This window comes from Cyprinus carpio, chromosome A4 (assembly GCF_018340385.1).
Source record: "Cyprinus carpio isolate SPL01 chromosome A4, ASM1834038v1, whole genome shotgun sequence".
Taxonomy (NCBI): domain Eukaryota; kingdom Metazoa; phylum Chordata; class Actinopteri; order Cypriniformes; family Cyprinidae; genus Cyprinus; species Cyprinus carpio.
Genome location: NC_056575.1, coordinates 17,595,922 through 17,720,921, shown reverse-complemented (window position 1 = coordinate 17,720,921; position 125,000 = coordinate 17,595,922). Strand labels below are relative to the sequence as shown.

The 125,000-nt window shown below is 39.1% G+C and overlaps 2 protein-coding genes, 1 long non-coding RNA gene and 2 pseudogenes across 3 annotated transcripts; 2 read left to right on the top strand and 3 right to left on the bottom strand.

Annotated features, from left to right (window-relative positions):
- The first annotated feature begins 38,948 nt into the window (after positions 1-38,948).
- On the top strand, positions 38,949-46,654 carry LOC122139419 (polyunsaturated fatty acid 5-lipoxygenase-like). The gene is made up of 4 exons (XM_042736880.1): positions 38,949-39,095; positions 44,792-44,993; positions 45,149-45,227; positions 46,531-46,654. The coding sequence occupies exons 1-4, from the start codon at positions 38,949-38,951 to the stop codon at positions 46,652-46,654; spliced, it is 552 nt and encodes a 183-aa protein (XP_042592814.1).
- Positions 46,655-48,516: 1,862 nt separating this feature from the next.
- Positions 48,517-59,440, bottom strand: LOC109087268 (annotated as a pseudogene).
- Positions 59,441-67,981: 8,541 nt separating this feature from the next.
- LOC122139237 lies at positions 67,982-68,898 on the top strand. The gene is made up of 3 exons (XR_006156117.1): positions 67,982-68,273; positions 68,489-68,514; positions 68,647-68,898. It is a non-coding gene; the product is annotated as an uncharacterized LOC122139237 (long non-coding RNA).
- A 5,216-nt stretch (positions 68,899-74,114) lies between these two features.
- On the bottom strand, positions 74,115-89,509 carry LOC122139417 (E3 ubiquitin-protein ligase TRIM39-like). The gene is made up of 5 exons (XM_042736856.1): positions 89,298-89,509; positions 84,342-84,479; positions 83,441-83,614; positions 75,623-75,669; positions 74,115-75,024 (listed from the first exon to the last, which is right to left on the bottom strand). The coding sequence occupies exons 1-5, from the start codon at positions 89,507-89,509 to the stop codon at positions 74,471-74,473; spliced, it is 1,125 nt and encodes a 374-aa protein (XP_042592790.1). The 3' UTR covers positions 74,115-74,470.
- Positions 89,510-109,271: 19,762 nt separating this feature from the next.
- Positions 109,272-114,616, bottom strand: LOC122139414 (annotated as a pseudogene).
- Between the last annotated feature and the right edge of the window lie 10,384 nt (positions 114,617-125,000).

Below are 125,000 nucleotides of genomic sequence, written 5' to 3'. Positions count from 1 at the left end.
ACTTGCTTGCGAAGACCCCCACACCAGAGAAGATGTCCACCTCAGCTGAGCAGATGGGACAGAACATCCCCATGGTAGCGCAGACAACCACCACAGCAGAGCAGATGGGATCAAAGAACCCCACTGAGGAGCAGATGTCCACCACAGCTGAGCAGACGAGACAGAAGATCGCCACGGTGGAGCAGATTACCTCCTGTCTGCTGAAATACCCTGTCAGTTTAGTTCTTCCTCGTCCGTGATTAATGTTGTATTGTAGTTTATGTTGGATGTGCCCCTGTTCCTCCGCTATCATTAAAAGACACTCTTATATATATCTTCTTCCTCGTGCGCTTTATTTAGCACACCAGCGATTGTAACAGAATCACGGACCAAAACAGTTTAGCGGCATTTTTCTTTTTGTTTTTTTTGTTTTGTTTTCCCCCCTCTTGGAATGGCAAACCCAGCAGTCCAATTTCTGTGCCTGGAGCAACTGGATCGTTCGCTGGAGGACCATACCAGGGACTTTTTCGATCTGGCGTGTCTTACGGACTTCCCTGACCGCTCGCTCTGTGCATTCTACTATGCTGGCCTGAGCGAGCGGTGTAAGGCACGCCTCCCAGCGAATGGTCCCAGAGAGGATTTCCAGCCCTGACCCTCCTGTGTTCCCTCCCAACCTCCCTCTCCCGCCTCCTCCTAGACCTGTCAGTTCCTCTGCTCCTCTTCCGCTGGTTCCGTCCAGCCCGGATCCTCCTGTTTCTCTCGCTGGTTCCGTCCAGCCCTGATCCTCCTGTTTCGTTCTGTTTCTCCGCTGGTTCCGTCCAGCCCTGATCCTCCTGTTTCTCCGCTGGTTCCGCCCAGCCCCCTGACAATCCTGTGTTCCCTCCCAACCTCCCTCTCCCGCCTCCTCCTAGACCTGTCAGTTCCTCTTCTCCTCTTTTGCTGGTTCCGTCCAGCCCTGACCCTCCTGTTTCTCCGCTGGTTCCACCCAGCCCTGACCCTCCTGTTTCTCCGCTGGTTCCGTCCAGCCCTGATCCTCCTGTTTCTCCACTGGTTCCGTCCTGCCCAGATCCTCCTGTGTTTCCTCCCATCCTCCCTCTCATCTCCTCCTAGACCAGCCAGTTCCTCGACCTCATCTCTGCTGGTGCCAGTCAGTCACACAGCTCACCCTCAGTCTGCGCCATCTGGGCACGATGGTTCACCGCAGGACTTCCAGTCTCCAGCTCCGCCTTGTCGTGTGGATTCCCTGTCTCCGCCTCCTGCCTCCGAGCCCTGGACTCCACATCGGACCTTCAACCCAGCGGCTCCACCTTGGCTCTTAGTTCCCTCGTCTCCGCCGTGGTCCGGCATCCCACCTGCTCCACCGGGCTCCCTCGTCCCTCCGGCTCCACCTTGGTCAGTCGTCGACCATCCGCCGCCTCGGGACTCCATTCCTCTGGCTTCGCCTCGTCACACCATCCCTCCAGCTCTGTCAGGCTCCTCCTTCCCTCCAGTTCCACCTCCATCCTCGGTCACTCCGGCTCCACAGCGGTCTGCCAGGACCCCGCCTCCGCCTTGGTCGCCTGAGCCTTCAGCTCCACCTAGGCCCTCCGGATCCTCGACGTCACCCTGGCTCTGCGGCTGTTCTGCTCCATCTTGGGCTCCCCACCCACCAGAGCTGTCTCCGTCTGTCGGCCCCCTGGTGTCGTCGGCTCCTCCTCCACCATGGCTCCTCCCGCCGTCGACTCCACCTTGGATCTCCGTCCTGGCTGGTCTCTGGTGGACCATCTGGCTCCTCCTGCTCCTGTCTCCTCCCTGGCTCCTTCCTCCATCCACTCCACCCTGGTTCCTAGCTCCTTGCTCCCTCTTCACCTGCCCCTTGCCTGCCCCACGCCCGCCTCCAGAACCCCCACCCTCCCTGCGCTGGTATTCCTTAATCGCATTATTAACGCACCATTCCGGTCGGGGGCGAACTGTTACATTCAGTGACTTTCAGTTTCCTTATTTGGTCGTTTTCCTGTTCTAGTTTTGTTAATTGATTAATCCCCACCTGTCTCCATTTCCCTGATTACCTCCTGTCTGCTTAAATACCCTGTCTGTTTAGTTCTTCCTCGTCCGTGATTAATGTTGTATTGTAGTTTATGTTGGATGTGCCCCTGTTCCTCCGCTATCATTAAAAGAAACTCTTTATATATATCTTCTTCCTTGTGCGCTTTATTTAGCACACCAGCGATTGTAACATGATTAGGCCCTGACACATGCTGTCTAACCCCAATAGAGTTCAGAATGTCTATAAATGCTGATCCCAATGCATCTTTTTCATTATCAACACTGATATTAAAATCACCAACAATTAAAACTTTATCTGCAGCCAGCACTAACTCGGATGTAAAATCAGCAAACTCTTTAATAAAGTCTGTATGGTGCACTGGTGGCCTGTATACAGTAGCCAGCGCAAACATCACAGGGGATTTATCATTAACATTTGTTTCTCTGGATAATTTTATATTAAGCACCATTACTTCAAACAAGTTATACTTGAAGCCTGCGCTCTGAGAAATCCTGAAAACATTGTTATAAATTGAAGCAACACCTCCCCCTTTACCTTTTGGACGTGGCTCATGTTTATAACAGTAATCTTGGGGTGTAGGCTCATTTAAAATAATGTAATCATCAGGTTTTAGCCAGGTTTCTGTCAAACAGAGTGCATCTAGATTATGATCAGTGATCATATCATTTACAAAAAGTGCTTTCGTAGAAAGGGACATGATATTCAATAAGCCAAGATTTATCATTTGTTTATCCGTATTGTATCTGTTTTTTATTTGTTGAACCTCAATTAAATTGTTACACTTTTAACTGTTTCGGGAAACAGACACAGTCTCCATAGTGTGATATCTAGGTGAAAGAGTCTCTATGTGCTGAGAATTAACTGAATTATGTGATTTACATTTATGCACATTTATGCAATATTAAGAAGTTATGTGCATGCTTTGGTTAAAATACTATGTATTTATAAAGGGATTCAGTTTTCAATAAATAAAATGGATCACTTTGCAACTACTCTGCAAGTGCTTTTCTTTAAATTAAAGACATTGATAACTTCATTCTGGATTTAAACTAAATCTCAAATGCTTTGCAGTTGGTATTATGATTTGTGATCACTTCACACTTGCTTACATTTACAGAGAAACGAGAAGCTTATACAACCGAATCTTTTCCACCCTGAGCATGTGAAAAAAGTCAATAACCCACTGGTGAAAAAGAGGGGTGAATAAATACGTTTCTTGAAGTTTATGTAGTTATTCATTACTGTCTTGTCCTGCTATCTGCAGTTTTTAAGTCAAATCAAAACGTCATACTAATGCATGAAATGTCATTGGCATGTTTCTTGCAGTACAGTTTTGGTAACTGTTTCTAATGTTTTTTTCAAGAACTAATTTTCTATTGCGATAAATAACTGTATATAGGAAAAAATATGTACTGCTTCCAGAAATGAATATCTTATACGCACAGAAATAGACTCCACATTTAAGTATGAGAGTGAGAAGCTCTTGGAAGTATATTTGATCATCTGAGTGATGTGAATCTTCACTTTGGATGACAAAATTAAACGTGACAAGCACATTTACATTTGCTGATTGTTCTCCATGTTTGAGCATGTAAAAGTATAAAATTAAACTAATTAAATATTTTGTGTAACATAGCGTCTCATTTATGCATCAAAATTCATCCATATATACAGTATTTCGAAAGCACTTTAAACAATTCATAAATATAAAGATCTGGTATGTATAACCTGTAAGTCAATGCACAAATATATGTCAAGATGTTTGTAATTGTGCACTTCTTTGAACGTGTTCTTTAAAAAAAAAAACTAATACATCAGTAAGTCTTAAACGATATGTCAATAAATATGTTATAACAATTTTTCATACTTCTGTGAATATTCACGTTTGTCTATATAGAGATATTCTGTGTTGAAAGACCACTCCTTAATTTACTGAGAGTTAATTGTGGGCGTAAGTTTTTACGAAACAGAAAACTTTTCAGTTGTATTTCTGAATAATTTGACCTAGACATACAAGAAAAACACACAGGAATTGGGCAACACTGTACAGAGTAACTTAGTGTGTAAAGAAAAGGAATGAATTGCCCCCCCCACCCACACACACCCAGACACACACACACACACACACACACACACACACACACACACACACACACAACTGCAGATAATTAAAATATGAATATTGTAAAACATCACCATAAATATGAAGTCAATAAATGGTGATAATAAACAACAGTTAACAAATTGTGATAAAAAGAGTCACACAAGAATTCAACTAACTCCAAATCAACCAAAAAAGTGCAATAAAATAGTCTCTTAGCTGTCATCCCTATTTTTGAGCATGTTCTTATTGCAATTCATGAATGCTTTAGACTACAGCCCTTGTCATGGTTTCTTTAAAAAGAAGACACTTAGAAGTTTTTGGAGAGGTAAAAGCAAGTAACAATATAACTGAAAAATTTTAAAACAACAACATAAGTTTAGACTTTCTTTTAAAGAAAATGTACTATACTTTACTTAGTTTAAACCATGCAACGGCCCACAATGTTAGTGCAGCCAGGAAAGAGGCTCTAAAAAAGCTCTTTCAGAACACTGTTCACAAACATCAATGTCTGCCATGAAGAGTCGCCGATTTATGATTTCACTCATTTTGTCCAAAGCATAGTTTAAGTGGTGAATGCTATTGCTAATGGCAAAACTACGGGCGCCCCAGACATGACAATCAAGGAAAAAACATTTTTTATATTTCGTGGCCACAAATTAACAAGTCGTCCCAACAATTCACTAATTTATTCCCTTGTCTGAACTAAATCATGAGAACGTTTTACAAATTCGTTACCTAATTTGAGTGAAATCGTGGGTATGTTTTACGAAGTCCCGCCTGCAATTTCATATACCCATCGTCCTTTTTGCTTAGTCAGAAAAGACCTCTATTGCTGCTGTTATGAATAAAGTATGATAGGACTGTAACGGGGATGTAGCTCGTTCACAAATTCATCAATCATTCAACGAAAAGAACGGATTAGTAAATCCTGTGCACACAATGTACTTAATATGAGGTAACAAATTAATAAATCATGCTCATGATTTACTTAAAACCAAGTGACAAATTAGTAAGTCGAGACATAGAAACATAGTAAAATAGAAACATCAAGACAGAGAAGCAACTTTAGAAATTAGAGGTTGTTTCGTTCAAACTTCACCAAACTGAACTAATAGATTTGCCAATAGCTCAAATATTATTAAGTTTAAAAGAAACAACCTTTTACATCTGTAATTTCAAAGCTCACAATATTGTAATGGCAATACTGAAGGCTTGGCAAGAGCAAGAACGTGAGGTTAATATTATTTCTGGTAGAAATGAAAGATGGGGTGAAATGTCAGTTTGCATCTGAATACATACTTTTCTTGAAGTTCATGTTGAGTTATTTATTACTGTCTTGTAGGGGTGTAACGGTACATAAACATGACGGTTCGGTACGTTCCTAGGTTTTGATGTCACGGTTCGGTACAGTTTCGGTACAGCAGGGGGGAAACTAAACATATATATATATATTATATATATATATATATATATATATATATATATATATATATATTATTAAACAGTGATTTACTGAACAAATTGCTCTTTCTTTAACTTCAGTTATGATTCAGATTTTCTTAAGAATAAAAAATGTACCTCAGCTTACGCTCTAAAACTGTATGTAACCCTTTTACATTAGGCCTACTATAAGGTTATTTATAACCTTGTTTCTTTAGGAGCGTGGTGTTTGGATCCCGACACTCATGTCTTGTTCAAGTTTCGGTTTCGTGTCGGGGTTCGGACACTCACGCTCCATATTCTGTCTTGTTATTGGAGCGAGTGGTCTTCTCGAGTTCACTCGGGCTGTGCGCTTTTCTGTGTGTGTTGTGTTCTGTTTAGCCAGCGTGCTTTCATGTTATGTTTTGTCTTGTGCTTGTAGCACGCAGCTTGTGTTTTCAAGGGCTGTGTGCCTCCATGTTGTCATGTTTTGTGTGAATACATGGCTTATGAGTTCTCATAAGCTACGTGTTTGGGTCTTGTCTTGCACATGGCTGGTGATATTGTTTTGCTGGCCATGTGCTTGTGTTTTTGTTTTGTGTGAGCACATGGCTTTGTCTTGTTTGGTTCCATGTGCCATGTGCTCTCATGTCTATTTTTAACCCTGCCCACCTTGTTACCTGATTTTTGGTTCATTTGCCCCACCTGTTTGCTCCCTATTTATTCTCCCTGTGTTTGCTGTCCTGTGCCAGTGTTAGTTGAATGTTGTCTTTCACCCCGTGCCCTGCCTTGCCGGTTGTGTTGCCAGTCTGTTTTCCCCTACAGTTTAGTTTTTGTTTGTTTTTTTGTTTTGTTTTTTCAATAAAGCCCATCATTCCTGCAAATTGAGTCCTCTTTACCCCCAACCCTGACAAAACAAACTGGCCACTATGAAGACTCAGCAGAAGAAGCCGTCCACCTGTCTCCACTCTCTCAAGCCCCCTTTACCAACGAATTCTCAAATTCAAAGCCCTGAGCTCCCTCCGTCAGCGGGGGACAGACCTGAGGAGTTTTGCCCTCGAGTTCAGCGGTGCTGCAGAGGGGTTGGGGTTTAGTGATGCGGCCCTCAAGGACCTTTTTAATTATGCTCTTGACAAGCCCCTCAACTGGTGGAGAATGAGGGGGCTGAATCACCTGACATTTGGGGAATTTGGGGATTTCCTAGTCCATCAGGGGAATCCTCCCCAGTCTGTTGCCCTGCCTTGCCTTATCCTGCCTTGCCGGTTGTGTTGCCAGTCTGTTTTCCACTAAGTGGTAGTTTTTTTTTGTTTGTTTTATCTATTTTCAATAAAGCCCTTCATTCCTGCAAATTACGTCCTCGCTGTATATCTTTACCCCCAATGCTGACAGATTGAATTTCTTCTATTTTCCACACATATTCCTGTCATAAGCACGCAAACACAACCAAGCCGTCATGATATTATGAACTATTATTATCAAAATTTGATCAAATCAACCTAGCTTCCTTACCCAACAGTCTCAACTGAGTGTTTTGAAAAAATAATAATAATAATTATAATAACCCAGCGGTTTTTATATGTGTAGATACTTTTATTACAAAAAGGTACACCATGTACGTCCTTGCTAAATCGCTCGCAAGCGTAAGATTGTTGTTTAGCATAGCAGGTCATTCGTACCACATTATGTACCCCTTAGTTTGAAAATTTTACATCATAAATAATGTGTAATTTTTCATACTTCTGTGTATATTCATGATTGACTCTATAGACATCTTGTGTATTGAAAGACCACTCCTTTTTTGACTGAGAGTTAATTGTGGGCGTATGTTTTTATGAAACTAAAGACTTTTCAGTTGTATTTCTGAATAATTTGACCTAGACGTACAAGAAAAACATGCAGGAATTGGGCAACAAGGAATGAACTGTTGGTCCATATAGTCGAGATTTTAGAAAGATAGTGTTGCCAGTAAAGAGGTTCTTAAAAAGCTATTTCTGAATTGTACACAAACATCAGTGTTTGCCATGAAGGGTCTTTAACTTATGAATTCACTCATTTTTCCAAAGCACAGATCAAGTGGCGAATGCTATTTATTGCTAATGGCAAAAGTTAAACTATGGTAACTGTGCTGTCATGCATAAATAACGACCAACACTAAAGGTACTCATAAAACAGGAAACCAGCTTGACTTCATCTGTACATACAATCGTATCGCAAATAACTTCTTGGTTAAACGTTTGCACGTCTCTGATCATTTCATTATCACTTTGAATCTATAACTGCCTTCCTCAACACCACCAACCCCTCGGCCAGTTTCGTTTAGATGAACCTAAGTTCTCCTTCTCCTTCTGTGTGTGTGTGCATGTTTATGTGATTTATGAGGACTCAAATTTGTATAGACGGTTTCATCGGGGCTTTCATCACTTCCGGTCTGTGATTGTTTATCAGTCTGGCTATGGCGCCGTCTACAAACGCAGTTAAAGTTAAGGTGATGAGTACACTGAAGTTGGGCTCAGGTGGTTGTGCTGTGGGATGTGTTTCCCATACATTTATTTATTTGTGGCGTTAAAAATATCAAACCTGACCGATTTTCCAAAAGGCTTCGTTGAATAAACATGAGCACATACTGCAAGTTTAAAAATCAAAACGAGGTGCGGGTGTTTTTATATCACTGTATTTCTGAAGGAAGACTATCTTTAATTAGTCTATTAAATGTCCGATGTAATTTTCATTTCATCTAGCATGTTATATTCCTGATAAAGCAGCATTTGTGAGCTCAGCGCTGCTTTGTGTACATTACAGCAGTTACTGGGGAAACTTCTGTTTCTCCTGCTTTAAAGCACCTCCTGCTGGCAGAGAATGAATTTGCATTTTCAGTAAGTCTGATTTACACAGCAAACATATTTTGCTTGTTATCAGAAATAATCTACTGTAAAGGGACCACTTAGCTGTTGTTATTGATTTTATTTGGAAGTCTACCGGAAGTTAAGTTAGGGCCACAAAAGCGCACATGCGCAGTAACGTTTGTTTATGTTGAAACAGTCTATAATGACATGGGTATGACATACAGTGGGGCTCGAAAGTTTGGGCACCCCTTGCAGAATCTGAAAATGTGAATAATTTTCAAAAAATAAGAGAGATCATACTAAATGCATCTTATTTTTTATTTAGTACTGTCCTGAGTAAGATACTCCAATCCCGCAGCTGAATCCTCTTTAGGAGGTCCTGGCGGAGATCCTGGCGCTTGCTGGACTTTCTTGGACGCCCTGAAGCCTTCTTTACAAGAATTGAACCGCTTTCCTTGAAGTTCTTGATGAACCTATAAATTGTTGATTTAGATGCAAACTTAGTAGCCACAATATCCTTGCCTGTGAAGCCATTTTTATGCAACGCAATGATGGCTGCACGCGTTTCTTTGCAGGTCACCATGGTTAACAATGGAAGAACAATGATTTCAAGCATCACCCTCCTTTTAATGTCAAGTCTGCCATTCTAACCCAATCAGCCTGACATAATGATCTCCAGCCTTGTGCTCATCAACATTCTCACCTGAGTTAACAAGATGATTACTGAAATGATCTCAGCAGGTCCTTTTAATAACAGCAATGAAATGCAGTGGAAAGGTTTTTTTTGGGATTAAGTTCATTTTCATGGCAAAGAAGGACTATGCGATTCATCTGATCACTCTTCATAACATTCTGGAGTATATGCAAATTGCTATTATAAAAACTTAAGCAGTAACTTTTCCAATTTCCAATATTTATGTAATTCTCAAAACTTTTGGCCACGACTGTAGTTTAGATCTATTAACATTTTTACTGACATATCGCTTAAGACTGAAGACTCAAGACCGATATAAAAATTATAATTAAACTTTATTCAGAGTACTACTTGTGCACAAAGCACATTTCTTAATATTAAGCCTAAAATGTGTTTTAATGTCACCATTGATGAGGATTGTACAATCTTTTAATAATATCATTCTTTAAATGATAGATATTTAAAGTGTACCTGAAGTATTATACTTGCGATTATTCCACTTTAGCACAATCAGATATACTTCAATACATCTTTAGTTGGACTTCAACACTACTTCCGCACAATTAAAGTACATTAAGTACAAAATTTCAAGGCAAGGCAAGTTTATTTATATAGCACATTTCATACACAATGGTAATTCAAAGTGATTCACATAAAAGTAAAAAAAATTAATCACAATAAAAGCAAGGAATTCAATTCTAAAATGATTTTAAAAAATTGATTTAAAATGAAATTAAAACAATTAAGAATAGAAAATGATGATACATAAAATATAGTGCAATCAGTTCAGATGTAGCACAGAGCACACTCAGTAAAAGCACAACTAAAAAGATGTGTTTTAAATGTGTAGATTTAAATATAGCTACTCATCTCTTCTGGAAGCTGGTTCCAACTGCGGGTGACATAATAGCTAAAAGCGGACACCCCTTGTTTTGAGTGAACCCTTGGTATTTTCTAACTGACTTGATCTTAATGATCTGAGTGGTGTCACACAACAGAAAGATGCAAACAAGTAATGGCAAGCTCACACCACAGGATTTTTGACTGGATTTTGCTGTCGCAGACAGATTTCCACAGTCTGCGACAAAATCCCCTGATTGTGCCCAAATCGGTGCTCACTGCAGTCGCCGAAGCTTGTTAAGTATGAGCAGGTCAGCAACGTGATCCGAACCTGTCTCGAACTTTCACAGACGCCAAGACATTTTTAAACCTGTTTGATATTATTGCCACGTGATATCATAATGTGAGCGACACAATGACAAGGTGGAACTAATCCAGCCAATCACAGTGCAGATGGTATAAACAGTCTTATCATGCATCTTTATGAACAGAAACAAAAAGTCTAACTAGAAAATAAATAAAAAAAAACATAGATTGTGTGTATAATACCACATTTCATTGTACTGTTTAATTATCTCCAACTCTTTCTGCAGTACTGACAGTCCTTGTTGTCCACTTCTTCTAAACCATTGTTTCTGCCATATTCTCTTTTGTCATGGTTTCTTTTTTCTTTTAGATACAATAACGGCACAGACCACATGAAGGGCCAGTTGACCGTCCATGCTTGAAGAAATTGGCTATAATTACTGTAATTTCTCATGAGAATTTATGTGAGAAAACGTATTTTCGCTGATGGTCGGTAATGCCTCTTCACTGAATGTTTTGTAGTGTGTGCACCTCGGGAGCGTTGTGTTGTGTAGTATGCACGCAGCTATGACAAGATGATGACAGATGAGACGAAAACTTGTTGCGTAGTGTGAGCAACAGTGATACGGCTAGTCTTTCAATCATGTAGTGTAAACTTGCCATTAGTTTATTGAACAGAGGCACGAAACTGGACAGCAATGCAGACTTGTGAGTAGAATATCAATAAGCAGAATGAATGTAGACTTAGCTTGCAGTAATTGTAATGACTCTCTTACAGAGGAACAGATCCAAAGCAGATGAAAGACAGATGACAGATGACAGTAGACAGGTAAGTATCAAGTAAGGAGTCTTTTAGTGTTTGTACGAACGAGACCAGACAAGAGAGTGCTGGAGAAGTATCTCTTTATAGTGAGTGCTGACGATGAGGTGCAGATTTAGTAAATCAGAAGTCCGGGGAAAGTGAACGAATGGGTGGAACGTGCTGATCTGGTGACAATGGGTTGTAATTGGTCTGTGATGGTTGTGACTCTGTGACAGTAGCCGCTCCTCCACGGTCTGCTCCTGACGGCTGGATGGAACAGCGATGACAGGGTCTACCTCAACCCCTGGGAGCTGGACGATCTGGATGTTCAACATGGTAATGTGTGAGGACCTCTGGATTGAGGATTTCATGATGAGCGACCCAGGAACACTCCTCAGGTCCAAAGTCCTCCCAGTGGATGAGGTATTCCAGCCTGGGGCCCTGCCGCCGCAAGTCAAGAATGGCTCGGAGCAGGTAGATGGCTTCCTCGTCTGCGATTTCGGAGAAGGAGGTACCTCATCGCCACCAGATTCTGTGGGGGAAGACAACAAAGGTTCAGAGTAAGGTTTGAGAAGAGATACATGAAAAGATGGTTAGATGTGATAGTGAGGTGGAAGGATTACCCTGTAGGTAACTTCGTTGAGCTGCCTCTCACAGTGAATGGACCTATGTACCAGGGACTCAGCTTACGGCAAGGCAGGCGGACACGGATGTCAAGAATCATACCTTCTGACCTGGTTGGTAGCAAGGGGTCGATGCTCTTCGGGTCTCAGCTTGCCCCTTGTGTCTCCGCACTGCCTGTTGGGCACATGAGCTGAGTCCCATACTCTCTTGCTCGGCTGGACCCAGTGGTTGACAGCTGGAACCTCTGAGGGCTCACAGACTAGGATAATAACGGAGGTTGGTACCCCAGGATACATTGGAACGGGGTGAGATCTGTGGTAGATTGTCTTAGGGATTTCTGAGCGTACTCCGCCCAAGGAAGTAACTGGCTCCAGCTTTCCTGGTTCTGGCAGCAGTAGGCCCTCAGGTACCTCCCAATTCCTGAATCTTTCACTCAGTCTGGCCGTTAGTCTGAGGACGGTATCCAGAGGAGAGGCTTACTGAAACTCCCAGCAGTTTGAAGAAAGCTTGCCATAAGCAAGAAATTAATTGGGGACCACAATCTGATACGATGACTTCAGGAAGGCTGAAGTGATGGAATACGTTTTGAAAGAGAGCTTCAGCAGCGTCGAAGGTAGTGGGTAATCCTTTGAGAGGAATGAGTTTGCATTGCCTTTAAGAAACAGACAACAAACACACAGTTATGATTATTAGAAGATGGAAGGTTGGTCATGAAATCGATGACCAGATGAGACCATGGACGGTGTGGAATGGGCAGAGGAACCAGCTTTTCTTCAGGAAGTCTCAGGGGAGTGTTGATAATGGCACAGACTGAGCATCCCTTGATGTACCGGGGGATATCCTGAGCCATGGTGGGCCACCAGTAGTGATGATGTAAGAGCGAGAGGGTACACAGACTACCTGGGTGTCCAGAGCCCGGAGACTTATGAGCCAAGTCCATGAGGGGCAGACGATAGGTTGGTTGTATGTAGAGGAACCCCTCTGGACCTCCCAGCGGAGCAGGTTCGGAGCGATTAGCTTGGGTAATTTGTTCATTGATGGACCATTGGATCAGGCTAACAATCATGTTCTGGAGAAGTTTTTTCAGGATCAGATTGATGAAGGCGTGACAGGGCATCAGCCCTACAGTTCTTATCTCCAGGTCTATATGAGACAGTGAAATCAAATCTGGTGAAGAAATAAACCCTGGGCTTGGGTTCAGTCGCTTAGCATCAGGCAGATATTCGAGATTCCTGTGATCGGTGATGACCTCAAAACGGTGATTCGCTCCCTCCAGCCAGTGTCTCCATTCCTTTAGAGCAAGCTTGATGGCTAGGAGCTCACGGTTTCCGATATCATAGTACTGCTCTGCCAGGGACAGCTTCTTGGAACAGAAAGCGTCTGGATGGAGTCGTGGCGGATCACCCTGCCGCTGTGAAAGAACCGCTCCGACCCCGGTGGAAGAGTCATCCTCCTCGACGATGAACAGGAGATCGGAGCGGTTTGAAAGGCTTCTTGGAGTTAATGGAAGGCTTCTAAGGCAGATGGGTTCAACGACAGAGACTTGAGCCGGCCATTGAGTAGAGAGGTGAGAGTTGAACTGAGTAGGGTTGGGCGATATGACAATATTATCGTATATCAACAATGTCTCGTAAGTATCGCGATGTCAACATCCACTGTCAGGTAACAGACGACTATCAACATTATCAGGGAAAAAAAAGACAAATGATAAACCTAGTAAGTTGCAAATATATTTTACATAGCCCCATAGTCACCATACAGGTCTTTTAGCATGCAAGAATGAAATGATATCCGCGGGGGATCCTTCAAGCACCATGAACGTGATCTCCTTGGTGTGCAGGCATCCAATGCAGAGTATCAGTGTGGGAGAGAAGTGTTGGATGTGACCACAACCCAGCTACTTTCCTTGAATGGTGTGAATTCTCAAATCCTAGGAGCAGCGTTTCCTCCGGACATTTCATTTTTGAAGAAGGTGGGTGGAGATTAACCCTCTGAGGTCTAGGGGGTTTTGGGGGCCTGGAGAAGTTTTGACATGCCCTGAATTTTGTGTTTTTTTTTCAGTTGCTTCTAAACATATACATGGTTTAAGTCTGAAAACAGTGTATTCAGTACAAACTGGGCTACAAAAATATGTAAATAGCATTTGTATGTACATGATTGTGTTTTTGAGAAAACAACGTTTATGCGTGGTTAGTGAAAAACTAAAATTTTGAAGTCTCTAAAATAAGGTCATAAAACACATACAGAATATTTGTTCACAAGACTGTCAAACCTGGAGCTTATAGCCTAGAATTTTTGCTTCAAAATGATGTGAAAATCATCTTGTTTACTCACTCACAGAAAACAATAGATTGATTTAAATTTTCTAAGACACTTTTTGTTTGTAAAGGGCATATGCGAGTAGGCGTCAACTATCATGAATATTATTGTGATTTACACCTGAGAAGACAAAGGCCCGCATAATGAGCTGCATAATGAGCCATTCAGTCAGCTGTGTCACTGAGAGGGAAGAGTTACAAGAAAGAATGTGAGGAAAAAATAAATGTATATATTTTTATGTTTGTAGTTTATTTAGAATATATTTAATTATCCCACAAAATAATTTGAGATTCACTTGTGAGTGCAGTTAAACAGTTTATTAGGAACAATCAAAGCTGACTTTCAAAGCTGAATTTTTAGCATCATTACTCCAGTCACACGATCCTTCAGAAATCATTCTAATATTCTGATTTTCTACTCAGTAACAATTTTATTATTATTATAATTATTATTATTATTTATTTATTATAATTATTATTATATGTTGAAAAGAGCTGAGAATATTTTTTTTCAGGTTTTTTTTAATAAATTGAAAGAACAGCATTGTTTGTTACATTTATCGTATTAATCGTTTTTATCTATCATCACATGTGTGCTAAATAAAAGTTTTAATTTCTATATATACCAACTCCAAGCTTTTGAATGGTATAGTGTATATTGTTAAACTTGGAGTAAGACTGGATGCTGAAAATTTAGCTTTGATCACAGGAATAAATTAAATTGTAAAATATATTCAAATAGAAAGCAGTTATTTTAAATAGTAAAAATATTGAACAATATTACTGCTTTAGCAACGGGTATTGACTGGTATTGTGTCATGTTGAAATATATAAATGAACATCACATAACTAGCATTTCCAAAGGGTATATTGTTTATGTGCTCTTAAATAAATGATAAACTGCATTATTAACATTATTGTGATGGTCACTGATACTAGTAGTACAGTAGAACATTTAGATGATGTAAATGAAACTTCACAATGTTTCACTTGATTATACATTTAGTAAGGAATTATAGTTTGGAAAAAGTCTAACTAGTAAAATGTGTACACATTATGTGAAACTTAATACAAGTATATAAATAAAAAAAAAGAGACTCACTCATGTTTATGATCTCTGCTGGATTAAGTGCTTCATTCTTTTTTCTGAGGAAATCCAAAACTAAAATCCTGAGGTAATCCTCAGCGCATCTTTTTGGGGTGAATTATGTCTTATTCCTCTCAGCGCGAAGCAAACAGTAAAATAAAAAAAATTAAAAAAACGAACAGTCTCGCTGCTTTGTTTTCTGTGTGGGTGTTTACACGCCGCAAGCTTCATGTGGAACATTAAAATATCAATACCGCGTTCAGCGCGTGGGCGTGGTTGCATTAGATATAATGAAGGGAGACGTGAAAGACGGACATCGCGTTGTTTTCATATGGATTACTTTATCACAGAATATTTGTTTGCGGTAGCACTTGCATAGTTTAAAAGTAGACATATCAAGCTTTCTATAGATATCTCTCTCATGTCTCTGTGTTGAGTATTCACTGAGTTACAGTTCATTTTAATGACGCGTTTGTGAATGAAGATCAGCGCAGACAAAGGCTGCAGACAGCGCACCTTGTTTGTTTTCTTTATTTTATAAATGCACAAAGTTGTTGTTATTATGTGTGGATACAAAAAAAAGTAGACCCTTTACAGATTCGATTGATGTATCGCTCTTATCTGTACGATCAAAACTGAAAGTGTAATTTAAGTTCTTTTTGGGGTTATCAGGAGAAAATGCCTCAACACGCATATACGAGGCGATCGACTCCAGATGGTTAAGTTCCCCGTGTAACCAGAGTCGATGAGGGCTTGCGCTGAAACACAGATTTGTGGCATTAAGATATGTACAGTAGTTTGTGATAAAGGAGCAATTAGAGTTAGAAGTTAAATAGTACTCACCGCTGGGTGTGGTGGTCGGACCGGGCAGGCGATGATGACATGACCCTTTCCCCCACAGTACAGGCAAAGTTGGTTAAGAATTCTCCTCTGATGCTCCGCATGTGTCAGGTGGTAGGAGTCCACCTACATGGGTTCAGATGCTGGAAGGGCAGCTGATGGTATGGAGGATGGAGGATGCAAAGTGGGTTTAGGGAGAGAGCATGCTGTGAGACGTTGAAAAACTCTGATGGTCTTTTGAATGAAGTTCTCAAGTCCAATAGCATCATCATATATCACCATTACTTGTCGTACATTGGCGTTAAGACCCTGCCAGAGGGTGGTGAGTAATGCAGTCTCATTCCAGCCACTAGTGGCCGCCAAGGTGCGAAATTGGAAAGCGTAGACATTGACTGAATTATTAGCTGGGGTAGACCAGGGGTGTCAAACTCAGTTCCTGGAGGGCCGGAGCCCCGCAGAGTTTAGCTTCAACCCTAATTAAACACACCTGTTCCAACTAATCAAGTCCTTCAGGCTTATTTGAAAGCTACATTACATCTCTCATCTATTACAACTTGAAAAAAACAATTCCCTGCCTTCATTTCTATTCATCAGAGCTTTACACCCCCAACATAGACTGAAGAGTTCATTGTGCACTTAAAGCTCCGAGGTGGTCTGTCGAAATACCTCCTTAAAGTGGACAAAGAAGGCTGAGAGTGAGGTTGTTATAGGAGCATTGGAATTCCACAGGAACTGAGCCCACTGAAGAGTGCGACCAGACAGCAGAGAGATTACAAATGCCACTCCGGCACGATCACTGATGAACTGATGAGACTCCATTTCAAAATATAGTGAACATTGTAGGATGAATCTGCTGCAATCCTCTGCCTCACCGGTGAATGCTGCTGGTCTAGCCATGGGAATGGCAGAGGCGAAACAGCGGGTGCTGGTTGCAGGAGTAATTGTTGTGCTGCTTGTATGAGATCAGCTGGAATGACAGATGAAGTGGTAGATGTGGAGGGCTGGAGAGACAAATAGCGTTAACCAGATCAGCGAAAGGATTGGTGGGGCGATACCCTCCAGAATCCGTGGATCTCTGCATGTGGTCTGATCTTTTGTCACACAACAGAAGGATGCAGACAGGTAAGTTGTATAAAATAAAAAGACAAACAAACAAATACATTGAACCATAAACAAAATAATACTCATCAATATAAGTTCAATATGCAGAATGAATGTAGACTGAGCTTGCAGTAATTGTAATGACACTCTTGCAGAGGAACAGATCCGAAGCAGACAAAGGACAGATGACGGATGAAGGATGACAGTAGACAGGTAAAGTATCAAGGAGTCTTAGTGTTCATATGGACGAGACCAGACAAAGGAGTGCAGGAGAAGTGTCTCTTTATAAGTGAGTGCTAATAAGAGGTGCAGGTGTAGTGAATCAGAAGTCCGGGGGAAAGTGAACAAGTGGGTGGAGCGTGCTGATCTGGTGACGATGTGTTGTAATTGGTCTGTGATGATTGTGACTCCATGAAAAGTGGTCTGTTAGGCTTATATTCAGTGAGTATAAAAAATATTCTACTTTTATTTGTGTATGCTCATCATATCAACAAAACTTTGTGCTTTCGTAAAATTAAGAAAATAAACAGGGTGCACTCTCAGTCTACACTGTCTCCGCGAATTGCTTTTAGAAACACGTCACTAAAATGAACTGAAACTCAGCGAATACTTTACATACTGACATGAGAAATATATCTATAGAAAGCTTGAAATTAACTGTTACCAAAAACAAATATTCTGTGATAAAGTAATCCGTATGAAACCAATGACATTATTTCGCCAGTTTTTCCATCTGTTCTCATTATCTCTAATTAGATCACGCCCACGCGCTTTTCACACTATTGATATTATAAATCTCCAAATGTAAACATGTAAATGCCCACATCACCGTAAACAAAGCAGCAACGTGTTCATCTTGGATATTTTTTGGATAGTTTTTGGAAGAAGACGCTGAGAGGATAAAGTATTGTATTTACCTCAGAAGACGCGCTGAGAGGAATAAGCTTTATGCTTACCTCACAAACAGAACTCGAGCGTGGCTAGAGCCAGCGGAGGAAATCTATTATGCTGAGTAAGTAAGGTTTCTTATTTGCGTTAGATAATGTTGTTAAACTTGAACGCATTTACTAGTTGGACGTTTCCCAAACTATAATTCCAGACTAAAATGCATGAAATCGAGTGAAACATTTTGAAATATGATAGGCAACCTTTCATTATATCTAAATGTTGTACGGCTTGATGATGGTTTTATGTTCTATAAAAGATTTTATAAAAAAAGTATTGTTTAGAAAATATAAAAGTAATGTCTTAGGATGTTTAGACCAATCATTACTGTGAAATACTCTGTCTGCAAATATCTGTTCGAACACGTGCTTAACAATAATAATTTCGTTTCTCAGATATAGAATGTCCTTTTTGTACTGTATGACAATACATACAAAGCATGTGTGCATCTATGATATAAAATCAGGTGGGCAATATTATTGATTGCTAATGTAATAATATAGTTGCTCCTGATAGGCCTATCAATGTGCTCACTTATTTATTTATTTATTTATTTATTTATTTTAGTGGTGGGATTAAGAAATTATCTTTTGATCCATTTAAATCATCCTTAAATCAGATTTAAATAAGACATTTATGTTACAAAAGATTTCTATTTCAGATAAATACTGTTCTTCTGAACATACTATTCATCAAAGAAACCTGAAAAATTCTACTCAGTTGTTTTCAATAATAATACTACTACTAATAAATGTTTTTGAGCAGCAAATCAGGATATTAGAATGATTTCTGAAGCATCATGTGACACTGAAGACTGGAGTAATGATGCTAAAAATTCAGCTTTGAAATCACAGGAATAAATTATATTTTATAATATATTTAAATATTAAACTGTTATTTTGAATAGTAAAAATATTTCAAAATGTTGCTGTTTTTGCTGTACTTTGGATCAAATAAATGCAGGCTTGGTGAGCAGAAGAATCTTCACAAAAAATGACAAATCTTACGGTTTAAAAACTTTTGACTGATAATGTAGCCTATATATATTGCCACCATGTCTTTGTCTGATCATTGTGTTGCTCATGTGGATATTACACCCATTACATCTTCAACCTTCTCCCATTTTCACACCCACAACATCCCTAACATGCTGTTGTTGTTGTTGGATATTGCACCCACCATGTCTTGACTTGTGTTATTTATTTGTTTGTTTGTTTCTAATAAATGGTTTAACTGTACTTACAAGTGAATCTCAAGTTATTTTGTGACAATTGAATATATTCTAAATAAACTACAAAAAAAAATACATTTATTTTGTCCTCACATTCTTTCTTGTACCTCTTCCCTCTGTCACACACCTGACTGAAAAGCTCGTTATGCAGCTCATTATGTGGGTCTTTGTCTTCTCAGATGTGAATCACACTATTGTTCACGATCATTCACACCTCCTCGCATACAAGCTTTCTAGACAAAAAGTGATTCTGATTAACAAGGAAAGGTTACCCATTCAATTGATAAATTGACGGTTAGTTACAAGATGTAAATGAAACTGAACTATTATAGTATTAATTAAAAATAAACTGACTCTAACAATCAATCACTTGCTCTCCTTATGTTCCTATATGCGTATTAACACAATTTAGCAGCAAATGAAGACTGAAGCCAGGATGTGATTTTCCAAAAAACATTTTACTTCAAAATTAGTTTAATAAAAAAATAATTGAAGTCACATAAATCACTATTTACACAACTCACTTATATTACACTGCTCATTTACAACATTACTTATTTTATTACACAGCTCATTTGTATTACACAGCTCACTTATATCACATTATATTACATCGCTCCCTTACATTACACTGCTTTCTTACATTACTCATTACTTACATTTTTACTCTGCGCTGAGGTAACATTCGCCATGATGTTGATCAAGTTCAACTGACAACTGAATTTGAGTTGGCTTAGCTGTCCCCATCTTTCTATGTTTTTTTTTTTTTTTTTTTTTTTTTTTCGTTTTTAACATTTGATAAAGATATTAAAGCAGTTTTAAATTTTTTCTTGTTAAAATTCAAAATAGTTTTTAAATATTATTGGATGCCACTGTTCCCACCAATCCTTGCACAAGTTAAGGTTACGCATGATGACGAAAGCACGTTAGTGCGAGCCCTCCCGGGACTCATTGAGAATGCATTGCAGTACCTGCAGTTCGAAAAAAAAAAAAAGATCTTTGAATGGAAGTCAATGAGAGCACTCGGGGTGATTCTCAGTCTGACAGAAATCACCCAAAAAGGGGCAGTACTACACAAAACGCGACTCGACACTGATTGGACTATTTAGAGGCAGAACAAACATTCTAGAATAGTGAAAGCTAGCGTAACACTGTGGATGAATGTGAAAGAAAAAAAATCCCTCCCTTTCGCGCTTTGGTGCTGCATCGCCCAATCGCCCTAATGGAGAAACCGCCACTGTTAGAAAATGTAAAGGTCCAAAAGGTGATTGATTATCTTCATAAACATTTTTTGTTATGCTGGTTGGAAGTCTCTTCACATCCCGATAACAATCATTAAGTTAAGTGGTCTAAATGTATTTATATGTATTTACAGTCATGTAGGGTGACCAAACGTGCCATTTTCCCAGGACACGTCCTGGCCAGGATTTTTATATTGCCTAAAATATCCAAAAATATCGTTTTGGCTTTGTCATACAACAATTGGTCTGCGCAGCACAAACAAAGTACCGTACTGTGATGTCATTTACATTTACATTTAATAATTTAGCAGACGCTTTTATCCAAAGCGACTTATAAATGAGAACAACAGAAGCAATCAGACCAAGTGCCATGACAAGTCTCAGTTAGTCTAGCACAGAACTCGTAGCAAGGTTTTTTTTTTTTTTTTTTTTTTTTAGACAAGGATAGACAAGAAAAGAAAAGGTAAGTACTAGTATTAGTTGGTCAAGTGCTGGCGAAAAAGAAGAGACTTTAGATGTTTTTTGAAAATGAGTAAAGACTCAGTTGTTCGAATTGAGATCGGGAGGTCATTCCACCAGCTGGGCACAGTCCAGGAAAAGGTCCGTGAGAGTGATTTTGAACCTCTTTGGGATGGCACCACAAGGCGTCGTTTACTTGCAGAGCGCAAACTTCTGGAGGGCGCATAAGTTTGAACTAATGAGTTTAGGTATATTGGTGCTGTGCCAGTGGTCGTCTTGTAGGCAAGCATCAGTACCTTGAATTTGATGCGAGCGGCTACTGGTAGCCAGTGTAACCTGATGAGGAGAGGAGTAACGTGAGCTTTTTTTGGCTCATTGAAGACAACCCTCGCTGTTGCATTCTAGATCAGTTGTAGAGGCTTGATAGTACACGCAGGAAGGCCCGCTAGGAGAGCATTACAATAGTCCAGTCTGGAGAGAACAAGAGCTTGGACAAGAAGTTGGGTGGCTTGCTCTGACAGAAAGGGTCTAATCTTCCTAATGTTGTATAAGGCAAATCTGCAGGAACGGGTCGTTGTAGCAATATGGTCTGTGAAGCTTAACGGATGATCCATCACAACTCCTAGGTTTCTGGCTGTCCTGGAAGGAGTTATGGTTGACGAACCCAGCTGTATAGAGAAGTTGTGATGAAACGATGGGTTAGCTGGAACCACCAGCAGTTCTGTCTTAGTAAGGTTGAGCTGAAGGTGATGGTCCTTCATACAGCTTGAAATGTCACTCAGACAGGCTGCAATGCGAGCAGCTACTGTCGGATCATCTGGTTGGAATGAGAAGTAGAGTTGAGTGTCATCAGCATAGCAGTGAAAGGAAAAGCCATGCTTTTGAATGACAGATCCTAATGACGTCATGTAGATGGAGAAGAGAAGCGGTCCAAGTACTGAGCCTTGAGGAACCCCAGTAGCAAGAAGTTGTGACTTAGATCCTTCAGGGTGTCTTGGAGGGGTGAAGTTTCTATCTGAGAGGTAGGACTTGAACCACAGGAGTGCGGTTCCAGAGATGCCCATCTTTCTGAGGGTGGACAGTAGAATCTGGTGATTAACGGTGTCAAAGGCAGCAGACAGATCCAACAAGATGAGTACTGAGGATTTGGAAGCTGATCTTGCCAGTCGCAGGGCTTCAGTAATTGAGAGCAGGGCAGTCTCAGTTGAGTGGCCGCTTTTGAAGCCAGACTGGTTGCTGTCCAGGAGGTTCTTCTGTACAAGAAACATAGAGAGTTGGTTGAACACGACTCGCTCAAGTGTCTTTGCAATGAACGGAAGAAGGGATACCGGTCTGTAGTTTTCTAGAAGTGCTGGATTTAAAGATGGTTTCTTAAGCAGTGGGCTTACCCGAGCCTGTTTAAATGCTGAGGGAACTGTACCAGAGTGCAGAGAGGTGTTGATAATGTGAGTAAGTGAAGGTATTACTGAAGAAGAAATAGCTTGAAGGAGGTGAGTGGGGATAGGATCAAGTGGGCAAGTAGTAGGATGACTGGACAGGATAAGTTTGGAAACATCCATCTCTGAGAGTGGAGAGAAGGAGAGAGAGTGTGTATTCGTCGCTATGAAGTTATCATCCGTCAGCGGTGTGGAAAATTGGTCACGTATGGTTCTTGTCTTATTTGTGAAGAAAACTGCAAAGTCGTCGGCTGTAAGAGTCGATGGAGGAGGAGGTGGAGGCGGATTAAGAAGAGAAGAGAAAGTTTTGAAGAGTGTCCGAGCATCACAACAGTTGTTAATTTTGTCGTGGTAGTATGATGTTTTAACAGTGAAGACATCTGCAGAGAAGGAAGAGAGGAGAGACTGATACACACTGAGGTCGGTAGAGTTTCTTGATTTATGTCATTTCCTCTCTGCAGCCCTGAGTTTAGAGCGATGTTCACGGAGAACATCGGACAGCCAGGGGGCAGATGGGGTGGTGCGTGCTGGTCTGGATGACAGTGGGCAAAAGTTGTCCAAGCAAGAGGTCAGAGTGGAGCAGAGAGTATCAGTAGCACTGTTTGTGTCCAGAGCTGAAAACTGAGCGAGTGAAGGAAGTGAGGATGAAACCAAAGAGGATAGGCGAGATGGAGAAAGTGAGCGTAGGTTGCGTCGAAAGGTGACCTGCAGAGGAGCATGTGTCGCTTCAGGAGTAAGTGTGAGGTTAGCAGTTATGAGGAAGTGGTCTGAGGTGTGCATTGGAGCAACTAAAGTGTTGTCCATGGAGCAACAGCGCGTGTAGATGAGGTCCAGTTGGTTGCCTGATTTGTGAGTCGCTGTAGTAGACACTCGCTTGAGATCAAATGAGGCGAGCAGAGTGTTGAAGTCAGCAGCCTGGGGTTTATCTAGGTGGATGTTGAAGTCACCAAGCAGTACCAGAGGAGTACCATCTTCAGGTGTTTCTAGATTATTGTGTAGAGTGATCAGATTTATTTTAAATAATTGTTCAAACCTTCATTGGCCAAAAAATTTACTTTTCACAAAAAAACTAATTTCACTGTTTTTTGACCCTGACACAAAATGCCCGGCTAACATTAATTGACTAATTATATCAGCAGCACATGTGAAAGTGTGAATGAGTACTAGTTAGTTAAAATCACTATCATAATAATAAGATTGAAAAAGCAGACTGATTGCTATAAAAGGAGGGAAGAAGCGCTTCCAATCATTGTGTTCTTACTAGCAATGGTTACCTCCAAAGAAACAGGTGCAGCCAGCATCGGAATGGGAGCAGGTTGGTGTGAGAGCATCTGCACACACAATGAGGACAAGACTTTTGGACAATGGCCTGGTGTCAAGAAGGGCAGCAAAGAAGCCTTTTCTTTCTCTACAAGAAAAACATCAAGGACAGACTGAAATTCTGCAGGAAGTACAAGGATTGGACAGCAGAAGACTGGTGCAGAGTTATTTTCTCTAAAGAAGCTCCCTTCTGACTGTTTGGGACGCCTGGAAAATAGCTTGCTTGGAGAAAAAAAGGTGAACTCTACCATGAGCCCTGTGTCATGCCAACAGTGAAGCATCCTGAGACCATCCATGTGTGGGGTTGCTTTTCAACCAAGGGAGTGGGCTCTCTCATTATTCTGCCCAAAAACACTGCCATGAATAAAGAATGGTATCAAAGCATCCTGCAAGAGCAACTTCTTCCAATGATCCATGAGCAGTTTGGTGATGATCCCTGCTAGGGCTGTGCGATTAATCGAAATAGAATCGCAATCGCGATTTGCTAATCGCAAAAGCCTGTGATGTGGCCGCGATATTTCTCTGTTCCAGAGCATATGACTTGAGTGCCTTGAGTGGCAGTCTTACTAACCAATAGAGTGAGCTCACCTCCGTTCTTCCCAATCAGCACTGTTCAAGCCAACTACATAAACGCCCACCATTAAAAAAACAAACAGAGAGCAGAGAGAGAGGCAGAGTGGAATTATGGCATCTACAGGGTCAGATCGATAGTTTGGCAAATTACAATTTAAGAAAAACGTATGTAACAAATGACAGACAATGAACAAAACAGGTAATTTGCGAGAGCTGCGTCACAATGCATATCAAGAGCTCCCTTATCGGTTCTATTTTCAGTACTGGAGAATAAAAGATACATTCTTAGAAGTTTTGTTAGTACATGAACGTCATCTTACACGTTTTATCTCCCAAACAGATTAATTTAAAATAAATTTATAATGCATGTTCGCTATTTCCAATTCAGAAGACCGCACACACAGCCTGTGTCTCTGAATGCTTCTCATACTAGCTCCTCTATGCCCCACACAGCGCGAATCCCACGTCACGGACGAGCCGTTCACACTTGCCGCACACACGCAGCCTGTTTCATAACGCTCGGTTATACTTGCACGCAGATCCTCACCGCAAATCTCCACGAGAGCATCTGGCAGTATGGATGAGGCTTGACACACGTGCACAACCTGTGTCGACTAGCGCCTGGATCCGCGTTTAAAACTAATGTAAATTCAGTCTAACTGCTGTGCTAATTTCCCTTGGATGAAATGAAACACTCAGAACATTTTCACTTGTTCTGAAAATCCAATGTAACATACAGTATAATACTTTAATAATAGACTTAAGAAATAGTTCATTTATATAAAAAAAAATAAAAAAAAAACCTTTCCAGTGAAATTCAGTAATAAAGTTAATTCTGTAAAAGTAGTTCTAACATTATAATCTTGCCTGCTGAAAAAAATAAAACAATAAAAAATAGAACCCCTCCCAAAACACAATAGAAAATTGAATGGATTTCAGGGTTATAATGGGAATTGTATTGGTTTTAATGTAAACTATAATGGTGTCTGTTTGATGGATTCTATTGGTGGGATGTAATCTGGCAGATGGCAACCAATAGAACAACAGTAATTCCTATTAGAATAATGCCAAAAACAAAAAGGAATTTTGTAATGGTTTAATGGAAACTGTAAGAATTTTTTTCCAGCAGGGCAATGATACTCATACTGTGCTGCACATTATTGATAATATTGAGCTGAAGCTTGACTTTGCAATTTTAAAATCGCAAATCAAATCGCAACCGCAATATCTGTCAAAAATCGCAGTTAGATATTTTCCCCATATCGCACAGCCCTAATCCCTGCATTTTCCAGCATGATGGAGCACCATGTCACAAAGCAAGAGTGATAAAGAACTGGCTCGAAGATCATTACATTGAAATTTTGGATCCATGGCCAGACAACTCCCCGGATCTCAGTCCCAAAGAGAGCCTGTGGTCAGTCCTCAAAAAGCGAGTGGACAAGCAGAAGCCCACAAATTGTGATCAACTCCGAGAGCTAATAAGGCAAGAATGGATCGATATCAGTGAGGATTTGGCCCAGAAGCTAATACCCAGCATGCCAGAGCGAATTGCAGAGGTTATGAAGAACAAGGGTCAACACTGTAAATACTGTCTCATTATATTTTTTGCCAATAAAAGCCTTTAAAGGGGTCATATGATGCGATTTAAATTTTTTCTTTCTCTTTGGAGTGTTACAAGCTCTTGGTGCATAAAGAAGATCTGTGAAGTTGATCACAAGTCTCAAATCCAAAGAGATATTCTTTATAAAATCAACCACACCCCCCAAAACGGCTCGTTCTAACACACCCCCACATCTCTTCGTCACTATGTGGGAAGATTTGCATAATGCCGCCCAAATGTTCACGCAAAAAAAAGGCGTAACTTTTATTCTCTCTGTTGCTGCCGCTCCCATGTTGTGGAGTCGCTGTGTGTTTCGTTGTGAAAGCGAAACTACTTTGTCTGGTCTTCCAAACGTGGACATGACTAGAAATCAGTGGTTAAGTTGTATTTCAACACTGTTCCAGAACAGTTAAACCCAAATATTCAGATGTGTGCAGCACATTTTATGGAGGATGAGGACTGTTTCCTAAACCAGTAGGCTGCAATGCCTCTGTGGCCCAATGGCTGTTTCTATAAAGTTGGCAGTTCAAACTTTGCAAGGACAGTCTGGCTCTTCTGACTCACAGCCTGTAAGTACGTTTTTTATATTTAAATAATTATAATGTTATATATATATGACAATCTCAATCATAGTTATTAATGTTGTAAGCTGCTGTTTGAGCTGCGTGCGCTGAGCTAAAGATGATCACCAGCAAACTGAAGTGCTCTATATGAGAAAAATCTGATTTATATGCATAAAATAAACACAATATTACAACGTACAATTGCACAAAAGACTGTAAATGCAAAAGCGAACTTTGCTATAAAGTTTTTCACCGGTGAATGACACATGATATATTGTAGTAATGTTGTCAGGGGTGTGGCTTTGGACTGGGATTTGCAGGGAGTGTGGGACGTTCGCTTTTAGTGCTATCAGGCTAAAGTTAGCATTTTCCAAGATCTCTTACTACACCTTTAAATCAATATATTGTTTTCGGTGAATGAGTGATTCAAATCATTTTGAAGCAAAAACTCTAGGCTACAGGATCCAGTTCTCAAAAGTCTTGTGAACAAATGTTCTGTATGTGTTTTATGGCCTTATTCAAGTGATTAAATTTTTTTAGTTATTCACTAACCATGCATAAATGTTGCTTTTATCAAAAACACAGTCATGTACATACAGTACATACTGCTCACATATTATTGTAGCCCAGTTTGTGCTGATTACAGTGTTATTAGATTTTAGCCATTGATATGTTTATAAGCAACTGAAAAAGCACAAATGTCAGGGCATGTCAAAACTTTTCCAGGCCCCCAAAACACCCTCGGACCCCAGAGGGTTAAAATCAATCCTAAATATAACTGGAAGCCAGTGTAAGGAATTGAGGACTGGTGTGATATGCTCAGATTTTCTGGCTCTAGTCAGTATTCTGGCAGCAGCGTTCTGGATGAGCTGCAGTTGTCTAATGGTCTTCTTGGGAAGGCCGGTGAGGAGACCATTAACAAAAACCACAATGGGCACCAAAGTGATGTACATGAAAAAGAAAAACAGAAACAAATACATACAATCCATATACATACAAATTACAACACATTATTAAAAACTAAAGAAAATAAATAAGTTTTTAACATCCTCTGAAAAGACCCTAGAGTAGAAGATTTTTTTAAGGACAGGGGAAGCTCATTCCATAGTCTAGGGCAGGGGTCAACAACCTTTTCGCACTTTTCTGGTTAACCACTGTGCCAATTGTTGGCTTCGCGCTCTGCTTCTGTCAACAGTAAAAAAAAACCCTACTTTGATTAAATTGACCATCTCAGTCATTTTGACTTTGACGAGCACTGTTAGACTGCTGAAGCTTTGATCTGAAGTGCCTAGTATGTGCAGCGGTCGTGAGCGTCCTTAGACTAGCACAAGTTAATTCTCACACTTCAATAGTATTTATAACTCCTAACAGGCTGTGTGACTATGAGAAGTTACTACCTCAAAATATACGCAAGTATGCAGTTTTCCTTATTGCTCGCATGCCAGCAATTATCCCTCTGCGTGCCACTGTTGGCACACGTGCCGTAGGTTGCCGACCCCTGGTCTAGGGGCAGCCAAGGAAAAAGCTCTATCTCCTCTACATTTCAAGCGTGATAAAGGAATCATCAGGCACAGCTGATCCTTAGAATGAAGAGATCTCAAAGGTTGATGTAGACAAATTAATTCAGAAACATTCTCTGGTGCCAAGCCATGGAGAGATTTGAAAACATATAGCAACACTTTATATTGAATTCTGTATCGAATCGGTAACCAATGTAGTGAAATCAGAACAGGAGTAATATGGTCTCTTTTTCTGGTACCAGTTAAAAGCCTAGCAGCTGAGTTCTGAACCAGCTGGAGGCGAGAGAGAGAAGCCTGACTCACACCCAGATACAAAGCATTGCAATAATCCAGACGAAAAGACACAAAGGCATGAACAACCTTCTCCAAATCACTGAAGGAGAGGATAGACTTCAACTTGGCTATATATCTAAGATAAAAAATATATATTTTTAACAACAGCATTTATTTGGCGATCGAATTTAAGATCTGAGTCAAAAATAAAGCCAAGACTTTTCACAGAGGAACGTTTTTTCCCAGGGAGCAATAACAGATTGTCATTAGAATCCATACTACATACTTTCTGACCAAAAACAATAAACTCTGATTTGTCCTCATTCAATTGGAGAAAGTTGCTTGCCAACCAACACTTCACATCAGCCAAACAGTTATACAAAGACTCAAGAGATGATTGCTCCCCATGTTTTAAAGGGAATTAAATTTGAGAATCATCAGCATACAGATGGTAATTTATACCGTGCTTATCAAAAATCTTTCCCAATGGAAGCAAATAAATGGAAAATGAAAGGAGTCCCAAAATCGAGCCCTGAGGAACCCTACACGTCAACGGTACAACAGAAGAAGAGTAGTTTCCCAAACTGACTGAAATGGTTCTACCATTAAGATATGACGAACACCAATCCAAGGCTAGACCTTGGACCATTACAATAGTCCACCCTGCTTGTGATAAACGCATGAACAAGTTTCTCCAAGTCTTGACTGGAAACAAAACATCTAATTCTTGCAATGTTTTTTAGATGATAGTATGCTGCTTTAGTTTCTGCTTTGACATGACTACTGAAACTAAGGTCTGTCTCCAGAATCACACCAAGATTCCTGACTTTTTAGTTGTTTGACCCCTAGAGTCAATGTATGTATTCACCCTGAGAACTTCATCTTTGTTTCCAAATGCAATGACTTCAGTTTTCCCTTTGTATAACTGAAGAAAGTTCTGGCACATCCAACTGTTAATTTCATCAGTGCATTGGCAGAGGGAGTCAATGGGGCTGTAGTCATTTGGCGATAAGGCTAGGTAAATCTGGGGATCATCAGCATAGCTGTGATAGGCAATTTGTTTCTTTCTTATTGTTTGACTTTTTGGAAGCATACAGGTGCATCTCAATAAATTAGAATGTCGTGGAAAAGTTCATTTCAGTAATTCAACTCAAATTGTGAAACTCATGTATTAAATAAATTCAAGGCACACAGACTGAAGTAGTTTAAGTATTTGGTTCTTTTAATTGTGATGATTTTGGCTCACATTTAACAAAAACCCACCAATTCAATCTCAACAAATTAGAATACTTCATAAGACCAATAAAAAAAAAAACATTTTTAGTGAATTGTTGGCCTTTTAGAAAGTATGTTCATTTACTGTACATGTACTCAGTATTTGGTAGGAGCTCCTTTTGCTTTAATTACTGCCTCAGTTCAGCGTGGCATGGAGGTGATCAGTTTGTGGCACTGCTGAGGTGGTCTGGAAGCCCAGGTTTCTTTGACAGTGGCCTTCAGCTCATCTGCATTGTTTGGTCTCTTGTTTCTCATTTTCCTCTTGACAATACTCCATAGATTCTCTACGGGGTTCAGGTCTGGTGAATTTGCTGGCTAGTCAAGCACACCAACACCATGGTCATTTACCCAACTCTTGGTGCTTTTGGCAGTGTGGGCATGTGCCAGAAAATAATACTGGAAAATGAAATCAGCATCTTCAAAAAGCTGGTCAGCAGAAGGAAACATGAAGTGCTCCAAAATTTCTTGGTAAACGGGTGCAGTGACTTTGGTTTTCAAAAAACACAATTAACCAACACCAGATGACATTGCACCCCAAATCATCACAGACTTTGGAAACTTAACACTGGACTTCAAGCAAATTGGGCTTTGAGCTTCTCCACCCTTCCTCCAGACTCTAGGACCTTGGTTTCCAAATGAAATACAAAACTTGCTCTCATCTGAAAAGAGGACTTTGGACAGTCCAGTTCTTCTTCTCCTTAGCCCAGGTAAGACGCCTCTGACGTTGTCTGTGGTTCAGGAGTGGCTTAACAAGAGGAATATTACAACTGTACATGTCTGTGTGTGGTGGTTCTTGATGCCTTGACCCCAGCCTCAGTCCATTTCTTGTGAAGTTCACTCAAATTCTTGAATCGATTTTGCTTGAGAATCCTCATACGGCTGTGGTTCTCTCGGTTGGTTGTGCATCTTTTTCTTCCAGACTTTTTCCTTCCACTCAACTTTCTGTTAACATGCTTGGATACAGCACTCTGTGAACAGCCAGGTTCTTTGGCAATGAATGTTTGTGTCTTACCCTCCTTGTGAAGGGTGTCAATGATTGTCTTCTGGACAACTGTCAGATCAGCAGTCTTCCCCATGATTGTGTAGCCTAGTGAACCAAACTGAGAGACCATTTTGAAGGCTCAGGAAACCTCTGCAGGAGTTTTGAGTCTATTAGCTGATTGGCATGTCACCATATTCTAATTTGTTGAAATAGTGAATTGGTGGGTTTTTGTGAAATGTGAGCCAAAATCATCACAATTAAAATAACTAAAGACTTAAACCACTTTAGTCTGCGTGCATTTAATTTATTTAATACACCAGTTTCACAATCTGAGTTGAATTACTGAAATAAAATAACTTTTCCACAACATTCTAATTTATTAAGATGCACCTGTATACAGAGTGAACAAGAGTGGCACAAGAATTCAGACTTGAGGGACTCCACGTCATGGATGTCCACTTAGACCTCTCCCTTATAAGTATGGACTGAACTATTTGAGTACCTTCCCAGAAAGCCCAACCCAGTTTTCCAGTCTCTCTAGTAGTATGTCATGATCAACAGTGTCAAACACAGCACTGAGATCTAGTAGTACCAACACTGATATTTGGCCAGAATCAGAAATTTAAGTGAATATCTTTTATTATCTTTATGATTGCTGTCTCTGTGCTGTGATGCAGTCGGAAACCAGATTGAAAATGGTCCAGGTATTCATTTGTGTTTAAGTTGTTTTTTTAGATGATTAAAAACTACCTTTTCTATAATTTTGCCTATAAAAGGGAAAATGTAAAAAAAAAAAAAAAAGTCTTTACTTCAGATTTATGTGCCCTCTAGAAGCTTGTGTTCTGCAAGTGAACATCGCTTGATTGTGCCATCCCAGAGAAGCACAAAGTCACTTTTACGGAACTTTAAATTAAATGTTCCCTCCTGGTGGAATGACCTGCCCAACTCAATCCGAGTCCTTAACCATCTTCAAGAATCAGCTATAAACACATCTCTTCCATCTTTATTTGACCCTCTAACTCTAGCACTCTCTATTCTAATTCTGTTCTTGAAAAGAAGAAGAACTAACTAGCTTTTTAATCTTTTTGTATTCTGTTTTCTTTTCATTTATTATACAATTAACAAACGCAAAAAAGACCTCTAACACTAGCTTGCTCTATTCTTTTTCTTTTTCTATTCTATCTGTTTTCTTTTTATTTATAACATTATTTAAAAAGCCCTTGCTACATGTACTGCGTTAAGCTAACTGAGACTTGTTATAGCACTTGCATATCATTACTCTTTTGATGATTTTTTATTGCTTCCATTGTCCTCATCTGTAAGTCGCTTTGGATAAAAGCGTTTGCTAAATGTCTAAATGTAAAAGGAAGATTTGATATTAGTCTGTAATTGCTCAAAATGGTGTTATCAAGATTGCTCTTTTTCAGGAGGGGCTTAACAACTGCAGTTTTCAGGGAGTTTGGAAATGTCCCAGAAAAAAGTGAGGTGTTCACTACTTCTAAGAGATCTGCTTCTAAACAGTTAACACACTTCCTACATCTTTTTTCAAAAGTGTGTCAAGATAGCAGGTTGACAATTGTAGGTGCTGCACTATATTTCTTCCAAAATTTTGCTATCAATTGCTTCAAAAATAGACATAGTCTTTTTGATATTGCGTCCAAATCTGTCTGACCTCTGCATTGCTTGAGGATGTGCTAATCGCCTTCCTGATATTAATGATCTTCTCAGAAAAGAAGGAAGCAAACTCATTGCATTTGCTAACTGAGAGCATTTCACTGGGAATCATTAAAAGACTGACAAACTGTCTCTCAACAGTGGCAAAAAGATTGTGAGTGTTGTTTAAGTTACTGTTTATAAGGTTTGAGAAGAAATTCTGTCTAGCTGTGGCTAGTTTCACATTAAAAGCATGAAGGCTGTCTTTATAGATGCTATAGTGAATTTCAAGTTTCGTCTTCCGCCACATCCGCTCGGCTTTTCTGCATTGTCTTTTCATAGTCTGTACTTCTGTTGATTTTCTCCAAGCTGATTTCTGTCTGTTTGTTTTCTTACTGACTATTATTGGAGCAATATCATCAATAACATTCTTAACTTTTGAGTTAAAGGAATCAAGGAGAATATCAACAGAGTCTGCAGAAATGCTTGGTGTTAAATGTATAGCACACTAGTGTTCTTTTCTAGTCTTTTGTAGTTTTGTTTTCTGCATTATCTATGTGAATATTAAAATCCCCTGCAATAGCAAAACAGTCAAACTCTGAGGAAATCATTGATAACATTTCTGTGACCTCTTCAACAAAGGCTGGAGAGTATTTTTGAGGCCTGTAAATAATGATAAACAGAATGCGTGGAGCACCTTTCAGCACAATCCCTAGATATTCAAAAGACAAGTACTGACCAAATAACAATTGCTTGCATTGATAGACATCTTTAAATAGAGCAGCTACACCTCCACCTCTCCTAACAGTCCTGCAGACACTAATGAAAGTAAAGTTAGGAGGGGCTGCTTCATTGAGGACTGTTGCACTGCAGCTGTCTTCTAGCCATGTTTCATTTAGAAACATAAAATCCAGATTGTTTGTGGTTATTAATTTTTTAGTGAGTGAATGTTTAAAAATGCTTGAAGGCAGTGCTTTGTGTCTTTACAGCAATCTTAGTTTGATGCATAATAGGCCGTAGATTAGATGAGTTAGCCCTTCCGCTTGAGAAAGCCTTTGACTTTCTATCACATGATAAAACAGAAATAGAGAAAGCTATAGGCACACTGGGTTCCCGCTTTTCTATTTTTAACTGTCTTAAATTAATTTAAAATTAATTTTTAAATATATTTTAGGTCTACATGAAGTCTTGGGACAGTTTCTTATTACGGCAATATATTTTTACATTTGTATTGCCAAAACGACTGCAGCGTTGCCTCATACAATTAAACCAAATTGGCATAGTTTTTGTCTCTCTGGCAGTAGCCAATCTCTTTTGGCAAGTTTCTCTGTCTCTCTTGCAGAGGCACCCAGTCTCTCCTGAGAAAAAAACACAACCATATTATATTGTATGTAATACTCTGTATGCCTTTGCAAAAAATTGCAAAAGCCAAACCAAACGAGGCAAGTGTCCTAAAACAGACACTTTACCTAAACCTGCTCAGCAAGTTTGAAACACTCATCATCAGACACTCTCTCCATATGAAAGAGCAAGAGATTCACACCTTTATGTCAACCACCCACGATGAAGCTAACTATCCCCAAACCTCAACCCCCTCCAGCTGGAATTCATTCAAAACACTGGCTGCGGGTCGTGTAAAATGGACATGCTCTATCTAGCGAACTGCAGAATACACACGTCTGTACTAATAATTATATATATATATATATATATATATATATATATATATATATATCTATATATATATATTATATATATATATATATATATATATATATATATAGTATATATATATATAGTATTAGGAATAAAACACAATCCTGAACCTGTGTATCACAAATCAATCACCAACCACTAAACACAAGACGGATTAACTTGATAAACATTGCGTGTTTGTGCACGCAAGACAGATGCGCATCTCATTCATCTCACTTCACAATAATAAAAATAACAGTGTCACCATGCAGATAATTTTTGTGTTTATTATAGTGTTCAAATGCTGATCTTTTATATAGGCTTAATTTTTTTTTTTTGCTGTAATAATATACAACTTTTTAAAAGTAATTTCTTAAATATAAACCAAAGCATGTTCATACATTATTATTAAGGTCTTACTGTTATTATTAGCCCTTAATGCGTTTAGTATTACATGTATTCTGTAGCTTATTGTGAATATAAACCATCAGTTTCAGACACGGCAAAGCAAAACTGCACCTGATTTTAGAGCTTTGCATTTCAGCCAGAGCTTAACGTGTCCCTGTTCACGCAGACGAGGCGGCAAGCGCATCCTATTTGTTTTCGCTATTTTACAATAGCACAATGTTGATATTCATGTGAGTGTACACAAAAATAAGGGTACACCATTTACAGTACCGAATGAAATATTAGTATTATCTGTATGAGCAAAAATTACGGCCTTCAAGTTTTTTCCAGTGTTATGAAGAATGAATAAAATGAATGAAGGGATCACATTGGCGCGTTTGTGCATTAATAAGCACGCGTCAGCTTCCAGTCTCCACACAAACGCTTAGATATACCTAATGTTTAAACTAACATTGTAAAATGCTTTAAGTGTTCTTTATCTACAGATTTTAATTTAAGCAAGTTGTGATGATTTGAGAAGGCTAAATTGATCAAACATGATCAAATCAGCAATCTGCCGCTATCCGCTTGGTCATCACTCAAAAAAAAAAAACAGTTCCAAACATTTTTCTTAATTCATTAATAATGACACAATAAGAAATATTACTTTGCAATTAAAAACAAAACTGAACTATTTTATAGGAATAGTAAAAAGTAATACATTTCTTAATTCATGGACATAATTTTTGGCATGTCATGGGCTCTGTATATGGGAATAAAATGTGTTAAAAAAGGCCAGATAAGGATTGAGTACGTGTGACCTGCTGAAATACATCAGCAAATTATTAAATGTTTGTTTCAAGCCTTTTCATAATTTGTGGCATCAATGTGAGTGCCAAAATATGTGTTTGAACTAGGCCTAGCCTATAACACTCAATAATAAGCCACCTTTTCAATCGTTTTATTTTTTATGGCATAGCCTGCACAGTGCACAACTCCTTAAATGTAGCCTAATCTAAACATTCCAAGTTAATACAACATAAGGTATTTGTGTAGTTTTAATGGTTTTCATAATGACTGTTTAATAACCATAACATTCAGTAAGAGCCTTTGTGTAAATTTAATTATTTTTTCTTCTTCTTTTTGATGCGTTAGGCTGCAGCCTACGACTATCTCATGTTTTCAAAATTAACGTTCTAAAAAATTATTTTAAATTCATTTTCTAATGATTTTTAAGGATGTTATAATGTTATATTATAATGTTATTGTTGTTTTATTTCGTTATTTGTTCTCCGTTTACAAAACATATAATTTCAGTCAGTTTGCAAACTGTCCCTTTGTGCCACCTGGTGGTAGTTTCGTGAACAACTTTAACATGCGTCTGACTTGCAGTTAACGTCGTGGCCCTGCAGTGGCGGTACACGTGGCGGTAGTAGGCATTTTGGTTGGCCACCTACTGTAAGTGTGTTCCATTTGGTGTCTGTGTATTTAAAGTTATTTCTGTCTCCAGTTCTTCATCTGCTGTTTAATGTCATTCTGTTCTCCTGATGTCTCCAGTCCTGTCATCCCCAGCGTGTCCTAAATAAAACCCCTTTTTGATTTAGCTACTCCTCGTCTCCTCGCTGCTTCGTTCCCGTGTTCCTCGTGTGTGAGTCGTGACTATGTTAAATTATATCCGAGTTGTCTGGAACACAGCATTAGGTTTACATTTCAATAAACGAGCATGAACCTACAATTACGAACCATTCTAAGGTGACATTTCAGCACTTAACAAATGGATAGCGACTCCTACATAGCACTAAAAGCATGGCTACGTGTAATTGTTTTAAGTGCATTTTTGGGAAATGCACGTGAAACAATAATGAACGATCGTAAAATGACTCACAGAAAACGCTCTTAAGCTCTAAGATCAATCGTTATCAAGAAACTCAGCTCAGGCTGGACTATTGCAACACTCTCTTGGCAGGTCATCCAGCCAGTTCTATCAAACCTTTACAATCAATCCAGAACGCGGCAGCAAGATTAATTTTTAATGAGCCGAAAAGAATACACGTCACACCTCTATTTATCAATTTGCACTGGCTACCAATAGCTGCTCTCATAAAATTCAAGGCATTGATGTTTGCCTACAAAACCACCACTGGCTCTGAACCCCTTTACCTAAATTCATTACTTCAGACTTATGTGCCCTCTAGAAGCTTGCATTCTGCAAGTGAACGTCGCTTGGTTGTGCCAACCCAAAGAAGCACAAAGTCACTTTTACGGACTTTTAAATTAAATGTTCCCTCCTGGTGGAATGACCTGCCCAACTCAATCCGAGCAGCTGAGTCCTTAGCCATCCTTAAGAATCGACTTAAAACACATCTCTTCCATCTTTATTTGACCCTCTAACTATAGTACTCTCTATTCTAATTCTATTTTTGAAAAAAAAAACTTTTAGATTTGCACTCTATTAATTTACTAACTGCTTGTTTTCTCTAATCTTTTTGTATTCTATTTGTTTTCTTTTTATTTATTATACAATTAAGAAAGGCAAAAAAGGCCTCTAACACTAGCGTGCTCTATTTTTTTTCTTTATTCTGTTTTCTTTTTATTTATCATATTAAAAAAAATAAAAATAAAAAAAGTCCTTGCTACGTGTACTGCGTTAAGCTAACTTGTTATAGACTTGCATATTATTGCTCTCTTGTTGATTGTGATTGCTTCTATTGTCCTCATTTGTAAGTCGCTTTGGATAAAAGCGTCTGATAAATGACTAAATGTAAATGTGTGTGTTGAGGGGGCTTTCTAAAATCTTGCCTCTATGGACCAGCAGTTCATTCCTTTTCTTTACACAATAAGTTACTCTGTACAGTGTTGCCCAATTCCTGTGTGTTTTTTCTTGTATGTCTAGGTCAAATTATTCAGAAATACAACTGAAAAGTTTTTTGTTTCGTAAAAACTTAACGCCCACAATTAACTGTCAGTAAAATAAGGAGTGGTCTTTCAACACAGAATATCTCTATATAGACAAACGTGAATATACACAGAAGTATGAAAAATTGTTTGCATGCATGACAATGCATTTGTTTGTAAAACTGGCAGAGAATTTAGTATTCACGCTAGTAGAAAGTAATATATTTGAAATACATTTATTTCATACTAAGTATAGTACAAATCTATTAACATATTTACTGACATATCGCTCAAGACTTACTGATATAAAAATTATAATTAAACTTAGAGTACTACTTGTGCACAAAGCACATTTCTTAATATTAAGCCTAAAATGTGTTTTAATGTCACAATTGACGAGGATTGTACAATCTTTGAATAATATCAGTCTTTAAATATTATATATTTATTGTGTACTTGAAGTATACTTGCGATTATTCCACTTAAGCACAATCAGATATACTTCCGTACATCTTTAGTTGGACTTCAATGCTACTTACGCACAATTAAATTGCATTAAGTACAAAATTGCAGAGTATTTTTAAGTACATAAATATGTAAATGTATTTGTAGTGTACTTAGCATCAAATAAATGTATTTCAGAAACATTTTAGTATATTTATTTTTCACTAGGGCATACAAAGATGGGTATATATTTTCTGCATTCACACAGCAGGAGAATGTTTTCGAACCAATATTCATAAACAACACTTTCCATCATCGGGTATTTAGTTTTTTTTTTTTTTTTTTTTTTTTTTTTTTTTTAAACGTGTATTATGTATAATTTCAAAAAAGTGTACAATTACAAACATCTCGACATTTATTTGTGCATTGACTTACTGGTTATACATGCCCGATTAAAATACATATACTATTTCTGTGCGTAAAAGACGTTAATTTCTGGAAGCAGTACATCTTTTTTCCTATACAGTTATTTATCGCAATAGAAAATTAGTTCTGGAAAACAAACATTAGAAACAGTTACCAAAATTTTACTGCAAGAAACACAGCGATGACATTTCAGGCATTAATGTGACATTTTGATTTGACTTAAAAACTGCAGATAGCAGGACAAGACAGTAGTAACTCTATGTGAACTTCAAGAACTTCAATTATCACTGTTGCAGAAATATAATACTGCGGAGTAGCAGATCAACTTTACTGATGTAATTTTGTGTTTTGATGTCTTAGAGAGAGACGGCTGCATAAGACAGCTTGAATGAACTGGAACTGTAAATTATTTAGTGTTGATAGGGGGCAGACATTATAAGTTTTTTACTTCTTTCTGCTCCTTTTCATTCACGTTAAATGCTGTTGTTGCATTTGTTTTTAAATTGAATGAAAAAAATAAAAAAAAAAAAACGCATGTATTCAGAGGCAAAATAACAGTTCACCCAACATTTCTTTAATTTCTACCAGAAACTATTTTAACCTCACTTTCTTGCTCAGAGCCTTCAGTATTGCCATTACAATGTTGTGTCAAGAGTCAAGAGGCATTTATATGTCATTTGCACAGTTACACTGGGGAACTGGGCAATGAAATGCTTGTGACAAGGCTCAGACTTACAGTAATTTTAACTGGACTGAAATGTAATTGGAAAAGCTTATCAGAAAAATGGGATCGTCTGTGCCACAGGAAAACCACTCTATCTGTATCTCATGTCAATGTTCAGAAATGTGATAAAGTGCACATATTCAGGTATTAACATGACATTTTTGATTGGTGGACCACACCCACATTATGATGTCACAGGAGGTGGAGCAAATGATAGGAGCGTCGGAAGTGAACTTCATATAAATATGTGTAGGAATAAAACTGGAGGATCCACAGATTGTACATCCTTCAACGAAGGCACAATGACGACCTACAAGGTGACTGTATCTACTGGTGAACAGAAGTGTGCTGAGACAATGAACAGCATTTACCTGACGCTGCTGGACTCAGAGAAGCAGAGCAGTGGAAGAACCCTGGTGAATAAAGGCATGTTTTCTCCTTTAAAAACGGTAAGAACTTTAAAGACTTGATTAATTTTATTTTAACAGTTACTATATATTAGGGCTGTCAATTGATTAAAATATTGAATCGTGAATGATCACATGATTGTCATGAATGAACTCGTGATTAATCACACATTTTTATCTGTTCTAAATGTACCTTAAATCAATACTTTTCACGTTTTTAATACTCTAATTAATGTGGGCATGGACAAATATGGATGCTTTATGCAAATGTATATTTATTATTAGTGAAACCATACTCAACATATAGAGCATAAAGAATTCAGATACAGGTTTTCACAAAAGCAAATGCATTAAACGTATTTGGGAAAAGGTTCTTGAAAAAGCATCCTAGGACTTAAAGAACACTAAAACGAGTTAAGTCTCTGCCTCCAAAAGGCAAAATGAGATTACGTTCCCTTAAAAAAAGAAACATTCTGGGTTATCTCTATGGTTTACCATCTGCACATTGTGCATTTATTATAGGTCAATCTGTTTTAACAGCATTTGTATTATATGTAACTGAAAAATCCAATCAGAAAGGGTAAAGAAAGTGTTCCAGGGTTTTGTTTTGTTTGTGCACCCATATATTAGAGAACAGAAAATAATCACAGGCAACTATTCAGAACCATTTTCTTTCTGTTGCTCTGAACTCATACACATTTGTTTAATGTAGGCAAAATAAATACTGGTAACACTTTATAATAACTTTTAATTATAAATCATTAACAAACATTATATAACGCTAAACATATCATTAGTTAATATATATTCACATTGCTAGAAATATGACATAATGTTCTTGTTAATGTTAACTAATGAACTCCCTAAACATTACCTAATGATGATTATTTAGTGTATATTGAAATGCTTACAAATGTCAGTAAATTTTCAGTTCATATGATCTTCATTAGTTGGTCTTTGTTTGTTGTGTAGACCTCTATTTATAGATCTTAATAATCAGATAATCTATTAATTATTTATTTGTGTTTTTGCAGTAGCCAGTCTAAAGTGGAAACTATTCATCATTTGTAAATGTTTATAAACGATTACGAATCATTTAGTATCTTTACGGGCATTGGACTGTTAGCTAATGTAACAAGGTTTGATTTGTATTATTATTGTATTATTTGTATTTTGATTTTGATTACAACAGATTGTAATTTTGGTGCAAAAAATGTGTTTATTGCCTCAACACTCACATTAGTATACTACTCTTCAGTATATCATTAAACACGATATTCCTTGAATCATAAAGAAACAAATCATTTTTTTAAAGAAAATACTTGTTCATTTATCAAAACAATATAATATAACCAGATTGAACTGTTCCCTTATAATAATCAAACTGACCCCTGTACGCTGTTGACCCTTTAACCCGGTGTTTCTCAACCCTGGTCCTGGGCGCCCCCCAACACTGCACATTTTGTATGTCTCCCTTATCTGACACACCTATTTCAGTTCCTGGAGTTTCTTTTAATGAGCTAATGAGTTGAATCAGTTGTGTTTGATTAGGGAGACACACACAATGTGCAGTGCTGGGGGGCGCTCGATGGATAACCCATTTATTTCTATTGGGAGAACATTAAAATTGAAAGAAAATAAATTACAAGTAAGCAAGTGAGAGAAAGTTCAAATTTGATAAAGTAAGCCAGCATCAAAACAGTAACAGTATCTGTAAAGACATAAGTTAGAGGCACACTTTTCTGTCTCATTCGCGGCAATTTTCTTTCTATGTTAATATTTCTTTACCTGCTAAAAGCCAAACAAGATGGATGGATGTGTTAATAGTGCTGTACGATACAGGGCAAGAAATCAAGCAATTAAAAAAACAAAATGTGCCCCGCCCCACCCCCATGTATGTATGCATGATGTATCACTAATCTACCACATCTGTCATGTTTTCTCCCTATTTTTCCAAACCGCGACAAACGCCTCTCTCCCTTCTCTACAAAATGCGATATATATCCACTCAACCAATCAGAGCGCACAATTCCACGCATTGTAAACAGTAACTGACAAGCTACGGAATATTGCGTTCATAATCGAAGATGAATCACCTTTGATTATGAACGCGATATTGCGTAGCTTGTCAGTGAACTACGGTTCTGTGTATTAAATGCCGCTCCATCTGAAAGCATGTGCTGGAGATTTATTTATTACAAATCACAGAACCGGCTTTTCTGACGAGATGCGCATGACAATCGCATGCGATTTATCTTGCAGCCCAAAAAAAAAAAAAAAGAAGAATTTTTATGGCATTGATGAGCCTGTGGTGGTTTCTGCGGTGGGGAAGAAATGTAAGCTGTTGATAAGATTAGTATTGACTAAGTTCAGAGGCTGTCATATGTAGATCAACTTACTTTGTTGTGTATTTTCAACAGTTTAAATATGAAAAATAACTTTTATATTGATTCAATGGATTTATTGCATTTTGGGGAAAAAAATACCAGTTTTTATAATAAATCTTTGAAAATCAAAATCTGGTTTTGAATTTTTAATTTTATTATAACCTTAAGATGCTATGTGAAAGTTTGAAACAGAAAATAGTGATTTTCATCTTGGTAAAGAAAACTAATTTTTACTCAAATTAATCAAAATGGATTTAAAGCGTTTTGGAACCAAACTCTTCATATATATATATATCTATATATATATATATATATATATATATATATATATATATATATATTGTTGTTTGTTGAATTTGCAACACATAAATTCATCCACTTCTCCCAAAAAGACATGAAAGTAAGTGGCTCAAGGCAAGTCTCTATTCTTTCCCCAAAGTCTGTATCTGATATCAAGAAAACATATAATCAAATTACATTAGAAAAGCTAGATATTGAAATTTTAGACAAATTATACTTTTTACAAAGTATATATTTATTGGTTTGTTTTATGTGTAAACATAAAATAAACACTTATTGATTGAAAAGACTGAACAGTTCTATGGTTATGATGTACATGACAAGTGAGCGCTTCAGTCTCTGGCTCAGCACCAGCCAAAGCAGGAACGCAGATTTGAATTTAGCAAGTTTTAATCACATGTAATAAATGTGACTCCAACTTTGGACAGTTAGTGGCACTAAAACATTTGAAGAGTCCAAACTTTCTATGGTTAATGTTGAGACTGCCAATCTGTCTGCCAAATTTCATAACTTTCCTGCAAGTGGTTTGGGGGGTGGCATTCGTGGGCCATGCCCTACCCCAAATGAGTTACTGTGACCCCCTGTCCCCTCATCTCCCCTCCTTGCTGAACATGACCACTTTCGAAAGTGAAAACAGCGCACATACGAAAGCGATTTCATGCTTTTGTGAGCATCAGCAACTTCCCACACGTAACATCCCCGCCTCGCTCAACGTGATTTGGGCCCCAAATTTAAATGGAGGTGCCCTGGTGTCGGCTCTAAATATTTATCTGATTTGGCCTCTGTTGTGCTTGGGCCCTTAATCGCTGCTTGCAGCTATATTTAAATGCTCGAGAATTTTGAATGATTGCAGACTCAGAGGAGCATTTAAAAGTTCAGTGGAGATTCATGCAATTCATCCAACCCCAATTACAGTGGGTACGGAAAGTATTCAGACCCCCTTAAATTTTTCACTCTATTATATTGCAGCCATTTGCTAAAATCATTTAAGTTCATTTTTTTCCTCATTAATGTACACACAGCACTCCATATTGACAGAAAAACACAGAATTGTTGACATTTTTGCACATTTATTAAAAAAGAAAAACTGAAATATCACATGGTCCTAAGCATTCAGATCCTTTGCTCAGTATTTAGTAGAAGCACCCTTTTGATCTAATACAGCCATGAGTCTTTTTGGGAAAGATGCAACAAGTTTTTCCACACCTGGATTATTTGGGATCCTCTGCCATTCCTTCTTGCAGATCCTCTCCAGTTCTGTCAGGTTGGATGGGTAAACGTTGGTGGACAGCCATTTTCAGGTCTCTCCAGAGATGCTCAATTGGGTTTTTCAGTCAGGGCTCTGGCTGGGCCATTCAAGAACAGTCTTCACGGAGTTGTTGTGAAGCCACTCCTTCGTTATTTTAGCTGTGTGCTTAGGGGTCATTGTCTTGTTGGAAGGTGAACCTTCGGCCCTGTCTGAGGTCCTGAGCACTCTGGAGAAGGTTTTCGTCCAGGATATCCCTGTACTTGGCCGCATTCATCTTTCCCTCGATTGCAACAGTCCTCCTGTCCCTGCAGCTGAAAAACACCACCCACAGCATGATGCTGCCACCACCATGCTTCACTGTTGGGACTGTATTGGACAGGTGATGAGCAGTGCCTGGTTTTCTCCACCACACATACCGCTTAGAATTAAGGCCAAAAAGTTCTATCTTGGTCTCATCAGACCAGAGAATTTTTTTAGCAAACTCCATGCGGGCTTTCATGTGTCTTGCACTGAGGAGAGGCTTTCCGTCGGGCCACTCTGCCATAAAGCCCCGACTGGTGGAGGGCTGCAGTGATGGTTGACTTTCTACAACTTTCTCCCATCTCCCGACTGCATCTCTGGAGCTCAGCCACAGTGATCTTTGGGTTCTTCTTTACCACTCTCACCAAGGCTCTTCTCCCCTGATAGCTCAGTTTGGCCGGACAGCCAGCTCTAGGAGGGGTTCTGGTCGTCCCAAACGTCTTCCATTTAAGGATTATGGAGGCCACTGTGCTCTTAGGAACCTTAAGTGCAGCAGAATTTTTTTGTAACCTTGGCCAGATCTGTGCCTTGCCGCAATTCTTTCTCTGAGCTCTTCAGGCAGTTCCTTTGACCTCATGATTCTCATTTGCTCTGACATGCACTGTTAGCTGTAAGCTCTTATATAGACAGGTGTGTGGCTTTCCTAATCAAGTCCAATCAGTATAATCAAACACAGCTGGAATCAAATGAAGGTGTAGAACCATCTCAAGGATAATCAGAAGAAATGGACAGCACCTGAGTTAAATATATAAGTGTCACATCACATGGTCCTAAGTATTCAGACCTTTTGCTATTTCAGTTTTTCTTTTTTAATAAATGTGCAAAAATGTCAACAATTCTGTGTTTTTCTGTCAATATGGGGTGCTGTGTGTACATTGAGAAAAAAAATGAACAAATTTTTTTTAGCAAATGGCTGCAATATAAAAAGGAGTGAAAAATTTAAGGGGGTCTGAATACTTTCCGTACCCACTGTATACACCTGAACCAGCTCATCAAGCTCTTACTTAGGCAAACTAGTAACAGACAGGTGTGTTGAGGAAAGTTGGAGCTAAACTCTGCAGGACAGTGGCCCTCCAAGACTGAGTTGGGACACCCCTAGGTAGAGTCTTGTATCTTCTATAAGCATTGTCTAATTTAGATCAAATTGGGGTTGTATGTTTGGATCATATGGATGTGGCTATTTTGAGTCATGGTCATAGTGCTACTAACTGGCAGCAGGAATTACGTAATTTACAACAGGCTTTTATTTACCCTCTTAAATAAATGTGCTTATTGTGCATTGTTTACCTTGAGCCACCAGGAGGCGATGGCAATGTCATGCTTGGGCCCGTCGTCACTCCTAGCAGTGGTGAGATAAAATGATAATCTCTGGGTATCCTGCAGATAAGCAGGGTGGCACAATTAAGATTAATCTCTCTTCACCAAAGCCTATGGAGAGATGTTTTGGTTTTTTGTTGTTTTCCCCCCGCATATACCATGTCTAATGAAAGTTATCATTAAAGGAGATCTCCCTTGACATCCATGTGGAGAAGGAGCTTGGAGACATTGTCCAGGTGAAACTTGAAAAGGAGAAACATCTTGTCAATATTTTTCCATGGTTTTCTGAGCACATCAAAGTGAAAACACCCTCTGGAGACTGCTTTGAGTTCCCCTGTTATCGCTGGTTAGTAGACAACAAGGAAGTGATTATCCGTGAAGGCACTGGTACGTACAGACTCACTTTGCTCATTATCCAGTTTTTAATGAAGCATTATTATTATTATTATTATTTTAAAATTCAATTGTGATTGAAACATGTCTTTAAATGCTGTCCTTTGTTGTGTAAAATGTGTGCTGTGTTTCTTTGTGTGTTCATTTAGCTCGACTGCCTCAGGATGACACCAAATCTTTTCAAGAGCAAAGAAAAGATGAATTGGAATCTAGACAGGAATTATTCAGGTTTGATGAAAGAGATTTTGTGTTCCTCCCTAGATACAGTTCAGTTCAGTGTGCTTGACACACTAATATTGGTTAAGCACCATATCTGTCTCTTACCATTCAAGACCAGAAATATGAATTTAGTTTGTAATCTGAGGTCAATGGAAGAAAAATTGCAGGGGATGAATTTACTTTTTCTGGACTAAATTTATAATGGGGAAAAACTGTACTTTTACTCCATTACATTGGCCAACATTTCTCTAGTTTCCAATTAGCCAATTTCACAAAGACACCACTGAAGATTAAAGTGACTTCGCCTACCCTTCGCTTATTGTAAAGCACTTTGTAACCTTTTTTTGAAAGGTGCTATATGAATAAATGTTTACTTACGCATTTGCAGCCATGTGTTGGCCTTTTCACAAATCAAGTTTCTTACCTTTTCGGAATGGTTTGTTTTCCAATGTTTCATTATATAATATATAATGCATGGCTAGCTGTGCATTAAACGATTTTAATGCACGACGTGGAGGCCAAGAACCAACCGACACTAAGCGTCACAGCTAGCCGTGCATTATGCACCATGGTCATTTGCCAGCATTGACAACTTAAGGTTGTTAATGATGTTTGCAGCGCAGTATTTGACCAGAAGGGTAAAAATTACAGTTATTTTCGTCAGTTGCGGCACATTAGCTCTAGCAATCAGACACAGAAAGGAAATAGTACAGTAAGATCACATTTATTTGAATGAATTATAGCATTTATTTGAATGAAATATCAATCAATCGATTGAGAGAAAGATAAGTTATGTGAGTTACCTGTGTCTGCGCGTCTCTCTCTACAAACAATCTCTCTCCAGCTCGCATTTCATTATCACAATAGCTCACCACATCAGCAAAAAATTAAGGGAAGCTGTATGTATTCTTAAAACAGGGATGATGTGCAAAAATTCTTCTCAGAAGTGTTAAGATACATATTACGATTGATTTACAAATTATTTGGAGCTAGTTTTTTTTGAGTTCTCTGTGACTTTTGGCAAGTCTAAGGGAATATGCCATTGTTCAGAAATTCTGCCCCCTGCTAAATGACTCTTTAGTTCCCAACCCCAAACTCAGACCATTAGTTGAGGTAGAAAGTGAATTGTAGGGCTTAGAAAAGGAGGATTTTCTAAGTACTGAACTCACTGGAAGTTCAGTACTTGAACTGGACACTGACTTGGATTTTTGCTTCTTTGGCACTTGTTTCTGGTTCTTGAAAAACACTTCCCCTTTAAATATAATTCTTGGTGTAACTCTACAAGTAAATGTTGTCATTTTTCTTGTTGAAGATGGAAGGAGTGGAGCCCGGGCTTTCCTATGAGCATAGATGCCAAAGTGAATGAACTTCCTAAAGACGTTCAGTTTGATGGAAACAAACAGTCAGAATGGGATTGGGATTTTAAAAAAGTGTAAGTTTGGGGGACTGTGTCATGGCCACAGTCTTGATGATTTGTTACAGAATTTTTCCTGTGTTTTCCAGAAGGAATTCAGCACAATCCGGTACTAAGCAAATAGTGTTCATGTTTCTAATTATACTGTATGTCTTCTGTTTCAGGGTTGCGGACTTACTTCTTGTCAAAATCGAAGGCTTGGTTGAGTCCTGGAAGGACATTGCAGATATTGAAAATATATTTGGGCATTTATTAAAGAAGAACACAGTACTAGGTTTGGATGATTTCTTCCTCTATCAAGAATGTTTGTTCCCTTTCAAGGTAGCTTGCGCTGCGTCAGAAATTATAATGCTACAGGAACGCCTCTCAAAAGCGTAGTGTTTACATGTACACTAAAAAAACCAATCAGGTTGATGTGCGTGTTACTATGTTACCAACTTCAAATCAATTTATTGATTTTTAACATGCACACACTGCATTAATATACAATATAATATAATGCTGTTTGCACATACTATTCTCATACATTGCTTCTTTTCTTTGTTTTAAAGAGCAGACTTAGTATTTATCTATTTTGGTTCCTAACTGGAAGACAACGATTACATGAAGCATTGTACTGTGCTGCTTATATTTATCAAGAATTAATAACACCCTTCCCATGCCCAAAACAAGGCCTCTGTGGATGAGAACACGAAATCACACAGAGGCGTTCGATTTCCCACGCAGCATCTCGTTCCCTTTTCTACAAAAACTATATATCCGAACACAATTCAATCATAAACAAACACTTAAACACTACCACAAAATCACTCAAGTGTTGATCATCGAATTCCCCTTTAGAAATCTGCAGCAGATAAACGTGATGCAAGACTGGAATAAGGATTACCTGGGGGTTCAGTGCCTTGCTCAAGGACACTTCAGCCATGGGTATTGAGGGTGGAAGAGAGTGCTGTTCATTCACTCTCTCCCACCTACAACTCCTGCCAGCACCGAGACTCAAACCTGCGACCTTCTGGTTACAAGTCCAAATCTCTAACCAGAAAAAGAACAGCACAACATGCAAGTCTTATATACATACCACAGTAAATATTTGATACATTGTGAAGATATCGTTATCCACGCATTCAACTCATCAAGACTGGACTACTGTAATTCACTGTTTTTAGAGGTCACTGAATCTTGTTGGTCTCGCCTTCAGTTGGTCCAAAATACACCTGTTTTGGCTAGTTTGCACTGGCTCCCCATTGAGTACAGAATCCAGTTTAAGGTATTATTGTTTGTTTATGGGTCTGACAGCCTTGGCACCAAATTACTTATCTGATCTTCTCTTCCATTATCAGATTATCAGGCCTTTAAGGTCAAACACTCTGTTGCTGTCTGTACCTAAGACACATTTAAATCTTAAGGGGGATTGTGCATTTTCGGTGGCAGCACCTCAGTTGTGGAATAACTTTCATTTTTGCTTTAGACTGGCTACTTCTGTTTAGGTTTTTAAATCTTTACTTAAGACAGATCTCTTTAAAAAGGCTTATGGGCTGGAGTAACTGCTGTATTATAGGTTATATTTTGTGTGAATTAAGTGTTATGTACTACTTGGGGTTTCTTTTCTTTTTTTGCTATTAGCCTAATTCTATTTCTATGTGCAGCACTTTGGTCGGCTCTGTCGTAATTAAATGTACTATATAAGTAAATTAAACTGAAACTGATAACTGGACATAATATTTTAAATGTTTGTCTAAAGTTATCTTATGTTGGAATCCATTCTACTGAGAAATAGAACCATGTCCAATACTATTAGCTTGCTGTTGACATACTGTTCTAGCTAGCTAATGCTAGCTAGGTCAACAAAATATAACTTTAGGATGATGGCAGACAGACAAACTCTTACTGATGGATCGAAGCAGTTAAGTAGCTCAGGTAAGCAGCCAGGTTGATCACAACAAGACCAGACAGGAGTGAAGTGTGGAGCAACTGATTAAATAAAGAGTCCTTGATTAGAGCGGCAGGTGCAGGTAATCACAAATTTGGGCAACTGGGAACGAGTGGGTGAGTGGGCTGAGAAGTCTGGTGTTGATGGTGTGACTGACTCTGTAGCTGCGTTTACATGTACCCTACTAATCTGATCGTAATAGGACTAGAAGCACAATCAGAAAAAAAGTCATATGTAACCATATCAATCGGATTGAATTGACCAGATCTGACTAAAATTTTGATCGGATTGTAAGGGGTGGTTTATTCCTTTTGTTATCCGAGCGAGAGGACATGAAAACACTTGACTGGATTGAAAACCAAAACTGGAAAGTACTGCGTATGTGCAGTGATATAGAAATAGCGTAATGACGTATGACAAGCAGAAGGAGCTGTTCTTCCTGGTGAATAAAGTGTCATTAATGAGTGTTTAGTCATTATAAAACTCCCCTTTCACTCAGCGACTGTGAAGTGGAGCAGGACAACGTCCCACCAGTCCTTGGTTTTGGGTGCAGGAAGGGGCACTTTTACTGCTTTATAAATTAAGCAGCACTGCACAACAGTTCATGTGCTGGTCGTCACCCAATTAGGACCCGAAGTACATAAATATCACGTGTGCTTTTTAAAACAGTATGTGACAACAGCTGGAAACTCTGTAAATTCATGCAGTGTGTGCATGTCAAAAGATTAAATCCAATCAGAAGCTTATGACATATAAACGTGCATATCTACTAGAGCACTTTATTTAACTTTATTTAACGCTGGATGTTACCACCCTCAATGCCTACAGCAGGAGTGGCCAACGTCAATCCTGGAAAGCCACAAGCTGTGTCCCAATTCAAAGGCTGCATCCTTCGAAGGACTTGGACTTCAAAGACCACACCTTCGGAGGCCACAAATGTTGGACCGAATGTTGTACTATTAGTACTGACTCGTTTTTCATTTATTTCTGTGAATTGGAACATTTACAAAGGATTGTGGGGGACTGAAGGTCGCGAAGGATATATTCCACGCATTCTTCAAATTCAGCTAAATGGAGGAAGTGAAACGAAGGCTGCCTTCCAAGGATCCTTCCGATTCAGATGACCTTCAGCAACATTTGATGACATGGCAGCCGAGATATGCAATCTTCATAGGATGCAGCCTTACGTTTGAGAAGCACCCCATCTGTTGTACCCTTCATTCCCCAAGAAATGAAGGGTGCATTTGTAGGCTGCATTTGAAGAAGGACTTGGACTTCAAAGACCACACCTTCGGAGGCCACAAAAGTTGTACCAGTAGTACTGACTCGTTTTTCATTTATTTCTGTGAATTGGAACATGTACGAAGGATTGTGGGTGACTGAAGGTCGCAAAGGATACATTCCACGCATTCTTCAAATTCAGCTAAATGGAGGAAGTGAAACGAAGGCTGCCTTCCAAGGATCCTTCCGATTGAGATGGCCTTCAGCAACATTTGATGACGTGGCAGCCGAGATATGCAACCTTTGTAGGATGTAGCCTTATGTTTGAGAAGCACCCCATCTGTTGTACCCTTCATTCCCCAAGAAATGAAGGGTGCATTTGTAGGCTGCATTTGAAGAAGCCTTCGAATTGGGACAGCCTTTGTAACACCACGGTGACACAATCGCCTTTCAGAGGATCCAGCCTTTGAATTGAGAAGCAGCTACAGTCTCACAGAGTTCAGCTCCAACTCTAATCAAACACACCTAACCAAACTAATTAAGGGATACTAAAAAGCTACAGGCAGGTGAGTTTTTATGAAAGTTGGAGCAAAACTCTGCAGGACTGTGGCTCTCCAGAACCGATGTTGTCCACTGCTGGCCTACACCAACTTCACTGCACAAAACCCTGATTACATGGGAGGTGTGACCAATGCATGACGGCTATTCAACAAGAAGCTGGTGAAAGAACCTGTCATGCCACATATGAAGAGGTACTTTGAGGGTATGCCCCACCTTCAAACCCATATTGCAAAGGCAATAGGAAGATGTGGGACAAAAAAAATTAGACAAACTTGGGGGGGCACATGTCCTAAAAGATTGAAAACCTCTGGTCTAAACAACTGCTAACATAATTATTTTAACAAAATGTTGTTTTTATTCTTTTGTTTAATCAAACTTGCATAGATTGGTCATTTTTGACCTGTGTGTGAAAACTTGATGTAGTAACACAAAACCGTAAAAAAAAAAAAAAAAAAAAAAAAAAAAAAAAAATATATATATAATATATATATTTTTGACCTATATATTATATATATATATATATATATATATATATATGTATATATGTATATTTGTGGTCATTGAAAAAATATATTTTGAATATTCATGGATCATGGAATTCATAGATCAGGGAATCTTAAATGCCGAAATAAGTGGATTTCAAAAGATAAAACAAACAAACAAAGCCCAGCCAAGCATGAAATAACAGAGAAAATAAATATGGGTCATTTCATACCTATGTTGTGCATTAGAAGGGGTTTGCATAGATTGTGCATCAAAGGGTTAATTTATGTTTTCGTTTGATACTGATTCTATGTGAGACAGATACCTGAATGGCAATTGGCACAATTTGGTCCAATTCATTCTTGTACAGTAGGCAGATGGGTGCAGTCAAATGGCGCTCGCTGCTGGCTGCTGGCACTCCATTCAGTATTTCATAATCCACAATGTAGATGTTTCCTGCCTGCAAACGTGTACACAGGGGGATAATTTAGAACAAATGATTTGTAGGTTAAAATAACACTGATCTGCATCTTTTATAGAAACTAAAATATGCGAAGGCTGTCACAATACAAGTCTTGGATTTGATAACTGACCAGCTGTTGAAGTGATTTATGTCTTATTGTTTCTGACCTGTAATTCCTCTTGTAGTGTGCATCCTTTCTTCAGACAGCCCTTAACCATCTCAGGTGTGACTGGAAATTTGTCTGGAAGTTTCATGCACTTTCTGATCATGACAGGATTGCAGCCGTTCAAAAACTGATAGCCAAACATGTAATCCTTATTCCAGTCTTGCATCACGTTCTCTGTGCAGATTTCAAAGGGGAAACTTGAGTCAAATGTCAAAGGCTTTACAGGTATAAAAACTTTTTTAACAGATCAGTGGTTGGAGATGAGTCTCGGGAGCATGCCAAGGTTTGAGGGAATCATCAATTGAAATGGTTGTTCTTCTCGGATTACAGTATTAGGTGAATAAAAACCCGCTATTGTATGCTTAAAGATTAGGGTCTACTTAGTTTATTTATAGGTAAGGTGTGAAGTTTAATCTAAAGGGCTTTAATATAAATTTTTCTCTTTTCCACAGTTTTGACAGCTGTGAAGTAAGGATTTGATTTTAAAGAGTTTTGTATGGAATCGTTAATTGGTCCGCTTTCTTCTAATTTTCATGAGGAGGATGTGGACACTTTTTTCACATTATTCGAATGTGTTGCAGACAAAAAAAATGGCCCGAAGCTGAACGCTCTTTGATGTTACAATGTGGTATGACTGGTAAGGCGCAGAAAGCTTATTCTAATTTAAGCTGGGCTGATCAGAATTTTTATCAGAATTATAATAAAGTTAAAAGTGCAGTTCTTAAGGCATATGAATTGGTGCAGATGGCATATATTCATATAATGTTATGAGTTTCAGAATACGAAATGCACCAACCACATTCCAGCGGCAAATGAATTGTGTGGTAGCTGGCATTGAGGGGTGAGCCGGGTTTACTTGGACGATTTGGTAGTGTATAGTAATTCATGGGAGGAACACCTTGATGGAGTCTCAGCTCACAATGAATCTAGCGAAGTGTGAATTCGCTCGGGCCACAGTGACTTATTTAGGTAAGGTCGTTGGTCAAGGCATTTTCCATCCAGTGAATGCAAAAATTGAGGCGATCAATAAGTATCCTCCACCCTGTACAAAGCGGGAGTTGATGCACTTCTCTGCCAAAATGCTTTTGAAAATGTAATTTTTGCAGGAACTTTTCCGAAATGGTTGCCCCATTGACCAATTTGTGGAAAGTGTCTTGTTTGTTTGTTTGGAGTTCAATCTGCCAAAATGCTTTTGAAAATGTAAAAGCGCTGCTCACTAGTGCTCCAGTCCTTGCCACTCCTCAGTGGGATAGACCGTTTAAAATGCAGATAAATAGGCATGCCTAGGGAGGCAGCTCAGCCAGGGCGGCAAGAGAGAGAGAAGGCAAGAGAGCGAAAGGGAGAGAGAGAGAGAATTTTTTTTTTTTATTATTTGTTTGTTTTACATTAGGTTACAATTATCGCACTTATATCAACAGCATTTTTTCCCACTCCATTAGTATAAATTTAAATTAACTTTAATTTAGAATAAAAAATTCCCGCCCGCCCGGCTGCGCCCTGCCCCCCCCCACTTAGAGCGGCATCGATATGCGTGCAAAATACGTTAATGTATATTCAAATATGTAAAAACGAATAAAATTATCTGGTCATGAGTACAAAAGACGACGGCTTTTAAAAGAGCAAGCACTGGAGAAACAAAGAGGCTCCTTTTTTGAAATTCATCGCCTCTGGAAGTCAAGAGGGCAGCATAGTAAAAATCAGCAGCGACCATGCTAATGACAGCGAAGGTGTGGACGTTGGTAGTAAATGTCCTGGAGGAGGCAGAACTAGAGCTGAAGATCTTTGCCCGAACCTGACGGGACCCCCCGATGGGACCCGACGGGTTCGGTCGGGTTCGGGCTTAATTTATATCATCTTATGCGGGCTCGGGCCGGGCTCGGGCATGTGATGCGTTTCGATTAGCGCGAAAAAGATGCGAAAATGGATGCTGAGTAGGTGTAACAGAGGCTTGCCTCTGGCGATTATGTTTTGGTTGCACCAGCAACTAAAGCAAAGTCTGAGGTGTGGAAAAGTTTTGACCATGTTTATAATGAGAATAATGAGTGAATAATGACGCACCATCAGTGAGCGCATGAACGTGCTAAAGACCTCTACAGTGGATTCAATAATTTTCCTCCACAAAAACATGTAGGCTTAGCCTAATCTTTGTGAGTAAAGGTTTTTCAAATGATAACTAATTATTCATTGAGTCTTAAATGCATAATGTGGACAGAGTATTACACTAATATTGGCATTATTCTTTTATTAAATGTCAGCTGCTGGTGAAGCAAATCTGTCGGATCTTTATCTTAACTTCGTTATTGCCAAATACCCATCTTAATTTAAAATTTATCTTAACTTATTTTGTTAAAAAAGACTCGTTTTTATTGGTGCGTTGGTCTATTTCTATGCTAAATGAGCCTATGCCTATATTTAGAGTGCTGAGATTTTACGATGTTACAGAGGACTTATTTTATTTCTTTATTCCAACTTCCAAGTGGTCTAGTCTACGTTAGTTATGAATAAATTATGTTAAAACATGTATAATGTTTCATGTTTGACACAAGGAAAAAGAGCTGTGTGTGTGTGTGCGCACATTTGAATAATGTCGGGCTGTAAACGGGTTCGGGCTTTTAAAAAGCTCTTCAATCAAATGTACTTGTCGGGCTCGGGCCGAAACCTGTCGGGCTCGGGTCCTGTCGGGCCTAACTTTTATGGCCCGATTACAGCTCTAAGGCAGACAGCTTAGCATAACTAGCTCGTCTGATGAGGGACAGACGGAACAGCAGGGAGAAATTTTACCCTCAGAAGGTGAGGAAACATGTCACGATCCCGGCAAATGGCCAGCAGTAATAAATCCTGTACTTAAAGACACTTTGGTACAGGGAGGGACCACATCAAACCAAAGGAATTATTTTCCCAAAAGACAGTTGGAACAGGAGATTTTCAGAGGCTCATTACAGTCGCACATTAGCTAACGGGGGAGAAACTTTGACAGACCATGGCTGGTTTATTCGATTAGCAAGGACGCAACGTTTGCTTTTGTTGTAAACTTTTTTGTGAAAGCGAGAGCAAAGTCTGCTCTGGCTAAAGACGGTGTCTTAGTGTAATTTTATAGATAAATAAGATATTAATTTGTTTACATGCATCTTAAGGATACCTAATTGTGAGTGTGAGGTGGGGGTGGCACGATCGTGCTCTGCCTAGAGCGGCATTTGAGCTTGCGCCGGCCCTGGATACTAGTGAGATAGGGGCGGGAGCTGTCCTTTTAGAGGATGATTAGGAGGGAGTTGAACATTTAGAATGCTTCTTTTCTAGGAAATTTTAGTTTTATCAAAAATTTATTTTTATTGTTATCTATGCTGCTGCGTTCAACACCATAGATCACGGCATACTCATAGATTGATTACAAAACTATACAAGTATTCAAGGGCAGGTTTTTAGATGGTTTAGATCCTACCTGTCCGATCGCTACCACTTTGTTTATTTAAATGGGGAGTCATCTCATTTATCACCAGTAAAATATGGAGTGCCACAAGGATCTGTCCTAGGTCCTCTGCTATTTTCACAATACATGTTGCCACTTGGTAATATTATTAGAAAATATGGGATTAGTTTCCACTGTTATGCTGATGATACTCAACTATATATCTTAACGAGACCAGATGAAACTCTAAATTATCTAAGCTAACAGAGTGTGTTAAAAATGTAAAAGATTGGATGACCAATAATTTTCTCCTATTAAATTCGGATAATAGATATTACTTATTGGACCAAAAAACATTACAACGTATCTCGTAGATTACAATTTGCAACTAGACGGATGTACTGTTACACCCTCTACAGTCAAAAACCCGGGTGTTATATTAGACAGCAACTTGTCTTTTGAAAACCATATTTCCCATGTTACAAAAACTGTATATTAATGCAGTGTCCACATGTTAAAAATCAATTCTAATTTGAAGCTTGTGGCATATAAATGCACACATCAAAATGATCACTTTATTTTGCGTTCATTTAAACACATTCAGATTCATGGCACTTAAGGTCCCCATGTAAATGTAGCCATTGTTTGGTTCAGTTGTGCTTTATAGCTTACTGGTCATGACCTCTATAACATTCTGTAAAGCCATTGGACTGATTTCACACTTGCTTCACTACTCAGTCATGAGTCTTTCAAGAAGCATTGCTGTAGCATCATAACTTCTGACACAGTGCGAGTTTCCTTGAAAGGGAACAAACATTCTTGATAGAGGAAGAAATCATCCAAACCTAGTAGAGTGTTCTTGATATTGTAATGCACCAATATCTCTTTAAAATCTGCAATGTCTTTCCAGGACTCAAAGAAACCATCAACTTTGTCAATAACTAAATCCTCAATCCTGAAACAGAATGCATATAGTATAATTAGAAACATAAACATTATTTGCCTTGTTACAAATCAACAAGGTCTGTGGCCATGACTCAGTTCCCCAAACTTACGCTTTCAGGAAATTCCTTTTAAAATCTGAATCTTTTTCTTCATCGAACTGAACATCTTTAGGAAGTTCACCCATTTTGGCATCTATGCTCTAAGGGAAGCCCGGGCTCCACTCCTTCCATCTTTAACAAGAAAAATTACAACATTTACTTGTACAGTTACACCAAGAATTACATTTACAGGTGAAGTGTTTTTATTTTTTCCTTACAATCAACTTAATGTGTACAGCCACTTATACGTTAGATATTTGTCAGTTGCCTTCCTTTTTTCACAAAATATGTAAATTGCAAAGAATCAAACAATCAATAAATATTTTTGGAATGGCTCTAAAAAGTGTCAGCATTGCCAGAAAGCCATTTTCTTGCTTTTCTAGAGTGATTAGTCACATGGCATTTACAGCTCAAGTAATGAGTGCCTGAGAAGTTGAATGGAAATCCTCCTTTTCTGTATGAACTGTAACTGTTTTATCAAACCTGAATATTTTCTGTCTAGATTCCAGTTCGTTTTTTCTTTGCTTGTTGGTGTCATCCTGAGGCAATCGAGCTAAATGAACACACAAAGAAATTCATAGCACATATATTACACATATGAAATACAGCATTTAAGACATGATTCAATAACTGAATTTTAAAATCAATTAATAGTAAAAATTCTTCATTAAAAACTGGATAATGAACAAAGTGAGGTACAAACCAGTGCCTTCCCGGATGATCACTTCCTTTTCGTCTACTAACCAGCAATAACAGGGGAACTCAAAGCATTTTCCAGAGGGTGTTTTCACTTTGATATGCTTACAAAACCATGGAAAATTTATGAGATGTTTCTTCTTTTCAAGTTTCACCTGGACAATGTCTCCAAGGTCCTTCTTCACAAGGATCTTGAAAGAGATCTCCTTTAATGACAGCTTTCATTAGACATTCATGTTGTATGTGAAGAACAAACAAACAACAAAATCCCTCTACAGGCTTTAGTGAAGAGGAATTAATCCTAATTGTGCCACCTTACTTATCTGCACTATCAGGATACCCAGGTTTTATCATTTTATCTGACCACTGAGAGCAGTGATGACGGGCCCAAGCATGACAGTGCCATCACCTCCTGGTGGCTCAAGAAAAACAATGCACAATGAGCGCATGTATTTAAGAGGGTAAATAAAAGCCTGTTGTAAATGACATAATTCCTGCTGCCTGTTGGTGGCACTATGACCATGACTCAAAACAGCCACATCCATATGATCCAAACATACAACACCAATTTGATCTAAATCAGACAAATAATGCATATAGAAGACACAAGACACTACCCATTTCCCTTTTTTGTGATTAATTTATTCCTTCACGATGGCAACAGCTTTCATTTATCAAAAGTCCTTTGGCAATTTAGCATCTTCATCTTGTCTTGCAACAACAGATATAATTTCACAGGAGCCTTTAAAAGTTCAGTCTTTTGACCAATAGGTGGGGCTGTGACCAAATTAATGTGGTGTGGTCAGTTTGGTGTCAATATGTCAAAGTGTTGCAGAGATACAGCATCAGATCTATTTTGGCATCAGACCATGAAATTCTTTGATGTTTTAAAAGATAACAGTTTGGTCTATCAACACAACATTCATAACTTTATGCCATGGCCTGAATCAATTTTTGTGAAAATCTGACAAGTGAACTACGAGGAATTTAAAAAAAAAAAAGCATGTTTTTTAAGAAAACTCAAAATGGCAGATAGCACGTTTAGATGACTATGGTATAATTGGTATTATTGTTCTTGGCATGACCCAAGGAATCTATCAAGACTAGTCTAATGACAATAGGCAAGTGATCAAAAGCTATTAACCTTTTTTGAAAAGTCATAAACCAGAAAACTTATTTTTTCTCTTTGTGTGAGCACTAGATGTCCCTGTTCCAAAAGTATGCAGGTACCCTCAATGGCTATGACACAAACTAATTTTGGTCTGAACCGAGCGGCAACCTCCCGCTCTCTCTCGTGAAGCCAACAAGGAAGTGACTAAAACTGTAATTCATCGAATGGCCACTTGAGGCTGGCTGCAAAAGGGAGTCAGTCCCATAGACTCCCCATGTTAAAATGCCCAACTTTACAGCAGGAAAAAACATGTTTACAGCCTGGTGCAAAAAATGATTTTGGTATATATAGCTAATTTTGCCCTTCATGACAACTGTGAGGGGGGTGAATTTTTTTATAACTCATCCGTTTAAATTATATTAAGCCTTAAAGTTTTGCATAATTAAAGGCGTGGCTACGTGAGTGACAGGTGGATTGCCGCTGCTGAGAATGCCCAATGTTTAAGCACATGAACGATGATAAGAATAATAAAAGCTTAATAAATCTATTTATTGGGAAACACAATATTCAAAAGCAGAAATGGGCGAATACTAAACCCAATAAATACCTAACTTTAATTCTCTGACAATATAATGTTTGTTATTTATCAGGAGACAAGCACTGAAGCTCCGTTAAAAACACTAACAATAATGAGATGCTACATTGTTCTTCCGCTCTTGAGTCCATGACAGGTCATAGAAACACTTGCAGGAAAGTTATGAAATTTGTCAGACATAGAGGGCAGTCTCAGCATTATTCTTAGAAAGCAGCTAAAAATAGCTTGAAGAGAATGACACCGGAAGCCAGAAACTTTAAATTTACAAATGACCGTGCCTGTTCTTACAGGAAAAATTAGGTGGATTATAATTCTGAATTATGATGTTTTTTGATGTCAAAATCTGGATAACATTATAAATGGAACTCAGAGAACAGTACAAAATAAAAAAGGCAGTTCATGACCCCTTTGTGTTTTATGTTATATATATATATATATGCACACACACACCGTGTATGTAATTTTGCTCTTCTTTTCCCAAATCACCAGCCACTTACTTTCATGTCTTTTGGGTGAAGAAGTGAATGAATTTACGTGTTGCAAATTCAGCAACTCCTTATTAGATATCTCCAAACAACAAGTTTTTAAATTCAAATGCAACTGTCAGGAGCGTGGCACATTTTGTTTTGTAATTACAAGTGTTAAAGTGTCAGGGCAAGAAATCAACAGGAAAAAAATGGTTCTGAATAGTTGCCTTTGATTATTTTCTGTTCTCTTACATATGGGTGCACAAACAAAACACAAGAAGACAAGACAAAACCATGAAACAGTTTCTTTACCCTTTATATATACATATATATATATATATATAAAATCATAATATATATATATATATAAAATCATAACAAGAAATAATAACAACTAAAAAAAAAAAAATATATATATATATATATATATATATAATCATAACAAGAAATAGTAACTGTTAAAATAAAAATAATGAAGCCTTTAAAGTTCTTACCATTTCAAATGGAGAAATAAAGGATTGATTCACGAAGGTTTTTTTGCTGCTCTGATTTTTTGAGTTCAGCAGTGTCAGATAAATGCTGTTCGTTGTCTCAGCACAAACCTGTCTACCAGTAGATACAGAAACCTTGTAGATCAACATTGTGTCTGCATGGAAGAATGTACAATCTCTGGATCCTCAGTTTTATTCCTGAGCAAATTTATATGAAGCTCACTTCTGGCTGTCCTATCATTTGCTCCGCCTTCTACCTTGACATACAAGAAAAACAAACAAGGTTAATATAGTTTAGAATTTTTAAATGAGTTTTATTCTAATATCGTTTTCAAATTTGCTTTAAAATTCAGTTTAGTTAGTTGTTAGTTTTAGTTTAGTTTTTATCACATTTTTATTTAGTTTTTATATAGTTTAGTTTCAGTTTTAATTAAAGTTTAGCAGAATTAACAGATTACTTCCAGAACGCAAGCCAAAGAAAGACTTGGGTATAATTTAGCATTAGTGAGGCAAACCTCTAGCTACACAAAATTAACACATACTAAGACTGATTAAATGGTAAAAGTATTCAAATATACGCCAAAATGAAGCAGTCAAGCATTTTTACTAAATAAATCTACAGAAGTTGTGCTTAATGTGTGGCTGCACGATAAAGCGCATGCAATATTTAATGCGCATCTTGTCAGTGAAGCCGGTGTGTAATCAGCAATAAATCTCCATCACGTGCGTGCTTTCACATGGAGCAGCATTTACTACACAGAGTCGTTGTTCACTGACTAGCTGCGCAATTTTTCCACAGCTTGCCAGTTTAATGCTTAATGTCATATCTAAAGTCATATCTAATGATGTGTATTGAGATATTTAATATGACAATAAATGTGGCCTAATTTGGTTATGATGGCTAGATGGTTTAACCATAATCATGATATTGTAACGTGTGTCATGTCTTGCTCACTTTTACGTGAACAACCGTGCATAAATCATAACTGGGTCTAATGCAATTCAATAATAACGGCAATCACATTTAACAGTAAATGCTCATATTTGAATATGTTCTTTTCATTTATGAAAAATTATAAGCATGTGTATGATGTGATTTAGCCTATGCACATTTGTGCGAAAGCATAGCAGAGTGATCACAAGATGCAAGGCTAAAGTTTTGTATTATTTACAGAAAGGATACACGTTTTCATCTTTTTTCTGTTATCACTTTGCGCTGCGTGTCTTTTTTTTTCTTCAAAGCACCAACTAATTTTGGTTTGATTGCTTGTGTTACATGAAAAAATAAATAATTTTGCTTACCTGATGTAATAGATTTAATGCGGGTGTGGTTCGGGTCGTGACTCACAGTCTTTATGTGAAACGGTTCTGGTCTGGTACAGAATTAATTTAGTGCTGCTGTTGGATAATGGGTTGAGTGTTCTGTTAAGTACTGCTGGTGTATGTTTACCAAACAGGACACGTGCAGGACTCTGCTTTAAAATGCTTTGCATCTCTCCGTCAGATAACCCCATGTGCGTGATGCGCCATTTACAGGTATTTCCCTAAAATGCCACACAGCTCGTATATTTTTCCTCCAAAGGGTGAGAACGTAATGATTACGAAAACTATTATTTATTTTTGAAAATTATTATTTTATTTCAATTAGTTTTTCAATAACTGTTGTTAGTTTCATTTGGTTTTAGTTTTTTGATTATTTTGTCATTTTTATTTCAGCTTATGAAATTGTTATTTCATCAGTCGTTTTCGTCTTAGTTTTAGTTTTTGTTTACGAAAATAACCTTGGTGGTCAGTTCTACCTAGACTTACAGGAAAACCACAACATTGTGCAACACTGTACAGCCCCTCATGGACGGCTGATGCTTTTACTTTCATTTTGTGTTTGTTTATTTGATTATTAAAATGTAATGTTTAAATGTTCGCCAGTTCCCGCCTCCTTCTTCCCCAAACTACGAACTTTGTTACATTGGTGCTGAAACCCAGGAATGAAGAAGAAAGAACCTGCCACCGTCATGCAGGTTCCAGGTACTCCATTTGCAGAGGTCATACATTAGCTTGCGAGGCTTCACCAGGAACACCATCAGGCACTGTTGGACATGCAGGCAGTGAGTAGTCAGCCCCCCATACATCACTGCTGCCACAAAAGGGGAAGTCGCTCAGGCGGCTGGAGGTTCCCCAGCACCACAGCCCCAAGGAGAGGAGGAAGTGGAAACAGATTATGACAATGAACCAGATTCGATTTACAAAGAGGTGAAAAAAATGGTAAATGAGGCCATGACCCCTGAACCTAGAGTACCTCTCAGTCAACCTATTATACGACTGCAATTTATATCCTGATGTTTAGACGCTGATACAAGGGGAATACCACAGTGTATCCGTCTACATTTAGTGGCTTCTGTCACATTTAAATTTAGTGGTATTCCAGTCCTAACAATATATACGTTCCCCATTCAGTTTACAATCTGCCAAGGCAGTCAATAAGTTTTGATGCACTGGACGGTGGGGGGGTGGGGAGGTGAAATTGTTTGAGTTTTTGATGGTGTTGTATGGAATGAAAGCTATGTTTCCATCACCCTGTTTTAATGCAATAAATTTTAAGTATTGCATGAGAAACGAGTGATGGAAACTACAAATTTCGAATAAAAATCCCTTAATTTGCTAAAAAAGTTTTTACACTCGCTTGAGGTGGTTTTTGACTTGTGTGAAAAAGGGTTAATCCATTTAATGGGAGATGGAAATGCATCTTGCAAATAAATTTCTCCAAGCGCATTGAAAAAGTCATGTGACTTTGCACTATGGGACAGCAAAACCTGGCTAACCAGTGGACCGATCTCATTCCACAGCATCTAAAATGTTGTTATGGTCATTCTGAAATGCCCGAGCAAAGTCTGTCATCAAATCAGAATCAGAATCAGAAAGAGATTTATTGCCAAGTATGCTTGGGCATACAAGGAATTTGTTTTAGTGACAAGCTTCCAGTACACAGAGACAACAACAACACACAGACAAAAATATTGCTAAATAAATCGAAAAATAAATAAATTGTATGAACAGTTGTGCTATAGATGATAATGGAATAGAATAGAGTAAGATGCAGGGATATACTAGGATGGAGGGGTAACAAATAAATATAAGGATATTGCACATTTTTATTGCATAAGTGTGGAACATTTAACTGTTCATGACTCATGAGGTAGATATCCTGGGGGAAGAAACTGTTCTTGTGCCTGACTGTGCTGGTATTTGCCGCTCTGAAATGCCGGCCAGATGGCAAAAGTTCAAAGATGGGTAACTTGGATGAAAAGGGGATCCAGAGTGATTTTCTGAGCCCTTTTCCTCACTCTGGATGTATACAGTTCTTGAAGGGTGGGCACTTCAGAACCAATAATCCTTACATCAACCAAACCAGACAACTGTAGTCTTCTGATGTCTGATTTTGTAGCTGAACCAAACCAGATAGTTATTGAAGTACACAGGACAGACTCAATGACGGCTGAGTAGAACTGTTTCAGCAGCTCCTCTGGCAGGTTAAACTTCCTCAGCTGGCAAAGAAAGTACAACCTTTGTTGGGCCTTTTTAACAATGGAGTCAATGTGATTGTCCCACTCGAGGTCCTGAGACCTGAAGTATTTCTGTTTAATTGTCTTGCATGACTGCGTTCCCAAAGAGCAGCATCCACCTTCTAAAATGACCACATTCATTGTGTTTCATCTGCTCACTCTGAGGAGCAAGTAATTTATTATTTATGAAAATCATTTGTTATTTATTTATTTATTTAAGCTATATTCAGTAGCTTCTCCTACTTCTCCTACTCAGCCAGCAGCCATATCTCCCTGCAGCCCCAAGACTGGTTGCCCAATGAAGCTAAGCAGGGCTGAGCCTGGTCAGTACCTGGATGGGAGACCTCCTTGGAAAACTAGGTTGCTGCTGGAAGAGGTGTTAGTGAGGCCAGCAGGGTCCCCCTGTGGTCTGTGTGGGTCCTAATGCCCCAGTGTAGTGACGGCGACACTATACTGACAAAAAGCACCGTCTTTCGGATGAGACGTTAAACTGAGGTCCTGACTCTCTGTGGTCATTAAAAAAATCTCAGGATGTCTTTCGAAAAAGAGTAGGGGTGTAACCCCAGCATCCTGGCCAAATTCGCCCATTGGCCTCTGACCATCATGGCCTCCTAACCATCCCCATATCTAGTGATTGGCTAGTGTGGTGGGCGTTCTGGCGCAATATGGCTGCCGTCGCATCATCCAGGTGGATGCTGCACACTGGTGGTGGATGAGGAGATTCCCCCTTCTATGTAAAGCGCATTGAGTGCCCAGAAAAGCGCTATATGAATGTAAGGAATTATTAGTGATATTTAGTGCCAGTTTATCAGGAAGTGACAATTTTGTTCTCGTTGGATGGAAACGGTGCTTGTTTGCAAATGTTTTATGCGATATTTACATTTTCCCCACAAGTTAAATTAGCAACTTTGGATGGAAACCTGGCTAAGGCAAATAAATCATTTCATCACAACAGCTGTACTTAACATGTATCAAGTGGGCCCACAGGGCAGAATATGCCCAATAAAATAATGGCAATGGATGAATTCTGGTCAGTACCAAGGTTTTTATTGTGGAAGAAATAAAACAATGCCACATTTGCGCAGCACATTACATGAGATGGCAAAGCAAGAAGCTTGCTCTGTCCACCTTCCACACCTAACTTTCTATTTTACCATTTCGGCATGTCAGGATGGACTTCATAGGACTGATTTCCCCCAGGCAATCCATGTCATGAACACTTGACAATAACTGTGGAACACACAACACTATTTATACACACATACACTTATTTATCTAACACACATACTTAGTCTACACTACAAATTTGCACATAATATACCTGCACATACAAAACTGTCTACTGTAATATCCCTGCACATACAATTGTCAATTTGTATATTGTTATTAAAGTTGGAGTACTGCAGCTATTTGAACATCTAAGCTGTAATAATAATAATAGCGGTGTACGTGCAAGCATCAAATTCATAAACAACAAAGATGCAGTAAGAGATTAATTGTGCAGTGTAGTCAGATTTTTTACAAGATTAAACTAACCTTTTTAGTAGCCTAATATTGAGAGTTCTTTACTCGCTTTATGTACACAGTTTATCCCATGTTGTTTTTATAATTATTTTATTTTACAAGAGACCTTGCGAAGTCTTGATTTACTACTAATGCGTAAAATAGAAAAAAATGCATAAACGCATCTCGGACTGTTTTGTCTGTGTAGCCTATAAGAACAGGCCTATGACGTGCAATAACGGTTTTAATATATTCTATTCAATAACATTGTTAACTGTTTTTATTTATAACATCTGCTGCTTTGCTTCTGTGAAAATGAATAGAGACATTAGCCTTAAACTTTGTTTTTGTCACATCAGTTATATTTGTATAAAACACACTATATATTTTTCTGTCAGTACATTAATGGCACATGTGAGCAGCATTAGTAAACTGTGTAAATATAAAGAAATGCCAAATCACATGCAGGTATTTAGATGCACATTATGCACACAGGAGTTCTGACATTCAGCTGCGCACAATTTGTAGACAATTTGCGATTTATAAATGTCACATCTTGAAGAGAGACGTACGCATGTGTTTATGTGTGCACGTTTGTTTTCTCTGAATCGCACTTGCGCACTTTTGAGAAATGATCTTAAAACAAATTTAAGACAGTTTATACACAACATTTTATAAATGTGACCCTGGACCATTTCAAGTGAACAAGTCTCAATCAAGTGTAAATTTTTCAAAGTTAAGATTTATATATAATCTGAAAGCTGAATAAATAATCTTTCCATTGATGTATGGTTTGTTAGGAGGACAGTATTTGTCTGAGATACAACTATTTGAAAATCTGGAACCTGAGGGTAAAAAATAACTAAATATTGAGAAAATCACCTTTAAAGTTGTCCAAATAAAGTTCTAAGCAATGCATATTACTAATCAAAAATGAAGTTTTGATATATTTACAGTAGGAAATTTACAAAATATCTTCATGGAACACAATCTTTACTTAATATCCTAATGATTTTTGCCATAAAAAAAAATCAATAATTTTGACCCATACAATGTATTTTTGCCTATTGCTACAAATATACTCCAGCGATTTAAGACTGATTTTGTGGTCCAGGGTCACAAATGAGGCCCCTGGTGATAATAGGTCCCAGTTTGTAAAACAAGGAGAAACATTGTTGAGAACTAATTTGAAATTTATTGTATATATCATCCACAAAGTGGATAAAGAGTGAGAATAAATATGCATGTCAGAAAATGGGAATGACATGTATTTAAGAAGCCCTGCTCATTGTATTGATGGCAATGAAAATATAAAAGCCCGAAAAGAGCCAGGACAGCCCTACACTCACATGAACTTCTCACAGGTCACATCAAAAGGACAGCTGGCCAGATAAGCAGATGAGTTATTACATGTTGTTGACTAACAAAAACACTTAAGGTCTCCATTCACAGGTGACGGCAGCTCTATCAATACCAGGGAATTCTTCACTCCACCATTAAGGACCAGCAAATGTGCTGTTGTGATCTTCGTGAAGGAATTTGATCAGCATAATGGATGGAGATCAGAACATCTGAGTCCAAGCCTCAACTTAAATTACACCAACCAGCCACACTGCTGTAAGGAGTGAAATTATTTCCTTATAAAATGAATTCTTTGTGAAGCCAGACTTTCAGGAACTCTCGCAATGCAGATGCACCAAAACAATGGGCTTTGATCTCCTCGTGGAGCCAAACAAACAGAAAGGAAGATCTGGAAGAAAGACCATTTGTTCTTTGGTACCTTCACCCATCCTTCCCCCCAGGGCACATGGTCCAGGCAACTAAAAGTTGTTATGCTCACATAAAACATTTACTATATCTTCAGGATTCATGCTTGTAAACTTTTCATGTTTGGAGTCATTTTAAAGGTCTTTTTGCGATTGGTCCCAATTTCAAAGTAGTCACTTGTATTATGAGAAAGATTGAAAACTTTTGTAGAATTGTGTTCTGCTGAGGAGGGGGTTGCCTTTAGGGGTCTTTGAGAATGTTTATCTCCAGCCAGGTGTGACCCTGATGTGATCACGGGAACCAAAAAAAACGAACCCAAAAGGTCTTTTTATGTTTTTACGGCTGATTTGAAGATTTTTTTGTTGTCTGGTCTGAGTATTTAAGGGAAGTGACAAAACACTACTGCGCGATTCTGTAGCCAGAAAGCCCGTAGTGTGGAGTGTACTGTATTTCATATGCTCCATACTATGTATCTTCCTGAAGTCAGGTATACTATTATGTAATTGTGTTAAACACATTGTGCCTACAGAGCACACTGTATAGTTGTTTTGTGCTACTACATGTGCACATTAGCTAGTTAAGTTTATTCTCTAAAACACACCTGAGTGCTTTGCTATGCATTTTAGACCATGTGTCTTAAATTAGGAGAACTGTTACATGTGTTAAATTTGTGTGCCTCCTGCATGGATCACTTGGCCGTTCCCAATATGGCTACAGTGTCTTTGTGCAGAAGCAAAGTTGCAACACAACTACAATGTGATTTACAATTACACTATCCTTTCTAAATTGGCTTCTAATTATTTTCGTTATGTAATTGGCATGATACAATTTTTACCTGACTGATAATAAATTGTTATATTTGATTTATTCTGCATTATTCTTAATTCATTATTACTAGTAGATTAAAGCGAAGGTATTACCTCAAATCTGTGTTCAGGATTGTTCATACGAAAGGTTTAAATAGATGGAGCATGGGGCACATCAATTGAGTCCATTTCGATTTCTGACTATCACTGTCTTAAATAAGTTGCAGTTTTCGTAAATATATAAAAAACTATGCTTTTTTGTACGAGTAAGCAGGGCGCGACCGACTTAAAGGTAGATATTTACCCTTCATCCAATGTTTAAGATCAGACTGACGAGTTTGTGTTCGGGAAGAGCATTCAATCGGCCGAAATGTTACTTCTAAAGCGATATCGGGTCTGCAGTGAACGAATAATTGAAAGTATGGGATTTTCAGAATACTCAAATATCTAAATTAATAAACAATCGATATCTGTGATCAGCTTTTGATAGAAATATTGCCTAAATTTAATGATCACGTGAAAATGGAGTCAGATTAAACATGGAGCTAGACTAAAATTCTAACTAAATCCTGATAAATTCAGAAGCGCAATTAAAAGTACGAATACGCATTAAACCTTTGACCAGGCCGCTGGATTCCACTTTTTGGGCTGGCGGGTGGATCCTTACAACACCTGGTCACAATGGTCATCAGCAAGTGTATTCTACAGTGGAAAAAGAGGCTTTAGCCCTGGTCTTAGCCATTCAACATTTTGAAGTCTATTTAAGTTCAATCTGTGGTCCTATCGTTGTTTACACTGACCACAATCCACTAACTTTCTTGGATCGAATGCATGGCAAGAATCAAAGAATCATGAGGTGGAGCCTTATTTTACAGCCTTTCCACCTACAGATTAAACACATTCGCAGCAAAGACAACCTAATTGCTGATGCTCTTTTGCGGCTGTAAGAGATCTCCATAGTGTTGAGTATATCTTTCTCTTCTCTCTCCTTGGTTTAATTTTTTTCACCAGAAGAATATCAATATATAGTATTAACAATAATGTGATAAATAGCCCAGGAGTCTGGGAGTGAAATGAAGTGGGATTTATGAGATGAATATTACAATTTATTGTAAACAAAAATGTTATATTTAAATGGTGGTTTTTGTATGTTTTTCTTGTATATCTTTGTCGGTTCTTTTGATAACCTCCTCTTGGAGTGGGAGGTGTGACGACCCTGAGTCTTCTCCAGATCCTATTGGACGGAGTGTGGCAGTTCCTAATTGATCTTCTCTGTTAATTGTAAATTATTAACATATATAAAAGAGTTACCTGTTGACTAAGACAGGCACTCTGTGGGATGGTTTCTCTGGAGTGGCTCTGGTTTCAACATGTAAGATCTTATTGATTTTGCTAACCTTTGTTCCCCTTTGCATTTCTTATATCATGTAGTTAAAGTTTTGTTGTGATATTTATTTTTTCTTGGTTTTCTTTATTACCCCTAGACTTGTGTATATTGTTATCACTGATTGCTGTTGTATTAGTTTAATACAATAAAAGTATTTGCATTAATATCCTTTGTTGTTTGATCCCTCTTTTATGTTGCAGATTTAAAACGAGCTGGTCGTAACGGGGTGATGATTTTTTTTTGTCCAAAAATACTCTGTTGTGTGGTGTCCTTACAATTATTTAACTGCTTCCGATAAAGCGTCTCTAACGTCAAATTGTAAATATCAAACATGTTTGATATTTTGTTCTTTTAATAGGGCAGCCTCTGACGTGATACCTGCGATAGCCAATGAGAGTGAGCAAGCATCACCTACCAGATGTTGCGTGCTTCTATAGCTGTCAGCCACAAATATGTCACAAAAGCAGAGTACTGATAAGGATATATATTCTTTTTTTATTCATATTCTTTTTTTTATACCTAGTTTTTTTTTTTTTTTTTATTAAATAGAAACAAAATGCATGCCAGGAGAGCCAGCTGACAATATCAATTGTTCTTTATTTGTTTTCCTTCTCTAGGGGGAAGTCGTGGCCAAGTGGTTAGAGAGTTTGACTCCTAACCCTAAGGTTGTGGGTTCGAGTCTCGGGCCGGTAATACCACGACTGAGGTGTCCTTGAGCAAGGGCACACTGAACCCCCAACTGCTCTCCGGGTTCCACAGCATAAATGATACCCAGGTGTGTGTTCACGGTGTGTGTGTGTGTTCACTGCTGTGTGTGCGCTTTGGATGGGTTAAATGCAGAGCACCAATTCTGAGTATGGGTCACCATACTTGGCTGTATGTCACGTCACTTTCACTTAAGTCACATTTGAGTCTCTGTGAAATCGTTCCTACAGTCAACAAGTGTGTGGTCTCACGGTCTGGTCGAACCGTCTAGTGTGCGCATTCAGGGGATTATAAGGCTAAAAACTGGTTGAAACTGTAATCATGTCTGTGGTATCCCATGGTTTTAAAATCTGTTATGATTTGAAAATCATCTAGTGTGTGGCCACCCTAAACCTGTTTATCTTTTTATGTAACTAAATGTGTTATTGTTTCCTTAGACGGAGGTGCAAAAAAGGAAGTAAAGAAAATTTTGGACGTGAGCACTGAATGCAGCACCAGTGACACTGATGAGGGGTCCCTGATTTATTACTCCTCTTCAGAGTCACCTGATAGCGACATTCCTTAGAAGAGGAAAGGCGACATAAAAAGAAGATAGAGTGCTATCAGGTCAAAATCTGCCAAGCACAGCTCACGTGGTAAGCACATATCCTGTTTTTGGATCTTCTATTTCTGTTGACGTGTACTTACTCAGTATAACATACCAAGTGTCGGTTATTGGTCTGCTTGACTAAAAATGCTACTGGTTATCATCCCATAAAAACAGAATGTCTGTTGACCTCTAGTGTTGATGCATTTATTGAGTGTAAATAGAAGGCAGTGGCTTTGGAAGCAAAACTGTTTCTTTCTTATTGTTATATTCATTATATCTTATTTCGGACACTTATACATTTTAAAAAAATGTCTGAGAAATGCAAACTTTTTTTTTTTATGCGAAAATAATTGTAAAAAATGCTAGCCGTTCAAGAGTTGTTCCTGATGCCTCTAGTGTTACAAGCACCAATAACAATATTTGATGTTTGCGTGGTCTGTGCATTTGAATATTTGATACAATACAAGTCTCACAAAGAAAAGTGGATCATTAACTTAATAAGCTTTGATCTTTCTACAGCAACAACCCCAGACGATGTACTGAAGCAGTACACTAAAGTTTTTCGTGCTTTCAACAAAGAAAGGAGCATCAGTAAGGCATGCATCAAAGTTGGGGTTGACCGAAATACACACGCATTAACAGCTGTTGTGACTGAAATACAGCTTGTTGATCCAGTGTTTTACCGAAGCATCCCAAAGTTCAGAGCCAAGGAGGAGAAACTCTTTGACTTTGCAAAGCGGTGCCTGCAGTCACTGACAGCAGACGTCAGATCTGCCATAGAATATGCCAAAAAAGAGCGTAAACTACTACCAACATGTAAGTTGAGATAGAAAGACACAAAACCTCCAAACTGCTTATTTCATTATGTTTAGATGTTGGTTTAAGGTAAGTTTTGTAATTCACGTCAGTTCACGTTGGATGTAATTCACATTGAGTTCCCAATTTTGGTTGATGATTAGCTTTTTTTTCTTATTTGATAATGTATAATGTATTTCATTTCCAACAATGTCAGTATGATAAAAGCATATTTAGATTCACAGTAGCAGAGTTTTTCTATTTTATTTTTTTATTTTTATTTTAGGCAGTCTAAAGGACCTTATGCTGTTTTAGTGGTAACCCACCTGCAGGTGTACTTTCTTCTATACTTCTATACTACAGGTATACTTCTAAAGTTTTACTTAGAATATGTTACACTGTTGAGTGTAATGTTTTAATAAACATGGTTTAGCTTTACTGCATTGTTTTCTCTTTTATTGCAGTCCTCTATACTTTACTTACTGAGAAACAGTCAAGGTTTAATACTTGGACATTTAATTAACATGACATTTCACAACGTAAGGGGGATCTTCCTATGAACTTATCATGTAAGGACACTGATGGCACACAACAATGACCCTAACAATTACACTTTATATTAAGTGGTCAGTTCCTGCAGTGTTGCCATGTAAGTATACTGTTATTAAAGTGTTGCAGAGAGGTTTGTTTTACATATTACACAGTAAATTGTGACCATTTTACACTTTATATTGAGTGGACAGTTCCTGAGGAGTTACCATGTAAGTACATTGGTTTCACAAGGTGAAACTTTCTAATTCAGTGTTAGCACTGCCAGTCTAATTCTAATTCAATTCACACAAATATATGGTATGTACATAGGAATCATCATGATTTCCAAGAATTTTCAGTCTATTCCAAACTGGTAGCAGCAGTATTGAAGAATCCGTGTGGAAGTGTAAAAACTTGTGCGAGTACATGTTGTTACAAAATGTAGTTACATAATTCTTGTAACACATAATTCTTGTTGTTTTCTGAAGTGAAAAAAGTGCTTTTACCATTGTCCTGTTACACATTTGTACTTACACATTCTATTTAGTGGGTTGTTACATGTGTGTAGTTACACCAGTATTAGAGCTGAAGATACTACAAATCAAAAATTAAATACACTACATTTACATTATAACAACACTAAAAGAGTGTTGGACTTGCAATCAAAGGGTTGCAAGTTCAAGGTTCGGGCCGGCAGGAATTTTTCTATTTCAAACTTTCACATAGCACCTTTAGCTTATAATAACATTAAAAATTAAAATGTAGTTTTTGATTTTCAAAGATTTATTATAAAATTGTATTATTATTTTTTTTACCAAAATGCAATAAATCCATGATACTTTTTTTTCTCAAAATGCAACAATTCCATTTAATCAATATGAAAGTTATTTTTCATATTGAAACTGATGAAAATACACAACATAGTAAGTTGATCCACATATGACAGCCTCTGAACTTGGTCAATACTAATTATATTATATCATAATCAATACTTATATACAGGCACTGGAATAAAATACATCCATTTGTCATCGCTTCCGAAATGAATTCAACGGATCATCTTGTTAATGCTATAAATTACAGCAATAAAAGAAAATTTAATCATGAACAAGAACATGAACAACAATATCACATTAGACCACAGAAATTCCAAAATGACATTTCCCTTACATTCAACTTCCAAAAGTGCATTCATCTTTGCCATGTTACATTAATTTAGTTGACTAGTGTGATGTGCTGTATTAACAAAAACATAAATGGCATTAATAAAAACACTTACACTGACAAGCTACGCAATATCACATTTATAATCGAATGTGATACATCTAATGAACGCGATATAGCGCAGCTTGTCAGTGATCCACGTCTCTGTATAAAATGTCACTCCATCACAACAACTTTAACCCTAATATTCCTGATATATGCTACAAATGTTATCAAGAGAAGGGAACTTTATTCCATTGTATGTGGGAATGTACTGAAGTTAATTGTTTTTGGGTTAAAATATTGAATATTGTAAGTCAAATTATTGGTAAAGTAATTCCTCTTGATCCAGGTTGTGTATATTACATATTTGTCCTCTGAACTTTAAAATGATCAAACATGAAAGATTTTTTGTTTGCTGGAAGCTAAACGTGTAATTGCATGTTCGTGGAAAAAAGAAGAAAATCCTGGCGTGTCTCAATGGATAAAGGGGATGACCTCATGCCTTGCCTTAGAAAAGTTCACCTATTTTTTGAAAAACAAACTTCATGTATTTTGGTCCATCTGGAAAGTGTTCTATGACTTCTTGGAGAGTCTAGATGGTGACTCTTTTGTGGGACTTATGGACATTTAAAGTATATAGACAAGTATGTTATTGCTTTATTTTTTTAAAGCGTATTGAGTTAATGTTGAGTTCATTTATGCATGATTATGTATATATATATATATATATATATATATATATATATATATATATATATATATATATATATTTTTTTTTTTTTTTTTTTTTTTATTCAGTCATAATGAAAAATTGAAGTGTTGTCTTAACCTGTATGACAATCTTTGAAAATAAAATGATTGTTCAAAAACAAAAAAAACAGTCCCTTCATCTAAAAGCCCGTGATGGAGATTTACCGGTACTATTAATCACAGAACCGGCTTTACTGATGAGATGCAGATGACAATTATATGCGATTTATCATGCAGCCCTTGTTTGTTGATCACAAAGTACAAAGTAGATGAGGAAAACTAAGATGAGGAGTGTATTCAAAGCGCCGCTATTACTGTCTAGAGTGCGTGGAATGGTGCGCTGTGATTGGTTGTTACTGTTTACAGTGTGTGGAATGGTGCGCTGTGATTGGTTGTTACTGTTTACAGTGCATGGAATGGTGCACTGTGATTGGTTGAGCGGATATATCGCATTCTGAAAAAAAGGGAGACTGGCACTTGTCGCAGTTTGGAAAAAAAGGGAGAAAACATGACCTAATAACTCTGCGAATATCGCATTTTGCATAAAATTAAAAATAGATTTTTCAGTACCGACCAGAAACAATCCTGATTTTGGCGGAAACTAATTTAAAAAAAAATGCCGTTTATTACATTTTAGAACCAAACTCTTCATATATTTCTTTGTCTTATAAAACTTGTTCTAATTTACATTATAATAATAGTGAAAATAATTATTTTAATTTATTATTAAATACTGACTTTTTATACATCATAACAATATGATTATTGCAATGATAAGAGTTTTTTTATTGATTTGTTTAACTGGTATAAAATAAAATGAATATTTATTATTATTATTGTTATGAATTAGTTATAAAAGAGCCCAGTATTGATACAAATGAAGTGAAGTGAAGTGACATACAACCAGGTATGGTGACCCATACTCAGAATTGGTGCTCTGCATTTAACCCATCCAAAGTTCTCAAACACACACACACACACATCAATGCCTTTCAAATACACACACACACACACCGTGAACACACACCTGGAGCAGTGGGTATCATTTATGCTGCGGCGCCCGGGGAGCAGTTGGGGGTTCAGTGCCTTGCTCAAGGACACCTCAGTCGTGGTATTACCGACCCGAGACTCAAACCCACAACCTTAGGGTTAGGAGTCATGTCAAACTACTAAAAATACTTGTTTGTAGACATTTTAACACATTTTTACATGTTTTAGTATATAAAAAGAATAAGTAAAAAAAATAGCAAATAAAAAATAAGATTTTTTGTCCATAAATGTACTGTGACTATAACATGTTCATTTTAAACCTCATAAAAACTATTTTAAAATGTATTCTGACAGCTTCTTTCACTGTTTGAAAGATCCCATAATAATTCAATGCAGCTTTACAATATATTTTATTAAATGCTGTGATTAATGTCATATTTTATAATGTTAGAAGCTCATTTCAGTCTGTGAGGAATTGATTATATTTATTATACAAACATCGATTAAAATCTGATCTCAAGCTGATTTGTCATTATTTTTGTTTGTACAGTAATAATAAAACAGAGAAATGAATGACATGTTCTTCATGAATATCTCGTCAGTCTCTTCTGATTCATCAACACAGTTTCACTGATGATCCAGAATAAACTCCAAACCCAGGATAGAGCGTCTGAGTGAATGTGGTCTGGACTGTGTGGATGAGGCTCATTGTGTTTCTGGAGATGCTGTAGAAGGACAGAGTTCCTGCACTGTGATCCACAAACACTCCTATTCTCCTGACATCATCATACACTCTTATTATCCTGCTGATAGGCTTCACAGTAAGAACAATCTCTATGTTATTGTGTCTGAATGAGTATCTGGAGTGAGTGCAGTTCAAACTCCAGGACTGATCATTATATCCAAACCCACACTCTTTACCCCCTCCCTTCCTGCTGATGCTCTTATATGACACTGATATATACACACCTTCATCTCCACTCCACTCAGTCTCCCAGTAACAGCGTCCACACACACTCTCTATACACAACACCTGATGATAATAATCAAATCTCTCTGGATGATCAGGATACGGCTGATTTTCATCCACACGTGTCACCTTTCTGTTCTCCTCAGACAGACTGAGTTCAGTGTGTGCTGTGTTTGGATCCAGTGTGAGAAAACAGACCCCTGAACACAAGAACAGAAACATTTAGAACACAACAAAAATCACTACAGCTGTGTGTGTGTTTTATATATGAGTGTGTGTGTGTGTGTGCATGCGTGCATTTTTGTGACATATCAGGACACAAATTTGTATAATGACAGGGGTATGACAGGTATTACAAGGAGGTGACTTTTCAGGACATTACATGTCCCCACTTTTCAAAACGCATATAAATCACACAGAATGGAGTGTACTGAAAATCTGAAATAGCACAAAGTTTCCTGTGAGGGCTAGGGTTGGTGTAGGGCCATTACGCTTATGGGATCTCCCCACTTTTCACAAAAACAAATGTGTGTGTGTTTTATATATGAGTGTGTGTGTGTGTGTGTGTGTGTGTGTGTGTGTATGTTATATATGTGTGTGTGTGTGTGTGTGTGTGTGTGTGTGTGAAAGTTTGTGTGGGTGTTTTATATATAAACTTCTGTGTGTGTTTTTTAGTGTGTGTGTGTGTGTGTGTAAGTTTGTGTGTGTTTTTATATGAGTGTGTGTGTGTGTGTGTGTGTGTGTGTTTTTATATGAGTGTGTGTGTGTGTGTGCGCACGAGTGTGAGTATAGACATACATTTCTTTAGTCCTGCTGTAATCCTGGATTCTCCTCCATGATCAACACTAGAAAACACACACAAAGTCACATTCAGTCATTGAATAAACTGTTGCTATGCATTTGCTCAGGTACTTGGGGTGGTGGCTGGGCTGTTGCTATGTGGTTACCAAGTTATAAAATACTTTTGCTATTCACTTGCCTGTTGCTATGTGTTTACCAAGGTAAAAACAGTGAAGTGCAGACTAGAAGTTCCCACGGTATACAAAGTGGTTGCTAGGGTGTTGCTGTGCAGTTGCTAGAGTACATAGGGTGCTTGCTAGTAAGGCTGTGTATCACCAGTAAAGTCACGTTACAGGACTGCACTGAATTTCACCTCAGCAGAATTCAGTTAAACAGCTGTTTATGAAACACTGCATACTGTAGGACCAATGCTGACTGTACGCAGAGCAGGCACTCATCCTCTGCATTATGAAGGGCCTCCAGAACTTTATAATATCGGTAATGGCACAGGTTTCATGTTAACACTGGGCACTTCCCCACCAGGTACAATATTCTCATTGTTTGCATCTTGTTTTTTAAGTCCATAAATAATAATGTACTCATTCCAATAAATATTGTAGTGTACTCATCCTAATATATTAATAAAATCATCTTTACATTGCTGGTAGGCTATCATTGCACAAATGACAAATAAACAAGCTCTCTAAGTTTAAAAATAGAACTAAAAATGACTGAAGCATTCTAAACTAATACAGTCTTCAAAGCAGCTCACACACATTCAGTCACTCACAGATCACACACACGTTCAGCAGCACAGACACTTAAGCGCTGCCCCACAATTTTATCAATAAAACAGCTGAACTGCTTAAGACAGAGGTGGGGAACGTCCAGACTCCGGGCTGTATGCGGCCCGCAGGACAGTTTGGTCCGGACCACGAGTCAATCCGGGAAAAATCAGAAATAGAAAAAAAAATCTCTAAACAGCACACTTTTCTGTGATAGAAAATAACATACAATAGTCAACATAATAGAATATATATATATATATATATATATATATATATAGATATATATAATATATATATATATATATATATAATATAAAATAACATAATAGAGTCAGGTGTGCCTTTCCGGTTCACAGACAGTGTGAACGCAACGTGTACGTTATGGTTGTCTCTGCTGACACGCATCATGGTAACTGTCAAGAAAAGAAAAGTAGATGCAGAATGTCGAATATTTCCAGAAAAATGGATAAACAGTTATTTTTTTGTTGAAGTGAAAGGCAAGCCAGTCTGCCTAGTTTGTGGGGATGCGCTTGCAGTGATGTCATTACAGCTCAAAACATGCCAAACTGGATAATTTGCAATTAACAAATGCGATTAAATAAAGTTAACAGTCTTCGGTGGACAAAGACAATGTTATTCAAGCAAGTTTTGTGGTGAGCGAGTTAATCGCGAAGAAGCTGAAGCTGCATTCAGAAGGAGAGTACATAAAAAGAGTGTCTTGTTCCGCTGCAGAGCTGCTAGCACCAGACAAAGTAAAACTGTTCCAAAGCATCAGTTTATCTCAAAGAACCGTTATAGAAAGATTTACTGATATGGCACAAGATATTGAAACAACACTGAAGGACACTGTGAAAAAATGTGAGTTTTTCTCTCTGGCCTGCGATGAAATGGCAAACATAACAAATACAGCCCAACTAGCCATTTTTGTGCATGGGATTACTGTGAGTTTGATATGAGCGAGGAGTTGCTGGCTTTGCAAGCCATGCCTGGCACAACCAAAGGTGAGGATTTGTTTGACCAAGTCGTTTTGGCGAAGAAACAAATTTGAACTACCATTTGAAAAGTTAAGTGACCTTGCCACAGATGGCGCTCCAGCCATGCTTGGCCCGCAAAAGGGATTAACTGTGTTGGTCAAAAAAGAAATCGTCCCAGTCTTGATCCAAGTGATTTAATTGTATGCCACTGTATCATACATCAAGAGAGTCTGTATGCACAATCCCTGAAGCTCCACAGTGTAGTGAAAACTGTTGCTACCACCATAAATTTCATCAAAAGCAGAGTGCTAAACCAGGAGCTTGGCCACAAGGGTGGCAGCTGCCACTCTAAAAATGAGCTTTGCCACCCCAAAGTAGAGTATGTGAGTGGAGCAAGGAGTGGAGAGCAATTGTAGAGCAGCATGATTTTGACTGAAGCGAGTTTTTTTTTGAAGGTCGGGGTGTCTTGTTTTTGCTTGCTCCAAGAGCATGCCACTGCTGCTACATCTCAAGCACAATTAATGCCAACAACAGTCCACAATATAACTGCATTTTAGCAAGAACTCACGTGATAAAACCATAAGCTAGCTTGACACTGATGGATTACTTAATTAAATCCATACAGATTCACTTTTAGTAGAGAGTTGCGCAGACATTAACTAATTTACATGCAGTCGCACTGTCACAAATACTGATTTATCTGAAGCTGTCTAATTACTGATAAAATAACTGATGAAAATGCACTGTTATTTTCACCCTTTCAAAATAAATTTGAGCTTCAAATTTATATATATATATGTCACGAATCAGGCTTCTATGGCTCTCTCCGATCACCACTGGAGGGCACCCTCTCCCAAGTACTATCTTCCCCCGGACTTCATTTTCCCATCTACCCCGTGCCTGGGTCTGATTGCTGGCACAGGTGTTTGCTATCAATACCCCTATTTATGTAGCAGCTGGACTCTTAGCCTTAACCTTAGTCTTGTTTTGCCATGGCTAACATTTCTGAGTGTTTATTCCCTGTCTGTTGGAGCTCTCGTGTATTACCTTGGACTGTTCATTCTGTTGTGACTCTGCCGCCTGCCCTTGTTGTTGGATTATACTCTCTGTGCCCTGCTTGCCGCCTGCCCTGACCCTTGTTCTGTTACTGTTTGCTCTTCTGAATTGTCTCTGTTGTTCCTGACACCGTTGATTGATTACTGCCTGTTTGACTCTGCTATTATATTATTAAAGCTGCAAATGGATCCCCTATAATATATGTGGTTATAACTGCATCTGTCTTGGTTGTTGACTTGTGAAGATTTATTTTTAATGCAGATCTCATACTGTAACCTAAAAGAAATGTGCTCTATTACTATTCATATTCAAGTGTTTGCACAGAAAATTATTAATGCACATGCAGGGAGGCGCCCTCTTGATCACTTGATCTTTTTCCTGATAATTAAATAACTTAAAATTGGGGTGCCTCACATACATGAGAAATATATCAACAGAAAGCTTGAAATGTCTACTTTTAAATGAACCAATTCAAAACGGAAGCAAATACTCCCTGATTATGTAATCTGTGAAGGTTCAATTTCTCTATAAAGGCACATCCATGTGGAGAGAGTCAGCACTGTGAATGTCATCTTGCAGCTGACAAGAAAACATTCCTTTATTAATAAATAATTAAAATGTCTCCTTTTTCACAATTATTACGCTACTTCTGCCTGTGCTTTTTGGCAAACTTAATGTGTGTTCTTCAGCACGGAATATATTAAGGCTCATTATGGATTAGTCTGTGTTAAATGAATATAAACGTGCAATTAGTTGAATAATGACCTAAAATGAATGATTACTAGTAACTAAAAAAAAATCTCATGTGGGGGGCAGACCTATGAAATTCCCTCTAGACATCTTTGTTAAAGGTTTTAAAGCATTATATGCATTTGCATAAATTCTGCTTTCAGAAAGGTCTGTAACAGAGAGATGACACATTCTTAACATTAATTTTTCCTCTGAAACACAAAAACTAAAACTGAAATAAAATTGATAGGCCTTTATTATGTTTTGTGAATGGTCGACCATTCTCCATTCTGCAGATATTGTTGCTTCTGGTTTGTGCATTGTAAATCACAGAAAGTCTACAAAATATGTTGTCTACCAAAAACTTGGGTCTTTTTTATCAAGTCATAATGCATGTGTATTTTCCAAATCCAAATAGCCTATAAAACACATTCATACGCAGATACTTTTCTGATGTCTGGACTCTGTTTGGGGTTTAGAAAAACATAAAGAGATGGTTCAATATATTGGAAATGAACACATTCTGTGAGAATTTATATTTCAGGTTTTGACTGAATGTCACGTCAATAAACAATTAATTTAATGCAAAACTGAAAAATGATTAGGCCTACATGATGTCTCGGGGGAGTTTCTTATCACTGCAATATACTTTCACATTGTTATTGCCAAAACGACTGCATCGTTGCCACGTACAATTAGTTTAGTGCAAAACTGAAAATAGTCAAAGCAGCATACATTAAGAATAAAAGTTTTTATCTCTTTGGCAGACAGGAGTCTCTTTCGGACAGTTTCTTTGTTTCTCTTTCAGAGGCGCTTCATGTCTCCTGAGAAAAAACAAAACCATATTATATTGTATTAAAAACTCTGTATGCTGTTGCAAAAATTGCAAAAAGCAAACCAAATGAGGCATTTGTCCTAAAACAGACACTTTACCTAAACCTGCTCTTCAAGTTTGAAATGCTCATCAGATATTCTCAATATGAAAGAGCAAGAGATTCACACCTTTATTTCAACCCCCACAAGGTATACAAAACTACCCCCAAACCCCTCCAGCAGGACTAAATTCGGTTGTACTACTGGTTATGGTGTAAAATGGACATATTCTATCTAAAAGAAAAAAAATGGTAAACTAGCGAACTGCAGAATACACACATCTGTATTAATCATTTTATATATTATTTTATTATAAAAAAAACACAATCCGGGATTTCTGAAATCACTGACTACCTTCCACCACTAGTCTATGGATTAACTTGATAAACCACACTTTCCTTTTTCATTGCGTGACAGTTATATATATAGCACCAAAGGTTAATAGCACCAATAAATATATAACCAAACATAAAAAGATCTTATAATGGAACAAAAACACATTTTTGCTGTAATAATTAATTACTAATAATTAAATATATAGCACCATTTATTTTTTAATCTCACATAAAAATTATTAATGGAACAAAAACACATTTTTGCTGTAATAATTAATTATTAATAATTATATATGAACCAAAGCGTGACAATATTAACGTCTTACTGTCATTATTAGCCCTTCATGGATTCAGTCTTATATGTATTATAATTAGCTTACTTTGAATATAAACCATCAGTTTCTGACACGGGAAAGCTAAACTGCACCTGCTTATAGAGCTTTGCATTTCAACCCCTGCTCGACATGTTCACACAGACAGAGATGGCAGAAAGCGCATCCAGTTTATTTTCTCTATTTTACAGAAGCACGTTTGTTGATATTCATGTAAGTTTACACAAAAATAATGGTACACCATTTACAGTTCCATATGAAATATTAGACTTATCTGTATGAGCAAAATTGACGGCAATCTATCATATTGTTTCCACTGTTATGAAGAACAGGATGAAGTATGGCGACCCCGTGCATTAACTAACACTCTCTGCACAAATGCTTAGATATATGTCCAGTGCACTTTTAAATGTTTAAACTAACATTGTAATATGCTTTAAGTGTTCTATATCTACAGATATTTTTTTAAGCAAGTCGTGAAGATTTAAGAAGGCTAAATTGATCAAACGTGATCAACTCAGCTGTCTGCCGCTATCCGCTTGGTCATCACTTAAAATGTTCCAAACATTTTTCTAAATTATTTAATATAGAAACAATAAGAAATAGAACTTTACAATTAAAAACAAAACTGAACTATTTTAATGGCAAGAGAGAAAAAAGACACGGGCTCCAGTCGTACTCGGGCAGAGGATACTGGTAAGCTGTCGGCCAACGGCTGCTGTCGGCCAAGGGTTGCTTTAGGGCTTAGGATTGAGGCCCGTGCAGGGCTCTACCTGATTTCTGTGTTTGGTTTTGGTGTTAAGTTATTATTTAAACATGTTTAAATTAATACAAAGAAACAAAAAAAAGTGATACATTTCTTAATTCATGGACATAATTTTCGGCATGTCTTGGGCTCTGTATATGGGAATAAAATGTGTTAAAAAAAGGCCAGATAACGGATAAATATGCGTGACCTGCTGTAATAAATAAGTGAATTATTAAATGCAAGTTTCAAGCCTTTCATAATTTGTGACATTAATGTAACTATTATGCCAAAATATGTGTTAGAACTAGGCCTAGCCTATAACACGCAACAATAAGCCACCTTTTCAGTCGTTTTTCATTTTTATGGCATAATGCACACATCCTTAAATGTAATCTAAACATTCTAAGTTAATATCCTACTTTGTACGACCAACGGCCAAGGTCAGGATTTTTCGTTCAAAAACTTTCATTAGCTTATAGATCGTAATGAAAACCCCTTAATAGAACATAAGGAAATTGTGTAGTTTTAATGGTTTTTAATGGACTTTTAAAGGACTTTTTAATAACCATTACATGCAGTAAGAGCCTTTGTATACTTTTTTTATTCATTAGGCTGCAGCCTATAAGACTATCTCACATTTTGAAATTAACTTTCTAAAAATAAATTTTTTATTAATTTTCTAATGATTTTTAAGGATGTTATAATGTTATATTATAAAGTTGTTTTTGTTTTATTTCGTTACTTGATCTCCATTTAAAAAACGAAATATAATTTGTCAGTTTGCAAACTGTCCCTTTGCGCCACCTGGGGATAGTTTGTAAATGACTTTATCATGCGACTGACTTGCAGTTACCGCCGTGACCGTGCGGCGGCAAGTATATGTGTGTTTAAGTGTATTTCTATATATACACACACACATATATTAGAGGTGGGAATCTTAAGGCACTTAACGATTCGATCCGATTCCGATTCTGGGAGGAACGATCCGATTCCCAAAACGATTCTTAATTAATTATTACCTGTGTGACTTTCGCTCATAGCACGCGTTTGCAGAACACAAGCTGCAAGCTTCCACTCATCTGTAATGTAGTGTGCCGTAATAGTGACATACGATTCTGTTGTAATTGATGTCCATGCATCGCATGTTATTGCCACTCTGTCCGTATTACTTAGGGATTCTAAGATGTGATCTTTACACTCACTGTAGAGTGCGGGGACAGCCGTCTCACTAAAATAACGACGCGAGGGCAAAGTGTATCGTGGCTCAAGTACCTGTAACATCGTGCGAATCCTTGGTTTTCCACAACGGAGTACGGGCGCAGATCTTTGGCAATAAAACCCGCCACTGATCGGGTAATTCGTTTTGCCTTTTCAGAATTCGGTGGAAGCTTTGCTACTTGATCCAGGGTCCTTTGAATGTACCGGGAGTGTTTGTGATTGGAAGAGAATGCTGTTTCTCCAGCTCTGAGTGGAACCGCGTAATATGTTTCTTCATGTTAGTCGTGTTGCCCGAAATATTTGAATTTGGCGCTACAGACTTTGCACACAGTATGGCTTTTATCAACGACACCTTCGGTGTCTTCAGAAAAATCCAAAATGTTGCCACACATCCGATTTTAAATGAGATGGTGCAGGTCGTAGTTTGTCCATTTTATTTTAAACGAAGCTAATTCACCAGCATATGACGGGTCGTCCATCAACGTCTTTTTTGTTTGGTCACGTGAGTCTTGACAGCGCTCGCATTTGAATTGAACACAGAATCGATTCAGAATTTTTGAGAATCGATTCTGGATCGTTAGATAACGAATCGCGATGCATCGATGCATCGAGCTTTTCTCTTAATCTACTTTTGTACAGTATATGTGTGTTTAAGTGTATATATATATATATATATATATATATATATATATATATATATATATATATATAGCACATAGCCACTGAGGAGTTGAAATAGTAAAATCTAAAATCTTGGACATACTGGACAAAACCTGGACATACTTCAGTGTGACCAATGAGCAGTTTGGATCCTCCAATTTTTCAAAAAGCAGCTTGACTCCTGAATCTCCCAGGTGATTGTAGCTCAGATCCAGCTCTTTCAGGTGTGAGGGGTTTGAACTCAGAGCTGCAAATATATAACAACAGCCTTTGTCTGTCACCATACAGCCAGACAATCTGAAAACACAACAAAAGTCCATGTGACAATCAGACATCTCTTTCACATATTTATAATAATTTCAGCCATTAATTATTCCTATATGGTCATGTCTTTAGTTTCAGGGCCATACTTTGTGTTAAAAATAAATGTATCTGAACAAAATCTGAAGTGCCATGCAAAACTTATAAATTATATGATGAAAATGGTAGTCCATGTGGAGTTGTGTCACCAGTGTTACCAGAAAAATCACTTTCTGTTTTATTTATTTGAATTTTCTACTGTCCTTAATCTGATTTTTTGTCAAATCACAAAATTCTATTGTAGCTGAATAAGCAAATATATATAATTACATATAAGCAATATCACTCAAGTAGTGATATGGATATCCTGTGGAGATATGGCTTTGTAACTTCTGGATACTGATTTGATAATTAATATTTGATATCTTCATGCTGCTCTGCTGCACTCCATTAGACACCTAATAGTGGTTTGTTTGGATGACAAAAACATTTAAAAAGTTCCTTTAATAAAGTTTGTCTGCCTCAGCTGTCTAACAGTACATGTCAAGGTCAACTGGTGATTTGGATAGCCAATCAAATAAAAGGGCAGAAGTTTGATGCATGTTGCATTTTCAAATCCAGAAATATATTGAAAACACTGGATCATGAGCTGTTTGCATGTAAATAAATCACAACCTTTACAATTTGATGAACACATTTTGCTTATTTTATTGAAAGCATTTACCTCAGAATCTCCAGCTGACAGTTTGTACTCTTCAGTCCATCAGAAAGCAGCTTCACCCCAGAATCCTGCAGGTCATTGTTACTCAGATCCAGCTCTTTCAGGATGTTTGAGTTTGGGGATTGTAGAGCTGAAGACAAACTTCCACAGGACTGAGCAGTGAGATTATACCCACATAGCCTGTGTAAAGAACAAAAACAACTATACTGAGAACAAAAGTAAATGGCCTTCCTTTGGATTTTAAATGTATGTTTCAGGAATTCAATTATTCATTAAACACCTGTTACAGCAATGCAGTGAAGGAAGAGTGCAGTTTGTTTTTATTTAAATTAACAAAGAAGATTGTCCAAAAGGGTCCAAAGACAAAGAAAAATAAAAACACAACGAAACAGCTTACAAACATGCACCATGACCTGAAAAAACAAAGGAGTTTAAATAAACAAGATAATGCAGCGGTATTTAAAGCGGTAGGAATATAAAAAAAAATTGTGTGCTAATATAAAATGCATCTATCTATCATTACTTTTTTTTACTTAAGTACATAAAAATCAAGTACTTTTGTACTTTCACTGGAGTGAAATTCAAAAATGAGTACTTTTACTTTTACTGGAGTTATCTTATACGTATCTGTACTTTTACTCAAGTACTTGATTTGTGTACTTCGTCCACCACTGGTGACGTAGAGGTGTCTGACTAGGGTCGAGACATGGGCTGATGACATTATCGTTTCACAAAATATACGGATTGGCTCTACACATAAAAATGCAAGGTTGTCGTTTTCAGATTCATCCACTATGGGACCCGGTGTAGTGACATTTTATCCTTCCCCATCAGATTTTCCTACCAGTGTTTACTGCGCATGCGCACTGCATTATTGCATCCTTTTTCTCATGCTAAACAACAATATTTAATGTATCTGCATCAATGTAAGGGTAGGTTTAAGGTTGGGGTAGGTATAGACTTTAATAAAACACAATCTAATAGGTAGAAAAAATATATTTATTGTTGGTTTCCTGTAAACAATATATATAACAATATATATAGTATCCCTTCTAGCTTCAACCACTAATATAACACATAATTAATGTATTTGCATTACTCTAAGGGTAGGTTTAGGGTTATGGTATGTGTAGATGTTAATAAACCATAATTTTATTGACAGCTTTTTTTGTTGTCGAATTGTACTAATGGGAGGTAGGAAAATCTGACAGCGTAGGACAAATCGACAGAACACCGGTTTCAAACGTGTCTCCATGTGGACGGACTCTAAACTACAAACCCGATTCCAAAAATGTTGGGACACTGTACAAGTTGTGAGTAAAAAAGGAATGGAATAATTTACAAATCTCATAAACTTATATTTTATTCACAATAGAATATAGATAACATTTTGAAATGTCATGCCAAATATTGCCTTATTTTGGATTTCATGAGAGCTACATATTCCAAAAAAGTTGGGATAGGTAGCAATAAGTGGCCAGAAAAGTTAAATGTACATATAAGGAACAGCTGGAGGACCAATTTGCAACTTATTAGGTCAATTGGCAACATGACTGGGTATAAAAAGAGCCTCTCAGAGTGGTAGTGTCTCTCAGAAGTCAAGATGGGCAGAGGATCACCAATTCCCCCAGTGCTGCGGCGAAAAATAGTGGAGCAATATCAGAAAGGAGTTTCTCAGAGAAAAATTGCAAAGAGTTTGAAGTTATCATCATCTACAGTGCATAATATCATCCAAAGATTCAGAGAATCTGGAACAATCTCTGTGCGTAAGGGTCAAGGCCGGAAAAAAATACTGGATGCCCGTGATCTTCGGGCCCTTAGACGGCACGACATCACATACAGAAATGCTACTGTAATGGAAATCACAACATGGGCTCAGGAATACTTCCAGAAAACATTGTCGGTGAACACAATCCACCGTGCCATTCGCCGTTGCCGGCTAAAACTCTATAGGTCAAAAAAGAAGCCATATCTAAACATGATCCAGAAGCGCAGGCGTTTTCTCTGGGCCAAGGCTCATTTAAAATGGACTGTGGCAAAGTGGAAAAAACTGTTCTGTGGTCAGACGAATCAAAATTTGAAGTTCTTTTTGGAAAACTGGGACGCCATGTCATCCGGACTAAAGAGGACAAGGACAACCCAAGTTGTCATCAGCGCTCAGTTCAGAAGCCTGCATCTCTGATGGTATGGGGTTGCATGAGTGTGTGTGGCATGGGCAGCTTACACATCTGGAAAGGCACCATCAATGCTGAAAGGTATATCCAAGTTCTAGAACAACAAATGCCCTCATCCAGACATCGTCTCTTTCATGCAAGACCTTGCATGTTCCAACATTACAATCCCAGACCACATACTGCATCAATTACAACATCATGGCTGCATAGAAGAAGGATCAGGGTACTGAAATGGCCAGTCTGCAGTCCAGATCTTTCACCCATAGAAAACATTTGGCGCATCATAAAGAGGAAGATGCAACAAAGAAGACCTAAGACAGTTGAGCAACTAGAAGCCTGTATTAGACAAGAAGGGGACAACATTCCTATTCTTAAACTTGAGCAACTTGTCTCCTCAGTCCCCAGACGTTTGCAGACTGTTATAAAATGAAGAGGGGACGCCACACAGTGGTAAACATGGCCTTGTCCCAACTTTTTTGAGATCTGTTGATGCCATGAAATTTAAAATTAACTTATTTGTCCCTTAAAATGATACATTTTCTGAGTTTAAACATTTGATATCTATGTTTGATCTATGTTGTATTCTGAATAAAATATTGAAATTTGAAACTTCCACATCATTGCATTCTGTTTTTATTCACAATTTGTACAGTGTCCCAACTTTTTTGGAATCAGGTTTGTAGACACACTGTACAAACTAATCAGTAACTATGGAAACAAATGGAAACATACTACGAACCAAAGAGACAAAGGATACAGGAAATAAACACAGGAAACCAGAACTCAGATACAAAATGATGACAAGCACACCAAAATAAGAGTCCCAGAACAGAAACAGAACATCAACCTGACAACACCAAATCTGGACAGTTTTCCCGAAAATTGTATTAACTGATCAGTTTCCTTAACTTATGATAAATTTTACCCATTTTATTTTAAAAAATTGTGAGTACAACAAAGCAAAAGCCCTTATTTTAAATGACTGCTGCATAGAGCACATATTGTCCCAATCTTTAGGTCTTAGTTGTTTAAAACGTTTAATGTGGATCAAAATGATTCTGTGATTCACAGTGATTCATAATTTAGATTCAATCAATGATTCAGATTACCAAATCCAAATTACCAGTATTCTGAATGAAACCACAAATCACATTGTACTCTACAGATACATAAAGAACAAACAGTAAACAGTCATCATGAAGTAAAGAAAACCAAGATGGCGGCATGTGAACAGCGCGAGGCTCAGAGTCTCTCCAGTTTTTGCAAATGACTTCTTATTTTACTAGTTATTTTCAACTCAGTTGTTTGACATAGCTTCGCATTAACCTCTTACAACCGTCACACACTATTGGATATCAAACTTTGCTACACAAACACAGATGTGGATACAACACTAGATCTTCATCTACTACCTCCCGAATTATTCCGGTCCCCGGGCTCAAGTGAATCAGCCAGTCCAACAGGAAGTGCCCGTCGTCGGTGCTGCGAACGTAAACAAAGACGGGGTAAGCGGAGCAGCCTGCGGGCTAAGCTTAAGCTCAATCCATGTCGTCCAGCGATACCAAGCATCTTCCTCGCTATCGTACGATCTCTGGCAAACAAGATCGATGAGCTATGACTTCGGATCACTCAGAGAATGTTTATAGACTGCAACGTTATGGTTTTCACAGAAACTTGGCTCAATAGCACCATTCCAAATAGCGCGATTGAGCTAGAGGGGCGCAATATCTACAGGGTTGACAGAACAGCTGTGGACTCCGGTAAAAGCAAAGGTGGGGGTGTTTGCATCTATGTAAACAGATCCTGGTGCTCCAATGCTGTTATTACTAAATCCCACTGTTCTGCTGATATTGAATACATATTTATCAAGTGCAGACACTTTTTTTCTGCCCCGTGAATTTACAACTGCCAACATTGCTGAAGTGTATGTACCCCCAGATGCTAATGCTAAACTAGCCATGAAAGAACTATCTTCTGCTGTTAGTAAACTGCAAACAACACATCCGGATGGAGTCTTTATTATTGCTGGTGATTTCAATCATGCCAATCTGAGAACAACTCTCCCCAAATTTTATCAAAACGTTTTTTGCCCGACAAGAGGAGACAATACTCTTGATCATGTTTATACAAACATCCCTGATGCTTACAAAGCAACTCCCCTCCCCCATGTTGGACAATCTGATCACTTCTCCCTGTTCCTGCTACCCAAATACACCCCAATCATCAAACGTGTGAAACCCACTGTGAGGGCTGTTAAAGTTTGGCTGGAAGAAGCAGGCTCTTCACTACAGCAGGAGTTCCAGGAGACAGACTGGAATTTGTTTGCTTCTCAGGCCACACTGGACTCCCGCACAGATGTTAATACCTACACCACCTCTGTCCTACATCATATCAACGAATGTGTTGGCAAGGTAACCACCCATAAAGCAATTCAAATGTACCCCAATCAGAAACCCTGGATGAACAAGGAAATATGGCTCCTGCTGAAGGCACGTGACGCTGCTTTCAAATCTGGCGATCGTGATGCCTACAGCTTATCCAGGTCCAATCTGAAGAGGGGAATTCAATCTGCTTACTACAACTACAAACTGCGCAGGATAGATTTAAAAACAACGACCCTTGACGCATGTGGACAGGCATCCATGCCCTCACAGACTAAAAAAACAGCAAACAGCACACCCCCAGCCAGCAATGCCACCTTCCTTGATGATCTACTTTTTGAACTACTTTTATGCTCGCTTTGATTGTGGAAACACAGAACCACCCATCAAAGCTGTGCTCACACCTGACGACCTGCCGCTCACACTTTCCACCAGTGATGTGTGCTCCACCTTGCGTAAGGTGAATGCTCATAAAGCTGCCGGCCCTGGCCGAATGCTTAGGGCTTGTGCAGAACAGCTGGCTTAGGTCTTCACTAACATTTTTAACCTCTCTTTTGCCCAAGCCATTGTTCCCAACTGCTTCAAAACAACCACCATTGTACCTGTACCAAAACATGCTGATGCAATGTCCCTCAATGACTTCCGCCCAGTTGCTCTTACTCCCATTATTGCAAAGTGTTTTGAGAGGCTGGTCCTCTCCCACCTGAAAACATGCTTGCCCCCTACGCTGGACCAATACCAGTTCGCCTACAAATCCAACAGGTCAACTGAGGATGCCATCGCCTCAGCTCTCCACTCTGCCTTGACGCACCTGGACAGAACCAACACATATGTCAGGATGCTATTCATTGATTTCAGCTCTGCCTTCAATACTGTGATCCCATCCAAGCTGATCTCCAAGCTCTGTGATCTTGGCATTAGCCTCTCCCTCTGTAACTGCACCCTGGACTTTCTCACCAACAAACCACAGTCTGTTAGGATCAGTAACCACACCTCCTCTGTCCTCACTTTAAACACTGGGGTACCACAGGGCTGTGTGCTGAGTCCAATCCTCTACTCCCTTTTCACCCACGACTGCATACCTGTGCATGGCTCTAACTCCATAATCAAGTTTACAGATGACACCAGAGTGGTAGGCCTAATCAGCGACATCTTCATTTGAAGAAACAGAAAACATCTCCGTTTTTGACTGTAATCATGGTTCCCTGTGGAGAGGAACAAGAGAATACATCTGAGACTGACGCTGGGAGTGTCTGAAGCTTTAACAAACACAACAATTCTATTGGCTGACGAGTCTATGAAAGTGGTTCTCAATTCCAGTCCTCGTGACCCCTGCTCTGCACATTTTTTATGTTTGTCTTATCACTTCAGACATATGTTCTATATGACTATAAGTGCCCTCTGAAGTGGACATCACAGGATATTCTGCCATGTTTCCAGTTTGAAAGGAGTGTATATATTCTATTCACATTTATGTCACACTTTTCTAACAAGTTTCTTCTGTGTGTGTGAGACGATGCTAAGATGCTGCAGGCAGTGGTGTAGCACAAATCTGTGAATGAATGTTCCAAAGTGAAGTAAACTTCAACGGATTTCCCACACTCAGGGAGTAGGAAGCAATGAACACTGTGTAGGGACCATGTCAATCGAAACACAGTTCATGCACCGAGCTCTCTTCTAATGAGCTGGTTATCTGAATCAGGTGTGCTAAATAAAAGAGGCAGGACTGGAACTGAAAACCACTGGTCTATGACATCATTACCAGAACACCAAGAGTAAAAGGCAGCATTTACACTGCATGGTTCAAGTGACCCAATCCTCCCATGTGACACAGATCAGATATAGCCCACGAATGTGTAAGCAGGATAAAAAGCACATGGATTCCAATATTCTCAGATCGGTTTCAATCAAGTGCTTGATTACTTATGCATGCTGGTGCATTTTCGGCAAGATACTTTCACCTTCTCCCCAAGGAGGTCTGAAGTCTGAAGCAAGTCTAACTAACAAGCAATTATGAACACCTTGCAGCATTAAAACAAAGAACACATTGATCATTTCAACTAAGTGACAGTGACGTGACATACAGCCAAGTATGGTGACCCATGCTCCGTTTAACCCATCCAAAGTGCGCACACACAGCAGTGAACACACACACCATGAACATACACCCGGAGCAGTGGGCAGCCATTTATGCTGTGGCGCCCGGGGAGCAGCTGGGGTTCGGTCTTGCTCAATGGCACCTCAGTCGTGGTATTGAAGGTGGAGAGATCGCTGTACATTCACTCCCCCCACCTACAATCCCTGCCGGCTCGAACTCACAACCTTTAGATTATGAGTCAGAATCTTTAACCATTAGGCCACGACTTCCCCCAGTAAAGGAAGGAGTTTGACAAAATTGGGCCAAGCATCCGAGATTAATGATCGAAGAGACAACACATCATGATCATCACGAGTAAACCATGAGGGAACTCATTAGTTAAGACTTCTTTGGGTTTTCCTCCACCAATGACAGAGATCAGAGACAGACATCTTTTGACCTTTTGTTCCTCACAGAACACGTCCTCACATTCACAGAACAGTACATAGACAGCTTCAAGTGACAGTTGAAACTCATCTCTTTCGTCAACTTTTGACTGCATCCTAACATGAGAAAAAAGAACAACTTTGCTTTCTCTTTCTCTTTTCCTCCTTTCCTTTACCCTGTCTAGCTTAACAATGTCTGAAACTTTGTATTATGAGCCCTTCCTGTGTTTATTTGCCTCTTTGTGATGAATTGCTTGTTGTATTCCTTAATTCCTTAAAAGTTGCTTTGAATAAAAGCATCTGCTAAATGAATAAAATGTAAATGCTTTTACGTATATAAATGCACCAAAATTATAATAAAAATAACTTATAAATGAATACCACTGCATTGCATAACTCCGTTATCATGTATGTGACCCACACATGACTATAGTGTTCTAATCACTCACTGTATATTATATTAGATTAGATTCAACTTTATTGTCATTGCACATGTAAGGTACAAGGCAACGAAATAAAGTAAGCATCTAATCAGAAGTGCAATAAGCAGTAAGTACAGAATATACAGTGTCTACAATATGTTACAAATAAACAAAAAATAAACATACAAATAAGTCATATCTACGAAAATAATTTACAGATTTTAAATACTATCAGCATGATATACAGATAGGTGTACTATGAACATACTATACAGATGGATTATAAGCAGAAACTATGAACATCATTTACACTAGTGCAATGGACATTACTAAAGTGCACAGAAAAATATTCCAGTGTGCAAATGGGTCATTCAGTATTCTGGATAAACAGACAATAGTACAAGCAATAACAAGTGTAACCGTTTTTTTTTTTTTCTAAAGCAGATGTAGTGATGAGGAGGGGTGAGGAGTGTATGTGTTTGGTGTGTGTGTGGTGGGTGGGGGGTGTCAGAGGGCAGAATTCAGTAAGGAGACAGCTGTAGGGAAAAAGCTGTCCCTGAGTCTGCTGGTCCTTGTCCGGAGGCTCCTGAAGCGCCTCCTGCAGGGCAGGAGATTGAACAGTCTATGGTCAGGGTGAGAGGAGTCCTTAAGAATGCTGCGAGCTCGACGTTGACAGTGTTTTCTCTGGATGTCCTCAATAGCAGGAAGTGGTGTCCCTGTGATGCGTGGGGTGGTTTTCACCACCCTCTGCAGTGCATTGCGGTGAGCAACTGAGCGGTTCCCATACCAGACTGTGAGACTGTGATCATTGTCTCTGATGAGGCCAATCACTGTGGTGTCATGTGCAAACTTAATGATGGCGTTGGATCCATGCACAGGCTTGCAGTCGTGGGTGTAGAGGAAGTAGAGGAATGGGCTCAGAACACAGCACTGTGGTACGCCGGTGCTGAGTGTGATGGTGTGGCCTGACCTAACATGCTGAGGTCTGTTGGTCAGAAAGTCCATAATCCAGTTGCAGAGGGAGGTGTCCAGGTCTCCAAGTTTTGTGGTCAGCTTGGAGGGAATGACAGTGTTAAATGCTGAGCTGAAGTGAACACACAACATTTTTTTTGGATAACTATTGAATAGTTTATAGGTTTGTATTGCTGTTTGGTATATGTGTGTTTGAAAATGCTTTCTTAAAATGTTTCTTTCAATCAGTTCTTTTGTAAAATGTATTAGATTCTATTTATAGAAACCAATGTCCAAATCATACTCTGCAAGAGCGGGAAAATTTGGACCCTGTGACTAATAAGATAACATGTTGATTTATGTATTGTGAGGAGAAACATTGCAACACCCCGAGCTAAGACAACGTTTAATTGGTCAAGACAACATTTGGGATGTGTCCAACGGCCGAGTTTAAAAACTTAGGACACCAACAGATACCCGTGATCCTGAAGGATGACGAGAGCCCCGGAGCGGTCGTGCTTCACGCCGCGGTTAACGACACCATGCTGCGGCAGATGGAGACACTGAGGAGGGACTTCAGAAGCTTTATCAAGACGGTGCGCAGCACAACACCCACGGTGAAGATCATCGTGTCAGGACATGAAAGGTTCAGTAGACTTTTTGCTTTAAATGGATGGTTACTGTTGTTGGAAACTCAGAAGCGAAGACCAGGAGACTCTTGGGTTATCTTCAGCAGAATTCTTTATTGAGAATGCTCTGCTTAGCGCTACAGTCATCAAAAGTCTTCACAAAGCTTGTGATACTTTGGAGTTTTTATACATTCAAATGGGAGGTAGCACATCCTGTAGAGGTGGATGAGACAATTTAAACAAAGCATGCAAATTGAATATAGGGATCAGCCTGATGCTGGCCATGGTCATCTTTGATCTTATCAGTATAACAGTGTCATTTAAATACATAGGTGCCGGCAGTATGCCCATACCGGTCATATTATCATAGAAACAAAAGGCACAGCTGTGCCCTGAGCCAAATGGCAAGGAATAGCAAAAAAGACAAAAAGTCATTATCTCAGACACCTGGGCTTTGATCCTTTTTTACCTCAAAATGTACCTGAAAGAAGTTTGAGTTTCATGCTATTACATTGGAACCTAGATTTAACATTTTATAAATTTGTAATCCCACACTGTCGTGGTGTAAAGAACAGAAACTGCTCTTTGTTAATAATTGGAATCTTTTCTGGGAGCGTCCTAGGCGTTTTCGCGTTGATGGCCTGCACCCCAGCAGAGTCGGACGGAACTCCTGTCAAAGAACATCTCCAGGACACTTCGCTCCATATGACTAGTAAGCCAATTTCTCAAGTATCTACTCAAGAAGTTGTTACTACCCGCTTAAATGATAGAAGTACTTGGCGCTAGTCCAATCTATTAAGACTGTGTCTCGGCGTTCATGAATTGCATGGTAGGTTGGTCTTTCTAGAAAAAAATTTCTATCCCGATCCAGAAAAAATGTCAGTTCATAAATTGAGGTGGAAAACAATTTTTAAAGTTTGGGCTCACAAACACTAGATCACTTGACTCCAAAGCATTTACATTGGAAATGATCACCACATAATAATTCCTTGTGCATGTACTCTCGCAAACTCTGAAACAGGCTAGAAACCAAAGGTTATGTATTGTAGACAACCAGTCTACTCCTTGATACTGGTTATGATGAGGAGCTGGTTGGGAGGGGAGGTGTTGCAGCAAGTTTTTATCTTGGCTCGAGGATATTCTCAGTGTACCCCTTTAAACAGTGATACAAGTCCTAAACATTTGAAAATACTTCTGCTTAATGTTCCACTGTCAACAAAAGAAACTAGGCAGTCTCTGCTTCTGGTCTGTGTTTTCCACCAGGGCATACAGAATTCCTAAAAGATTTGGACTTTATGAGACTGTTTTAGATTCTTGCAACCACTCTCCTGTGAATCCAACCTTCCACCCTGGTTCAGGATCCACAATCTCATGGCTGAGATTACAGCGGCCCAAGCCACCAAACCACCACCAGCTGAAACTCCACCTAACCTCACTTACATGCTGCAGACACTACATCAAAGAGTGATTCAGTGGGTTCATTCAACTACCAGTTCTGGTCATCCAGGTACTGTACAGCTACTCGCTTCTGGTGGTCCACCTTGCAGGCAGACATGATAGCATACATCCGGGACTGTTCCACATGTAATATAATGAATATCACAAAATCCTCTCACCAACTACCGGCTGACTTCTTACAACCTATCTACCCATTCCACAAATGGTCACATATAGCCATAGACTTTGTCACAGACTTTGTCTACCCTTGTTCCGGGGGGGCATACCCAATCTGACAGTCATTCTCTAAGGCATGTTGCTTGATCCCTCTGCCCAAAACTACCCACAGCTCTAGAAACAGCTGAGTCCTTATGCCATGACTATGTCTTTCTGAGGACATAGTCTCCAATCGGGGTCCACAATTCACCTCCCACGTCTGGTCAAAGTCAGAAACGAGTATCAATGTCAGCCTCACCTCCGGCTATCACCCTCAAGCCAATGGCCAGATGGAACGTTTGAACCAGGAGCTCACCCGCTTTCTCTCTCATATTGCCACCGAAATCAGGCAGACTGGAGTCGTATCTGTTATGGGCCGAATATGCTCAGAACTCCCTCCGCAAGCCAGCTACTGGCCTTACTCCTTTCCAATGTGTTCTGGGTTTCCAACCTCCCTTATTCCCATGGTCCGGGGTGCCCTCAGACTTACCTGCTGTTAATTCATGGCTCCAATGGAGCGAGGAGACCTGGAATGAGGCACATGTCCACCTTCAATGGGCCATTCATCGAACAAGGGAACAAAGCGGATCGCCGTCGATGTGCCAACCCAACTTCAGCCTGATCAGAGATGTTGGATCTTGCCTACGACATCCAAGGTACGTGTTTCCATTCAAAATCCTGTGGGGATTGGATTTGCCAGGAAATGATCGTATCTCACCCACTTTTCATGTGTCTCCAAGAGGAGCGGAGGACCAGGAAGCAAGTTGGTCCCAGGAATTGAAACATCGTGGAAGGCGATAGGAGGCGTATCGAGTTCACGAGATCCTGAATATCGCTCGGGCAGGTTACTCCCGTATCTAGAGGATTGGAGTAGTAACAGGAGAGGTCTGCGTCAACGCAGACTGAAACCCATTCTAGATCCCCTCAAACTCCCATCTCTAGGACTTTCCATCCGAAATGAAAGCAGCCCTTGTGAAAGACCCAGATAACTCGCTGGTCTGAATCCTGCCACCAGTTGAAGCTTTCAGTAAGACTAAAGAAGATCGCTTTGGAATACCACAATTTAGTTGAAGCTTTCAGTAAGACTAAAGGATCACAACTACCTCCCTCATCGTGCAGATGACTGTGCCATGGACCTGCTACCTGGTTCTCATCCTCCCAAAGGCTAAGTCTTTCCCCTGTCACAACCTGAGTCTGAAGCCATGAAATCATACATAGAGGAGAAGTTAACAAAGGGCTTCATTCGACCAACCACCTCTGCTGCTTCAGCCGGATTCTTCTTCGTTAAGAAGGATGGAGGACTTCGGCCTTGCATTTACTACCGTGGTCTCAACAAACTCACTGTTGAGTTCCGTTACCCCCTACCATTAGTTCCAGCAGCCTTGGAACAGCTGCGGACAGCCAAGTATTTCACCAAGCTTGACCTTCGCAGTGGTTACAATCTCATTCGCATCTGGGAGGGTGATGAACGACATCAGGGCACTACGAATATCTTGTTATGCCATGCGGGCTGGTCAACAGTCCCTCAGTTTTCCAAGCATTCATCAATGATGTGTTCCGAGACATGCTGAATCGCTGGGTCATCGTGTATATTGATGATATCTTGATCTACTCTGACTCCTATGAGGATCATATCAAGCATGTTTGTTCTGTTCTCCAGCGTCTCATCACCCATCAGTTGTATGCCAAGACTGAGAAGTGTGAGTTTCACCAGAACACTGTATTATTCCTCGGGTATGTGATCAGCTCAGGAGGGGTAGCCATGGATGATAAGAAGGTGCAATCTGTTGTAAGGTGGCATCAGCCTGCCACTTTACCACCATCTCTGCATTTCTGGGATTTGCAAATTTCTATCGATGATTCATTTGCAATTTCAGCATGATTGCAGCATCCATGACATCTATGATCAAGAAGGGGAGACAACGTCTCATCTGGACACCATCCACCATCTCTGCATTTCATGAACTTAAGGAAAGATTCACCACCGCTCCCATTCTGCATCATCCCAATCCTGAACTATATCCCATTGCATACTTCTATCCCAAAATCAATCGCATCTACTCTATCCCATCTACATGGTAATCCTCCCAAATTATTTCCTTATTTCCTTGTGCATTCTTCTCTCATAAACTCAGCCCCACAGAGCAGAACTATGATGTAGGCAATCGGGAACTCCTTGCCATGAAGGCATCTTTTGAGGAATGGCGTCATTGACTTGAGGGAACTAAACACCCCTCTAAAGTACTAACCGATCATAGCAAACCTTGACTACTTCCGCCAAGAGACTCAATCACAGGCAGGCAAAATGGTCTTTATTTTTCCACACGATTTGACTTTATGAGTCATTCTTGCAACCACTCTCCTGTGAATCCATCATCCCTTCCACCCTGGTTCTCGCTCCCATACAATGGGATCTCATGGCTGAGATTACAGCGGCCCAAGCCACCAAACCACCACCAACCCCAAACAACCTCACTTACATGCTGCATACACCACACAAAACATCAAATAATTATTCACATTCAACAACCAACTACCATCATCCAGTCACCGCAACAACTACACAACTAATCACTACTCGCTTCTGGTGGTCCACCTTGCAGGCAGACATGATAGCATACATCCGGGACTGTTCCACATGTAATATAATGAATATCACAAAATCCTCTCACCAACTACCGGCTGACTTCTTACAACCTCTACCCATTCCACAACGCCCCTGGTCACATATAGCCATAGACTTTGTCACAGACTTTGTCTACCCTTGTCCGGGGGGGCATACCACTATCCTCACAGTCATTGACCGATTCTCTAAGGCATGTTGCTTGATCCCTCTGCCCAAACTACCCACAGCTCTAGAAACAGCTGAGTCCTTATGCCATGACTATGTCTTTCTGAGGACATAGTCTCCAATCGGGGTCCACAATTCACCTCCCACGTCTGGTTTGCCTTCTGTCAGAAACTGAGTATCAATGTCAGCCTCACCTCCGGCTATCACCCTCAAGCCAATGGCCAGATGGAACGTTTGAACCAGGAGCTCACCCGCTTTCTCTGCTCATATTGCCACCGAAATCAGGCAGACTGGAGTCGTATCTGTTATGGGCCGAATATGCTCAGAACTCCCTCCGCAAGCCACCCACCTTACTCACTCCCAACCAATCATACTGGGTTTCCAACCTCCCTTATTCCCAAGGTCCGGGGAGCCCTCAGACTTACCTGCTGTTAATTCATGGCTCCAATGGAGCGAGGAGACCTGGAATGAGGCACATGTCCACCTTCAATGGGCCATTCATCGAACAAGGGAACAAGCGGATCGCCGTCGATGTGCCAATCCCAACTATCAGCCTGATCAGTGGGTCAGGATGTCTACACTGGATCTTTGCCTACGACTCCCTTGCAAGAATATCAGTCCAAGGTACGTGTTTCCATTCAAAATCCTCAGACAAATAACTCCCGTTTCATTTAGATTGGATTTGCCAGGAAATGATCGTATCTCACCCACTTTTCATGTGTCTCTGCTTAAGCCCACTGGTGGTTCGAGAGGAGCGGAGGACCAGGAGGAGGCTGGTGACCAGGGAACCCCTCCCATCATCGTGGAAGGCGAGGAGGCGTATCGAGTTCACGAGATCCTGAATTCTCGTCGCTGGGGCAGGTTACTCCAGTATCTAGAGGATTGGGAGTAGTATTGTCTGGAGGAGCGGTCCTGGGTCAACGCAGAGAACATTCTAGATCCTTCTCTTACCACTGACTTTCATAGGACCCATCCGAATAAACCAGCCCCGAGACCCTGTGAAAGACCCCAGTGTCATCTGCCTCCTCACGTCAAGAGCCGCTCTCAGGGAGGGGGCTCTGTCATAAATCAAGCCCTGGTGGCTCCCTTCGATCACCACCAGAGGGAACCATCACCAGAGTACTAACTCTCCTTGCCGACTTCATTTCCCATCATCCCGTGCCTGAGACTGATTACCTGCACAGGTGCGAATCATTATCCTGACTATTTAAGCCAGGCCATTCCTCACCTCTGTGTGAATTCTTGTTTTGCTACTGCTGACATTTCCGAGGGTTTATACCCAGTTGGATTACCTGTTCACTACCTGGATTGTTTATACCCGTCTGATTGTTTTCTGCCTGCCTCTCTGACCCGGCCCCTTTACTGGATTTGTTTACACTCTGTCTCCCGGCTGCCTCGACCCCTTTGCACAGACTCTGGTACTGATTCTCCCTTTCCTACATTACCCTTTAACGCTGTTGATTGAACTTTGCCTGTCTGACTCGTTCTGGTTATTAATAAAGCTGCACATGGATTCCCACGTCACTGACTCTTCATTACAGACAGATTCGCAAATAACCTGCCTGATTTATCACAACTGCTATGTGTACCCAAAAATACACATGAACAAGACAAAATGACTGGCAACATGGGCACTATTTTCTCTAATACATTAGAAGCTGTTGCCCCCATCAAATTGAAAAAGGTCAGAGAAAAACGAACTGTGCCATGGTATAACAGTTATACCCACTCTCTCAAGAAAGAAACTCGTAGTCTTGAGCGCAAATGGAGAAAAACTAACTTGGAAGTTTTTAGAATTGCATTGAAAAACAGTATGTCCAGCTATAGACAGGCTCTAAAAACTGCCAGGGCCGAGCATATCCACAAACTCACTGAAAATAACCAAAACAATCCAAGGATTTTATTTAGCACAGTGGCTAGATTAACAAATAACCAGATGCCACCCGATTTAAATATTCCATCAATGTTTAATAGTAATGACTTTCTTCACTGATAAAATAGATAACATCAGAAATACAATAACAAATGTAGATTCTACAGCGTCTAATACTTCAGTTTCATCCATCGTACCCAAAGATAAACTGCAGTGCTTTACAACTATATGTCACGGTTGGTAAACCGTGGTCTCGGGTTTGCACTATGTGGGTGGAGTTTGTGTGTGTCGCTCGTCAGCACTAATTGTTTCATGTGGGCGTCTCCGTTGATTGTTCATCTGCACCAGCTGTTACCAGAGGCGGACAGAGTACACAGCTTCATTACTTGAGTAAAAGTACAGATACCCCCTGCTAAATTTTACTCAAGTACAAGTAAAAGTACTACAGTCAGATGTCTACTTAAGTAAAAGTACTGAAGTACTTGTTTTTAAAAGTACTTGAGTATCAAGGGTACAAGAGTACTAAATATTGCATTACTACTGCCACAGTGCTTACATTTGTGTACAGAAACGTCCTACATGGAGTTATGAAAAATTGTAACGTTAATACCTTGGAGAATGTAAAAGGAATTAAAAGTAAAATCAAGTCATTTTCATCTTTTTACCATGTTGCTTTATTTAACATTTCTCACTTGCGCACAATGGCAACGCTCTGACAAACCTCTGCTACAGTTTTAATGTAATTTTTGCACCCACATTTGAACCTGACTGTGTTAAACACACCGCATACTCAAGAACATCAAAGCAAATGCTCAGCTTACATTAATGTGTAATATCAGAAAAGAAAATTCAGCTAAGAATTGTGTGTACTTGTGAGTTTCTGTTTTTTCATCAATCAAATCAATAAACCTAAATCAGCAAAGAAGGCAATATAGCAATGTTCTGACACACCTCTGAACCTGACCGTGTTATACACGCAGCATAGAAGAAGAAATAATAATTATTAAAGAAAATCAGCTAATCAGCTGTGTTTAGGTCAGTGTACAAAGAAGGAAAAATAAAATTCAGCTCATTTGAGTGACAGTATTAAAGGGTTAGTTCACCCAAAAATGAAAATTATGTCATTAATAACTCACCCTCATGTCGTTCCAAACCCATAAGACCTCCGTTCATCCTTGGAACACAGTTTAAGATATTTTAGATTTAGTCCGAGAGCTTTCTGTCCCTCCATTGAAAATGTATGTACGGTATACTGTCCATGTCCAGAAAGGTAATAAAAACATCATCAAAGTAGTCCATGTGACATCGGAGGGTCAGTTAGAATTTATTGAAGCATCGAAAATACATTTTGGTCCAAAAATAGCAAAAACTATGACTTTATTCAGCATTGTCTTCTCTTCCGGGTCTGTTGTGAGCGCGTTCACAGCACTGCAGTTTAGTGATATCCAAATGTTTTTTGAAACCGGGTCCCAGAGTGTATACATTTGAAAACGCCGCCTTTGGGTTGTCGTCTGGACGGTGAATCCGTATATCTTTTGAAATTATGAAGTCATCAGCCCACGTCTCGCCCTAATCAGACACCGCAACGTCACGTAATAGCAACAAAAACAAGAACAAACACTGAACGATTGTCTTTTTTTATTAACTAACATTAACACAGATTAATAAATGAATTGTTCCATGTTCGTTTGTGTACCAAGCGCAAGGTTTATGAGCATAGTCCATGTCTTCTTCTCCGTTTTTAGTGCATCTCTGTGGCAGAATTACAGCGCCACATGCACATGCTGGTCTGGCATGTTTACTACATCGTTTTGCGGTTTCGTGTGGACGCGGATATTTCTTGAGACGAGGAAAAAAAAAGATCGGATTGGGGTAAACTCCGTCTCCGTGTGGATAGGGCCGAAGAAGTAACGGTTATGGTTATGGATAGAAATGTAGCGGAGTAAAGAGTACAATATTTGCCTCTCAAATGTACTTGAGTAAAGTCATGAGTACTCCCCAAAAATGATACTCGAGTAAAGTACAGATCCCTCAAAATTGTACTTAAGTACTGTACTCAAGTAAATGTACTCCGTTACTGTCCGGCTCTGGCTGTTACTCATTATTGCTTTGCTGTTGTCTGCCCCTGGAACCCCGTCCACTCTTCACCATCGGATGCACCAAATCACCACCACGGACTGCTCATCTCAGGCCTGTGTCACGCTCTCCTGCTGCCTCACCTCACTACCACTTCCTGGATCACCGTCTATCATCGCTGCGACCATCCGTTGTTCCACCTGGACTCATTTGTATCTCTGCCTTCAATAAACATTTGTATTTCACTCTTGCACTTGCTTCCTCACCCTTTGTTTCCGTTACACTATAGGACAGGAAGAGCTAAATAAACTTATCACTGCATCTAAACCAACAACATGTTTATTTGATTCTGTACCCACCAAATTACTGAAAGAGTTGCTACCTGTAGCAGAAAAACCGCTTCTCAATATTATTAACTCGTCGTTATCTTTAGGTCACGTCCCAAAACCATTCAAGCTGGCGGTCATTGAGCCTCTTATTAAGAAACCACAACTAGATCCTAGTGAACTGGCAAATTATAGGCCCATTTCAAATCTTCCATTTATGTCAAAAATTTTAGAAAAAGTTGTGTCTGCTCAATTGTGCTCCTTCCTGCAAAAAAATTATCTGCATGAAGAATTTCATTTTTTCTTGCATCAGATTAAGGCTGCATCTCATTGCTAGTTTCTTAGTGCTGTGTTCGACACCATAGATCATAACACTCATAGATTGATTACAAAAATATACAGGTATTCAAGGGCAAGCTTTAAGATGGTTTAGATCATACCTGTCCGATCGCTACCACTTTGTTTATTTAAATGGCGAGTCATCTCATTTATCACCAGTAAAATATGGAGTGCCACAAGCAGTGGCAGCTCGTGGGTTTAAAAATAGAGGCAGACTAATTGTATTGGTCTGGGGATCCCTGCCGATTGTTATTATTATTATTTGCTTAACCACTTTAAAATGGCTTTTTGGTTGCTTTTAGTCAGAAAACGTAAAGAAAACAACAAACATACAACAATATAATATAATTTCACTTACCTGGCCTATCACTTGAAGCAAACATCCATCCCTTCTTAAAAGTCTGCGTTAAAAGAGAGCTGCCTGTTAAGCTGACTGCTGTAGCCTATATCCAGCTTAGGCATGTTTTTCCTTTTTTAAATTTGTATATATACTTTTTGAATGACAGCTTGGTAAATCTGTTGGCGATCAAATATTCAGTATCGCTGCTTATCATACTTGGTGCATTATCAGTGCAATGCGAGACGTTCAAACTAATATCAATTTAATTAGTAATTTACGTCTCTATGATGATTGGTTGATATACCAGAAGGGAGGCTAGCCTCCTCTGGGAGGTTTCTTTTCTCAACACTTCTCAGCGCTGAAAGTGAACACTTGATGCTGATTGGCTAATTTTTTTTTACCAACGGAGGCACGAGAGCTCAGCTCTGACCCGGCCTCCCCCTCCCCCTCCCCCTCTCTATCACTTAGCAGTTGTAATTACATCAGCAGATTCGACACAGTCGCGATAGAAAAGCAGAGCTTTCCAACTTCAGTAACATGTTATGGTATAACAGATGTGAAATTACAAACAAAAAATACACATTCTGAGACATGAACCAAAATGAATTGTGAATTTTATAAATATTAAATAGTCCTCCTCCCATATTAACATCAAATATCAGTTACAAAATATTATTACTTACCTATAAGGCCCTAAATTGTTTAGCTCCTGTGTACCCAACTTTGGCTATTTTCAGAAAATATTAGTTTCCACTTTTATGCCGATATCAGTATACAAAACCATTTCATTACTTACTATAAGGTGTTAAAAATATAAAAGATTGGATGACCCTATATAAGATAAGACAGAGATATTAACTTATTGGCCAAAAAACATCCACAGTGTACCAAACTAGACGGATGTACTGCTTCCTTCTACCATATTAGCTAAAACAATCCCATCAAAAACAGCATCTTTCATCTCTCATTGCCAAGCTACGAAACATGTAACCTGGTCTACAAAACGCACTCCCTAAGACAAAACGCTGGACTTTTGGTAGTACCTAGGATAGCAAAGTCCACTGAAGGAGGTAGAGCTTTTTCGCATTTGGCTCCCAAACTCTGGAATAACCTTCCTGATAATGTTCGGGGTTCAGACATACTCTCTCTGTTTAAATCTAGATTAAAAACACATCTCTTTCACCAAGCATTCAAATAATGCATTGCATAATTTTGGACTGCAGTTGTATCTGATCAAATGTGCATAATTATCCTTTAGCTTGGGTTAAACTAATTAATTTTACTTGGTTGAAACAACAGCTACGCTAATTATGTCTCTATTTGTTTCACTGTTTTGCCACGGGATTTACACAAGCTCCAGTCTGGATCCAGAACACCTGAGCAGAGATGATGCCAACCCCTCAGAGTACCTCAGATGATGCTAACCCAGAGACAACATACAGAACTACCAAATATTGCTACAAGTGTGATTGCATCATATAATAATTGCTGTTAATAGTGTTCATTGTCTGTTTGACTATGTCTTTTATAAATTTTTCTAAAAATTTCTGCCATATGCACATAAACTGACAGTCACCACTCATAAGCTACTACTAAATATTGTAGAAACTTAATTTACTTTGCAATGATTTGTATCATAAAAGCTCTATACAAACAAACTTGAATTGAATTGAATTGAATTGAATTGAATTGAATTTTGCTTTTTGCCTTTTGGGCTTTTTGCCACTGCTTCTGCCACCAGCTGCCTTTTTGTTTTGCATTCTTCAAGCACTCTTTCAGCATGCTTTGGCCTCCACACCTGCTGCCATCTACTATCATGAAAAGAGAAGCCATCTACAGGTGCATCTCAATAAATTAGAATGTCGTGGAAAAGTTCATTTATTTCAGTAATTCAACTCAAATTGTGAAACTCATGTATTAAATAAATTCAATGCACACAAACTGAAGTAGTTTAAGTCTTTAGTTCTTTTAATTGTGATGATTCTGGCTCACATTTAAACAAAAACCCACCAATTCACCAATCTCAAACAAATTAGAATACTTCATAAGACCAATAAAAAAAAAAAAAAGAAAAAAAAAAACCTTTTTAGTGAATTGTTGGCCTTCTGGAAAGTATGTTCATGTACTGTACATATACGCAATACTTGGTAGGGGCTCCTTTGCTTTAATTACTGCCTCAATTCGGCGTGGCATGGAGGTGATCAGTTTGTGGCACTGCTGAGGTGGTATGGAAGCCCAGGTTTCTTTGACAATGGCCTTCAGCTCATCTGCATTTTTTGGTCTCTTGTTTCTGATTTTCCTCTTGACAATACCCCTTAGGAATGCTCAGGTGCCAAATCCTGCTGAAAAATCAAACAAGCAAATCACACCAACACAATTGTCATTTAACTAACTTTTGGTGCTTTTGGCAGTGTGGGCAGGTGCCAAATCCTGCTGGAAAATGAAATCAGCATCTTCAAAAAGTTGGTCAGCAGAAGGAAGCATGAAGTGCTCCAAAATTTCTTGGTAAACAGGTGCAGTGACTTTGCAAAAAACACAGATGACATTGCACCCCAAATCATCACAGACTGTGGAAACTTAACACTGGACTTCAAGCAACTTGGGCTATGAGCTTCTCCACCCTTCCTCCAGACTCTAGGACCTTGGTTTCCAAATGAAATACAAAACTTGCTCTCATCTGAAAAGAGGACTTTGGACCACTGGGCAACAGACCAGTTCTTCTTCTCCTTAGTCCAGGTAAGACGCCTCTGACGTTGTCTGGGGTTCAGGAGTAGCTTAACAAGAGGAATACGACAACTGTAGCCAAATTCCTTGACATCTCTATGTGTGGTGCCTCTTGATGCCTTGACCCCAGCCTCAGTCCATTCCTTGTGAAGTTCACTCAAATTCTTGAATCGATTTTTCTTGACAATCCTCATAAGGCTGTGGTTCTCTCGGTTGGTTGTGCATCTTTTTCTTCCACACTATTTCCTTCGGCTCAACTTTCTGTTAACATGCTTGGATACAGCACTCTGTGAACAGCCAGCTTCTTTGACAATGAATGTTTGTGTCTTACTCTCCTTGTGAAGGGTGTCAATGATTGTCTTCTGGACAACTCTCAGGTCAGCAGTCTTCCCCATGATTGTGTAGCCTAGTGAACCAAACTGAGAGACCATTTTGAAGGCTCAGGAAACCTTTGCAGGTGTTTTGAGTTGATTAGCTGATTGGCATGTCACCATATTCTAATTTGTTGAAATAGTGAATTGGTGGGTTTTCGTTAAATGTGAGCCAAAATCATCACAATTAAAATAACCAAAGACTCAAACTACTTCAGTCTATGTGCAATGAATTTACTTAATACACAAGTTTCACAATTTGAGTTGAATCACTGAAAAACTTTTCCACGACATTATAAATTATTGAGATGCCGCTGTAGTCTCATCACACTCTTCTTTCCTTTTCTTTCTTTTACTTTAATTTCTTTTCTTTTTGTTTGAGAGTTTTGTGTTCTAAGTTAAGTTTTGCTGCAAAGCCACGTCTCAGACGTTGTTGGTTTCAACCTGAAAACTTCAGCCAGCATTCAGGACTCCGCATCCATTCATTAGCCAACTCTCAATGATTGATCTCCCCAAGACATCACTCCGGACACTACTAATCCTCCAGCCAGTCAACAACCTTGGGAAACCCCTTTCTGCAACGAATCCCTAACGCAGGAAACACAAGTAAAACCTCCAAATTCTAGCTAAACTGGTGCATTTAATATAAAGTTTAATAGCCTCAATAGAAAATCAATGTGAGGGTTAATTAAATGATTAATGGTTATTCAGGTCTAAGAAATTGCATATATTGCAGTAAACTTGGGATTTCATATTTTCATTCTCTTAAACTCATTCTTTCCTCACTTTCTCTCTTTCTGCAACATGTTTGAATGCATGTATTTATGTGTTAGATTAGTATATATGACTTACATTTGTCCACTAAAGTCTTTTTATATTGAAAGAAGTATTTTGTGTTTTGTGCTTACAAGTCAAAGTCTTAAACTGCTGATCTTGTTACCGTGCTAATAAATAGTGTTTTCACTATACTTTGGATATTAATATCCATTGCAGAGTTGATGGGTAACCCTTTTAATAACTGCACACTATTGATCATTAATTAAGCATTAGTAAACAGATAATTCATAATTTATAAAACATTAATAGACATAAATAAGCAGTTTATAAATACAGATATAAATGCTTTATTCTTGATTTAAAAGCATATCTATAATGTGTTTAATAATTGTATTATCATACTTTATTCATGATCAATTTATCATTTCTCAATAAAGTATAGCATTAATTACAAACCAGTTATTTAGGAGTTGCCAGTGATTCATAAGTTCACAAGAAATTGTAAGTAAATGTAGTAAATTCAGGTAGTTATAAAGCATTTAGTAGTGGTCAGTTAACTATTTATGTGAGCTCAGCTAAAGTGAGGACTAGTTATGCCTTGTAAAGCATTTATAAAGGATATTTAAAGGCTCAGTTATCTTCTAAACAGGAAAAGGAAACAAACACAACGCAGTGATACAGAAACATAGAAATATTAACAGCCTTTAAATCTCATTTGTAAAAGCTTTACAAGGCATAAATATTCCTCATTTTAGATGAGCTCACAAAAATAGTTAACTAACAACTACAGATGCTTTATAACTACCTGAATTAACCCTGAATTACAGTAGAAATATGTGTTAATAAACCATTTATTAACACTCTAAGTAACTATTACTATATGTCTGAATAATAAGATGTATGAATGCACATTTAAATAGTTTATTAATCATTTACTTACAATTTCTAAGTTATCTTATGAACCACTGACAACTCCTTAATAACTGGTGTGTAAATAATGCTATACTTCATTTAGAAATGATAAACTGATCATTAATAAAGTATGAAAAAACAATTATTAAATACATTATAGATATGCTTTTAAATCAAGTGTAAAACATTTATATCTGTATTTATAAAACTGCTTTTTTTAATGTCTATTAATGCTTTATAAATGATGAATTAACTGTTTTCTAATGCTTAACTAATGATTAATAGCGTGCAGTTATTATAAAGTGTTACCGTTGATGTTATGTAGTGTAGTTCAGTGAATCGCTGACCGACTCAGTGATCCGCCGTAAAAAAAGTGATTCCTTTCAAATTCCCTATGAAAAATAATAATTAATTCCCTTTGAGCTAAATTGACATGTTTCCCTTACAACATGAATAATGAACTGACACCAACTGCAATTAAAGAAATGAAATTTAAACATTTTGTAAATGGAAATGTAATTTATAAAGACAGTAAAACATACATATCAACATCATTAGAGGACAAACAGAAAATTCTAAATAATAATAATAAATGTGATCATATTTTGAAAGTTTGTTTTCAGTTCAACCAAACAAACTAACATATATACTTAAACCACAGGAAACAGATTCTGAAGAACTTCATCTGCTGTATGTCGTGCTCCAATAAACTGTTTCAGATCAAACACATCCATCTTCTGCTCTGATGTCAGCAACACATAAACCAGAGCTGACCACTGTGAAGAGGAGAGTTTGGTTTCTCCTATTTCTCCAGATTTCAGATAATCTTGGATCTCCTGCATCAGTGAATCATCACCCAGCTCGTTCAGACAGTGGAACAGATTGATGAATTTCTCTGAAGAGTGATTCTCTCTGATCTTCTGTTTGATGCACTTAACTGTTTCCTCTTTGTTGTAGGAGCAGCTTCCTGTCTGTGTTAGTAGTTTTCGTAAGAGAGTCTGATTGGACTCCACTGAGAGACCCAGAAGAAAACGCAGGAAAAGATCCAGATGTCCATTCTTACTCTGTAGAGCCTCATCCACAGCTCTCTGATGCAGCTCAGATAATGAAACTTGTTTTGATGAATCATTTTGGAACCAGTACCAAATTTTAGACAACAGACTTTGTTTGGTTTGGCCAAACACATTGATGTTCTTGATTGTAAAGGAGAGATGCACATATAGAGCAGCTAGATGTTCCTGAAGGCTCAGATGAACAAAGCTGAAGACTTTCCCCTGATACAAGCCCAACTCCTCTCTGAAGATCTGAGTGCACAATCCTGAGTACACTGATGCTTCTGTCTCATCAATGCCACACTCTCTCAGGTCTTCATCATAGAAGATCAGGTTTCCTTTCACAAGCTGCTGAAAAGCCAGTTTCCCCAGTTTGAGGATCATGTCTTCATCTGTCACCTTCTTCTCATAGTCCTTCTGATGTTTGATGTTGATCTGAAGGATCAGGAAGCGTGTGTACATCTGAGTGAGAGTCTTGGGAATCTCTCCACTCTCTGCTGGACTCAACATCTTCTCCAGAACAGCGGCTGAGATCCAGCAGAACACTGGGATGTGGCACATGATGAAGAGGCTCCTTGATGACTTCAGGTGTGAGATGATCGTGTCGGCCAGACTCTGATCACTGATTCTCTTCCTGAAGTATTCCTCCTTCTGTGGCTCATTGAAGCCTCGTACCTCTGTCACACAATGGACACACTCAGAGGGGACGAGATCAGCTGCTGCTGGTCTGGAGGTGATCCAGATGAGAGCAGAGGGAAGCAGATTCCCCTCAATGAGGTTCATCAGCAGCACGTCCACTGAGGCTGATTCAGATATATTACACAGTTTCACTTTACTCTTGAAGTTCAGAGACAGACGACACTCGTCCAGACCATCAAAGATGAACAACACTTTATATTCATCACTGGATATTTCCATTTCTTTAGTTTCAGGGAAAAAGACATGAAGAAGATCTGAAAGACTGAGTGTTTTGTCCTTCATCAGGTTGATTTCTCTGAAAGGAAGTGGAAATATGAGCTGGACATCCTGATTCTCTTTCCCTTCAGACCAGTCCAGGATGAACTTCTGCACAGAGACTGTTTTTCCAATGCCAGCGACTCCCTTTGTCATCACAGTTCTGATGGCTTTGTCTTGTCCAGATAAAGGTCTAAAGATGTCACTGCATTTGATGGCTGTGTCCTCTGTTGCTGCTCTCCTGGATTGTGTTTCAATCTGTCTCACCTCATGCTCATTACTGATCTCTCCACTCTCACTCTCTGTGATGTAGAGCTCCGTGTAGATCTCATTCAGCAGTTTTGGGTTTCTCTGCGTCGCTGTTCCCTCATACAGACACGCAAACTTCTTCAGCAGATTTGATCTAAACGTGTTGAGGACTTCATGTCTGTAAAATAAATAAATAAAACTAAATTATTACAGGAGTTAATAAGCACAGTGGATCTCATACACTAATAATTGCATGGATTATTTCGGATTTGTACACACAGGAGAACCTCAAAAAATCTCTGCCTAATTTACAACACGAATGTATGCACATGAAGTAGTTCTTAACCTCGTCCTAATGTTAGTGTATTTGCAGTATTTTAAGAGCGGCCCCCATATAAAACACACCCAAACCATCTCCATATGAAGGCTTTCTGCACAGCCTTTCCTTTACAGCCTTGTCAATCTCGTCAAACATGCCGCTGTTTGCAGACTTGCTCTCGTCCAACCCTCAATGTAAGTGTCATTCTCACCAGTTCTCACTATAAACACTTTACATACAGATCCAGATTACAGACCTGTCATGAGCCAGCTGTACATATGCATATATCTGCGTTATTCAGAGGAACCTCACAGCTGAACATATAATGCAGCTTTTCTGATTTTCACTCTATGTGATGAAATGTATTTAAGATTAAACTAAAAAGTATTTCTTTCATAACTTTTTATATATACTTTAATATACGGATTATATAATACAGTTAGTATGCATAATATAAATATACAGTGCCCTCCATAAGTATTGGAGCAGTAAAGACAAAATTGTTCTGTTTGCTGTGGAGTCAAGAAATCTGTAAATATGATTAAAAGATAAATGAGACAAAACTACAGAAATGTAACATTTTATTGTTGGGTGATTCAACACAAAGATGTTTTACCAGCTAAGAAGATCAGCACTTTTAGAGTTTCATCTCCCTATCTGATGTGAGCAGAAGTATTGGAACAGTTGCCTCACAGGTCTTTCTAAATGATCAGCTGTGTCCTGTTGCATTAATTCTTCAGATATTAAAGCAGGGAATGTGTCTTATCGGTTGTTTATATCCATTGCTTCTGCATTCTAAGTCTTGCATTCGACGATGACACACACACACACAAACCAGGATGAAGACGAGCAAGCCGACTCTGAAAGAAAAGCAAGCAGTTTGGATGCTAAAAGAAAAGAGGAAGTCAATTAGAACTAAAGGAAAAACAAAGGGCATGGACAAATCAAGAGTTTGGAAACTACCGGCGACATCAGCATTTCAACGACGACCTGGGGTGCGTTTCCCAAAACCATAGTTGCTAACTAAGTTAGCAACTTTGTTGGTTGCAATGCAATTTCCCATTGCCAACCAACTAAGTTGCTAACAGGTTAGCAACTATGGTTTTGGGAAACGCACCCCTGATCGGCTGAGAAAACCAACAGTAGTTTATGACAGACAAATCATAAAAGCTGTATTTTAGGGTTCATTTCCACATGTCTGTAAAATCACCAACAACCTCCAGAAAGCTGGGGTGATGCTCTGACAATCTACAGTCCACAAGAGAATTTGACACAGAATTACAGAAGCTACAAAGCAAGAGCAAACCTCTGATCAGCACCAAAAATAGAAAGGCAAGATTCTTCACAAATGTGAGCCAGTAGAGTTTTGGAACTGAGTTGATGGACCGATGAGACAAAGATTAACCTTTATCTAAGTGATTGGAAAGCAAAAGTGTGGAGAATAAAGGGAACTGCAAATTTCCTAAGCATACAACCTCATCGGTAAAGCTTGATGGAGGTGGTGTCATGGCATGGGCATGCATGTGTGACGGGATGGTAAGGCGGATAGAAACTAATAACCAAAATGAACAAGAAAAGTTCACCAAGCAAAATCTCAAATAACTTCTTAAGGTAGCCAACTACGCCACCTCGGGACTTTTCACCCAAGGATATAAGCACTAACAGGTTTGTTCTACCCAGGAGAGGAGTCTGAGAAGGCCGTTGCTGTCAATTAAAAGTGCCCGATTATTCCATGTTTTTAAACAATTTACTGAAATACCTTCCAGACAGTTACCTCTTAATTACCCACAAATATGTTCCATTAAGAAGGTATTGTAAAACAAGAAAAAAAATAAGTATCAAAACTGCAGGGGAAACCCAGATTGCCAAGGACACTGACAGAAAAGAAAGAATCCCCTAGCCCACCCAATTAGCAAGGCTGCAACCGATGCCTAGTGCTCCACACCCAAAAGACGTTATAAAAACTCACTCCAGCGTGTTTAACGACTCCACTAAAAAGATGGGTGGTGCAAAGTACCCTCTTTACCGAGGCCGTCCTCGGGGAAACCCACAGTACTACAAAAGGCGGTGGCCGATTGCCGTGAAAAAAAAAAACCATCTAAGGCATAAAAGAACCCGGGGCAGTTAACATCTCCAAGGCCGTCCAGAGTAAAGGGTTGTACAACAGTTCACCAGCAAATCTCTGGGCTCAAATTTAAATCAACAAAAGCACCTTCACATTATATGAAAACAAAATGAAAAGAACGCCTTCACGTCTTCGCACCCGATGCACCACGGAAGGGGCAGGTTCCGCTCTGGTCGCTCAAGTGGCGGGTTCCCTCCCTGGCAATCGCCACAGCCTGCTCCTCACTGGCTCCCCGAATGGCAGGTTCCGTTCTGGCCACTCAAATGGCGAGTTTCTCCCTTGCCGTCTGCACAACTAGAATTTTTGGACTGATCCTCCGTGGCCCACCTGAACTGCCTGGTCCCTCGTGGTCCCCTGAACTTTCGGGTCCACCCTGGCCCCCTCAACTGACTGATCCACCTTGGTTGCCGGTGGAGGCATCGCTGCCGGTCCCTGTTCTCCTACACGGGCCTGGCCCTCCATCCCTCCCCCTGTTCTACCTCCACCAGTCCACCTCCGTCCTGGTCTCTGTTTTGTTTTGTTGTTTTGTTCTGAGGAGCAGCTGGAAGCTGCTCCTTAGAGGGGGGTAGTGTCACAGTGTCTGGTTTGTGTATCCCTGGGTGTCCGCTAGAGGTCTCACTTCCCCATATCGTCACCCCACCTCAGGAACTACATTTCCCACGTGTCTTGTTGATACTCATCACTGTTCATTGTATTCAGCTGTTCCCACTTACATTGTTTGCACCTGTCTATAAATACCTGGTTTTGTTTCTGTCTTTGTTACGGAGTCCTTGTTTAATGTCACTCTGCTATTTCCTGTTCCCTTGTTGATGTTCATGGTTTCTTGTTTTGGACTGCTTTATCTGGATTTTGACCCTTTTGCCTGACTGGATTATGATATTTGGATTATCCCAATAAAAACACTGCTTTTGGATCTACCTGTTTTGTGTGCGTGTTCGTGACAGAAGGACTCCGTCATGCCTAGATCCAGCGGTGTGGGATTTCGAATCTGTTCCCCTAGCCACCATGGAGGAACGGAGGGGGAGACTCGGGACCCTAACCACCCTTCGTCAAAGGGGGTTGGTGAGGTGGGGTGGGACTTGGCGCAGTTGTTTTGGACCCATGGCAGTAAGGTTTGGGTTTAGAAGGATGCAACTAAAAAGAAAGACTATTTTAACAATTGCCCTGGATGACCCTTTGCCACTCAATGGGAGATGAAGGGGTTGGAGATCCTGGACTTTTGGGGGTTTACCCATTCACCTGTGGGCCATCGTGCTCAGTGGGATGCGCAACCACACTGAGTCTCCAGACAAGACTGCCGCCAGCCCAGCGCCACAGTACAAGATGGCCGCCAGCCCAGCGCCACAGCACAAGATGGCCGCCAGCCCAGCACCACAGCACAAGATGGCCGCCAGCCCAGCACCATTGCACAAGATGGCCCGAATCTACACCTGTGTTGCCAGACAAGATGGCCTGACTCAATGCCTGAGTCTTCCGTCAAGGTGCCAATGAACGATCGCCATCATATAGGGCGGAGGAGGAGGAGACCGGCGTTCTTTACCGTTCCTCAAAGCCTGGAGGACGTTCCCGGAGCAAGGCCGCGTGGCGTCCAGAAGGACGTTTCCCGAGCAGAGCCGCTGGCGTTCCAGGAGGACGTTTCCCGAGCAGGCCGCTGGCGTCGCAGGAGGAGCGTTCTTCCGAGCAGGCAGCCGCTGCAGTGTGCCCCGAGCAGTGCCCGATGCGGAAGCCGAGGCAGTGCCCGATGAGTGTTTGCGGAAGCGAGGCGGTGCCGCTGCTGTTGCGGGAGGCCGAGCTGGCGTGCCGATGATGTTCCGTAGGTCGAGGGCGGTGCACCGATTGCTGAGGCGGTACCCGATTGCGATGCGAGGCGGTGCGCACGATGCTGCTTCCGGAGGTCGAGGCGGTCCCCGATGCCGAGGCGGATGCCCAGATGCTGTTCCGGAGGCCGAGGCCGTTACCCGATGCCGATGACCGAGGGCGGTTGCCAGAGGGTCGTATCCCGAGGCCGTTCCCCAAGGCCGTGCCACAAGGCCGTTCCCCGAAGGCGGTGGCCGATGCCGTGACGCCAGAGGGGGGGGGGGGCCGTTCCAGAGGCAGTGCCCGACCGCCGAGGCACCTCACTGTCTCCACAGGCCGTCCCCAGAGCACCTTCACGTCTCCACAGGCCGTCCAGAGCACCTTCCACGTCTCCACAGGCCATCCAGAGCACCTTCTTCACATCTCCTACAGGCGACTTCCAGAAACGCCTGTCAGTTGCTTCTTGCAGGGGCTCCTTGCTGGGGTTGATACTCCCGGCTTCCGGGCGCACGGCCCTCATAAGGGCAGGTTCCGCTCTGGTCGCTCATCTTTTTCCGTGGCGGGTTCCTCCCTGGCCATCGCCACAGCCTGCTCCTCACTGGCCTCCCCGAATGGCAGGTTCCCGATTCTGGCCACTCAAGATTGGCGAGTTCCTCCCTGGCCGTGCTGCACAACTAGAATGGACTGATCCTCCGTGGCCCCTGAACTGCCTGTTCCCTCGTGGATCCCCTGACTTCGGGTCCAACCCTGGCCCCCTCAAGCTGACTGCATCCACCTTGGTGCAAGGTGGAGGCATCGCTGCCGGTCCTGTTATCCTACACGGGCCTGGCCCTCCAATCCCTCCCCCTGTTCTACGCGCCACCAGTCCACCTCCGTCCTGGTCTCTGTTTTGTTTTGTTGTTTTGTTCTGAGGAGCAGCTGGAAGCTGCTTCGTAGAGGGGGGTAGTGTCACAGTGTCTGGTTTGTGTATACCCTGGGTGTCCGTTTCTAGAGGTCTCACTTCCCCATGATCGTCACCCCACTCAGGAACGTACATTTCCACAAGCCTTGTTGATACTCATCACCTGTTCATTGTATTCAGCTGTTCCCACTTATCATTGTTTGCACCTGTTCTATACATACCTGGTTTGTTTCTGTCTTTGTTACGGAGTCCTTGTTTAATGGTCACTTTGCTATTTCCTGTTCCCTTGTTGATGTTCGTGTTTCTTGTTTTGGACTGCTTATCTGGATTTTGACCCTTGCCTGACTGGATTATGATTATTTGGATTATCCCAATAAAACACTGCTTTTGGATCTACCTGTTTTGTGTGCGTGTCGTGACAAACAGGTTCTTTCTAAGTGTTCCTACTTTGGTCCTGTTGCATTAATTCTTCAGATATAAAAGCAGGGAATGTGTCTTATACCATTATATCCATTGTTTCTGCACATTCTTAGGCATCTTGCATTCAATGATGGACACACACAAACCAGGATGAGACGAGGAAGCCCACGACTTCTGAAAGAAAAGCAAGCAATTTGGATGCTAAAAGAAAAGTGGAAGTCCAATTATAACTAAAGGAAAAACAAAGGGCATGGACAAATTCAAGAGTTTGGAAAAAAACTACCGGCGGTCGACCTCAGCATTTCAAACGAACGACACTGGGGTGCGTTCTCCCAAAGACCATAGTTGCTAACTTAAGTTAGACAACTTTGTGGTTGCAATGCAATTTCCCATTGCCAACCAACTAAGTTGCTAACAGATTAGCAACTATGGTTTTGGGAAACGCACCCCTGACCAGCTGAGAAAAACAACAGTAGTTGATGAGAGACAAATCATAAAAGCTGTGAAAATGAACCCTAAAATACATGTCTGTAAAATCACCAACAACCTCCAGAAAGCTGGGCTGATGCTCTGACAATCTACAGTCCGTATGAGAATGTGACACAGGATTACAGAAGATACACAGCAAGATGCAAACCTCTGATCAGCACCAAAAATAGAAAGGCAGGATTCTTCACAAATGTGAGCCAGTAGAGTTTTGGAACTGAGTTGATAGACCGATTGAGACAAAGATTAACACTTTATCTAAGTGATTGGAAAGCAAAAGTGTAGAGAATAAAGGGAACTGCAAATGATCCTAAGCATACAGCCTCATCTGTAAAGCTTGGTGGAGGTGGTGTCATGGCATGGGCATGCATGGGCTGTCTCTAGATGAACAGCACATCTTCATTTTAATGATGACTTAAGTATGATGGCAGTAGCAAAATGAATTTGGAAGGGTTACAAAATCATCTTGGCTACCAATATTCAAGAAAATGCCACCAATGCTCATTAGAAAGCACTCATAATTGGATCAGGGACAATGACCCAAACACACCTGCTAGTTCAGTTAAGGACTTTCTCAGGGCAATTAGAATGTAAAGTCTTAGATTGCCCAAATCAATCTCCAGAATTAAAATCCGATTTTTGAACATTAATTTCACCAGCTGAAGAGGAGACTAAAGACAGAAAACTCCCCAAAACAAGCAACAGTTGGAATTGGCTGCATTAAAGGCTGGGGGGAAAAGCATTTCAAAGCATAAGACCAAGAGTCTGGTGATGTCTATGGTGTTGCAGACTCCGCTCTGATTTGCATGCAAGGGATCTGCAACTAAAGATTAGCTTTTAATATTTTACATCTGCCTTAAATTCAACTGTTCCAATACTTATGCCACATCAAAAATGGGCTGAACTTTAAAAGTGCTGTGCTTTTTATTTGGTAAAACATGTATGTGTCGAAAGACCTGATAATAAAATGTGACATTCTGTGACAATGATATTTGCAAATGTCTTGACTCCACAGTAGAGAAAGCTATTTTGTCTTTATTGTTCCAATACTTATGGAGGGCACTGTAGGCTAGTCATATTAAAATTAAATATAACTTTTTAACATGATTATGAGGCCGTACAGAGTAAGCGTTTTTTGCATTCGTGTGGTTTGAGTTGTTCCTATTTTTTCCAAAGATTTAGAATAAATTTTAGTTTGAAATTTTTGTTGAATCGTGACTTGTTCTTAAAATCATTCATACTAGGGAAGGAACGATTACCAGTTTGACAATAAAACATGATAAAATTCCCCACAGTTAGTATTACCATTTTGTATTTTAATAATCAACTGAAGATAAATAAATACTGTCCAGCATAAAGCAGAGTTTTAAGTAACAGTCACATGTGCGCACAGCACACAGAGTAGTTACGTTTTGTGTGAAAACATGGTGGAGGTTTTAAAAAGCGTCCTAAGGGAAAATTATACAAATAAATATACAAGATGAATTCATTATAGGAATGTAAACTCTGAAGGTTCTGACTGTCTTCAGAAAAAGATTTGGTGCCATTTTGGTTTCATCGTTATTGTCTACGGATGTTATGAAACCACTCTAATTCTGCTGTTCTATCAGCACCACCTGCTGTCAGAGAGTGGATTTACAGAGTGTTACACTCAGCCTGTGTGCAGTTTTTGGATGGAGGAGCTGAACACGCAGCACCGGATGAAGATCTATGAAGACTCTAACGCGGGTGTGGGGTAAGAACCAAGGGTAATTGATCTGTGGGAGTCTGCGATCAGGTAAATTAGGAAATTGTAGATAGAGTGTCAATGGTCCATTTGAGAGATAGGTTACGGTAATGCACTTATAGTCTGCGATCCGCCGTAAAACAAGAAGAAGAAGTCATTCACAGAATCTGTACAGTGATGTCACATTGCTCAGGCCCCGCCCACGATTGCTGACTGACACTGCAGTATTAGCATAGACCCACCCTGAGTGAGCCGCACATAATCCGCCATGTTTATCTTCAGAGAGCATTTAAAGCAGCATTCAGGTAAGAAATGTTGTCTTTTTAAAGCTACAGAAGTTATTCATTCTAGAGCAGTGAGTGATTTTCTGCTTTTATTTTGTTGTTTGGCTCATATTAACAGTGTAGACAGCAGTAGGTACTGTATATTACACTGCTGTCACTTTATACATAGATCTAATATACAAATGCACTTGCAAGATTTTTTTACATCCACATACATAACCAACCTTCACATACAAAACCAACTTTTACTCATGTTTTTTAACATAAACTTGTGTGTGAAAGGTAACTTCAGTGCTCACATGCCGTGTGCCACCTGCTTTCTGGATGCCACCTGCTTTCCTGTCGCGATCCAGAAAAACACTAGTAGTCAGAACGGGTTACTACTGTACATGGCCTTTGTTGTAAAACGCAGTGATTTCACGCCGCTGGCGAACATACATGATAAATTTTTTTTCAAAAGCAAACTAGACTGTTTTTTTTTTAATCAGGAGGTTGTTGGAGGTACTGAGCTGTAAAGGGCTCCGCCCTATTCTGGAAAAGGTGGGCGGGGAGCAGCAGCTCATTTGCATTTAAAGAGACATGCACGAAAAACAGCGTGTTTGCTGCTCTCACTCAAAAAAAATCTAGACATTTTAAAATGATCAATATCAAAATAAATGATCTGTGGGGTATTTTGAGCATGGCTCTTCGATCAGTAGGAAGTGCTGCTTAATCTAAAATCACTACGAGTTTTAGTCATTTATAATGTGCATTTGTAAAAGCAACACTCATCAAACATCATCATAGTGTTGGGCGATATGGTCATTTTTCAAATAGTCATATCGTCAGCCCGTGAGATCGATGATACACGATATTAAGTGCCATGGGATGGGTGGAGCAAGACGAGAGACTTCTTTGTTCTTGTCATAGCATACCTATTTGGTGTTTTTAAACCCACGGCAGTTCCCACTTGGTGCGCTGAGAAGGGTGAGCCTAGGGAATCACCAATAATCGAAAAAATATATTTGCAAAACATACTGTTAAAACTAAAGTTTAACTATAAACAATACTGGTATTTAAAACAGCTAGGTTCATTTTTTAGTCGGACACAACTGTCATACCGCACGTCCTGTGACCAGGGGCAGATTAAGTGAATTGGGGGCCCCAGAAACACATTTTCTTAGATCAACCTTGAGGTTCCTTTTTTGTTTTGATGCTTGCTGCTGCACATATATACATATGTACATATATCAACGAGCATAGCTCACAGATGAGAAACTAAACGTGTTGGATGAAGTGATTAGAGCCCTGCACGTGCCCTCAAATATTATAGGCCCTAGCCCCCGTCTTTTTCCCGTTTCCCAAATAAAGCTTATACTACTGTTCCAGCTATTAAAATAGTTCAGTTTTGTATGTAATGTAAAACTGATAAAATTTTGTTTTTTTTTTGTTGTTGTTTGGTTTTTTTATAAATTAAATTTAGAAAAATGTTTGGAACATTTTTTTTGTTCGGTAAAATGTAAGTTTTTTTTTTTTTTTTTTTTTAATGGCGCCAAAGTGATCACTTGCATTTTTTTTTCTAACAGTGGAAACAAATTAATACGCAGTCATTTTTGTTCATAAAGGTAAGAGTAATATCTCATTTTTAACTGTAAAGGGGCTTAACTTAGCGAATTGCCTCACAGACATGATAAAAAAAAAAAAATATATATATATATATATAGAAAAGCTTTAATTTTACTAGCCTATTTTTACAGACGGTTGTCATGGCAATAAACACCGTAAACAGCAACCGTTCATGTGTCAGCGCTTAATGTGCACCTCCTATATGAAAAGCATTTTAGGGGGCCCCCTGGCTTTAGGTCGCCTACCTTTGCCTAATGGGTAAGTTCGCCCCTGCCTGTGACAAATTTGCCACATCTGCGCACGGAAGTTATCAGTCTAAATGTTCTGCAAAATCGGTCAATGGTGAAAATCAATAGTAGATTTCATTTAAAAGTCCCCCCAGTTCAACACTAATATTGGACATAAATGATCACTTTAAGTATAAATTATTCAAAACAGGTACAAGTTCATATATTTGGGGAGTAAAGGTTGAAGTGGTTGAACTGAGGCAGCAGTCAGACATCGCTCCGGACCGCGCGCCGCGTGACAAGCCCGAAGCACTGCCACAGAAACAAGTTTTTTTCTTATGTTTGGCTTATGAGATCTTTTTAAATTTGCGTTCTTTCTTTAACATAACAGTGGCATTAAACTCAGTTAGTGAGGGCTCGTTTAAAATATTACACATATATAGGCCGTTCAGATTACTTGTTTAAAGTGCAAGTGAAATATCTTATATCCGCAGGACGATGTACTACCGTCTACAGACTCAAACCCCCACACCCGCTAAAATCTCTAATCCTCATTTGCACGAAATGTGTTGAAGTGAAATTGAAATTAATGTGTTGAAGGAAATTGCTGGGCAGTTTGATAGCCGACCCATTATAATAGGCCACCAAATAAAATAATAATAATTATTATTATTATAATTTAATACATTAATAGGAGAACGAGCCTAATATCGTCTTGATTATCAACAAAGACGTCTGCTATCGTCGATATCTCTGACTATCATCAATACACGATACTATCGACACAACTCTACATCATCATCATAAATATGCTTTATTATCATGAAAATACTTCAGAAGGCTTTAAGAGCAGTGATAGAAAGATGCCCATAGGCATTGCCTAGAACTACACGTGTAATGGTATTTCTTCTGCAGTGCATATTTGCAGTTTCTGCATGAGAGCGCCCTCTGGCTTTAAGATGCAGCAGCATTCAACCGTACTTCACTGACAAGCTGCGCATAAAAAAAAACACAGCCAACCGCCAAATCGTGTGCGGTTTATTTACGATTTATCCTGCAGTTATTGTTTTAGTGTTTATGCGAACAAAAATTAATTTTATTAATCGTTTGTTTGATTTTAAATACAAAACTTGGTGAAACGATTTATGTTTCAGTGCTTTTTGAACATTTCCAGCACATTTTAATAATATTGTGACAATACTGATAACCACAATAATTTAGGTCACTATAATCTTAGCAAATGGTTCATCATTTCACACACAAATTTTATCCATACTTCATACGCATTACTGTATGTGACAAATCAACTATACATTTATTATTATCAAATTCACTTTAAAGAACACTTTTTAATTAATTCGCTGTTTATACAAAAATAGTGAACTGACTTGTGATAATATATGACAATATTAAAAGTCCTACTATAATCATATTTTTTATATAAACATTATACCTGAGATCAGGGCGTGTTATCTCCACTTTTATAATCTAATGACTGAGTCATAATCGCATCACTCTTCACAGACACACAGCTGGGCTCTGCTTCTGATCTCAGCTGATGAACTGAACTAAAACAGAGAGAGAGTAAAGTTAATCCTTTAAATTACTGTATGCAATCATATATTTATACAGATAACTCACTGTAAAGGACACTTTATAACTTTTTTATATCTGTATGTATGTATGGTTATTTATAACCATGCTATAATCATATATTCAAAAACATGCTCATACCTGAGTTTAGGGTTGTGAATCTCCACGGTTAAACTTCATTGGATCAATCATAGACGCGTCACTCTTGTCGACAGACACACAGCTGGGCTCTGCTTCTGATCTCTTCTGATGAACTGAGCTAAAACAGAACTGATTTAATACTTTATGAAGACAATCAATGATCTTAATATACTTAAAAAACTTTAAGGAGTCTTTATGGTCTTTAATGTGTTTAAATATTAAACTTTACAAAAACATCAAAAATAAAAAAAAATTTAATAACATGAAAATAGGTATAACATTTGTTTTTCCTCAAGTACCTGCATCCTGGAAACAAAATCTTCATCTCTAGATGTTTTGTGTTTCCATCCATGATGGATCTGAACGGGTGGGGGAGTTTGATCTCCGGCGCTGACTCTAGATGAAACTGACAAACAGCCACAAAAACTACAATTATTATTTTACACAATACATAGTAAGTTCTCAAAATCTCCTTGGTTTATCATTACATACATATCAATTCCCACATGAGCAAATAAAAAAACAGAGTTTGATTATCAGTTTTTCAGGTATAAACCCTGTGATCAGGCGTAAACGTTGCATGCAAAACAATCTGCTTCCTCTTTCATTTAGTCAGCAAAGTTGCCAAACCTGTTTGAAGGGAGGTAAAAAACAACACCTCATCATCAGGTTTTTACACAGTTGGTGCTAGAGTCATAAGAGACTGTTTTGATCAAACATTATTTGGTAACACTTCATTATAATATGTAACTTAAAAGTGTTTTATTAATGATTAACTGATCTTTATATTTAAATGTATATTAAATATTAATATACATTTGTAGATGATTAATGATGCTATGTTAACATGCCACAAGTGTGTTATAAGCAATCTGAAAATGTTTTTGTAAATCATTGAATAATCATATCATTAGTAAATGATTAATATGTAGTTACAGAAGTGAGTACACCCCGCACATTTTTGTAAATATTTTATATGTTTTCATGTGACAACACTGGAGAAATTACACTTTGCTACAATGTGTAAAGTAGTGAGTGTACAGCATGTGTAATAGTGTAAATGTTGCTGTCCCCCTCAAATAACTCAACACATAGCCATTAATGTCTTAAACCGCTGGCCCACAAAAGCGAGTACACCCCTAAGTGAAAATGTCCAAATTGGGCCCACTTAGCCATTTTTTCTCTCCCGGTGTCATGTGACCTGTTAGTGATACAAGGTCTCAGGTGTGAATGGGGTCTTTCCAGCAGGTGTGGTAAATTTGGTGTTATCGCCTCTCACTCTCTCATACTTGGTCACTGGAAGTTTCACACATGGCACCTCATGGCCAGTGGTGGACAGTAACAGAGTAGCTTTACTTAGTAACTGTACTTAAGTACATCCTTCAAGCATCTGTACTTTACCGGGGACGTAGTTTTTACTTTTAGTAACTTTTACTTCACTACATTCCAAAGCATAAGATCACACTTTTTACTTCACTATATTTCATAAAATCAGCGGGGTATGATTCATGGACGAACTGATACTTTTAAATCGGTTCGCAAATGGCACCAAACGATTCATTCACAAATTGGAATTGATCCGACTGCAGCTGTTTCTCGAGTCGACAACACACTGATTCAAAATCAAATGAAACCTTTAGTGTGAGTCTCCAGTGAACTGAATTCACAAGTAAGAACCGGGAGATCTTCAGAGCATGCACGACTGATGCTGCTAAAAGTAAGTTACTGATGTTGAATTTTAGGATTAATTATTGTTACTTCAGGCCTTATTCTCCTGTCATATATATGTTCTGCAAAAGAGCAAACTTTAGAACGCTTTTTTCTTACTGGTGAAAATCATATGGTCAAATCTGTTTTCTCTCGGGTACATCACAGTGTAAGATTCCCAGTGAACGTTACTACATCACTCCCGTCAACGTAGTCCATATCAACAACAAAAATATATCTTGATTCTATATAGTGGTTATTTTGGGAAAATCCCAGGTAACAACAACACCCGGACTCCATTTTAATAATTCTTGGGGACTTTAATAAAGCCAATCTCTCCCGTGAACTGCCAAAATACAGACAGCATGTTACATGTCCCACCAGAGACAGTAATATATTGGATCACTGTTACACCACAATAAAGGATGCGATATCACTCTGTTCCACGAGCAGCTTTGGGACTGTCTGATCACTGTCTGGTTCATCTTATACCAACCTCTCCAACAGGCAGAAACTTAAATCTGCTAAACCTGTAGTAAGGACTGTGAAAAAGATGGACTAATGAAGCAGAGCAGGATTTACAATCTTGTTTTGACCTCACTGATTGGGGGTGTTTTGAAGCTGCGTCTCGCCACCGATCTGGACGAACTCACAGAGACTGTAACATCTTATATCAGTTTTTGTGAGGATATGTGTATTCCTACCAGGACTCGACTCAACTAAATTACAACAACGACAAACCGTGGTTCACTGCAAAACTCAGACAGCTCCATCAGGCCAAATGAAGATGCTTACAGGAAGGGGGGACAATGTCCTGTATAAACAGGCTAAATACACCACTGGAAAAGAGATCAAAGTGGCAAAGAGGAATTAATTCTTCCAACGACTCAGCATCAGTGTGGAAAAGTCTGGAAGGAAATCACCCAATTACAAGACCACCACCCCCCCGCACTGTGGAGAATCACGAATGGCTGGCCCCCACCGACGGTTCCTGTAACCGAGTTTTACGCTGCAGGTTTGAAAGAAGAACACCCATCACCTGCCTGGGTGCTGAACGCCTCTCCACACAACCGTTCACACAATTCACAACCTCCTGCATCCCCCCCCTCGCTACCCCACACTTGCAATACAGATAACAGATGCGGTTGTGCCAGGTCTTCCGGAAGCAGAAAAGGAAAAAAGCACCAGCCCAGATTGTGTTAACACCAGCTTGTCTGAATATAGCTCTCCTGCCTAACTCCGTCTGTCAGTGGATCACAGCTTCTGAAGACATGCAGCAGCTATGAGGCTGGGAAAATACACATCCAGCACCCTTACAATCAGCACTGGAGCTCCCCAAGCTACGTTTCTCTCCCAAGCTCTCATTCCCTGTACACTATGATTTCATCATCGAATGACCCCTTTGTCAAGCTCCTGAAGTTTTGCAGACAACACCACACGCATCGCCTCATTCAGGATGGTGACGATCTGCTTACCGACAGGAGGTTGAAGAGCTGGATCTCAACAACCTGGAGCTGACACACTCAAAACAGTGGAGATGATCGTGAACTTCAGAGAAACTCCCCATTTCTCCCTCCCCCCACTCACCATCATAGACAGCACTGTGAACTTGCAGTGGAGTCTTCGGTCCTGGGCACCAAAAAAAAAACCATCTCTCAGGACCTGAAGTGTGACATTCACATGACCCTCCATTGTGAAAAAAGGCACAGCAGGGTTTTTAACTTTCTTCGCCACTGAGGAAGTTTACCCTGCCCGGAGCTTCTGAAAACAGTTCTACTTCCACATCGTGAATCACTTCCCTCTACACTTCAGAT

Bases quoted from the DNA above. Each gene is read 5' to 3' on its own strand.
- LOC122139419 (XM_042736880.1), top strand. From the start codon at position 38,949: ATGACGACCTACAAGGTGACTGTATCTACTGGTGAACAGAAGTGTGCT. The intron at 39,096-44,791 runs GTAAGAACTTTA...TTATCATTAAAG, and splicing joins TGTTTTCTCCTTTAAAAACG to GAGATCTCCCTTGACATCCA. The intron at 45,228-46,530 runs GTTTGATGAAAG...TTCTTGTTGAAG, and splicing joins TCTAGACAGGAATTATTCAG to ATGGAAGGAGTGGAGCCCGG.
- LOC122139417 (XM_042736856.1), bottom strand. From the start codon at position 89,509: ATGTTTTGGTACAGGTACAATGGTGGTTGTTTTGAAGCAGTTGGGAAC. The intron at 84,480-89,297 runs GTGTGAGCACAG...GTCCTGTGGAAG, and splicing joins TGTGAGCGGCAGGTCGTCAG to TTTGTCTTCAGCTCTACAAT. The intron at 75,025-75,622 runs GTATGTCTATAC...TCTTGTGTTCAG, and splicing joins TACAGCAGGACTAAAGAAAT to GGGTCTGTTTTCTCACACTG.